At 34.5% G+C, this 144,179-nt stretch overlaps 1 long non-coding RNA gene across 1 annotated transcript; it reads left to right on the forward strand.

Annotated features, from left to right (window-relative positions):
* The first annotated feature begins 42,377 nt into the window (after positions 1 to 42,377).
* On the forward strand, positions 42,378 to 112,662 carry LOC144341001 (uncharacterized). The gene is made up of 4 exons (XR_013417562.1): positions 42,378 to 42,431; positions 42,610 to 42,758; positions 99,199 to 99,299; positions 108,424 to 112,662. It is a non-coding gene; the product is annotated as an uncharacterized LOC144341001 (long non-coding RNA).
* Positions 112,663 to 144,179: the final 31,517 nt, after the last annotated feature.

The following is a 144,179-nucleotide window of genomic DNA, read 5'->3' on the forward strand; positions in this document are numbered from 1 at the left end:
TCAAAACAGTATGACACTGGTACAAAACAGACATATAGATCAATGGAACAGAATGGAGAGCCCAGAAATAATCCCAATCATACAAAGTCAACTAATTTTCAACAAAGACACCAAGAAAACACTATTTTGGGAAAGGATACTCTATTCAATAAATGACACTGGAAAAACTTGATATCCATGTGCAAAAGGATAAAATTAGATTTTTGTTCCATACCATACACAAAAATATACTCAAAATGGACTACAGACCTAAACATAAGACCTGAAAATTTAAAACTTCTGGAAAAAAATATAAGGGAAAATTCGTTAACACTGATTTGGCAATGATTTCTTGGGTAAAACACTAAAAACACAGGCAAGAAAAGCAAAAATAGGAGGGCAGAGCAAGATGGCCGAATAGGAACAGCTCCAGTCTCCAACTCCCAGCGCGAGCCACACAGAAGACCGGTGATTTCTGCATTTTCAACTGAGGTACTGGGTTCATCTCACTGGGGAGTGCCGGACGATCGGTGCTGGTCAGCTGCTGCAGCCCGACCAGCGAGAGCTGAAGCAGGGCGAGGCATTGCGTCACCTGGGAAGTGCAAGGGGGAAGGGAATCCCTTTTCCTAGCCAGGGGAACTGAGACACACAACACCTGGAAAATCGGGTAACTCCCACCCCAATACTGCGCTTCAAGCAAACAGGCACACCAGGAGATCATATCCCACACCTGGCCGGGAGGGTCCCACACCCACGGAGCCTCCCTCATTGCTAGCACAGCAGTCTGTGATCTACCGGCAAGGCAGCAGCGAAGCTGGGGGAGGGGCGCCCGCCATTGCTGAGGCTTAAGTAGGTAAACAAAGCTGCTGGGAAGCTCGAACTGGGTGGAGCTCACAGCAGCTCAAGGAAACCTGCCTGTCTCTGTAGACTCCACCTCTGGGGACAGGGCAATAACAAACAAAGCCGAAACCTCTGCAGACACAAACGACTCTGTCTGACAGCTTTGAAGAGAGCAGTGGATCTCCCAACACGGAGGTTGAGATCTGAGAAGGGACAGACTCCCTGCTCAAGTGGGTCCCTGACCCCTGAGTAGCCTAACTGGGAGACATCCCCCACTAGGGGCAGTCTGACACCCCACATCTCACAGGGTGGAGTACACCCCTGAGAGGAAGCTTCCAAAGCAAGAATCAAACAGGTACACTCGCTGTTCAGAAATATTCTATCTTCTGCTGTCTCTGCTACTGATACCCAGGCAAACAGGGTCTGGAGTGGACCTCAAGCAATCTCCAACAGACCTACAGCTGAGGGTCCTGACTGTTAGAAGGTAAACTATCAAACAGGAAGGACACCTACACCAATACCCCATCAGTACATCACCATCATCAAAGACCAGAGGCAGATAAAACCACAAAGATGGGGAAAAAGCAGGGCAGAAAAGCTGGAAATTCAAAAAATAAGAGCGCATCTCCCCCGGCAAAGGAGCGCAGCTCATCGCCAGCAACGGATCAAAGCTGGACGGAGAATGACTTTGATGAGATGAGAGAAGAAGGCTTTAGTCCATCAAATTTCTCAGAGCTAAAGGAGGAATTACGTACCCAGCGCAAAGAAACTAAAAATCTTGAAAAAAAAGTGGAAGAATTGATGGCTAGAGTAATTAATGCAGAGAAGGTCATAAACGAAATGAAAGAGATGAAAACCATGACTCGAGAAATATGTGACAAATGCACAAGCTTCAGTAACCGACTTGATCAACTGGAATAAAGAGTATCTGCGATTGAGGATCAAATGAATGAAATGAAGCGAGAAGAGAAACCAAAAGAAAAAAGAAGAAAAAGAGATGAACAAAGCCTGCAAGAAGTATGGGATTATGTAAAAAGACCAAATCTACATCTGATTGGGGTGCCTGAAAGTGAGGGGGAAAATGGAACCAAGTTGGAAAACACTCTACAGGATATCATCCAGGAGAACTTCCCCAACCTAGTAGGGCAGGCCAACATTCAAATCCAGGAAATACACAGAACGCCACAAAGATACTCCTCGAGAAGAGCAACTCCAAGACACATAATTGCCAGATTCACCAAAGTTGAAATGAAGGAAAAAATCTTAAGGGCAGCCAGAGAGAAAGGTCAGGTTACCCACAAAGGGAAGCCCATCAGACTAACAGCAGATCTCTCAGCAGAAACTCTACAAGCCAGAAGAGAGTGGGGGACAATATTCAACATTCTTAAAGAAAAGAATTTTAAACCCAGAATTTCATATCCAGCCAAACTAAGTTTCATAAGTGAAGGAGAAATAAAATCCTTTACAGATAAGCAAATGCTTAGAGATTTTGTCACCACTAGGCCTGCCCTACAAGAGACCCTCAAGGAAGCACTCAACATGGAAAGGAACAACCGGTACCAGCCATTGCAAAAACATGCCAAAATGTAAAGACCATTGAGGCTAGGAAGAAACTGCATCAACTAACGAGCAAAATAACCAGTTAATATCATAATGGCAGGATCAAGTTCACACATAACAATATTAACCTTAAATGTAAATGGACTAAATGCTCCAATTAAAAGACACAGACTGGCAAACTGGATAAAGAGTCAAGACCCATCAGTCTGCTGCATTTAGGAGACCCATCTCACACTCAGAGACATACGTAGGCTCAAAATAAAGGGATGGAGGAAGATTTACCAAGCAAATGGAGAACAAAAAAAAAGCGGGGGTTGCAATACTAGTCTCTGATAAAACAGACTTTAAACCATCAAAGATCAAAAGAGACAAAGAAGGCCATTACATAATGGTAAAGGGATCAATTCAACAGGAAGAGCTAACTATCCTAAATATATATGCACCCAATACAGGAGCACCCAGATTCATAAAGCAAGTCCTTAGAGACTTACAAAGAGACTTAGACTCCCATACAATAATAATGGGAGACTTCAACACTCCACTGTCAACATTAGACAGATCAACGAGACAGAAAGTTAACAAGGATATTCAGGAATTGAACTCATCTCCGCAGAAAGCAGACCTAATAGACATCTATAGAACTCTCCACCCCAAATCAACAGAATATACATTCTTCTCAGCAGCACATCATACTTACTCCAAAATCGACCACGTAATTGGAATTAAAGCACTCCTCAGCAAATGTACAAGAACAGAAATTATAATAAACTGTCTCTCAGACCACAGTGCAATCAAACTAGAACTCAGGACTAAGAAACTCAATCAAAACCGCTCAACTACATGGAAACTGAACAACCTGCTCCTGAATGACTACTGGGTACATAACGAAATGAAGGCAGAAATAAAGATGTTCTTTGAAACCAATGAGAACAAAGATACAACATACCAGAATCTCTGGGACACATTTAAAGCAGTGTGTAGAGGGAAATTTATAGCACTAGATGCCCACAAGAGAAAGCAGGAAAGATCTACAATTGACACTCTAACATCGCAATTAAAACAACTAGAGAAGCAAGAGCAAACACATTCGAAAGCTAGCAGAAGGCAAGAAATAACTAAGATCAGAGCAGAACTGAAGGAGATAGAGACACAAAAAACTCTCCAAAAAATCAATGAATCCAGGAGTTGGTTTTTTGAAAAGATCAACAAAATTGACAGACCACTAGCAAGACTAATAAAGAAGAAAAGAGAGAAGAATCAAATCGACACAATTAAAAATGATAAAGGGGATATCACCACCGACCCCACAGAAATACAAACTACCATCAGAGAATACTATAAACACCTCTACGCAAATAAACTGGAAAATCTAGAAGAAATGGATAATTTCCTGGACACTTACACTCTTCCAAGACTAAACCAGGAAGAAGTTGAATCCCTGAATAGACCAATAGCAGGCTCTGAAATTGAGGCAATAATTAATAGCCTACCAACCAAAAAAAGTCCAGGACCAGATGGATTCACAGCTGAATTCTACCAGAGGTACAAGGAGGAGTTGGTACCATTCCTTCTGAAACTATTCCAATCAATAGAAAAAGAGGGAATCCTCCCTAACTCATTTTATGAGGCCAACATCATCCTGATACCAAAGCCTGGCAGAGACACAACAAAAAAAGAGAATTTTAGACCAATATCCCTGATGAACGTCGATGCAAAAATCCTCAATAAAATACTGGCAAACCGGATTCAGCAACACATCAAAAAGCTTATCCACCATGATCAAGTGGGCTTCATCCCTGGGATGCAAGGCTGGTTCCACATTCGCAAATCAATAAACATAATCCAGCATATAAACAGAACCAAAGACAAGAACCACATGATTATCTCAATAGATGCAGAAAAGGCTTTTGACAAAATTCAACAGCCCTACATGCTAAAAACGCTCAATAAATTCGGTATTGATGGAACGTACCTCAAAATCATAAGAGCTATTTATGACAAACCCACAGCCAATATCATACTGAATGGGCAAAAACTGGAAAAATTCCCTTTGAAAACTGGCACAAGACAGGGATGCCCTCTCTCACCACTCCTATTCAACATAGTGTTGGAAGTTCTGGCTAGGGCAATTAGGCAAGAGAAAGAAATAAAGGGTATTCAGTTAGGAAAAGAAGAAGTCAAACTGTCCCTGTTTGAAGATGACATGATTGTATATTTAGAAAACCCCATTGTCTCAGCCCAAAATCTCCTTAAGCTGATAAGCAACTTCAGCAAAGTCTCAGCATACAAAATTAATGTGCAAAAATCACAAGCATTCTTATACACCAGTAACAGACAAACAGAGAGCCAAATCAGGAATGAACTTCCATTCACAATTGCCTCAAAGAGAATAAAATACCTAGGAATCCAACTTACAAGGGATATAAAGGACCTCTTCAAGGAGAACTACAAACCACTGCTCAGTGAAATAAAAGAGGACACAAACAAATGGAAGAACATGCCATGCTCATGGATAGGAATAATCAATATCGTGAAAATGGCCATACTGCCCAAGGTAATTTATAGATTCAATGCCATCCCCATCAAGCTACCAATGAGTTTCTTCACAGAATTGGAAAAAACTGCTTTAAAGTTCATATGGAACCAAAAAAGAGCCCGCATCTCCAAGACAATCCTAAGTCAAAAGAACAAAGCTGGAGGCATCACGCTACCTGACTTCAAACTATACTACAAGGCTACAGTAACCAAAACAGCATGGTACTGGTACCAAAACAGAGATATAGACCAATGGAACAGAACAGAGTCCTCAGAAATAACACCACACATCTACAGCCATCTGATCTTTGACAAACCTGAGAGAAACAAGAAATGGGGAAAGGATTCCCTATTTAATAAATGGTGCTGGGAAAATTGGCTAGCCATAAGTAGAAAGCTGAAACTGGATCCTTTCCTTACTCCTTATACGAAAATTAATTCAAGATGGATTAGAGACTTAAATGTTAGACCTAATACCATAAAAATCCTAGAGGAAAACCTAGGTAGTACCATTCAGGACATAGGCATGGGCAAAGACTTCATGTCTAAAACACCAAAAGCAACGGCAGCAAAAGCCAAAATTGACAAATGGGATCTCATTAAATTAAAGAGCTTCTGCACAGCAAAAGAAACTACCATCAGAGTGAACAGGCAACCTACAGAATGGGAGAAAATTTTTGCAATCTACTCATCTGACAAAGGGCTAATATCCAGAACCTACAAAGAACTCAAACAAATTTACAAGAAAAAAACAAACCACCCCATCAAAAAGTGGGCAAAGGATATGAACAGACATTTCTCAAAAGAAGACATTCATACAGCCAACAGACACATGAAAAAATGCTCATCATCACTGGCCATCAGAGAAATGCAAATCAAAACCACAATGAGATACCATCTCACCCCAGTTAGAATGGCGATCATTAAAAAGTCAGGAAACAACAGGTGCTGGAGAGGAAGTGGAGAAATAGGAACACTTTTACACTGTTGGTGGGATTGTAAACTAGTTCAACCATTATGGAAAACAGTATGGCGATTCCTCAAGGATCTAGAACTAGATGTACCATATGACCCAGCCATCCCATTACTTAGTATATACCCAAAGGATTATAAATTATGCTGCTATAAAGACACATGCACACGTATGTTTATTGCAGCACTATTCACAATAGCAAAGACTTGGAATCAACCCAAATGTCCATCAGTGACAGATTGGCTTAAGAAAATGTGGCACATATACACCATGGAATACTATGCAGCCATCAAAAAGGATGAGTTTGCATCCTTTGTAGGGACATGGATGCAGCTGGAGACCATCATTCTTAGCAAACTATCACAAGAACAGAAAACCAAACACCGCATGTTCTCACTCATAGGTGGGAACTGAACAATGAGATCACTTGGACTCGGGAAGGGGAACATCACACACAGGGGCCTATCATGGGGAGGGGGGAGGGGGGAGGGATTGCTTTGGGAGTTATACCTGATGTAAATGATGAGTTGATGGGTGCAGCACACCAACATGGCACAAGTATACATATGTAACAAACCTGCGTGTTATGCACATGTACCCTACAACTTAAAGTACAATAATAATAAATAAATTAAAAAAAAAAAGAAAAGCAAAAATAAACAAGTGAGACTATATCAAACTAAAGCTTCTGCACAGCAAAGGAAACAATCAACAAAATGGAAAGGCAGCCTACAGATTGAGAGAAAATGTCATTGAGCCATAAGACTAAGAAAGGGATAATATCCCAAATATATAAAAAAACTTACACAACTCAGTGGCAAAAACAAAACCTAAAAAGAAAAAACAAAAAACAAAAACCCATATAACTAGGTTATAAAATGTGCAAAGAACCTGAACAGACATTTCTCTAAAATGACATAAAAATGCCCAACAGGTATATAAAGAGGCATATTCAATATCAATCATCAGATAAATACAAATTAAAACCATATGAGATATCATCTCACACCTTCTAGGATGGCTTTTATTTAAAAAAAAAAAAAAAAAGGACCCCTTGTATACTGATCGTGGGAATTTAGATTTGTGCAGTCACTGTGGAAAACAGTCTGGGAGTTCCCAAGTTAACTACGAGATGATCCAGCAATCTTCTTTCTTGGTATATACTTAAAGGAAATGAAATCACCACCTTGTAAAGATATCTGCAGATATAGTCCAGATAGGGAAACTACACAGCTGTTCATTAACAGATGAATGGATAAAATATGTTATATATGTATATATATATACACACACACACACATATATATACACACACATATACACATATACACAGACACGTGCACTAGAATACCATTCAACCTTAAAAAAAGGAGACCATGGCATTCACAACAACGTGGATGAAACTAAAGGGCATTATGCTAAAGGTAACATGTCAGACACATTAAGAAAAATACTGCATGATTTTACTTACATGTGGAATCTGAAAAAAAAATAGTAAAATTGAACATATAGAAACAGAGTAAAATGGTAGTTGCAAGGAGGAGAAGGGGAATGGAAAGACATAGATCAAAGGGTTTAAAGATGCAGTTATATAGGATAAATAAATTTAGAGGCGTGATTTGCAACATAAAGACTAGAATTAATAACATTGTATTGTATACTGGTAATTTTCCAAGAGCGAATTTGGTTACTGTCACTAAAGAAAAACAGAGAGAGAGAGCAAGAGAAAGAGAGGAAGGAAGGAAGAAAGGAAGGAAGGAAAGAAGGAAGGAAGGAAGGAAGGAAGGAAGGAAGGAAGGAAGGAAGGAAGGAAGGAAGGAAGGAAGGAAGGAAGGAAGGAAGGAAGGAAACTATTAAGCTTTTCTATTTTTCATCTTTGGATGAATAAAAATAGAATTTTTGCTTCCCACTTAACCCAATGTCTAAACTATTCGCTAATTAGCTAAGTATTTTGTTGTTCAAGATACAATAAAATGATTGAAATATAGGTCTTAGCCGGGCGCGGTGGCTCAAGCCTGTAATCCCAGCACTTTGGGAGGCCGAGACGGGCGGATCACGAGGTCAGGAGATCGAGACCATCCTGGCTAACACGGTGAAACCCCGTCTCTACTAAAAAATACAAAAAACTAGCCGGGCGAGGTGGCGGGCGCCTGTTGTCCCAGCTACTCGGGAGGCTGAGGCAGGAGAATGGCGTGAACCCGGGAGGCGGAGCTTGCAGTGAGCCGAGATCGCGCCACTGCACTCCAGCCTGGGTGACAGAGCCAGACTCTGTCTCAAAAAAAAAAAAAAAAAAAAAAAAAAAAAAAAAAAAAAAAGAAATATAGGTCTTAGACATAAAAAAAAAAAGAAAAAAAAAAAAACTCAGAATATTGGCCAAACTATTATAAAATCAAATGTACCTTTTCAGGGAAATGTTTACCTAAATAAGAAGACAGTTATAGTATCTGTAGCAGCATATTTAAAAGCAGATAAATATTTTTCTTTAAACCCAGAATCATGTCCTACAATGTCTTTCAGAATTGCCATATTAACTATTGTTTGGGATAATTAGTTGACACATACACAGTTCTGTGCAGTGTAATCACAGATGAACAGCTTCGGCAGTATTACAAAGACTTTGAAACATCCATGGGAAAATAATAAAAGACTTGAAACTGGAATAGATTCAACAGGCTCTTTGCAGTTAACCTTTAAAAATGACATTTGAAGCTATTGAAAAGAACCACTACAGTAGTTTAAGAAAAACGTGTCATTATGAAAAGTTATTCTAAAAAATGATCGTGATTGAACTAGTTTTTCTATCCAGAATATGTACACATTCGTATCTTGCAAAAGATTGAAGAGTATTACTTTTCTGAAAGTGAAATGTACAAAGTAGTTTCTTGTTTATTTTAATGAAAAGCAAAAATGATACAGCAGCAATTACCTCTTTTATTAATATTTCTCTATATGCATTTTATTTCATAATTTTTACTGAGTGCTATATTTGCTTATTTGAGGTGCCAAAAGTTTACATAATCAAGAATGCTAAAAGATAACAACATCAGATTGACCTACTATTTTAACTGGTTTTGATGAATTAGAACTATTTTTCCTGTTATTTTGAAATTATCTAATTTTTTAAGAAACAAGAACTTACAAAATAACATAAGATAATTTTGTACCAATAAAACAAAAATAGAGTTTATATACATGGTATAGGAATGATAGGAATTTTTGACAAAAATATTAGTTTAAAACTTTGGAAGTTCTCAGTCATCTTTGCCTTGGAAATAATTTACCTTGTAGTACTGAAGAGATCTAAGAGAAAACCAGACTCTAAAGCATAAGAACAGACAAATTATATATATGTATATATATTCGATAATATGTATATTCAAGAATACATATATATTTTTGAAACCTCTTTGCTAAATATTTTGTATTAAAGAAAACAAGTAATATTATTTTATGTACTTGCATAATGGCCTATTATCTACATGAAAAACAAGAAACTTTGAGAGTGTGGTTATCTATGCCATAGCCTTGCTGTCATTGTTTGATTCTGCTTACATTCTCCTATACCCACAGGTATAGCCTTATCATTTGAAACACTAATGCTATGTGAAAAGTGAAAGAACACAGAAAGGTTTCCTAGCACCTCCTGGGAGTCTTCTAAAGTCAGTCAGTTAAAACCATATAGTACGTGCAATGAGTGTAAAGTAGAGTACAAAGCTCAATTGCAGATTTTCAGATGCTCAATATAAAACACAATAACCTTCAATAGGAGCCAAATTGCTCAAGAAAGAAATCTCATCAGAACCTTGGCAGTTTAGCCATTATTTAAATAACCCTGCTTGAATCTACTGAAAATGTAGAAGTCCAAGTACCAGAACCAAAGTGGCAGAGTGCAACATGAGAGTTAATACATGAGTGTGGGCTTTGAGAAGTGCTTTATGTTGGCCCACTCCACACACACAGACACAGACACACACACACACATGCATACACACACACACACACACATATTATCCTCACTGGAAAAAGTGAAAAATTACTAGTGAGATATATTGATATTTGATTAATAAGTTTCCTGTTTTCACAATATACAAATTATTTTATGAACACAAAATATGGTTAAAAGATACTTTCATTGAAATATTAAATTATTAAATATTAAATCACTGGGAGAACTCCTCATTCCCTTAAGCTCCTTATAGTACAATAATGAGTAACATTTGTATGGCATGTAGCCTTTGATAAAGTATTTTGCTTCTGCTTTCATTTTATATTTACAAAAACTTTCTGAGGTAGTGATTATCAACCCCATTTCACAGATGTGAGAATTGATTTTAAGGGAAAGGTTAAATGGTTCATTAAATGCTACTTTGCAAATAAGTGGTTGAACCAGAATTCCAGTTACAATGGTGTAACTACAAAGAATTTTCTGCTTGTCTTCGCATCAATATCTCACCAATTGTCACAGAAACATTTTAAATGAGTCTTTTAAAAAGATGTACTTGTCTTTTTGACTTATGATCAATGAATGATTAGAAGTTGAAAGAGGAAGAATTTCTATTAAGTGAAGACTGCCTTAATAAAACTTTGAAAAATTTTGTTCTCAAGACACTAAAGATTCTTAGAAGTAATTGTAAGTAAATATCATTTTGTGTATTTCTTATTCTATTCTCACCTACTTAAAAAGAGAGAGAGATAAATTTTAAAGGCTCACAAAAAGCAATAAGCCAGGGCAGAAATAGCAGCAAATATTTAAATTAAGGATAGTTGGTTCAATCCAGTACAGCGATAGCTTAATCTTTCTGGAAACCCAGGAAAAAAATCCATTTTGTGATGCGTGTGTTGGCACATGCCTATAATCCCAGCTTCTCAGGAGGAAAAAGGATCACTTGAGCCCAAGAGCTCTAGATGGGCCTGGGCAACATAGTTAGACCCTGTCTCTATAAAATAAGAAAACAAAAATCCATTTCACAAACATCTAACTACTAGGTACTATTGTATACAATGCTTTTACTTTCTAATACAGAAAGCATATTACTAATCAGAAGAATCCCACAATGAAATCAAAACTTTTTTTAGCTTCACTAAACTTTTCCTCCTTGATAAACGGCAGGTAATAATTCAACTCCTCTAATTTGTTTTTGGAAGTTGAAAAGGGAAATTCGGAAATTCTTCTATAAGCAACCAAATTATATTCAAACATATTATAATTAGTATGACTGCTAAGAGAGGGTATTATATTGGAGGAAAATAGCTAATTCTTATCAATAGCTATTACATTTATTAAATACTTATCCAGACTTCTAAATGTTTACTTATGTAAAAAGTTATTCGCTGCAGAAATGAGAAATAAAAATGCCCACAATAGAATAAAAATGAAATAAATATTTAAAATAGTTAATTGTTCCATTTTTATGAATGTCTTGCACCTTACTGTCTAGAGTGTTAATGCTGATTAAAGGTGTGTGAGAGAAGATACGAGGCCAAAGTGATGAGGAGTAGCAGTGAGTAGAGTGATTCATGACTAGATCATTCTTGCTTTTAATTTTGGTTTGAACAATCAATGTTACAGTGAAGATGACAAAATTTCCCTTTGGATTGATTGATAGATTAGTTTTTTAATTTATCATTTATTTATCTATTTGTTTATTTCAGAATCAGGAAAAACTTGAGTTTTACAGATCATATTTACTCTGAAGTATAACAATAAAAAAAATCAGGATTTAGGTAAGAAGAAACTTCAGGTGAATAGATTATTGTAACTATCACAATAGGAAGAATATACAAATTAACCATGATATCAGCAAGTATATCAAAAGTTAGGTAGAAAAGTGTTTTTCTTTTACAAAGAGAATAAAAAAGTCTAGGAAAAACGTGTTTTGGGGAAGTGAGATGAAAGGGATCACAGGTTGAAGGTGGCAGTGATAGAGTAGTATATCAGAGAAAGAGGCTAGCTCATTCTTGGAGGGTCTGTTAAGGAGAGGTTTGTATACAGTCTCAAGTTTGTGGTCAAAGTTCAGAGGCCTATGGGAAGCAGAGAAACTTAACTAAAGTTTGGTTAAGAAGCATTCTGTTCCTACTGATTAGTCAGGAAAAAAACAGTTGAGTTAAACACTTACTAGGAATTTAAAGGGTCTGTGCCTGGTCTTTTCATAAGTAAACAAGGGAGCATTCTTGAATCCTTATCTCAATCATATGGGGAAAGCTGTTTTTTCATAATAAGTAGCTTCCTGGAACACAAAACGATGAGACAGTTTCTTTATCACTCCTTTATGGGATCACAGGGATAAAATTAAACACTGCCAAGTACTTTTTCTCAACTAGCTAATATTTGACTTTTTTTTTTTTTTTTTTTTTTTTTTTTTACCATCACGCTCATTTGTCCTCTGAAATTTAAATATTATAAATACTCAGCTTTGAAAAGTTCTGTTTTATTTTCTAAAAGCTTTAGAGAAGTACTGTCCTAGGTACTCTGTCCTTGACACTTGGCTTACGGGAGCTTTTATATCATTTTTGAAAAGGGCAGGAAAGCAAATGAGGCTTTGAAAATGCTCCAGTGCAATTCAATAACTGGCTGGTTGCAGGCTCACTTGTGATCTTATGGATGTTGCATGTGTATAGTCCTAAATATTCACTAAATGTGGCACAATCACAATGTTTAAATCCATAATAACTCATTAAGGGTATTACTTGCTTCTGAACAATAAAGCTCTCCTTATGAATGTCTGTGACTTATTGATTGTTGGTAATGTGAAGAAACAAAAATTTGCTAAAAGCAAAACACCTGCTTTCTGATTAAAAAAAAGTAAACTTTATAAAATCTGCATTTTATGACAATTGCCTACTTTAATAATTTATTTGTAACATTGGTAATCTATTACCCTCTATGGAGTGAAATTAAGCACACTGTATATATTACATACCTTAGTTAAACTTTGCAAAGATTGAACTTAGTTTATTTCCTCTTATGTCTGTCCTTGTAAATTATAGACTAGGCATCAATTTGATGGTAGAATGGCAAATGTGCTTGATAAGATACCCTAAGTAAAATAAAATACATGTAAACTATAGAATTTTAAAAATTAAGATAAGGATAATATTTTGGTATGAAAAACCCTTTCCCTAGGAGTTTCTACACCTTTAAATTTACTTATTAGCACCTCTGATTTCAGCTCCTTTTCTTCTCTCAGATGAGTTAAAAGTAATTTGCCCCATTTGCATTCTTTGCATTTGCCCACTACCTTCAGAAGACTAAAACATCTCATTTGTAATTTTTTTCTGCCCACTAAGTAGACCAATGAGACACAGAGGACCCAAATTAAAAACCATCATATATCATAAGTCTAATTTATTCATTTCTTTCCAGAGCAAAAGTCTAAATCATAACATACTTCATGAGGACTAGTGCATGTAAATAACTGAGCAGAGCTTTACACACATAGTAAGAGATCAGTAAGTGATAGATGTTATTCATATCACCACAAACCCGTGAAATAATATTATCTGTATTTTACGTAGGGAGAAACTGAAGCATATGATATATCTGAGGTTCCACTGGTAGTAAATGACAGAAACAAGATCTGCATCTGTGCCTGTCTGTTCTCACAGACTTAACATCGTAACTACTATAAAATACTGTAAAAACGTTTGACCAGATGGTTCTTCCAAGCCTGAGGGATAAGCGGCCAAAATATGCCTGCTTCAGGTAAACATCTGTTTAGTTGAGTTTATATCATAGTTTAGTAGTGATGCATATAATTCACATAGTATAAATTTAATTAGCCAAAATAAGTTCTTTGTTTAAAAAAAATCCAATTAAGCAAGCCTACCCAGAATAAAAGTACTGGTACCTATGAATAATATGTTAATTTCATTCCTTTTCCATTGCTTTTCCAACCTGAGATTATGTTACAAAAAAGGAATCACAACAAGTAAATGATAGAAAAAGCTATCTTTATAAGAGCTGTCTTTTTTGTTCAACAAAAGATTGAAAACATTAAAATCTTATATAATTCAAAATCAAATAGTGCCTCCAAAAAATCCAAGACCTTCACTGTTTTCTACACTATCTCCTCAATTTATTTACCTGAATTTTCTTTCAAGCACTGTCAAAAACCACCTTTCATACTAGCTAATGAGGTCTTCATAATTTGCACCCTGCAAATAGAGACCAGTCATGCTTGCCCCATCATTGTACCTTTCTGCAATGCTTTTTCCAGATTGACTCTGTACTCCTTTGCAGATATTTTGAAAAGTTGATATTAATATCCCCACTCTATGACCTAAGGTATTGAAAAATGTTATAAATTCTGATGGTCCAAGAGTATTTACTTAATGGTGATATATAAATTCTATATATGTCTTTATATTTTTCTATTTGTATTACATTTATCAATAAAATGCTATTTTCAAATATCAAAAAAGATATCATCAATAATATCAATGAATTTAAAATTTTAGATGAAATGAATCATCTCCTTGAAAATAAAACTTACTGAAATTGATCAAGAAATAAAACACTATTTTCTAAATAGAATCTTTAAAAATTTTCTCATTGAAAACAAACAAAAATAAACAAATACTTCACGATGAGGTTTATTCAGCATTCAACTTAAAGAAATGATACCAATTTTCACAAACCTTGCCAGAGAATTAAAAAGGAGGAAAGATTTTTCCATTTATTTTATCAAGCTAGAATAGCCTTGATACCAAGCTGTTAAACAAAATGCAAATCGATCTTATTCATATACATATTTTAAAAAACCTTTAACAGAATATTAGCAGAACAAGTACAACTGTATATAGAAAGAATAATAAAGAGAAAAATACATTACAACTGATTCAAGTTACTCCAGGAATAATTGATTTAACATTTAAATTAAATCAATGTAATTAAACATATGAATGTAATACAGATACAAAATATTTGATTAATTAAAAACAAGCATTTTAAAGAGATGTTGAACAAAAAATTTTGGTAAATTGCTTGAACAAACTAAAAATAATGAAGACTTTATAAAATCTGCTAAGGGTAACTACATATGAACTACAGAAAAAAATTAAGTGTAATACTTAATGATAAACAGTTACAAGAATCACTCAATATCAACAATAAAAGATCTCCTATCACAGCTTATTTTCTTGACTGTACTGGAGTTCCTAGACAGCATAATAAAAAAATATTTAAGATTGTGTTAGAATTGTAAAGAAAGAAACTATTGTTATTTATAGATATATAATTATATACAAAAAATACAAAACAATTTTCAAATAAATTATTTATTTAACAAGTCAATTTAGCTGGCATTGCATACAAGACAGCAATCAAATGTTGTATTTTATATGTAATATAAGCAGTATCAAAATACAAAATAGCCAGGGAACTACAAAAATAGATCCTATGACTCTATTAATAAGTATTTTTTTAAAAAATACATTTTCAACAAATGAAAAATTTAATATTGCTAAGTTTCCAAATCTCTCTAAATTGATCTATAGTTTTAATTTAACAGAGCTGATTTTAAAATTTATATGGACACTCAAATGAACAAAAATAGCCAAAACACTCTTGAAGAATAACAAGGTTGAGGAAATTGTTCCAGTTATCAAAACTTGCTATAATACTCTAGTAATCAAGACATGGTGGTTTTGATGCAAAGATAGACAAATAGCAGAGCAGGATAGACTAAAGGGCAGAAACCCACACATCTACTGGAAATTTGTATAACTAATTTGTGACAAGTGGCTACAAGAATGGGTAAAGGAAAGTGTTTTCAGTCAACTGTTCTGAGTTGACTGTTCTATTCAATATCTATAGTTCAAAATATGAAACTTGACCTATAGCTCATACCCTAAACAAAAATCAATGCTGTGTGGATTGTAGATATCAATGGTAAATGGCAAAGATAAACTGTCAAATATTAAAGGCAAAATAATAAAGATGATATTATAAGAGAATATCTTCATGACCTTAAAATGTTCTTAAATAGGATAACAAGAAACTGACATTTAAATTACAACGTTAAAATTAAGAAATTCTGAGCATCAAATTATGGATTAAGAGTACTGAAAGGCCAGCTACAAAGGGAAATATATTTGCAACATAAATGAGCAACAAGAGATCATTTTCTTTTATGTTTAAATACATTCAGAATAAATAATAAGATTGAGTGCAGTGACTCACTCCTGTAATCCTAATATTTTGGGAAGCTGAGGCAGGAGGATGGTTTGAACTCAAGAGTTCAAGACCAGCCTGGGCAACATAGTGAAACCCCATCTCTACAAAAAATTCAATAGTTAGCCAGGTGTGGAGGCTTAGACTTGTAGTACTAGCTACTCAGGAGGCTGAGGTCCAAGGATCACCTGAACTTGGAAAGTCAAGGCTGCAGTGACCCCTGATTGTGCCACTGCACTCTAGCCTGAGCAACAGAGTGAGATTCTGTCTGAAATAAGTAAATAACAAACAATAAATTTTTGCAAATTGAAAAAACAGTCAGATAAACCAAGAGAAAATTAGACTCATTGGACGCTTCATGAAACATGGTGACTAAAGGACCAATAAACATATAAAATGATCTCAAGTTTACTACTAACATGGGAAATAAAAATAAAAATTAAAATACAGACACTATTTCCATGACCAGCAGAATTAATCAAGTGAAAAGACTGATAACAACCTGATATTGGTGAACATGTGAAGCAAGAAGAATTATCAATGCAATACTGTCACTGTCCATACTATTGCAAATACTGCTAAAAACTGGAATTATGTATTAACTTTGATGATATGTGTAACCTATAATCAAATCATTCCACTCTTAGTCACATACCCAACAGACAAACATCCACATATGTACCAAGGGTCACACACAGGTATGTTCATAGTCCCATTTTACATAATAGCTAAACTCTAGAAACGACTAAATTTCAGAATTGTCAAATAGATCAATAATTTGTACATACTATGCAGTGATAAAATTGAAAAGTAAATTACATAGGGCAATATGAATTCTTTAAATAATGTTCTACAACAAGGTTGACACATAAGGATATCTAGTATTTTATTTGATTCTATTTAAATAAACTTTTTAAATATGGAACATAACTTAAGGTATTAGAAGCATAATGGTATCAACATGTGGTCCAGAGGTAGATAAACATATTTAGGAGAGGCACAGGGAGGGATCTGACATGCAAATTTTTATCCTTGACATGGTAGTGGTCCATGCTGGTTCATTTTGTCACAATTCAGCCAGCTATATATTTATGCTGTCTGCTCTTTTACTCTATGAATTATGTTTCATAATAGTTTTTAAAATCATGTACCATGTAAATATCAAAAGTTGCTAAAATATTAAAAGGCATTTAAATATATCCTGGCTACTATGTGTTATGATCATTCTGTTCTTGTGTCACAGATGAGAATGCAGAATCTGGTGAAGAGAGGTAACAGGAAACACCATTGTGCTTGCTGTATTTTTCACTTGTTTGTCTGATTGGTAAGTTTGTTTGGTTTCTACTTTTGTTAAGGGAGGATCATAATCCTTGACTTTTCTAGTTCTGGCTAGATTTATTCAACTCTTGGATTCTGGCATTAGGCTATCTGAATTGGAATGCTGCAATTACCTCTAACTAATTTTGTAACCTGCTTCAAGAAACTTATAATCTCTATGGACTTTATTTTACTATATGAAATGTAAATAATAATGGTTACTGTTGGTTGTGGAGATCAAATGTTGTATACATGTGCATTTTGCAGAATTCTTGGTTTATAAGAAGTTTTTAAAAAATCTGTTTTTATTACTTTTTACATTTTCTACTACTTTTTAAATTTCAGGCACTTCAGTGGACCTCAATTCATCAACTCTTCTACAAGAGCACACTTACTTTCTGACACTGACCTCAATCTTCTTTTGCTTTGTTAGAGAATAATTATAGCCTCATATGTAGAAGCAGGGCTCTAAAGTCACACTGCTAAGAGTACCAATCTTGTGACTGCTGCTGAAAGTCCTGTGACTCTATGAAAATAATTAACTTGCACTTGCTAAATTTTGTCTTGTCAAACTTTTCATTCAGTAAGATTTTAAAATATTAACTAATCTGTTTATTTGGAATATGCAAAATATCATGAAACAAAACAAAATATCAGAATCAAAAAGACAATGAGGAATATTACCTTATGGAAGGAAGTAATTAATAATATGAATTTGTTTTTACTCATTCAATAATATTCGAGTTTCTTCATTTGAAGCAAGGAAAAAAAAAATAGCCAAACTGAAGTAATTCAGGTTGTTTAAATTTGTTTTAGCCTCTTTTAGTTTTCTAGGCCTGCTGTTACAAAGTACTACAAATTGGGTGGTTTAAACAACAGAAATTTATTATCTCACAGTTTTCAAGGCCAAGAAGTCCATTATAAAGTTCTTGTTAGGGTTGATTTCTTCTGAAAACTGTGAGAGAGACTCTGATACATGCTTTTTCCCTGGTGTCTTAGTCCATTGTTTCTGCTAAAATCTGTGAGACATAAACAATATAAATTTATTTATCACAGTTATTAAATAAATTTCTTAAGTAAAAATATTTATTTCTTTCCCAATTCTCACAGAACCAGGAAGTTCCAGATTAAAGTTCCAGAATATTCAGTGTCTGGTGAGGGTCTGGTCTCTGCTTCCAAGATGGCGCCCTTAAAATTTTTTTTTTAATTTCAACTTTTATTTTTAGAAACAGAGAGTACGTGTACAGGTTTATTAAAGGAGATATTGTATAATGTTGTGTTTTGGGGTACGATCAATCTTATTACTCAAGTAGTGAGCATAGTACCCAATAGTTTGTTTTTCAGCCCTTGCTCCCTCTCTCTCTACTCTAGTAGTCCCTAGTTTCTATTGTTCCCATCTTTATGTCCATGTGTACATAACGTTTAGTTCCCACTTATACACAAGAAGATGGAATCTTTGGTTTTCTGTTTCTGTGTTAATTCACTTAGGAGAACAGCCTCCAGCTTCATCCATGTTGCTGCTAAGGACATATTTTTTTCATTTTATGGCTATATACTATTCCATAGTATATATGTACCACATTTTCTTTTTCCAACATACCATTGATGGGCACCTAGGTTCATTTCATGTCTTTGCTATTGTGAGTAGTGATGCAATGAACTTACAAGTGCATGTATCTTTTTAACAGAATGATTTATTTTCCTTTGCGTATACACCCGGTAATGGGATTGCTGGATAGAAAGATACTTCTATTTTTAGTTGTTTGAGCAATCTCTAAACTCTTTCCACAGTGGCTAAACTAATTTACATTCTAACCAATAGTATTTAAATGATTTTTTCTCCACAGCCTTGGCAGCATATGCAGTTTTTTGACCTTTCGATAACAGTTGTTCTCAGTGGTGTGAAATGGTATCTCATTGTGGTTTTCATTTGCAGGTATTTAGTGATTAGTGATGTGAAGCATTTCTTCCTATGTTTGTTGACCGTTTGTACATCTTCTTTTGAGAAGTGTCTTTTCAAATCTTTACCTGCTTTTTAATGGGGTTATTTGTTTTTTTTCTTGTTAGATTATTTAAGTTCTCTATAGATTCTGGTTATTAAATGTTTGTCAAATGCATAGTTGCAAATACTTTCTCTCATTCTGTAAGTTGTCTGTTTATTCTGTTAATAGTTCATTTTACTGTTTGAAAGTCCTTTAATTTAATTTGGTCTAACTTGTCAATTGTCATTTTTATTGCAATTGCTTTTGAGGACTTATTCATAAATTCTTTCCCAAACTCAATGTTCAGAATAGTGTTTCCTAGGTTTTATTTTAGGATTCTTATGGTTTAAGGTCTTATATTTAAATTATTGATCCATCTTGTGTTATTTTCTGTATATGGTGAAAGGTATGGGTCCAGTTTCATTCTGTAATGGCTAGCCAGCTATTTCAGCACCATTTATTGAATAGGGAGTTCTTTCACCATTGCTTATTTTTGTCATCTTTCTTGATGGTCAGATGGCTACAGGTGTGTGGCATTATTTCTGGTCTCTCTATTCCATCTTGTTGGTCTAAATGTCTGTTTGTGTACCAGTACCATACTGTTTTGGTTACTGTAGTCTTATAGTATACTTTGAAGACAGATGATGTGAGGCCACCAACTTTGTTCTTTGCTTAGGATTGCTTTGGCTATTTAGGCTCTTTTTTGGTTTCACATAAAATTTAGGATAGATTTTCTAATTCTATGAGAAAGTACTAGCCAGAATAATCAGTCAAGATAAAGAAATAAAAGTCAGATATAGACCAGTGAAACAGAACAGAGCCCTCAGAAATAATACCACACATCTACAGCCATCTGATCTTTGACAGGCCTGTCAAAAACAAGAAATGGGGAAAGGATTCCCTATTTAATAAATGGTGCTGGGAAAATTGGCTAACCATAAGTAGAAAGCTGAAACTGGATGCTTTCCTTACTCCTTATATGAAAATTAATTCAAGATGGATTAGAGACTTAGATGGTAGACCTAATACCATCAAAACCCTAGAAGAAAACCTATTCATTCAGGACATAGGCATGGACAAGGACTTCATGTCTAAAACACCAAAAGCAATGACAACAAAAGCCAAAATTGACAAATGGGATCTAATTAAACTAAAAAGCTTCTTCACAGCAAAATAAACTACCATCAGAGTGAACAGGCAACCTACAGAATGGGAGAAAATTTTTGCAATCTACCCATCTGACAAAGGGCTAATATCCAGAACCTACAAAGAACTCAAACAAATTTACAAGAAAAAAACAAACAACCCCATCAAAAAGTCAGCAAAGTATACAAACAAACATTTCTCAAAAGAGACATTCATACAGCCAACAGACACATGTAAAAATGCTCACCATCATGGGCCATCAGAGAAATGCAATTCAAAACCACAATGAGATACCATCTCACACCAGTTAGAATGGCAATCATTAAAAAGTCAGGAAACAACAGGTGCTGGAGAGGATGTGGAGAAATAGGAACACTTTTACACTGTTGGTGGGATTGTAAACTAGTTCAACCATTATGGAAAACAGTATGGCAATTCCTTAAGGATCTAGAACTAGAAATACCATATGACGCAGCCATCCCATTACTGGGTATATACCCAAAGGATGATAAATCATGCTGCTATAAAGACACATGTGCACGTATGTTTATTGCGGCACTATTCACAATAGAAAAGACTTGGAATCAACCCAAATGTCCATCAGTGACAGACTAGATTAAGAAAATGTGTCACATACACACCGTGGAATACTATGCAGCTATAAAAAAGGATGAGTTTGTGTCCTTTGTAGGGACATGGATGCAGCTGGAAACCATCATTCTCAGCAAACTATCACAAGAACAGAAAAACCAAACACTGCATGTTCTCACTCATAGGTGGGAATTGTACGATGAGATCACCTGGATATGGGAAGGGGAACATCACACACGGGGGCCTATTATGGGGAGGGGAGGGCAGGAGGGATGACACTGGGAGTTATACCTGATGTAAATAACGAGTTGATGGGTGCTGATGAGTTGATGGGTGCAGCATACCAACATGGCACGTGTATACATATGTAACAAACCTGCACATTGTGCACATGTACCCTAGAACTTAAAGTATAATTAAAAAAAATAAATAAATAAAAGTCGTCCAGATAGAGGCAGAAGAAGTAAGATTATCCCTCCTCACTGACAGTGTGATTCTCTTCCTAGAACACCCCAAAGACTCCAAAAAAAGGCCCCTAGCAGCTTCTAGGGAAAATATATGGTATATCATCACATGACAGAAGGGACAGAGAGGCAAAAGGGTCTAGCTAGCTTCCTCCAGTCCTTTTATAAGGTTGAGGAGCCCTTATAACTTAACCACCTACTGAATTTCCTACCCTTGAAAACTATGACACTGGAAACTAAGTTTCTGCATATGAATTTAGGGGGACACATTCAAACCATTGCACCCATCTTCTGGTGATTTTCTGGCAATCTTTGGTGATCCTTGGCTTTTAAAACATCAATTTTTGTTTTTATCTTCACATGGCATTTTCCCCTATTTTGTGTGTCGCTGTGTTCAAATCTCGTTTGTTTTCTTTTTTTATAAGGATACCAGTCATATCAGGTTAGGGCCCACCCTGGTGATCTCACTTTAGTTAATTACCCTATTTCTGAATAAGATCAGACTGTGAAGTACTAGAAATTAGCATTTCAACATATGAATTGTGGGTAGGGGGAGACTCACAATTTAATCTAAATGTAGCCCTCTTATTTTTTTTTTTTTTTCCTTTCACAAGCATTCATTGTTTTACACTGGATTGAAATGTTTGAGTATAATAACACAGAGCAAAGATTATGTGGTAAGTTTTAATTAGGCAATGACAAAATGCAGGTCATGATTTCAAAAGATGAATTGAAGTGGAAAAATGAAAGTCAAGAAAGGCTATCATCAATGTGATAATAAAAGCTAACAGAAGTTGGAAATAATAAGTTTTCCATTTTGATAGAAAATTAAAACAAAAGAGAATATCTTTAAAAAGTAATATAATTATTTTTAAAAACTGCAGATATAATAAAAGTGACTGCTTACTTAGCAAGCAGATTGTGTGATTTCTTTTTTTCAGATTCTAAGTAAAGAGATAGTAGAAAAAAGATTAGAGCCTGGTAAATCTGGACAAGTTTTATCGGAACTTAAATGAGCAAATCTCTGGGAGATTGCATCATCAGAGCCAAATCTAACAGGATGTTCAGAATGTCTTTTTCTATATTTTTATTGCTTGGTCCCTCAGATTTCCTGACTTTTATCCAATGTTCACCTATCAGAGTGGACTTCCATATCTAAAATCATACACATTATTATGTTTAGTAGCTTTTTCCCTCCATTAGAATGAAAATGAAATTACATTAATCTATTCCGTTCACTCTCGTATATTAATCACCTACAGAGCGTCTAGAAACCAGCAAGTGTCTGCAGTATTTGTTGAAGGAGTGGGTTTTGTGACACAGTACTGTCTAAAATGTATGGTCTAGAATGTATGCATCAATAATGTTCACACTGAGAACTGCACACTGATGGGCAGAAATCCATGTTTTGCCTTTGTTTTCTTGTCATTAGTTACAATCTCTCATATTTTCTTAACTCTTTTTTTTTTTTTTTTTGAGGCGGAGTCTCGCTCTGTCGCCCAGGCCGGAGTGCAGTGGCCGGATCTCGGCTCACTGCAAGCTCCGTCTCCCGGGTTTACGCCATTCTCCTGCCTCAGCCTCCTGAGTAGCTGGGACTACAGGCGCCTGCCACCACGCCCGGCTAGTTTTTTTTTTGTTTGTTTTGTTTTTTTTTTTTGTATTTTTTAGTAGAGACGGGGTTTCACTGTGTTAGCCAGGATAGTCTCGATCTCCTGACCTCGTGATCCACCCGTCTCGGCCTCCCAAAGTGCTGGGATTACAGGCTTGAGCCACCGCGCCCGGCCAACTTTTTATTATTCTATTCTCTCCCTTACTTATTCATCCTTTCTTTCTCTTTCCTTCTCTTTTTCTTTTCTGTGTTTTGATTCTCTCCGTGCTACTTTACAACCTCTTTTTCTTTGTCTTTCTTTTGAGTGTTTTGTTTTTGTTTCTTTTTCCTTTTTGAATATCACAAATGTTTTAAAACACATACCTCATTAGTAAGTTATCTTCCCTTTGGAAGGTTAGTCCAGAGGTGTAAATAAAATCAGTTTAACCTAACAAGGAGAAGTACATGTAGCAGTTACAAGCAGAATACTCAATATCATATTCTGGCTTATGGTAGCTGCACACCTTTAACAATGATTATATTACATTGAGCATCAATTTATTCAAGTATAGAGCAAAGACAATGTTACTATCTTGTGCAGTTATTATGAAGATTGTGAGTTAATTCATTCCTGCTTACTTGTGAATCATTTTCTGGTACCATAGAGAACTTTCAAATGATGTTAGCAATTACTGTATGAAGGTTTAGACAGAATAGAGAGTGAAAAAATTAGCCAGATTCATAAACCTTAACTAATTTGATGATTGAAGGACCATCCTTTCAATAAACAGAAAATACAGAAGGTGATCACAAATCAGTGGTATCATAAGTACAGTTTCTATAAGGAAGAAACGTGCAGTTCTGATGCTTATATTCTCTGGTCTATTGCTGGACATAGATTGTCAAGTGGTCTCACTTGGCTTATGTTTATTTTGCCTGTTCCTGGGTTGGTTCCACCAAACTTTCCAAATCAGTTACCAAATTATTTAAACCATACTAATTTAATCATATATTGTATTTTTATATAATTTTTTATTGAATATATAAACAACTTTCCTAAAATAATTTATATAAAAGAGTAGCCTATTTAAGCAAAGTAGAGGTTATGAATATAAATTTTCACTTGTGAAATTAAAATGTATTTTACATTCTAGGAATATATAATTACCTAGCATGTAAACTCACCCATGGCTCATGCAGTATTATGAAATAAAACTTCAAATGTGAAACATTGTTTTAAAAATAACTATAAAGATACAAGGAAAAATATTATAATATTGCCCAACAGAAATTTCTGCAGTGATGGAAATGTCCTATATATGCTCTGTCCAGTTTGGTAGCTATTAGTCATATGTGACAATTGAGCACTTGAAATGTGGCTTAAGAATTTGAAGAACCAAATCTTTGATTCTATGTAATTTTAGTTAATTCATATTTAAATTTAGTCAGATATGGTTAGTGGCTACTGTATTTAACAATACACATTTATGGCCGGGCGCGGTGGCTCAAGCCTGTAATCCCAGCACTTTGGGAGGCCGAGACGGGCGGATCACGAGGTCAGGAGATCGAGACCATCCTGGCTAACACAGTGAAACCCCGTCTCTACTAAAGATACAAAAACTTAGCCGGGCGAGGTGGCAGGCGCCTGTAGTCCCAGCTACTCAGGAGGCTGAGGCAGGAGAATGGCGTGAACCTAGGAGGCGGAGCTTGCAGTGAGCTGAGATCCGGCCACTGCACTCCAGCCTGGGTGACAGAGCGAGACTCCGTCTCAAAAAAAAAAAAAAACAACAACAACAACAACAAAAAAAATAATACACATTTATAACATCAAAATTATATGGGAAAGTCCCTTAAATGGTGTTTGTAATGATGATTTGGTTTTATATTTATTTCATATTGTCTCATAATATATAATCTTTTATTGAATGACAAGTTTATCTTATAGTGATCTGCTATGTTTCTTGAAATCTGTGGACAACCTTAGTGTAAATATTGTTTTAGAGTCAGTTTAACTGCATCAATCCAATTTTACTTTCTTAATAATTATAACTGCAATAATTAATTTTCCAAATCAATCAACAAATCTGATTGAAAGTATGTTATTTCTTCACAGCCACATATTCATATTCTTTTTTAAGTTCCAATAACCCTATTTTATCTATGTTTCATATTGAAAGTCCATTGTATCAAATAAAATTAATAGTGAGCAAAAATAATGTCTTTGAATCCATTCTAGCTTAATTGATTATTCTAAGAAAAAATCACAAAAACTTAATTATTAATATTTTTTTTTACAGACTGATTTACAAAATATATTTCAGAATAATTACTTATTTCATCACTAAAGGGATGCATTATAAGTGAGCATGTATCATTCAAATACTTTGATCATCTTGTTCAATACATAAGTTTATGCAGTATCGCATCAAGTTATTAAAAATAAATAATTGTTGAATAAGTGAATAAATTCATTACAACTTAGAAAAAAGAAAAAATAAAATATATAAATTTATTATCATAGAAAAATTAAAACAAATAGATTTGCAAGTGAAGATAGAAGTAGAAAGCATGGAACAAGATGATGAAATGGATAATTATTGGGCCACATTAAATGGAATGTAGTCAGGGTCTTTGAGTTTATAGTCCCAGGTTAAAAAAAAAAAGAGATATTCTTCTTTTCTTTATTTTTTCAATTAAAAATGTTAATGCTATGTTTAACTATGATTTACAATGTTAATATTAACCTCAGTGGGAACTTTCGCCATTGAGACATAAACACATAAAACTTTGTTTCTATTTTCTTTTCAGGGTTTGAAAGTTTTGATTTATATGAGGCAGTTCATCCCTTTGGCAGTATGGTTCCTACAACTCCCAAGTTTAATAAATAGTCTAGCTTTACTCCAAAGTAGAACTTTATTCTATGACTATATAATACTGCTGTAAACCAATTTGTTGTGTGAACCAATGGGTTGGCTTTTTGAAGAATTATGATAGCTAAAGATTTTTTAAATTTTTGGACTGACTGGGAAGATATCTGTTGAACTTTACTGTTCTTAGATATGTGTTAGGCATATAAAAGAGTCAAATCAAACCATCTTCAGTCAGATTCACATTTGAGAGAATAATGTAATTATAACCAAAATGGGATGAAATCAATAAAATAACAAAATTTTATTCTTCAGATAAAGTATTTATGTTCGTTCACAAAGTTTCTCTCTTTTCTTGAGGTTATAAATAAACAGAAGATTAATAGAATTGAAAATTTTAACAGAAATTCAATAAACAGTTATTGTTTCCAGATTACTGTGCTAGATGCTTAGGAGGAGATACAAATAAATAAAATAACAAGATACCTCTTTTTATATTAAATCTATAGTAACATTTGAGTAATGTAAACTGATCGTTCTGATAATCAGAATTCTGAACAATGGCTTATAGTATTAAAATGTATGATGGCTCCAGGCTGCATTAGTTAGCCTCAGAATAAAAGGGAAAATGTACATAATGATAATCATATTTTAAAAATATTAGACAATGTGATAAATGTTTCTAGATAAACTTGCATAGAAATATTTCTTTCCCTTACCACATACACATACACACACACACACCCCCCTCTTAGAACAAACTATGTGGTATGAGTTAACACTCTAGAGTTTCAGTGTTGACAAACTTTGGGAGAAGTAAGTAAATGATTGAAATAATATAAATATTCTACTGAACATTTATTATGTGTTAGGCCTTGATCTATGTGCTTTATATATATATTACTTTATTTAACATAACATTATATGATAGATGACATTTTCTAATGTCCTTATTATTACAGATAAGAAAATTAATAAAATTTACTCAGATCATAGAGTTATTAACAACAAAAGAGTCATAATTCAGAATTCAGACCTAGGCCTCTTCATGTTGTACTCCACTGTTTCCCAGTGTGTAGCACCCAAACCAACAGCATCAGCATCACCTGGGAATGTGTTAGACATGAAAAATCTTGAGCCCCAACCAGAACCTACCGAATCAGAAACTCTGGGATAGGGCCCAGCAATTTTTGTCTTAGAAAGTCCCCCTGGCGATTCCAGTGCATGCTAATGCTTGAGTAGAGTTGCCACAACTCATTATCTTAAGCACAAATGTACACTATATTGGAACTTTATTTCCTACAGCTAATATTTCTGCTAAATGTCACTTCTGGTAATTGAAAATATTAGAGTACTGTATTTGTTTCGGCTGAGGTAACAAAATACCACAGACTGGGTGACTTAAAAACAGACACTTATTTCTCACAGTTTCAGAGGCTGGAAAATTCAACATCAAGGTGCCTGATCTGTTTCTTCATGAGGACCCACTTCATGGCTTACAGATGGCTTCTTTCTTGCTGTTCCTTCACATGACCTTTTCATTGGGCCTAATATAAATAATTAGGAATTAAAAAACTTGGTGATACTCAAATATAAGGATTAAATATATAATTCTTGCATGTTTCAGTATATCTTCCTCTAATGGAATAGCAAAAAGAAAATAGTGAGCCTAGAAAATATCATGTAGATAACACATTTTAGTAGAGTATAATTTAAAAAAGTGATTCAATAAATAAATATGATTTGCATCCCACCTGAATGAACAAAGTTTTAATTGTATCTGAATTTTTTCTAATTTGCTGGGCTAGAAATTACATACAGTTGTTTAAAATCTGTATACATTGTTCTCATGGTACTACTGATCAATGTAGATAAAAATATTGTCTATTATTTTAGAAATGTAGTTGGTCATTGCATTGGAAAACTGCTGAACTGTTTGAATTATAAAACTTTCAAAAGCATAGAATGATTTTTAACAGAAAATTTCAAAATTATAGGAAAATGAATGAAGATAAAACATATCCTCAGAGGAGTGTGCTTGATCGCTATATTGTTTTCCTAGGGCTGTGATAACACATTATCACAGTCCGGGTGGTTTAAAGCAGTGGTCCTCAAACTTTTTGGCACCAGGGACCGGTTCTGTGGAAGACAATTTTTCCACGGATGGGGCATAGGGAGATGGTTTTGGGATGATTCAAGCATATTATATTTATTGTGAACTTTAGTTCTATTATTATTACATTGTAATTTATAATGAAACAATTAAACAACTGAGCATAATGTTGAATCAGTGGCAGCCCTGAGCTTGTTTTCCTGCAACTAGACGATCCCATCTGGGGTTGATAGGAGACAGTGACAGATCGTTAGGCATTTACTTGACCTAAGGATCCCGCAACCTAAATCCCCTGTGTGCGCAGTTCACAACAGAGTTTGTGCTTCTATGAGAATCTAATGCTGCTGCTGATCTGACAGGAAGAAGAGCTCTGGTGGTAATGCTCACAGGTCAGCAGCTCACCTCCTGCTTTGCCGCTCAGTTCCAGTACCTGTCCATGGCCTTTCATAATTCTGGAAGCCAGAAGTACAAAATCATGGATGTTGGCAGGACCACACTTCCTCCAAATGATCTAAGGAAGAATCCTTCCTTGCCTCTTTGTGGTCCTGGTGGCTCCTGGAATTGCTTGGCTTTATAAATCTCTGCCTCCATCTTCCATGACCTCTTTCCTATGTGTCTCTGTGTGTCCTCTTCTCTTTTATAAGAACACCAGCCCTAGAATCCTAAATCAAGAAGGATTTCATCTTGAGGTCCTTAAAAATAATTAAATCTTCAAAGATGCTATTTCCAAATAAGGCCACATTCTGAGGTACCAAGTAGATATTAATTTTTTTCAGAATACTGTTCAACACAATCCAGTAGTCAAAATGATATATATTAGATTTTAAAGGTTATATTTATTACATGACATTTTGTAAAATTTTTCTCAAAGCATTACAAAGAAATGTTGCTCATGCTCCTCTAGTTTAATTCATATAAATAATTGAAATTTCAAAGTTTAAAAAATATTAAAAAGTAAACATCATTTTTTAATTTAAGCTGTTTTGATTCCAAGATATTCTAAGCTGTCAGCTTAGTATAACCAGCAACATATCCACAAAATATATTTTAAATTTTTGTTTCATATTTAATATAAAGAATATAGATATTTGGTAAGCAAATCTCGGGGTGGGGGGAAATCTGTTGTATTACTCACATTCTCAAAATTCTCATAAGCATATTTACCAATTTTAAATCCCCTCCCCACACTTTTGGTTTTTACCCCTAGTAACATAAAGACTGTTGTGAACTGACTGCTGCAGAGAATAATGCAGCTTATAACAGTGGTAAAAGAATTCACTTTATATCCACAATGAAAATTAAGCAAACAAATGTAAGGCTTGCCATTTCAGATAGGCATATATTTCTGTTCATAAGCTACAGGTAATATGAAAAAGTTATTTATGTGTAACTTACACTGATGATAATTAATTTACGTAATAGATATTTATTGAGCCAAACAGGAGATATAACTCTAAAGAGGAAAAGGCACCAAAAAATTAACACATTCACGTAGGGGGCACAATATTAAATATCTCTAGAAGAAATGTAAGTGATTAAAGTGGAGAGCTGGTACAGAAGAAAGGCAATGGTGAAGACTGAGGAAAATGGGAGATTATACAATCCATTTAATGGCTCCGACATGCAGACTGCTTAAAATAAATATCAATAAATACATAATAAAAGTTCACTTCAGCTTTCATGCATAAGTGAATAGTGCTGTCAGATTAATTCGCTTTTACTACTACTTCCTTTTTCACAGACTAAAAATCTAAGGTCTTTTTATTGCATTCTATCCAATGCCAGCAGGCCTATAGATAAAAAGAAGTTAGTAAAACCAGCAATCTAAACACAAAATGATAAATATTTTATTAAGGACATGCATCGGGATAAACTCAGGAGAGTCGGGGACGGTTTTCCTGAAGCAATGGCATCTTAGTTAAGGATGAAAAGGACCAGTCAGGGCTTGATAGAGAGAGAAAGCAGAAGGACAATCCATTCAGAGAGATCAACAGTATGTGAAACTACCGGGAGACAAGTTCAGTTTACTGCATTATTGGGTACTGGAAGAGAAGTGCTAGGGGTTGAAGCTGGGAAGATAAATAAGACCCAGAACATAAGGAAAGCTCTACAGAGTTTTATTCTAGGAACACTGGGGAGCCACTCATATAATTTGCTAGAGATGTGACTTGATCAGATTTGTACTCTAAAAAGAATATTTTGGCTATAGTGTGGAAAATGGATTTGATTTGCAAACACGACTGGGGGCAGAAACACTAGTTGGAGGCCATTAGGGCAATTCGAGCCAGAGATGCTGGTGGCATGGACTAAAGCAAATCAGTAGAAATGGAAAAGAAATGGACCAGTGTGAATCATATTTCGGAGACAGCCTTGATACGATGTGGTGATGGATTAGGTGTAAGAGACAGGAAAAATGAAAAGGCAGAGGTCTGATGATACAGTTTCCTGGCTTGAATAAAAGAGTAGATAGCAGTGCCATTTTCCCTTAAGGAGGGAGACGAGTTGAATATGCTAATCAAAAAATGTATCTCTTATTTTTCCCATTCAATTTCTTTTAGGACATAATTCAGCAGTTCTAAATTCAGCTGGAGGACATAATATGAAAGTGGTGACTCTTCCTAATATGTTGCCAAAGTCTAAGTAACACATTTCTCACATTTTTTCTGAAATCAGGATATCTTGTAATGAACGCCAAAATAAATTTGCCAGGCTCTTGGCAGAGAAGCACTGTAGGGAAACTACCAGAGGAGATATTCTGGCAGAGATGACACCTATATGTGTTTGCACTTCCTTTTCTTTAATGAGAGTAGTTAATAAGAATGCATACATGCACAGAATGCTATCTTGGAAACACCAAGTTTGTTAAGGCAGACTTCTTCAGAAACAACGAACACACACACACACACACACACACACACACACACACACACACACACATATATATATATCTCAGTTGATGCCACCAGTATCTCTGTACACACACACACACACACACACACACGGATGGGGGGGTGGAGAGAGAGAAACAGAGAGACAGAGAGAGAGATTATTATAAGAATTGGCTCATCCAATGCTTATGAAGCTGAAAACAAAGTTCCATGATCTGATTGATGTTAGTAAGTGGCAGAACCAGGAAAGCTGGCGGTGTAATTCAACCCAAGTGCAGGAGGCTAAATTGAGAACAGAGATGGAAGAGTAGGGATTTTGGGGGTGTTGGCGTAAGTCTCAGTCTGAGTTCAAGGCTGAGAATCGGGAGTGCTGATGATGTCCAAAAGCAGGAAAAGATGGAGGTCCCAACTGAAATAGAAAGCAAATTTGCACTTCTTCTGCCTTTTTTTTTTTCTATTTAGGACCTCAGTCGGTTAGATGAGGCCCATCCCCACTGGGGAGAGTCATCTGCTTGACTCAGTCTACTGATTCAAACCCTAATCTCTTTGGGAAACATTATCATAGGTACACCCACAATAATGTGGGGTTATTTTATTTTTAAATTCATTTTTAATTAACAAAATTATACATCTGTATTGTGTACACTCTAATGTCTTAAAATATGTATACATTTTGGAATGGATACATTGAGCTAATTAACATATGTATTGCTTCCCATATTTGGTTTTTGTGGCAAGAACACTTCAAAGCTACTTTCTTACTGATATTCAAGAACGTTGTTTGACTAGCTATATTGACATCTTTTTGACCAGTCAAGTTGACACCTAAAATTAGCCATCACACCAAGATTGGCCTCCATTAGAAGAGAAAGTGGCAGCAGATCTACTCAAGTTACTGGATGAAAGCTATCACAGTAAGGAAAGTTCAGGTTCACAGAAATCACTAAATGTCTCCCCCTGCACAGGATAAGTATTTGGAGAAAGGGGGTGAAATTAAGACAGACAAGCAGTTTGACTAGTTCTGTTTATAAATGAGAAAAAATGTGGGGGAGTGTTTTAAGAGTCTCTGAAGTAGAAGTTGTTGGAACTAATCCTAGCAGGCAGAAAGAAGAAAGATAACTGAGTCTAAAATTGTAATTTAATGGCTGCCATATCGAAGATCTAAGTTAGACCTCAGCATGGAGAGAATGGTTGTGCTCGTGAAGAACAATGAGACCTGACTAGGATGAGACCAGCAAGAGATCTTAAACCAGGGAAACCAGATGACCAATGTTTAGTTGATTTTCAGCGCAACACAAAGTGGCATTAAGAAGTAGTAGCAAAAGTGAACTAATCTGACACCAGTATTCATTCAGTACATGAAAGCTAAAATGAACCTTTATGAATGGCAGGGGAGTCTTGGGCTGTTGGAAAATATATACAGCAATTCAAGCAGGGTATATTATACTTCTTAAAAGTATTAAATACAATCAGCAATAATAAAAAAATAAAATTATTACTGTATGTGCTCTCTGAATTTAATGAGTAATTTGTATATGTAATAGGAATAAATTATGATAGTGTTCTCATTGTCTGTACCAGAGTGAAGTTCGTACTACAAGAATTTATGTCGTCCACTGATTTTTACTGTGCTTGACTTATTTGCATCGGTAACAGAACCAAATTGAAGTTTAATTTAAAGATTTAACCCTGATTCTTGATAATAAGAATATTAAAATGCTTTCTAAAAATATTTTGATGATCTTAAAGTGAAACTTTCTTCTAACTACATTTAAAGTTATATATCAGACAAAACAATAAAAGGCAAATAAATTAAAAAGTATCTTGGAGAATTGAAGATTTTTCCCCTTTCATGGGAGGGGTTGTTGCTATTATTTCATTAACTGTTGAACACTATAATTCTTGTATGTATGCAAAAACAAAACAAAACAAAAAACAACAGCTTACATGCAACAGCTTAGATGCATCCAAGTAAATACTTGGATATTCACTCCAAGTAACCAAAAGAAGTACAAGATTTTTCCTAGCTATGCAGTTGATGTGTGCATGTGTACATGTATATATTCTATACAATAGTAACATAGTTAATATTACATATATGTTAATATACAATAATATATATTTATATCTATATTCTACACAATGCTAACATTGCTTCTATTAAGCTGTTTTTAAAGTTATGCTATGTCAAAATAAAGAAAAATGATGCCACCTTAGAATGAAGATATGATCAAATCTGTCTTAAATAATAAGGAAAACCTATGTGTCTCTCTGGCCTGAAATGGCTTTTATTTTCATTTATATCAACCAAAACTAATTCTAAGCAACAGTGTCTAATATTAAAAACTTGCAAGACTCTATATCTCTTAAGCAATAAATATGCACGTTGATGCAAAGATAAAAATAGCTGTGGATTAAGCTATAAACCTTACAAGGTGTGCAAAATAGAGTCAAAGTATTATCTCAAATACTCTTCTTGCTCAAATTCCTTTACCTTATCTAAACAATACAGTGTTTTGAGTCTGGATACTGATCAATAAAGAAGAATCGTACCAATGCTAGATGTTTATGTAGCCCACCCCTTCTCTGCATTCAAGCTTCCTGCTCAAATGGTACATCTGGAAGACATCTTTCCTGACCTCTCTAATTACACACACATAACCCGTATACACACAAACACATACATATACACACACAAACACATTGCCCTTCCTGCCTTCAGCTACACTGTCATATATTATCTTACTTTATTTAGAATTATTACAATTTCACAATATCTAAAAAGTTATGTATTAACTTGTTTATATTCTGTCCATTCAATTAGGAAGTTCAAATAATGAGGGTATAACAATGCCTTGTTAGGCTAGAAGTATCAAAAGTGTGTAAAACACACCAGACACACATCAAGTGTTCAATGCAATTGTTGCATATGTGATTCACCTGGGTAACTTGTCAAAAACGACCTTGTAGAAAACTATCAATCATTGTCCTTGAAGGAAGAATCATTGCAAAGGAATATGCTTCTAGAAAAATACTTAGGTATTTAGATAAAAAATATGGAGAAGTGGGCTAGGCACAGTGGCTCACACTTATAATTCCAGCACTTTGGGAGGCTAAGGCGGGCATATTGCCTGAGGTCAGGAGTTCAAGACTAGCCAGGCTAACTTGGTGTTAGCTGTCTCTACTAAAAATAAAAAATAAAAAATAAAATTATCTGGGCACGTTAGCACATGCCTGTAGTCCCAGCTACTCTGGAGGCTGAGGCAGGAGAATAACTTGAACCAGGGATGTGGAGGTTGCAGTGAGCTGAGATCACACCATGGTACTCCAGCCTGAGTGACACAGCAAGACTCCATCTCCAAAAATAAAAAAAAAATAAAAAAATTAAATAAATTTAAAAAAATGGAGAAGTGCTGACCAGTCTGGGGAATAATCAGCAATAGCCACATGAATTCTATTAATGATAACATTAATCTCTGCTGTTGCCTTGGTTATTTCTGAGAAGGCATTTTTATATTTAACTTTTTTTCCATTTTAGTTCCAGCTTTCAAGTTACTTCTTTACCCAATCTATGCTCTAAATTATTTATCAATTTTTATATAATTTCTTAGTAGAAAACTAAACTTTTTCCTAATACTTAAAACTGGCTAAGTTAGAGAATCGGGTTATATAGACAGTTATCACTTTCATTTGCAAGTATTTCTCTAGACTTCTTTTTTAACTCTAGATTCTTGGGAAGATTCTTCTCTTCTTTCACTTTGAGATGAAATTATTCTAAGGGTAACAAGTGCAATGTTCACATTCAAATCAATGATATAATCATATTCTCAGAGAAAAATAAGTACTGCAGATACACACTAAAATATAAGAAAAATGAGAAGAAAGAGGCAGAGCTAAAACAATATCTGATTTTATAAATTAGCCCGAGATAGAAAAGCTACATTAAATAGCTTGTGGAAAATAGAGAGTTAGATATAAAGGAGATAGTGAATAAATTATTGTGTAATTTGATTTAACTAAAAAAAGATTTGTAAATTTTGTCAATTTTGCAGAAGGTTAAAAATAACTCTATTCTTCTTAACTTGCGCCGCATGAATTTATGATAAACATAAAACTAAATCTGGGAGATTCAGTGTTAGGTGCTGTGGAGGATTTTTAAAAGTGCTAAGATATGTATCCTGCTTACAATAATCTTATATTCATGAATTTCTCTAATATAAGATCAAGAGTGGTGTGTAAAAGAGGAAACACTTAAATGTCAGGAGGTTCAGAGAACAAAGAGAATACTTTTAACTGGAAAGATGAGGAAAGGTTTTATCAAGCGAACTACATTTGTTCTTGTCTGGCAAGGACAAGTATGATTCAGGCATTTGGTTGGGGGCAATAGAGTATTCTGGATAGTGAAAACAATGTGAATGAGAATATGTATTTGGGAAAACATTGCATATCTATGTAGGCCTGTGCAAATATTATTTGCTAAAGTTTGAGAATTGGGTGAGAGTACACAGGTGGTACAATAGAAATTTTGTAGCATCTGGTTCGTGGAAACCTTGGGTCAAAGTGGAAAAGGTTTATTTGGTTGATAATGGAAAGTCAGTAAATATTATTTCCCATGAGGGCCTGATACGCTTCCATATCCACTGATGTCACACACATATTTGTGAAATACAACATACAAGAAGTTAGTTAGGAAATGATTTTCAAGGTCCAGACAAAAGTTAATAAATTCTTCTAAAGTAGAAACTTAAGTAACTTCTGATAATAAGCATGGAATAAGAGTACAGATGTCAGATGTATTAAATGAAGAATGACAGAATTTGGCAAGTAAAAAAGAAGTCACAACAAATTATAAGTGATTTAAAATTATGAAAATGCTTAAAAGTTTTGCATATAATGTGTGTGTGTGTGTGTGCGTGTGTGTGTGTGTGTATGTGTGTGTGTATGTATCCACAGCTGACCCTAAACAATGCAGGGGTTAAGAGCACCGACCCTCTGCATATTAAACAACCCATGTATGGCTTTTGATTGCCAAAACTTAACTGCTAATAGCCTACTGCTAACCAGAAGCTTTCTTATGAATAAACAGTTGATTCACACTTTTTTTGTATATGTGGTATATACTGTATTATTACAATGAAAAGCCTTTAGCTTTTAGTTGTCTATGATGTCTTTGTTTTTTTCTTGAACCATATTAGAATCTATGGATATGCCTTTCTTATAACAATGATGCGCCCACATAAAAGCTGCTAAGATGAAAAGATATTCCATGAAAAGTACAGGGTATTTGCACCTGCTTGCATAGCTGCAGTGATGTCTTCACAGATTTTCTTTATTTTTTCTTTTTTTTTGATAGCGGTTCTTACCCTAGATTTACTTATCTTTAAACAATGGGCAACCACAGCTGCAAACTTCAATCTATAGTACATATCAAGCAATTCAACTTTTTCTTGTAATGTCATTACTTTTGCCTGCTTTTTGGAAGTACTTTTGGAATCACTACTGGCACTTCCTATTGGTTTCATGGTTATTCACGGTTTACAGTACTGCACTAAACACAACAAAAAATACTTGAGAACCATGAGAGAACAGTTTTTACTGAGATATGCAATTTACTGTAGAAAACTGCTCATGGGGAGATGATTAGCATCACATGATGCTTTAAGCAGGTGCTTGCAACAGTGAGCTCACCACAATAGTAAGAGAAAGTGGCTACAAAATTATTGCAGTGATACCTTACTATTACAGTTAATTTTATGTAGTTAGGATTTAATACTGTATCACACTTGACAAATGCTATAAGAGACTAGGGATTAAGGTCAACATCAACATCAATAAGCCATACGAATACTATGTAACTGTATTAGTTTCTTAGAGCTGTTGTAACAAAGTACCACATACCAGGTGATTTAAATAACAGAAATACATTTTCTCACAGTTCTACAGTTCAGAAGCCCAAAATGAAGGTGGCAGGACGGTGCTCTCTAGAAGGCTCTAAGGCAGAATGTGTTCCATGTCTTTCTCTTAGTTTCTGGTGTTGAAGGCAATTGTTAGCATTCCTTGACTTACAGCTGCATCACACCCATCTTTCCCTGAATCATCACATGACATTGTCTGTTTCTGGTTTTACATGGCTGTCTTCTTATAAGAGCACAAGCCATATTGTATTATAAACCCACTCTTTAATTCAGAGTGACTTCATTTTAATTTAACTAAATACATCTGCAGCAACCCTGTTTCCAAATAAAATCATATTCTGAGGTAATGAGGGTTAGGATTTCAATATGTCTTTTTTTAAGGAACACCATTCCATCTATAAGAGTACCCTTGATACAATATAATGAAAGTGACACTTTACCCTTTTGGTTTTTCTTCCCCCAAACCCAAAATCCCATTCTAGTAATAAAAACCATCAGAAAACTCTCAACTTAGAAACAAGCTACAGAAATTTATTTGATCAATACTCCTCAAGATGTAAAGGTTATGCAAAGCCAAAAAAAAAAAAAAAAAAAAAGTCTGAGAAACTGTCACATTTAAATGGAATTTAAGGAGATCTGACAATATAATGTAATGTGGTATTCTAGATGGGGTTCTGAAATAGACAAAGATGGTGGATAAAAACTAAGAAAACTTAAATAAAATACAAACTTTAATGCAATGTAATTAATTATAAGAAATATATCATAATTATAGTAAGGTGTTAATAATAAGAGAAATTTATTAGTTACTGGGTTATACAGGAATTTGCTGTACTGTCCTCAGAAGATTTTTTTCTGCAAATCTAAAGCTGTTCTAAAAGTTTATTTAAAAATATATTTCCTATTGTGATTAAGGAATGAGATAATACAAACAAGTAAAGTGGTTTGCACAATGCATTACACATAACAGATGCTGTATAGTAGCAATTGCTTATTTATGTTTTATTATCTTTATAAATATTAGCATATATTTTGAATAATAATTAATAAGTAATGAAACAAATTCACGTTTTAAAGTGAACTTCTTTCTTCCTATTTTTAAAACGAATTTAGTATGCTAAATGTGTATCCCTTGCTGGGATCTCCAATGAATGAACACAGCTTAGCAAATTTATAATTTGTACTAGTGTTTAGATTGCAATTGTCAAGGGTAATCATTTGAGTAAAAGTTTTTGCCTTGATGATAGTAAATTGAAATTAGTTGGAATCTTATAAATGCATGGAATTTAATAGTGGTTAATATTTCTGGATAGAGACAAGCCTAATTTCACATGCTGACAATTGTTCTGACCAGGAAACTTAAGGTAATTATAGATACTGACACTTCTCAGTACAAACATGATACTGCATGATCATGTTTGCTTGGTTTATTTCATTTAATGAAGAGGTTTGAATCTTTATGAGGATTATTCTGTTTAACTTATAGAGACTCCAAGTCCTAATTTTGGAAATGCAAAGGGTGATTTTGTAACTGTAAGTGCTCTGATAAGGAGTAACTGAGTGACCGGTACAGGCTACCCCCTGCTGTGGTCTACAAAATCCAACACAATCCGTCATTGTCTCTTCAAAGACATCTGCCCCTTTTTTCCGTCATTGATGCTGCTTTAAAATCAGGAGGCCTCATTGCTAGTCCTCAAACACACCAAATCAGCTCCTACCTCAGGGCCTTTGCACTGTCTTGTTTGGAGAATTCTACTCCATTGCTGTGTCTCTCCCCTCTGTCAGGCCTTTGCACTAATTCCACTTTGTAAAGGTATCCTTTACCACTCTATTTAAAATCATAGTACTGCTCTGGCCCTCCACCCATCCCATCCCCCTTCCTTACCCTGCTTTTCTCCACACTATTCTCCAGCTCACACAACCCTTCTGTAATCATTCTCTAATTTTAGCTTGCACATGGTCTTCTTTCACTAAATTGAAGACAGTAATTCTGTCCTGTTTTGTTTTCCACTGTAATCTAGTGCCCCGAACAGTGTCTGCAATTTACAGGGTGATAAGTAAATATTTGCAGAATATAAGGTAAACAATAAAAAGTTAATGAATTTGTTATTTAATGAAGTTCTATAATATTTTTAGTTCCATTTTTAAATGTTATTCATTGTTTTGTCTAGTTGAGAAATTATGTTTATGCTTTACATTTTGCATATAAGCAGAAAAAAAATTCATATTATGTCATAGAAATTCCAAATCTTCATGGAATCATTATGAATTTGACAAATGGGCCATTATGGTCTAATATATGACGTATTTTTCTTCTTGTTCTGGGAGACAGATTCTTGATCTGTAGCCCACGCTGGAATGCAGTGGCACCATCACGGTTCACTGCAGCCTCGATCACACCGAGCTCAAAGGAACCCAAGTAGCTGGGACTACAGGCTCACGTCACCATGCCCATCTAATTTTTGTATTTTTTCATAGTGACAAGGTTTTGCCTTGTTGCCGAGGCTGGTGTCAAACTCATGGACTCAAACAATCCGCCTACCTTGGGCTCCCCACACGCTGGGATTACAGGCTTGAGTCACTGTGCCTGGCATCATGTTATCATCTGAATCTCTATTATATAGTCACATGTAAAGATCCTATAAGGACAAACAATATCAGAATGTTCTTACCGTTCTTTAAAATACTTTATTTGTTACTGAAATAAGATGGTTAAATATCTTTCTGTCATCTACTATTTATTCTGGATTGTAATTCATTATTTTCAGTTGAAGATTTTATACACTTGACTTATTTTTATTTTTATTTTTTGAGACGGAGTCTCGCTCTGTTACCCAGGCTGGAGTGCAGTGGCCGGATCTCAGCTCACTGCAAGCTCCGCCTCCCGGGTTTACGCCATTCTCTTGGCCTCAGCCTCCCGAGTAGCTGGGACTGCAGGCGCCCGCCACCTCGCCCGGCTAATTTTTTTGTACTTTTTAGTAGAGACGGGGTTTCGCCGTGTTAGCCAGGATGGTCTCGATCTCCTGACCTCGTGATCCGCCCGTCCCGGCCTCCCAAAGTGCTGGGATTACAGGCTTGAGCCACCGCGCCCGGCCACACTTGACTTATTAACAAAATAGACTGTAAAGATTTCTCTGGCAACATGCAGATAGATTACCCATTTATATAATAAAAGAACATGCTGCAATTTTTATTAGCATGCCATGATTCTAATAATGCACTTACCCTCTCATAAAAACATTAATATTGATGTATGGTATAGATGAGGACTAAACAGTAAACATAAAAAGAAACAGTGTAAATGATTTAGATCTATGGGTGGCTTCTAAATTAGTCATCAACTAAAGAAAAAACGATGAAGATGTCAGTGTCATCAAATAAATATGGATATTTGTTCAATAAACTAAAGCAGATAACAAGAGTGCAAGAGGACAATCTTTTTGCGTACTTTTACACATATATGGTGTTTACCTTCAATAATATATCATTTTGGTCACTACACAATACAAATGCAATTACATAAATTAAAATTATTCAAAATTTTTAAAAGATGCTCTTACTTTAGGTTTCTTTTCTTTGCATATTTGCTATAATTCCAGTTCCTTGAAATATATTTTATCTTTTTACTGTAGCTTTTCAACCAGTTAAAACCTAATCATTTATTCAATTTGCCTGCACTTAAGAAAAAGGATATGCAGACTTTCTCTTCGTATTTTATGCTTTGCGGATGGTATTTATCTCCATAATTAACATTTATTGTATTTTCGTGTTTAAAAAGATGGCATAAATGACTTAAGAAACTGTAATAAGAGAAAATAATTAATAGAATAAAATGTAACCATATATACACCCCTAGATTTAACTTTTGTGAATATTTTATACTTTCTCCAAAAAATTTTGGTGACTACAGAATATTTAATAACGTGATATCACAGTTTTTACCTATTCCTGCACTGTTTTAAATGTTGGCTTTATTTTTGTCATGGCAAGTAATGTTATAATTAAAATCTTTGGACATTGTCTAATTTGGATGCCTCATGAAACAGAGCCAGGACAAAGATCTGGAGCAGGTGTTCCACAGATGAGGTAAACTCAGGAAGCAGGTCAGAGAGAGCAGGTAGAGGCAGCTCAGGAAGGGAAAGAGCAAATGGGAGAGGGGTTTATAGCTAAGTGCTGTTGGTCCCTGGGGCTCAATCCTCCTTGTGCCTGTCCAGGAACTTCGGAATGTACTCCAGAATTGTCTCTCCTAAACACAGGGGAGGATTTATCTGCTTTGCTCCCTTTGTGGAGGTTTGCCTCTGCCTCTCTCACTTCCTACTTGCTCTGAATACAGGTGGAACCAGCTGAAGAGGCTTAGGAAGTCTGGAGCTGCAAAGCACAGCTTTGTGGTGAGTGCCTGAGTAGGGCATTTTCTGCTTGTTTGAAGGACTGTCTACGGTAGCTGCAGATGAAATGAAACATAGGTCTCTGGCAGAGAGACCTTCTCCAGGTTCTGACCAAGATCACAGTGAAAAGCCAGGTGCTGTCCACAGTTCCAGTTCACTCGTCACCAGTCCTAGATCAGGACTCAGGCAGCACGACTTCTCCTTGCCAACTTTATAGTGCTGGTTGCAGTGACTTTGCAACCTCAGACCCTCTGGGTCGTCTGGAGTCCTGGCCCAGTGGAAGGACGTGATCACCAAGGAACCCCTGCAATAAACCTTGCAAGGGAACTTGACAAATATGCCAGGTTTCAAATATTCCCTCTATTCTCAGACTTTTCTATTAGTATGCAAATGTGGCATTTTATTTTCCAGTCTTAAAAATAATAACATTACTCTGGACCCTCTTTCCTTTATACCTGTGGTTGCATTTCTTTCCTTTCCTTTACAACTAAACTGAAAGGTATGGGTGTGTGTGTGTCTGTCTGTGTGTGTATGTGTGTGTGCTTGTGTATTTTCCACTCACAGTTTTAAATTCCCCTCCTTCTATTTTCTTTTGAAAATATTTCGGTTAGGCTTTTGCCATTAATCCACGGAAATCTCCATTATGAAGGTCACTAATTCTAATGTCAGACTCATTTGACCTATTAACAACATCTGATAAAACTATATTTCTTCTTCTCCCTTGAAAAATTTCTTCATTTTACTTAAAGAGTTTTTTCCTCCTGCATAATTAATTGCTTTATCTCAGTCGCCTATGGTAGTACAAATAATTAAATGTTACATAATATATTTTCCCTTAATTTTTGCCTGTAAGTTAAAGAAAAAAATGAAGGAAAACATATCTCTATGTTTATTTAAATTTCACTATAATCACTACTGGGTGTCAAACCTTTATATCAAGGTTTTAATATTTTTATACTGTCTTTCTTTCTTGAAATATTGATTACTACTATGTGCTAAGTTATTTTAAAAGCAATTCAATACTTTGTTGAGAAGATTTCTAAAATTACTACTCAATTTCCTCATGGCAGGTAACAATGGAAGATGACGGGTCTGAGTTTATTCATCCAGGAAGGAGGTAAATACATAATAATTAGGCAAGAAAGTATGAACATATTACTTATAAATCAATTTCTAAACATAATTCTACCTCACTGGTTATTAACTTACTCATATCTGAATGAAATGTGCAAGGAATTGTTGATTTATTATTCTAGGTATTTTGTAGTTTCAAATACTTTCTTTAATGTTTACAGAAAAACAACTTGAACATTGTTGGATATGCAAAAGCAAACCTTACTTACAGTTTCATCAAACGCTGAATTGTTTCTGCTGTAGCATGCTCTCCCTGAGACTTCATTCAAAGAATGGACCTTCATGGGTTTCTAATTGAACTCTCAAATCGGTAAGCCTCCTTTGACATTACATTCAGCAACGTGACTGCTTAGGTCAAACTTGTCTTCAAAGACCTTAGAGACAAGTCAGAGACAGGTAAAAATTAAAACACATTCTAACTGATTAAGTATTTCATCTATGAGTAAATATTATAGAAATTAGATTATTAGAATTATGATTTTTCTTTTGAGGTGGAGCTTTGCTCTTATTGCCCAGGCTGGAGTGCAATGGCGCCATCTCAGTTCACTGCAACCTCTGCCTCCCGGGTTCAAGTGATTCTCCTGCCTCAGCCTCCTGAGTAGCTGCGACTACAGGCACCCACCACCAAGCCCAGCTAATTTTTTGTGTTTTTAGTAGAGATGGGATTTCACTATGTTGGCCAGGCTGGTCTTGAATTCCTGACCTCAAGCGATCCACCTGCCTCGGCGTCCCAAAGTGTTGGAATTACAGACATGAGCCACAACACCCGGCCTAGATTTATGATTTTTATTAAGCTAAAGACTAATTTATTTTCTAAAAGAAGTAGTGTTTTCCATAGAAATCATCCAACTTTAGATAGTATTATAATGCAAAAGTATAACCTGAAGCAGATTGAGTTTTGAATTATAATTTGAAGGGAATTATTTAAATATGTTAAGAAACTAATATATTAAAATAAGGAGAACCAGAATATTATCATTCACTAATTATATATTTAAATATTTTTCTAATGTTGTACATCTTTTTTGCATAAATGAATTATGCATGAACTTTGAAAATATTGAATTTGGTAAAATTAGAATTAACAATGTCCCTTTTAAAACATGTTTTCTAAATAATTATTAATTTATTAAATTTAATAAAGCCAAATGCCATCATATTTCTCTTCAAATTTAATTTCACTTTTATTATATTTTAAAATACATGGGTGCTAAAAGATTACAAATATTTTATATTTTTTAAACTTATTTTGCTAATTTAAAGCATAATAGTTCAATACTCCAAGTGCTGAACTTTCAGCTTTTAGTTAGGCAAAATAGTATAGCAAGTTTTATTTAAAATCATAGTTATCTGAATCTTTTAAATGTTGTGCTTACAATTTCTTTTAACCTGAATTGATTAAACTGAAGAAGCTTAAGTTTAAAACATAAAAGCATATGTAGATAAGAAAGAAATTGCAATAAACAAAGCAATTGGTAATTTTCTTCCTTCAAATCCAAACAGTTTAAAAATAATCTATTTCTACCATCCTACCATTATCCTTCTCATTCATCAGACAAATTGGTTAAAATAATTCCCAATTGTGTGGTATGCAAGTCATTCTCATATACAGCATGCTATATTCTACCTTCGTCCTATATTCACCTTGCATGTGAGCCAGGAAGGACAGGCTTTGTTTTATTATCACTGTTTGTGTGAGGAAGAACTGGATGTTGAGATATAATGTGCCAAGTTCAAGATTGAAAACCATTCTAACTTAGTAACTAACACCTGACAGTATTGTGTTGTCTTCTGAGTTTTGATATACAAATATTATTAAGGTAGATTATTAAGCAAATAATACAATACCATGAAAGCAAATATGTTCTCATTTTAATGATCATTTTACTTCTGACAAAAAATTTACCACAATATACCCTTTTTTGAAACTATTCATCATGATAGAGAATATTTGCAAATAAACTATGTTGTAAATAGAACAAAAAGAGGCCAAATTTGAAATGCCTTAAAACGGATGATTAGCATTGGTGTGTTTTTCTTTGCTGTTTATGTTATTATTTAATGAGAGAGCTTTTTAAATTTTAAATATGATTGAATACAAAGAATTTAACAGCATCAACTTCTAGCGGAGCATCTGTCAGTGTTAAGCTTTATATCAGACACTTTTCAAAGTTTAGCTTTTTAAAATTTTTCTTCAAATTTTTGCTTTATGCATTATTGTCTTGTAGGAGAGGCAATATTTTATCTCTAACCTCTTAGGGTTTTTGGTTGGGCCTGATAGTTGAATTGATATAATACAGATTAACAAAAGTATATACATTTATTTAAGTTTTATAGAACATGGGAGCTCTCATAAAGAAATGATGACTCAGAGAAGTGGCAAAACTTAAATGCTTTGATTGTAGATTAGAAAGAGGCAACTGAGGGAAAGTAGCTAAACCAGGTGAGAAGGCTAAGAAATGATAAAAATTATTCTAACAAGATCTTTTTTTTTTACAGAATTTTCTTAGTCTCCACTTCCCATTCTTGATAGGAATGTTACTCTCCTTTTGGTACAGGGAGTTAATCTACACAAGGGTTTTATCCTCTGCTTTCAGGAAAAAAGAGGGGAGGGCCAGAGTCTCCATCTTACATTGTTGTTGTTAAGTGCCTTTAGCTCAAAATGATCCTTATGCCAAAATGGTATTTCTGGCTTACACAGGGCCATGTCCTTTTCATAGAAAAATGCCAAGAATGATTTTTTTTTTAATTGACCACGAACTTGAAAACAATCACATGACTAATGACTATGATACTAGAATACTCAAAATAAAGAAATCAAATTGATAACCTTTACCCTTTTTTTTTTTTTTTTGAGGCGGAGTCTTGCTCTGTCACCCAGGCTGGAGTGCAGTGGTGCGATCTCGGCTCACTGCAAGCTCCGCCTCCCGGATTCTCGCCGTTCTCCTTCCTCAGTCTCCCGAGTAGCTGGGACTGCAGGTGCCCACCACAAAGCCTGGCTAATTTTTTTGTACTTTTAGTAGAGACGTGGTTTCACCGTGTTAGCCAGGATGGTCTCCATCTCCTGACCTCGTGATCTGCCCGCCTCCGCCTCCCTAAGTGCTGGGATTACAGGCGTGAGCCACCGTGCCCAGCCGGCCTTTACCTTCATATGTCCCAGCACTTATCTTTTTTTGAGATAGAGTCTCACTGTCACCGAGCGTGGAGTGCAGTGGGGTGATCTTGGCTCACTGTAGCCTCCACTTCCTGGACTCAAGAGATTCTCATGCCTTAGACTCCCAAGTAGCTGGGACTACAGCCAACCACCACTACACCTGACTAATTTTTGTATTTTTAGCAGAGATGGGGTTTCACCATGTTGACCAGGCTGGTCTCGAACTTCTGGCCTCAAGAGATCTGCCCACCTTGACCTCCTAAAGTGCTGGGATTACATGTGTGAGCCACTGTGTCCTGACCACTTCCTCAATTTTTGAAAGTATTTATAGTGCATTTGGGGAGATAATAATTGCACACACATTATTGGAGAATGTTCTTGCTTTTCTGGCTTCAAGGAAAGTTCAAGCTGGTATTTAATTCAGTCCCACTCAATGGTTGATGCTCTTGACATTCCTTTCTCCACTCTACTACAATCCTAAGAATCATGGACCACATATTTATATGTAATGTAGGGACTGGGTTTATAAATGTCCTAGTTATTGAAAATGGTTGTCCACAGAGCATGGCTTTTATTGAGCTGAGCAATGTCTTGGAGTTTGAGTTGACAATTGTCATTGGGAAGTCCACGGCTGATGACAAGAAAACATGTTAATCCATTCTTTACGTTGGCTCCCACTTCTTTTTCTGATGATGGTGATTTAGGAGTTTGCCCAGGGTGCTAGGCAACCAGGTTGTGCTGACTTTCCTCCTTTCACATGGTCTCTTCTGGTCAGATTTCCTTTATCATATGTCCTAGTCATCTCATCCCAAGTCTCAGTGACTCAATTTCACACTCAAGCTGGACAAATTTCCACCTCTTTATCTCATTTTTCCCCAGTATATTGTTTATGGTATAAATGCTACGTGTTGTTCCTTCATTTATTAGCCCTTAGGCATCCAATTGCTTTTATTGTCCGAAAAATCTCTGAAAATGATGTTCTATTTTGGTTTCAAGGCTACTGTCTCTCTTCCCCAGTTGAAAATCTCAATGAATTTGCATTCCTTTTATTGGTCTACTCCCCTGGAGCATCTGAGTCAAAAAAAGGCAAGTTGGTATAGGTTGGTTATTCTCTCTAAATTTGCTTTGCTGGAAAGCAAGCTGGAGGTGTAAAAGAGGGAGATTACAGCTTACTATAGCCTTTCCTCTCTATTTTCCAATTCCTGCCGTGTTAAATCTATTTTGTATTGCTATAAACGGACACCTGAGACTGGGTATTTATAAAGAAAAGAGTTTTATTTGGCTCTTAGTTCTTCAGGCTGTATAAGCGTAGCATGAACATATGCCTGACTTCTGGTGATGTCTCAGGAAGCTTTTACTCATGGCAAAAGATTAAAGGGGAACAGATGTGTTACATGGAATGGCAAAAAAGGAAGCAAGAGAGCAAGAAAGAGGTCTTTTTAACTATCAGATCTCATGGGAACTAATAGAGCAAGAATTCACTCATTACCCTGAGGATGGAACCAAGCCATTCATGAGGGATCTATTGCCTTGATCCAAACACCTCCCGTTAGGCTCCACCTCCAACACTGGAGATCGCACTTTAACATGAGATTTGAAGGGGACAAACATTCAAACGATATCACTGCCTTTCCTTATCTTATAACCAGACATGGTTTCTGGGACATTATTAAAGAAATTAGGAAGCAGAAAAAACTTTTGAAACTCAAGTTGGCTTCCAGAACATCTTTTCTTAGAATTAAAGAGAATGTGCTTACTCAATTACAGTTGTTCTATACTACAATAGATATAGTAACAACCATTAATTGAACAACTGAGCAGATACCATGTTTCATTTACTAAACTAATAAATTTAATACGTTAAAAAAATAATGTCTTGAAGTACTGTTATGTACTAATATGTATCATTGAATGTACTTTAAGGATTATCTTAGTGAGAATTAGACAATAAATATTTCTCAAGATCACGTGACTGACAAGTAGTGTATTTGTAATTAGAAGCCAGATCTTTCTAACCTCAAACTTTCCTTAAAACGCTAAACTATTCTTTTTTCTTTGTAAGAATTGGATAATATATATTTCTCAAGATCACGTAACTGACAATTAGTATATTTGTAATTAGAAGCCAAATCTTACTAACCTGAAACTCTTTCCTTAAAATGCTAAATTATTATTTCCTGTTTTTTAGCCTAAGCCTGCTCATAACAGCTTATTTCATACTCTAAGAAACACATAAAGTATAGTAATGTTGACTATACTCATAGTTTGTAAAGAAGGGAAGTGTTCAACAAAATGAACCTGGGAATGAAATAGAAACTTCTTATTGAAAAGATCTCCTTCCAACCAATTGAAGGTGGATGTCTTTTCTTTCTTGCCAGTTCAATAGAAAATCTTGCATTTTAAATATGTTTGCTACCCATAAATTTAGGTTTTCTTTTTGATTTTAATATGGTGTTTTAGGAATTTTGAAAATGTTGGATTTAAATAGAATATCTCTGTGTTTGCCAAAATTTATCTAAAAGTTATTTTTTTTCTAGAGAAGGCTTAGCCCACGAAAGTTCCAGCCAGTTCACAGAATCTCCTCATTTAAAAAAAATTAACTATTCTCCATATGGAGATATATAAAAACATACATTTACATTAGGTCTTGAGATAATTCAAGTAGTAGAATCTGAGAGTTGGCAGTGAGGTGAATGGAATGTTATTTTAGAACAGTTCTCAAGGAATAATTCTCTTAAAGATTAATTTTAATTTTAAATCAAACAAGTTTAAATGACTCTGCGAGTATTGGGGGAAAGTCCAACATGGGCATATTCTCTAAGATAGGAGGTCATTTTGAGTAGCTTTCTTTTAGGATAGACACAAATTATTTGAATTTCAATCATAAAGACATAGTCATTAGAGGTTTATTTTAGATTTACTACTAACTAGTTGTGTTCTTTTTATGAAAACAAAATAGTGATGGCATCTCATGTTGGTATTTCCTTTATGGGTTATGTGGGATAAAAATTAAATTCCATTTTGTAGCATCTTGATCAAACTTTGGTAGTTAACCATGAACCAAATAATAATGATACTACTACTACTACTTTTGCTAATAACAATAATAATAAAGATCCAATTTGAGTGATCCAAGAGAACACTGAAGTAGAAATGCAGTTAATCAAGATATAATGTAATGTTAAAATTTGATCTTTTGTAAGAATATGTTGTGAATATCAATAATTACTTTAAAATAAACTCCTAAATTTTTCCATAATTTTTGAAATTATTTCAAATATTAACACACAAAGCATTTATTCCACCTAATGTCACAATAGTGCTATTTTATGACATTTACCATATCAGGGCCATATGTGGTCAACCTTCATTTCATATTCTTACAGATATCACCTTTTCAATGTATTTACTTGGTAGAGTAAAAGATGTGAGATCCAAGTGAAGGAAGGTTTATATAGGAAACCAGTAACAAATTTCCAGCTACTCATCAAAGTGTTATATAAAACAAAATGTTAAATCAACTGAAACTTAAAATTTAGGTCTTCTGAAAAAGGGAAAACCATTTTAAGGAACAAGAGTGTTTACCTATAAACCTCCTTAATAAATTCAGATTTAAAAGAGGTCAAAAAAAGTACGTGGAATTTGGGAGTAATGCAAGAAAATGGGCAGCACATCATTTCAATGTCACATGAATGAACATCTGTTCAACTATCATCTGTGTAAATATACTTAATTAACCTCACTGTTTCATATTAAAGAAAATTCCCAGATCTATTAAATTTACATAACTCATAGATTTTATACAGTAGCCCTTCAGATAATTTCTGTTCAGTGGAGCAGATAACCCTGAAAATCAATGGCCCTATTAGACATTAATTAACCATTTGTAGCTAACCTAGAAACTCAACTTGGAAAACATTATTTAAACCAGTTGTCTTAGTTTGTTTGGGCTGCTGTAACAAAATGTCTTAAACTGGGTTATTTATGAACAACAGAAATTTATTGTTCACAGTTCTGGATGCTGGAAAGTCCAAGATCAAGGCTTCAGCAAATTTGATCACTGGTGGGTGCTCATGCTTCATAGATGGTACCTGCTGTGTGTACTCACATAGCTGAAGGGCAAAAGGGTAAACCAACTCCTTCAGCCCACTTTTATAAAGACACCAATTTCATTCATGATGGCTCCACCCCATCACCTAGTCACTTTCCAAAGCAGCTGCCTCTTAATCCCGGCATATTGGATATTTGATTGCAACATACAAATTTTGGTGGCATATAAGCATTCAAACAATAGCACTGGTTGTAAAAATCTTATGCTTCCCCCATTATATTCCCTGAAAAATGCAGGATAACAAAAAAGAGTTTTAAAAAAACCTCCATATATTACTTAGTTTCCTTCTGACTTTAAAAAGAATGGTATCTCAATTATATCAGACCATTAAGCCTTTTTCTCAAAAATGTAATGTATTTTATTTTTATAGCAGTTTTAGGCTTACAGAAAAAAATTGAGCAGAAAGTACATATTGTACGTAACCGCCTGCCTCCATATGGTTTCTCCTATTATTATCTTGCATCGGTGTGGTACATTTGTTGTAACTGATGAACCAATATGGATACATTATTATTAACTAATGTCTATAGTTCATAATAGGGTTCACTCTTCGTGCTGTACTGTTCTATAGGTTTCGACAAATGCATAATGTCATGAATTCACCATTACAGGATCACATAGAATAATCTTACTGCCCTAAAAAATTTTCTGTGTTACATCTATTCATCTCTTCTTTCCTTCTTCCCTGAAACCTTGGCAACCATTGATCTCTTTGTTCGGTATTTTTATCTTTTGCAGAATGTTACATAGTTGGAATTATGTAGTATATGACCTTTTCAGTCTAGTTTATTTTACTAATGTGCATTTAAGGCTCATCCATGTGTTTTTGTGGACTGGTAAATCATTTAAAAAATCATTGAATAATATTGCACCATATGGCTGTTCCATGGTTTGTTCTTTCACCTGTTGAAGGACATCTTGGTTGTCTCCAATTTTTGACAATATGAGTAAAATTGCCATAAACATCTCTTGAATGTTTTCATATGGACTCATTTTGGCAAATATAAATGAGTACAATCACTGGATAATTTGGAGATTTTATAAGAAATTGCCAAATTGTTTTCCAAAGTGGTTGTAAGACTTGCATTTCCATAAGAAATTGATGAGAGTTTCTATTGACATATATCCTTACCAGCATTTGGTGTCACATTATTACCCTAGTATAACAAATATTTTATAAAAATTCTTGTTAATATCCTAAGAAAGTCATGGATGAAATGTGTATAACCTAAAACAAAGAAAGTACATGTTCTATTACATAAAGGAAAAACATAAGTAACTTATTAAGCAAAAATTCATATTGCAATGTGTAAGCGCTTGAGCTTGAGTAAGCCTGATATTATCATGCAGAAATCAAATGCTTGTACTTAAACTACTATTGCTAAGAATGTAAGAGCTATAAACACAGTCTGAATATCAGGAGATTTTATGAGTGATACAAATATCACAAATACTGGTGGCACCAAAACGATGATTTTTCTGAAATCTGGGATAACCTTGGTCAAATTTCATTTGAAACAGAAGTCTCCTTTCAATTTATGAAGTACAGCAAGTGCTCACCTAAGGTGTAGGAAATGGCAACTTTCGGTAAAATGTATACCAAAACCAATTTTCCCATAAGCTAATTGATGTAAACAAGAGTTATGCTTTTACGGCATATTTCTGGTCACAAAAGTATCACCAAACTTCTGAAGAAAGACCAAAATATTTCTTCAAAATCCTCTGAATAAACATTCAAAGGAATGTGAGCTATATGTACATTTAAGAAAGGTTAATAAAAGCAAGTCAGATAATTATTTACCCAGTTATTCCAGTTCAGCATACTGGGTAGCCAAAGCTTATCCGGGCAGCTTAGGATGCAAGGAGGGAACTCACCTTAAACAGGAAGCCAATTCCACCAGAGGACACATTCATACACAGACCCACACTCACTCAGACCAGGAAAATTTAACACCAGTTCACCTACTATGCACATCTTTGGAATGTGGGATGAAGCCAGTGTACCTGGAGAAAACCCAGCAAGACATGGGGAGAATGGGCAAACTCCACACAGAGGCCCTAGTGAAGTATCATTATTATTCTTTTCTAATCAATGTCGTAACAAAACAACATTGAACTAGATGAAATTTGAGAGCCTGCTATAATTTCCTTACTAAAAACTTCAAAGTATATTTGGAAATAAACATGCAAAAACAATATATATCAATATTCAAGTATATCTAAGTCTTGAAAGGTTAAAAATAGGCCTTTAACTTATAAAGCCATTTCCGCATTTCCTAAAACATCTGAAAATATTCAGAGATGGGACTGCCCTATACAGCATATGGTGGCTAGCAACTCTAGCCCTAACCTATAAACTTCAACAGCTCAGCCCATTAGTGTAACAACCAAAATTCCTCTTAGGCTTACAAAACCTGCTAGTTTGGGCTATAGTACTGCACTGACTTGTATCATATTTAATAATTGCAAAGTATACTTATAAGCATATAAAATCTTTAAGAAGGTTTAAATCTGAAAATTTAGATATAGTGAAAAGACAATTTGATTTCAGTGCAATTGACTCAAAATTTATGATTTTATGTTGGTCTGAAATAACATCTTTCCTAATTTGATCAGGTTGAGATTGTATTTTCTTATTATATTTACTACAATTGTCCTCCTGTTATTTTTTCCTGTTTATTCTAGGTGAATCTATTCCATACTTTTAGTAAGATAACTCTAAATCTTTACTAAATATTATTTCAAATATTTTTGAATACAATTTTACCTTGAGATCTACTGTGTTTTTAAAATTTTATGTTTTGGTCTTCAGATAATACTATAAGTCATGAAAAAGATCACATTTTTAGGGAGCAAAATAATATGATTAATGCAAATTTTGTAGGACATTTATCATTTTGAATCTTATGTAACCAATCAGGAAATATATGTAGTAAACATTAAAAATAAACAGGAAAGAAGCTGTTAGAGATTTCTAGGTTCAGTGTAGGAAAGTTTCTACTTAATGTGATGACGTGAACATAAAATAAGAGAAAGGAATGAAAGAACATAGTAAAAAAGCTTTGGGGAATAGGAATTACAGGATTTTTCTATGAGGGTGAACGTGCAATAGAAAGATAATGATTATGAGCTAGCTGGACTAATTTCTGGGGATATGGTAGAATTTAAGAAGTCAAGAGTAGGAGCAAGTTTGGAAGATAGCAAACTTGGTTATTTACACTTGAGGTTATCAAATAGGTTGGGGACCTAAACATTCTAAGAATAAGAAATAATAAAAGTGTTTTATTTGTTCTAAATACCTTTCCATCTATTTGACTGAGTTTCTAGATGAAAATATCCAGCATTCAGTTGGAATTCAAATTAGAATTCTAGGGAGATGTCAAAATTCTATTATGATACATTTTAAAGCTAAAACATATGATTGAGATTTAATTATTTGTATATTTTAGGACAACATATCATTTAACAAAGAAAAAAGCAGCACCATTTAAAAAGCTATCTTATATATTCACCTGATATTGTGGGTGCAGATACAGTCTTCTAAACCGATGATCTCTAAGAGTATAAAGAAAACATAAACGTATAGTAACTGAGATGTGTCTCTGTAGTATATTTTCAACTTTTAAAAATTATATCATTTAAAATTATACCTGGAATGATACGAAATGAAGGACATAGAATTTTAAAAGCAACCTATGCATCATGATTTAAAAAAATCAGAGGTTCAAAATAAATTATTTTTGTGCATAGCTATAAGGTTATTCTTTGATACTGTAGTACTTTTTACTTTTAATTTAATTTTTTTCTTTTATTGATACATGATATTTTACATATTTATGGGGTACATTTGAGTATTTGTTACATGCATAAAATGTAAAATAAAGTCAAAGTATTTGGGGTATCAATCACCTTGAGTATTTATAATTTCTATGGGTTGGTAACAATTCATGTCCTCTCTTCTAGCTTCATTATAAAACAATCCAATATATTGTTGCTAATTATATTCACTCTTGTGCTACCAAGCAATACAGCTTATGTCTTTTATCTACCTCTATGTTTGTGCCCATTCACCAGCTTCTCTACATTTCCCCCTCCCATGCTTACACCCTTCCAAACCTCTGGTATCAATCATTCTATGTTCTGTCTGCATGAGATCAAGTTTCTCAGGTCACAAATATAAGTGAGAACATGTGATACTGTCTTTCTGGGCCTGGCTTATTTCAACGTGACATTTAGTTTCATCCATATTGTTGAAAATAACAGAATTTTATCCCTTTTTATTGCTGAGTGTGTATATAAATATGTGTGCGTATATATATCTATATATAATTTTATATATATCTATATACACATATATATATATAATGTGAGATGTATCTATATACCAATTTTATTTTCTAATAATTTCAACCTTTAATTTAGTTGCAAGGACATATGTGCAGGTTTTTTACATGAGTATATTGTGTGATGCTGAGGTTTGGAGTACAATTGATTCTGTCACTCAAGTAATGAGCATAGTACTGAATAGTTAGTTTTTCAACACCTGTCCCACTCCTGTTTCTCACTTAGTAGTCTTCAGTGTCTATTATTACTGTCTTTAGTTCTATGAGTACCCAAAGTTTAGCTCTGACTTATGAGAACATGTAATATTTGTTTTTTGTTTCTTTTTTTTTTTTACCTACATTAATTCACTTAATTCACAACATGTATGGCCTCCAGCTGTATACATGTTGCTTCAAAGAACATAATTTCATTCTTATTTACGGATATGTGGTATTCCACTGTGCATATGTACCATGTTTTTCTTATCCAAGCCATCACTGATGGGCACCTAGGTTGATTCCATGTCTTTGCTACTTGAATAGTGCTGTGATAAATATATACATACATGTATTTTTTTGTAGAACAATTGATTTTCTTTTGGATATATAGTCATTAATGGGATTGTTGGGTTGAATGGTAGTTCTGTTTTAATTCTTTAAGAAATTTTCAAAATGATTTCCACAGTGGTTGAACTGATTTGCAACAGTTTATAATTATTCCCTTTTATCCACAGCATTACCTTTGACTTTTTGTTAATAGCCTCTCTCACTGGTGTGGGATGGTATCTCATTTTGGTTTCAATTTGCATTTCTGTGATGATTAGTGATATTGAGCATTTTTCCATATATTTGCTGGCCATTTGTATGTCTTCTTTCAAGAATTGTTTCTTTGTGTCTTTTGCCCTCTTTTTAATAGGGTTGTTTTTTTGTTGTTGTTTAGTTATTTAAGTTTCCTATACATGCTGAATATTAGACCTGTTTCGGAAACATAGTTTGAGAACATTTTTTTTCTCATTATATAGGTTATCTGTTTACTGTTGCTAGTTTATTTTGCTGTGCAAAGGCTCTTTAGTTTAATTAGGTTCCACTTGTCAATTTTTGTTTTTGTTGCAATTGCTTTTGAAGACAGACATAAATTCTTTCCCAAGGATGATGCACAAAATGGTATTTTCTTCTAAGAGTATTATATTTTGAGGTCTCATATTTAAATTATTAATCTATATTTAGTTTTGTATGTGGAGAAAGGTTAGAGTCCAGTTCCATTGTTTTGCATATGACTAGCCAGTTATCCTAGCACCATTGTTTGAATAGAGGTTTTTTTTTATCTTCATTACTTATTTTCATCAACTTTGTCAAAGATCCAATGGTTGTAGGTGATACTTTATTTCTGGGCTCTCTATTATATTCTACTGGTCTATATGTCTGTTTTTGTACCAGTACCATGCTATTTTGGCTACTGTAGCCTTATGGTATAGTTTGAAGTTGAATAATATGGTGCCTCTAGCTTTGGTCTTTTTCTTGGGATTGTTTTGGCTTTTCGGGTTCTTTTATGGCTTTATATGTAATATAAAATAGATTTTCTAATTCTGTTGAAAAATGATCTTGAGAGTTTGAAAGGAACAGTGTTGAAACTATAGTTTGCCTTGAGTAGTATGACCATTTTACGTGATTAGATGCTTTTCTTCTGCTGTTTTTAGAATTCTCTCTTTGAATGTAGACACTTTTGCCTATCATATGCTGTGGTGAAGACCTTCTTGAATGTATCTGGGAATCTCAGAGCCTCCTGTATCTGAATGTCTAAATCTATTGCTAAGACTGGGGAAGTTTTTTGTTTGTTTGTTTTTTAATCTATTATTCTGTTAAATAGGTTTTCTAAACCTTTTGTTCTTCCTTTACTTTCTAGCTTCTCAATAATTTGCATATTTAATCCTTTTATGGTGCCCTATATGTCATAAAAATTTACTCATTCTTTTTTATTCTATATTCTTTGTTTTTGTCTTACTGGATTGTTTCAGAAGACTGGTCTTTAAATTTGGATATCCCTTCTGCTGCTGCTTAAATTAGTCTATGGTTAATGTTTTATAACATACTTTATATTTCATTCAATAAAACCTTTAGTTTCAAAATGTCTGTTTGGCTTTTTAAATGATATTTGTCTCTTAGGTGAATTTATCTTTATATCCTGAACTGTTTTCCTATTTTATTTTTATTATCAGAATTTTCTTACATCTCATTGAAATTCTTTAGTGTAAATATTTGTAATTCTTTTTCTAGGATTTTGTAAATTTGTTTTTGATTGAGATCTTTTGCTAGAGAATTATTGTATTCCTTTGGAGGTGTCATATTTCCTTGCTTTTTCATGTGTCTATGTCTTTATGTTGATATCTGTGCCTCTGGTGAAATGGTTGCTTCTTCCAGTTTTTCAAAGTTTCTTTTTCACAAGGGCAAACAACTTCCTAAAGATGTGTCTATGGTATTGGTTGGGTAGAACAGTGTGACTTTGATTCTGGGTGCACAAAGTGGTGTATTCTATATGTAATTTATCTTGCAATAAACAGATTCAGGATTGTCTTGTAATTTCTTTGGTGGCATAAGTGTGGTAATCAGTGGATGCTGCAATGATGGTTTGCTGGAAATGGGGTACCACATAGGCCAGTTTTTGGGTCACGGGGGTAACAGTGGTTGGCTAAGTGTACCTGTCTTTGGGCCTCAGAGTGGTGTATGTTGACACTCTTCTTAGTGGGTCCAGGCAAGTCTATTCTTTGGCTTCCAGATCCTTACTCAGAAGTCAGTGGTGGCAGTGGTGTTCTGGGCAGGTAGATGTGTTATTGGGCTTCTGGACTGCCAAGTTTAGCAGGGCAATGTCAGTGGTAGTGGCCCCTGGCCATTTGGCTCCCAAGTTATGTGTTTTTGTTTTAGCAGTGGCTGTAATGGGCTGAGCAAGCCAGTCTCCAGGCCAGCAGGTGGCATGTTCAGGTAGGTGTAAACTGTGGTGGTGGCAGCAGGGTGGGTAGTCCCATCCTCCATCCCTCAGGAGGAATGGCTATGTGCCAATGGTGGTTGACTGGGCTGAGCAATCCTCTGGCCTCTAGACTATATGTCCTGGAATGTGTTGGGTATGAAACCAAGCCAGGTGGACTTGTCCTCAGGCATCCCAAAGGCATATGCAAGTGCTAGCTGTGTTGGGAAGATCAAGACTATCCCCCAGCCACCAGAAGAATGTTCAGGTGAAGGGATAGTAACAGCTGTTTTTCTGCCCTGCCACTGAGGAGGGTGGAGTTACATTCACTAGTGGCACTCTAGCCTGGAACATGCAGACTTAACACACAGCTTAGGCCTCAGTGCTATAATGCTTGCACCTCAGCTCCTATGGCAGTAGCCCATGTCTAAGTTGCATTTCCGCCCCAGCTGCAGCAGCCTGTGCCTTGCTCATGCCTCAGCTCCTGGGGCAACAGCCCTTGCTTCTCTTGAGCCTCAGCCCCAGTGTCACTGGGCCCTAGGATTGTGCAGACTCTGTTGGGGACAGGGCTGTAAAATGGCACCTTATGTTAGCTGCTTAGGTTTTATAAAGTGTATAGAACCCAGCATGAGAGCTCTTCCTGGCACAGTGCCATTGCACAATCTCTTAGCATGTTCTGATGTTAAATTCATGGCCTGCAAGGGTTGAGGGGCTCTCCTGTGACTAAGATTGCAGGAGTGCACAGTTGGAATGTGGACTACTGAGGTTCTTTCACTTACCCTTTCTCCACATTGGGGAGTCAGCCTCAGCTGCAGCCAATCTTGGATGAGCATGCTGCCTCCTTTCCTCTCTTACATTGCTTTAGGCATTTCCTGTCACTTTTCTATTGAATTACTGTGTTTACCTTGGGTGAGCTATTCAAAGTGTGATTGTCTGCTCACTATTTTACTTCTTTCTAGTGGAGAGGTGAGTATGAAATGGCTCTAATCAGCTCACTTGAAGCCTAATGGTAAATTTTAAAAATTGAAATCACAGAAATGCACAATTTTTCCAAAGAGGGTAACAAAACGAAGAAAGACAATCACATTTAGAAATTTAGGGAATGCCTAAATTTGAGACAAGAAGAGAAGGAGGACTTAAGAAACTTCATCATTCACTGAATTACATTTGGTTGAACATCAGTTTGCCACAATCCTAATTTGGAATACAGGATATTGGGTAATCACAGATACAAACAGGAGATCACAGTGAAAAAGGCTAATCTTGTTTCGGGTGGGGTTAGGCATAAAAGAGTCGGAGAAGATTTTCTAGTGTGTTAGATAGCAAAATGTTGTTTGAAAAAGAATGGTGAAAAATTGATAAAAGCAAAGATGGCTGACTAGATGCAGTGAGGAATGTTTTTTTTCCAGTGAGAGACCAGGTTACCAAGAAGACCAGCACACTCTGGACAGATCTATGGAAGGAAGGCATTGAGAGGGGATACAGGGACAACATAGACTCTGCAGTGAAATGGGAGAAAGCTAGGAACATTGTATGGGGTTGTCAACCACCAGGACTCCTTGGCCTCAAATGACTCCTGAAAAAGGAGTGAGTTTGAAAGATGTGGAGTGGCCCACTGTCACCATGGACTTCCAGAATCCTAGCTGCAGGAGACCCCATGACCCCCACCCTGAGCAGACAGAAAAAGCTGCTTGGAGAGTTGGAAGGAACAGGACTCCAGGCAGTGGAGAACCCAGAGGATTTGATGCAGGAATGGCTGAAGTAGAGCACAGCCAGGGACACCCATCCTCCAAGTCTTGCCACATTCCTCTAGGTGGCTTTGCCCTTTGTTGACTATCAGACCTGGACAGAACAGGGCCCTCTTGTCGTTGGTATGGGACCAGTCTGATCTGAGTGTCCTTGTGTCTTTTGGCCTCTCTCAGGGTCCCTGCCTGGTCACATTCACTTGTGGCAGTTTCAGATGCCGAACAAGGTGCTTCCCAGAGGCCACTGCCATAGCTCCTCTACAAGTAACCCCTCCTATCAGAGAGCTTCTGCAGATGGGCCTCCACTAGCTCACATGCATCCACAGCATCCCTCAACGACTTTGCCAACATGCACTTGCCTGCAGCCACCTCCCATCACTTTGCTTATATTAGCCATCACTTCCCCAATTAAGCACTCTTGCCAGCACCCTCCCCACAACCAGAGTGTTGTTACCAGTGGACCAGGAACATTTCTGTCTCTCTAGCACAGCAGGTGCTTCAGCTTGAGGGGCCAGACAACAGAGCTGTGGGCCAGTTCTCAACCCTCCAGTGTAAAAGCATACAGCTTAGGAGTGTTCAGCTAAGCTTTGTCCCCCTGAAATCACTCAGAAATTAAGCCAGTCTAGTTAGTGCAAAATCTAACACAGTCAAACACTGAAATGCATCAAAGAATACACATGCAAAAAGCCCCACTCAAAGGACAACAACTTCAAAGATTAATGGAACTTAACCCCAGCCCACACATGTAAGAAAGAACTAGTATAAGAATCCCAGAAACTCAAAAAGCCAGAGTGTCTACTTGTCTCCAAAAAACTGCACCTACTCCCCAGTAACGGTTTATAACAAGATAAAAATAACTAAAATGAACAACACAGAATTCAGAATCTGTATGGTAACAAAGATCATTGAGACTCAGGAGAGAGTTGAAACCTAATGTAAAGAATCAAAGGAATTCAGTAAAACAATACAAACCCTGAAAGACAAAAATAGCCACTTTGAGAACGTATCAGCCTTGTGATAATAAGTGATTTTGAGCTTTGTTCCATACATTTGTTGGCCACAAAAATGTATTCTTTTGAGAAGTGTCTGTTCATATCCTGCACTCATTTTTTGATGGGGTTGTTTTTTTCTTCTAAATATGTTTAAGTTCCTTGTAAATTCTGGATGTTAGACATGTGTCAGATGGGTAGATTGAAAAAATTTTCTCCCACTCTGTAGGTTGCCTCTTCACTCTGATGATAGTTTCTTTTGCTGTGCAGAAGCTCTTTAGTTTAATTAGATCCCATTTGTCAATTTTGGCTTTTGTTGCCCATGCCTATGTCCTGAATGGTATTGCCTAGGTTTTCTTCTAGGATTTTTATGGCTTGGGGTTTTATAATTAAGTTTTTAATCCATTCTGAGTTAATTTTTGTATAAGGTGTAAGGAATGTGTCCAGTTTCAGTTTTCTACATATGGTTAGCCAGTTTTCCCTGCATCATTTACTGAATAGGAGATCCTTTCCCCATTGCTTGTTTTTGTCAGGTTCATCGACAATCAGATGGTTGTAGATGTGTGGTGTTATTTCTGAGGTCTCTGTTCTGCTCCATTGGTCTTTATGTCTCTTTTGGTACAAGTAGCATGCCATTTTGGTTACTGTAGCCTTCTAGTATAGTTTGAAGTCATGTAGCATGATGCCTCCAGCTTTGTTCTTTTTGCTTAGGATGGTCTTGGCTATATAGGGTCTTCTTTGTAGGAACATGGAGAAAGGTTATTTGCAGGAACATGGATAAAGCTGGAAGCCATCATCCTTAGCAAACTAACACAGGAACAGAAAACCAAACACTGCATGTTCTGACTCATAAGTGGGAGTTGAATATTGAGAACATATGGACACAAGGAGGGGAACAACACACACCAGGGCCTGTTGGAGGATGGGGGGTGAGTGGAGAGAACTTAGAAGATGGGTCAATAGGTGTAACAAACCTCCAAGGCACTCGTATACTTATATAACAAACCTGCACATTCTGCACATGTATTTTTTTAGAAGAAATAAAAATGAAAATTAAAAAAAAGAAAAAAAAAAGAAAGTACCAACCTTATCTAATAGAGCTGAAAAACTCACTGCAAGAATTTCATAATACAATCAGAAGTATTAACAGTACACTAGACCAAGCTGAGGGAAGAATATCAGAGCTCAAAGACCAGGTTTTAGAGTCAACTCAATCAGACAAAAATGAAGAAAAAATAATGAACATATCCTCTGAGAAATATGAGGTTATGTAAAAAGACCAAACCTATGACCCCTTGGCATCCATGAAAGGGAGGGAGAAAGAGCAAGGAATTTGGAAAATATATTTGAAGATAGTGTCCATAAAAGTTTCCACAGGCTCACTAGAGAGATCAACATTCAAATTCAGGAAATTCAGAGAAGTCTTGTGAAACACCTTACAAGACAAACATCGCCAAGACACATATTCATCAGATTCTCCAAGGTCAAAATGAAAGAAAAAATATAAAAGGCAGCTAGAAAGAAGGGGCAGGTTACCCACAAAGCAAACTCCGTCATGCTAACAGTGAACCTTTTAGCTGAAACCCTGCAAGCCGGAAAAGATTGTAGACCTATATTCAGCATCCTTAAATAAAATAAATTGCAACCAATAATTTCATATCCACCCAAACTAAGCTTCATAAATAAAGGTGAAATAAAATCCTTTTCAGACTAGGAAATGCTAAGGAATTTGCTACCACCAGACCTACCTTACAAGAGGTCCTTAATGGAGAACTAAATATGAAAACAAAAAAATGTTACCAGTCACCACAAAGACACATAGATGAAAGACACATAGACAAATACATAGATGATTGAAACTATAAAACAACTGCACAATAAAGTCTATATAACAACCAGCTAGCATGACAGGATTAAATCCACACATATCAATAGTAACCTTGAACATATATGGGCTAAACACCCCACTTAAATTTTAGAGTGGCAAGTTGGATAAAGAAACAAGTCCCAACTGTATGCTGCCTTCAAGAGATCCATCTCATATGCAATGACACCCATAGACTCAAAATAAAGGGATGGAGAAAAATCTACCAAGCAAGTCAAAAACAAAAAAGGAGCTTGGTTGCTATTCTTATTTTAGACAAAAGAGACTTTAAATCATCATCATCAACAACAACAACAAAAAAACATAACAAAGAAGGGGATTATGTAATGATAAAGGGTTTAATTCAACAAGAAGACTTAACTATCCTAAATGTATATATACCCAATATGGGAGCACCTAGATTCATAAAACAAGTTCTTAGAGACCTAAAAAGATAGTTAGATAACAATACAGTAATAGTGGGAGATTTCAACACTCCACTGTCCAATATTAAACAGATCCTTTAGCAAGAAAACTAATGAAGTTATTCAGAACCTAGATTTGATACTTGACCAAATGGAACTCATAGACATCTACAGAACACTTAATCCAACAACAACAGAATATATATTATTCTCCTCTGCACATGGCATGTATTCTAAGATTGACTACACAGTTGGCCATAAAGCAGTTCTTTGCAACAAATTAAAAAGAATTAAAGTCATACCAACCACACTCTCAGAACACAGTGCAATAAAAATAGAAATCAATGCTAAAGAGATCTCTCAAAACCATATGATTACATATAAATATGCTCCCAAAAGACATTTGAGTAAACAATATAATTAAAGTAGAAATCATGAAATTATTCAAAATAGATGTAAACAAATATATAACCTGCTAGAATCTCTGGTACACAGCTAAACCAATGCTAAGGGGAAAGTTTATAGCACTAAAAACCACATCAAAAATAAAAAAGTTAAAAAAATCAAATTAATAAACTAACATTACACCTAGAGGATCTAGAGTAAACAAGAATAAACCAATCCTAAAGCTAGCAGAAGAAAATAAATAACCAAAATAAAACATGAATGGCACAAAAGGTGTACAAAATATCAACAAAACCAAAAGTTTTCTATCTGAAAAAATAAATGAGATTAATACACCGCCAGGTAGACTAATAATTATAAAAAGAAAAATGTTCCAAATAAACACAATCATAAATGACAGACATTACCACTAACCCATCAGAGATTGTAAAACCTCTCAGAGAGTATTGCAGACACCTCTATGCACACAAACTAGAAAACCTAAAATAGATAGGTTCCTGAAAATATACAACTTCCCAATGTTGAACCAGAAAATAAAACACTGAGTAGAACAATATGAAGTTTGGAAATTAAATCAGTTACAAATAGCTATCAACCAGGAAAAGACCTAGTCCAGGAGGATTCACAGGCAAATTCTACCAGATATTTTGTAAAATTCTGATGCAAATCTATTTGGGGAATCTGAAACTATTCCTCCAAAAAAAGTTAAGGAGAAGGAACTCCCCCCTATAATCATTCTATGAGCCCAGCATCATTTTAACACCAGAATCTGGAATCACCCAACAAAAGATGAAAACTTCATGCCAATATTTCTGATGAACATGGATTTGAAAGTCCTCAACAACATATTAGCAAACTGAATCCAGCATCACATCAAAAAGCCAATCTATCATGATCAAGTAGGCTTTATTTTGGGAATGCAAGGTAGATTCAATACACACAAATCAATAAATATGATTCATCACATGAACAGAACTAAAAACAGAAACCACACAATCATTTCAATAACTAGAGAAAAAGTTTTTCCTAAAATTTAACATTTCTTCATGTTATAAACGCTCAACAAATTAGGCATCAAAAAAAAACCCCTCAAAATAATGAATCATCTATCACAAACCCCCAGCCAAAGAACCAGAACAAGACAAGTATGCCCACTCTCACCCTTTATTCACCATAGACTGGAAGTCCTAGCCAGAGCAATGAGGCACGAGTAGGAAATAAAAGACATCCGAGTAAGAAGAGAGGAAGTCAAAGTATTTATCTTTGCTAATGATGTTTCTATACCTAGAGAACACCATAGTATCTGCCCAAAGCCTTTTACATCTGATAAAAAAAAAAAAAAAAAGTTCAGCAAAGTTTCAGGATACAAAATCAATGTATAAAAATAAGTAGCATTTCTATACATCAATATGTTCAAACTGAGAGCCAAATCACAAATGCAACTTCATTCACAATAGTTGCAAAAACAATAAACTATCTAAGAACACAGCTAATTAGAGAGGTAAAATGTCCCTACAAGGAGAACTATAAAACACTGCTTAAAGAAATAATTGATGACACAAACAAATAGAAAAACATTTCAGACTCATGGATAGAAAGAATCAATGTTGTTAAAGTGGTTATACTGCCCAAAGCAATTTACAGATTCAATGTTATTCCTGTCAAAATACGAACACATTTTTAACAGAATTAAAAGAAAAAAAAAACTATTATAAAATTCATATAGAACTAAAAAAGAGCCTAATTAGATAAAGCAATTTGAAACAAAAAGAACAAAGCCAGAGGCATCACACTACCCAACTTTATACTATGCTGCAAGGCCACAGTAACCAAAACAGCATGTTTCTAGTACAAAGACAGACACACAGACCAATGGAACAGAATAGAGAACTCAGAAATAAAGCTCCATCTACAGCCATCTGATCTTTGACAAAGTCAACAAAACTAAGCAATGGAGAAAGGACTCTGTTCAATAAGTGGTTCTAGGATAGCTGGCTAGTCATATCCAGAAGATTGATACTGTTCCCCTTCCTTTCACTATACACAAATATCAACTCAAGATAGGTTAAAGTCTTAAATGTAAAATCTAAAACGACACAAATCCCCAAAGAAAACCTAGTAAATACCATTCTGGACATAGGCAGAGATTTCATAACAAAGACTCTGAAAGGAATGGCAACAAAACCCTTTTTTTTTTTTTTTTTGAGAGACAAGGTCTCACTCTGACACTCAGGCTGGGGTGAGGTGGTGTAATAATTGCCCACTGCAGCCTCTGTAGTCTCTATCTCCTGGGCTCAAGCAATCCCCCCACTTCAGCCTTCTAAGTAGGCTGAAGGCATATGCCACAATGCCTTGCTAATTTTATTTTCTGTGTACTACAATGTCTGGCTATTTTTAAAATTTTTAAAATAGGGACAGAGTATCTCTGTGTTCCTCAGGCTAGTCTTGAACTCCTGGGTTCAAGTGATCCTCAGACCTCGGCCTCCGAAAGTTCTGGATTACAGTCATAAACTACTGTGCCTGGCCAAAAACAAAAAATAGAAAAGTTGTACCTAATTAAACGAAAGAGCTTTTACATAGCAAGAGAAACTATCAGGAGTGTAAACAGACACCCTACAGAATGGAAGAAAATATTTGCAAACTATGTATCTGACAAAGGTCTAACATCCAGAAACTATTAGAAACTCAAACAAATTAACAAGCAAAAACCAAACACCCTCATTAAAAACTGAGCAAAAACTATGAACTAACACTTCTCAAAAGAAGATGTACATGTGACCAACAAACCTATGAAAAAATGTTCGAAATCTTTGATCATTATAGAAATGCAAATGAGAATCACAATGAAATACCATCTCACACCAGGGAGAATGGCAAAGATTTCACGATGAAGAAGCCAAAAGCAATTGCTACAAAAACAAAAATTGACAAATGGTATCTAATTAAACTGAAGAGCTTCTGCACAGCAAAAGAAACTATCAACAGAGTGAAAGAACAGACAATGTACGGAATGGGAGAATATATTTGCAAACTATGCATCTGACAAAGATCTAGCATCGATGAGGAACTAAACCAATGTACAAGCAAAAAACAACCCCATTAAAACATGAGCAAAAGACATTAACAAACACCTTTTAGAAGAAGAAATACATGGGACATATCAAAATCACAATGAGATACTATATCACTCCAGTGAGAATGGCTGTTTTAAAAAGTCAAAAAATAACAGATATTGGCGAGGTTGTGGAGAAAAGGGAATGCTTTTACACTGCTAGCAGGAGTGTAAATTAGTTCAGCCACTGTGGAAAGCAGTTTAGAGATTGCTCAAACTTAAAACAGGATTATCATTGGACCCAGAAATCCCATTATTGGCTCTATACCCAGAGAAATATAAATTGTTCTACCTTAAAGACTTGTGTAAACATATGCTTATTACAGCGCTCTTCGCAATGGCAAAGACTTGGAATCAAGCTAGATGCTCGTCAATGGTGGAGTAGAAAAAAGAAAAAGAAAATAAAACTAGTATGTATACACCATGGAATAATACTCTGCCATAGAAAAGATGAAATCAAGTCCTTTGTGGCACCATGAATGCAGCTAGAGGTCACTATGCTAAATGAATTAATGCAGGTACAGAAAGCCAAATATTGCATGTTCTCACTTTTAAATGGGAGCTAAACACTGAGTAGGCATGGAAACAAGAGCACAACAGACACTGGGCCCTACCTGAGGTGGGGTGTGGGAGGAAAGTGAGGATTAAAAATCTCTCTTTTGGATATTATGCTTATGATCTGGATGATGAACTCTGTACACTAATCCTCCATGACACACCATTTACACGTGTAAGAAACCTGCACATTTACCCCCGAATCTAAAACTTGGAAGAAAAAATGTAAAATTAAATTTAAAATTATGTGATATATATTTCCATATGTGATTAAAAATTTTTGTAAAAATCTTTAATGGATACCTAAAATGCCATTCTGTTTCTGTACCATGATTTAACACTTTTATATTATTAATTAGATTTTCTAGTATTCTGTTATGATAATATAATAAACATCTCTGTACATAAAAAGTATAAAAATAAAAATAAAAAAGGATGGAATAAATTACTTGAACAGAGACAGAAGGCGAAAACGAGTCTCTAGGTGATGTGAAGATAAATGAAATATTCACAGAATTCTGAGCGTTTTCCTTTGAATAGATCATATTAAAGCAATGAAAATCAGTAAATTGTCAGACTCTCAGGTGGATGGTATGTCTAATACACTAATTTTGAATAATTCATTGCATGTATATTTGCTTAAAATAGTGACTGGAATTAGTTATTGGTTGTAATAAGTTTACAGAATGGTGCATAAAAAGTCAATGAGGCAATATCTCATTTTTCTTAATTGTATTTTTGTTATTTATATTATTTCTAATAATTATGTTAATTTATGAAACTTTTTAAAAAATATGTATCTGAAAACATTCAATCTACACATTTTATGTTAAACTTTATTGTGACATCCTAAAGAAGAAATTACAGATACTTAAAACAAATATCCAGCACAATCCTGGCTATATTATTGTTTAACAGTAAAAAAGAAGAAGGGTGGTTGGTTAAGCACAACAGATTTTGGTGTTTTTTTTAATTGTTTAATGTTATGCCTCTTGGTAAAGTAACAGTGAAATCCTAAGAACTACAATTTCTACATAAATATACTATCATAAGCTTACCCATACCCTTATTTAAACCTTTGACTCTAGAGCCACCATGTCTAAGCATAAATGTTCCTGTCTCTCTAGTTCCAGGTAGCAGTGATATATTTCCTAAAATAGTTAAAATATTGAACTTAAATGAAGCTCATTTAGTTATTGATTGATTAATTTTTATAGTAGTTTGATCAAACTTAAGACTGTCACTTAAAAAAAATCTACAATCCTTTTATTAAGTTTTTGTTGTCATTCTTATCTGAGGTATTATATGTCTGTGAATGTTGGTATAGTAATTGAGTTTCCCACCCTTTTTTTTTTTTTTTTTCCTGAAAACAACGCATCCATTTAAAGAGAATTCACTTGGCCTATAGAGCTATTGACATTGAAAAGCATTGAAAAACATAAAAATATTGACATGAAATTTTTATTTTTTCTGGATATGTTTTATGTGATAGAATGTACCTGATAAAGTTAATGGTCTTACAAACTACAAACTCTGGAATCATTTCTACTTATTCACTGTAGGGTTCTCTATGTTGTGTGTACAGGACTATTTTTTTTTTAAATATGTATAGGTCATATTTATTTTATTTCTCACAGGATTACTATTCTTTGCATATATAAATTATATGAAAATTAGCAAAATGATATTAGCAATAAATTATCTAAAATAAAGAAGAGTCAGAGAGAAAAAGACATTCACATACTGTCCTATTATTATTGCCCTCTTTGTATGAAAATGGACATGCATTATGAATTCTTGATCCAAATAAAACAGAGTAGGCATTATTTTTCATATTTTATTGGTAAGAAAACTGACATCTTTATTTAAAGAGATATGGGTAGTATCATAAAGCTTGTAAATGAAAAATTCTGTTTAAATCAAACCTTATGATTTTAGATATTTTTGCAGTAAGATATACATTGCTACTATGTAAGGGTGTTTTTTACAATACTAATATATACTCCTTGATATATACCTTTCAATAGTGCCAGCAAGGTTAAAAAATAATTTGCTTCTTTTTGAAGAATATCTAAATAAATTAAATTGCTTTACTGTACTATTCATTTCTTCTTGCTTTTAAAAATGAATAACAACATTCCATGAGCTGCAAAAAGATCACTTGTATAAAAATGTTCAAAAAATTTCTAGAATAAAACTATTATAATGAATATTTATCCTAGCAATACATGCTGTAGGTGTATAAATTCATGTATTTGCTGTCTTGATTTCCTATTATATTGTTATAACTTTCTCTTTCTGATATTTATTTGATTAATACTTCTTTTATCTTTAATTTTTCAAACAACATACATAAATTATTAGGGCTTGAATTTTCCTGTTTCCCTTTTTAGTAAGACAAGACTGCTTTCAAAATGAATGTTAAGCAAACCTGTACTGGGTAGCATTATATTTTCCTTGGATGCTACCAAAAGTAAGAATCATTTTTCAACACTTTAAAAATGTTTAAAAGCTAATTTTACTTTTATTCACTTGGGAATACTCATAGCTAACATTTATTTAAATCATACTATGTGCTGTATGTATGTGTTAAGTACAAAATAGGTTTAAATAATTTATTTCAAATATCATAAAAACTCTATGAGGATGTAAGGACATTTTTTGAGGTTATGTATCAGATAAATGAACTTACTAATCAGATTGTTTAATCAAGGTATCCAAATTAATGGATTGGCCTATACCCCCATCCCTCTATTTAAACAGCAGTCAGTGGATTACAAAGAGTATCATCCAACAGCATACAGACATATCTTGGAAACACTGCAGTTTTGGTTCCAAGTCACCACAATAAAGCCAATATCACAATAAAGCAAGTCATGTGGACTTTTTGGCTTCTCAGGGAATAATGTTTAGACTAGACTGTAATCTATTCAGTATGCAATAGCATTATGTCTTCAAAATATGTATACTTTAATTTAAAATACTATTATGCTAAAACATGCTAATTATCAATATAGCCTTCAGCGATTGTATGCTTTTTGCCTTGATGTTAAAGGGTGCTGACTAATCAGGGTGGTGATTCCTCAAAGTTGGGGTAGCTCTGAACATTTTTAAAAATAAGATGACAATGAAGTGTCCTGTATCAACTGACTCTCTCTCTTTTTTTTTTTTTTTTCACAAATAAAATTTTGGTAGCATGCCACGCTGTCTGATAGCATTCTATCCATAGTGGAACTTCTTTCAAAATTGGAGTCAGTCCTCATAAATCCTGCCACTGCTTTATCAACAAATTTTATGTAACATTTTAAATCATTTGTTGTCATTTCAACAACTCTCATAGCATCTTCACCAGGAAGAGATTTCATCTCAGGTAACCACTTTCTTTGCTTATCCAAAATTAGTAATTTCTTATCCTTTAAAGTTTTAGTCTCAGTTTGCACCAATTCAGTCACAGATTCCAGCTCCATTTCTAATTTTAGTTCTCCTGCTGTTGCTACCACATCTGCAGTTACTTCCTCCACTGAAATCTTTAACTCCTCAAAGTCATTCATGAGACTTGAAATCAATTTCTTCCAAACTCCTATTAATGTTGATATTTTGATCTTCTATGAGTCATAAATATTCTTAATGACATCTAGAATGATTAATTCTTTCCATAAGATTTTCAGTTTACTTTGTGCAGAGAATTTACTCTTTGTGGAAGCTATAGCCTTACAAATGTATTTCCTAAATAATAAGACTTGACAGTCAAAATCACTCTTTGATTCATGGGCTGCAGAATGGATGTTGTGTTATCAGGAAAGAAAATAACATTAGTCTCCCTGTACATCTCCATAACGGCTCTTGATTGACTAAGCTCATTGTAAATGAGCAGTATTTTGAAAGGATTTTTTGTTTGTTTGTGTTTTGTTTGTTTCCTGAGCAGTAGGTCTCAACAGTGGACTTAAAATATTCAGAAAACCAAGATAAAACTGATGTGTTGTCAGGCAGGCTTTGTTGTTCTATTTCTATAGTACAAGCTGAGTGAATTTACCATAATTCTTAAGGGCCATGGAATTATTGGCATGGTAAATGAGATCTGACTTCAACTTAAAGTGACTAACTGCATTAACCCATAACAAAAGAGTCACATGTACTTTGAAGTTTTGAAGCCAGACATTGACTTCTTCACTCTACTTTGAAAATTCTATATGGCATCTTCTTCCAACAGAAGGGTCTTCCACCTATAATAAAAAATCTGTTATTTAGGGTAGTACTCTTCATCAGTTATCTCAGATCTGAATAATTTGCTGCAGCTTCCACACTTGATGCTTCACTTTTTATTTGTATGTTATGAAGATGGCTTCTTAAAGTTGACGAACCAACCTTTGTTACCTTTCCACTTTTCTTTTGCAGCTTGCTCAACTCTGTCAGTCTTCAAGGAGTTGAAGAGAATTAGGGCCCTTCTCTGTCTTAGGTTTTGGCTTAAGGGAATGTTGTGGCTGGTTTGGTCTTCTATCCAGATCCCTAAAGCTGTCTCCATATCAACAATGAGGCTAATTCACATTCTTATTCTTATTCACTTGTTCACTGGAGTAGCACTTTTAATTTTCTTCAAGAACTTTTCCTTTGCATTCAGAACTTGGTTAACTGTATGGCACAAGAGGCCTAGATTTAAATCTGTCTTGGCTTTCATAGCTTCCTCACTTAATTATTTCTAGTTGTTTATTTAAAGTTAGAGATGTGTAAATTTTTCTTTCATTCGAACACTTATAGTCCATTGTAGCCTTATTAGTAGACCTAATTTTAATAATTTTGTGTCTCAGGAATTAGGCAGGCTTGAGAAGTGAGAGAGAGATGGAGGAATGGCTGGATCGTGGAACATTCAGAGCACACACTACATTTATCCATTAAGTTTTGCTGTCTTCCATGGATGTGGTTCATGTCACCCAAAATGATTGCAATAGTAATATTAATAATCAGTGATGGTAGATCACTGTAATAAATGTTATAGTAATAAATATTTGAACCAGTGTAAGAATTACTAAAATGTGAGACATGAAGTGTAAGAATTACTAATACATGTTGTTGGGAAAATGGAACCAACATAGACTTGCTTGACTCAGAGTTGCCATAAATCTTCAATGAAAAAAAAATGCGGCTGGGAGCAGTGGCTCAAGCCTGTAATCCCAGCACTTTGGGAGGCCAAGATGGGCGGATCACGAGGTCAGGAGATCGAGACCATCCTGGCTAACATGGTGAAACCCCGTCTCTACTAAAAATTACAAAAAAACTAGCCAGGCGAGGTGGCAGGAGCCTGTAGTCCCAGCTCCTCAGGAGGCTGAGGCAGGAGAATGGCATAAACCCAGGAGGTGGAGCTTGCAGTGAGCTGAGATCTGGCCACTGCACTCCAGCCTGGGCAACAGAGCGAGACTCCGTCTCAAAAAAAAAAAAAAAGAAAAAAATGCAATATCTGTGAAGCATGATAAAGTGAAGCACAATAAAACAAAGTAGGCCTTTATATATTTTAAAAACTTGGTAGCTTATATGTGTTCTAAAAATTAGTGCCATAGGAACCAAATGCATTGCTAGTAATTTTACAAAAATAGATACAATTTTGGTCAGTGAAATTTAAGTACATCTGATATGCTAAATTGATATCATATATCTGGTGAAGAAGAAACCATATATACAAGTGTATTTGTCAGATAAATAATTTAATAGGTTTAAATGCAAATAAAATAAGAAAACACTCAATAGTAAATAAACATTTGTTTGAACGTTTTAAAGATATTAGACTTTATTTTTTCATCTAAGTTCAATTTTCATAATTAATTCTTTATTTCTTAAATGTTGGTATCAAGTTGTAGAAAAAGCTACATTACATTAAATGTAAATGGAAGGTATCAGAAATATTGGCATAATTTCTATAATTTTCTTGTAATTTAAATGATATCATTTTATCTTCTTTACTTATTATGGGATACAGAGAAATTAAAGAACTAAATTCAGTGACCTGTGGTAAGGGTAAAATGGCACATTTTTAGAAAAAAAAGTGTTACAGATGTTAGTAAATAGTGAGAGCCACTGTTATGAAAAGAGTAAATGTGGAGCATTGAAATTGTTTAGATAGAAGATATATTAACATTTAAAAAAGTTTCTACAAAATAATATTTTTATTTTTGATACTCCTGAAAAGTAGATACACAAAATATATTATAAAATATAAGTGAATTATTGTGAATGACAAAATATATTAACTATAATTTATGCCAAAAAAGGAATGGAAAGAGGTTAATATAGAATATACATTATATAGCATATATTAATATATATTGTATATTATAGATATATATTAGATCCCAAATACATATATATGTATTTATTGTCTAATTAATTCCCAACAGATACTCATTTCTAGATATTACAACCAATTTGATAAGTTCACATTAAAACATTTTTTAAAGCTTTAAAGTTATCAGTAAAATCCTTAGTGTATGTGTGGATACATATATTATTCTCAGTGTATATATATATAAAATATATATAAATAAAGTGTATATATATAATGTGTGTATATATATACTTTGCCCACTCAGTGTGTGTGTGTGCTTGTGTGTGTGTGTATATATATATATACACTTTGTGTGTATATATATACTTTGTGTGTGTGTATGTGTGTGTCTATTATATAGATATACATATATACATACACATATATATATACACATATGTACACACATATATATACATATATACACACACACATGTATGTATACTTTGTCCACTTGACGAATGACAAATTAACAGGAGAACAAATTTATTACATATGCATATGCATGTCTTCATAGAAAAGAAGTGAAGATGCAAGTAGTAAGAGGTTAGACTCAGGGACTATACATCATTTTTAAAAAGAACAATAAGTTTTGATGTATGATGAGACTAGAGAAAAGAGGTCTGTCTTCTTATTGGGGGAACCCACCTCCAATATTTCAATGTAGGTTCTTTCTGTTTTCCATAAGTGTCATCTAGCTGAGAAATAAAGAGAGACAGTACAAAGAGAGGAATTTTACAGCTGGGCCACCGGGAATGACATCACGTATCGGTTGGACCATGATGCCTGCATGAGTCTCAGATCAGCAAGTTTTTATTAAGGATTTCAAAAGGGGAAGGGGTGTAAGAACAGGGAGTAGGTACAAAGATCACATACTTCAAAGCACAAAAAGCAGAACTACTAATAAGGGTCTAACAAAGATCACATGCTTCTGAGGGAACAGGACAAAGGTAAAAAGTACACAGGGAAAAGGTCAAAAGCAGAACCACTGATAAGGTCTATGTTCAGCTGTGCTCGTATTGTCTTGATAAACATCTTAAACAACAGAAAACAGGATTGAAGAGCAGAGAACTGGTCTGTTCACAAATTTACCAGGGTGGAGTTTTTCCACACCCTAGTAAGCCTGAGGGTACTGCAGGAGACCAGGGCGTATCTCAGTCCTTATCTCAACTACACAAGATGGACATTCTCAGAGCGGCCGTTTATAGACCTCCCTGCAGGAACGCATTCCTTCCCCAGGGTATTAATATTAATATTCCTTGCTAGGAAAAGAATTTAGTGATATCTTCCCTACTTGCCCGTCCATTTATAGGCTCTCTGCAAGAAGAAAAATATGGTTCTTTTTGCCCGACCCCACAGGTAGTCAGACCTTATGGTTGTCTTCCCTTGTTCCATAAAAATCACTGTTATTCTGTTCTTTTCAAGGTGCACTGATTTCATATTGTTCAAACACACATGTTTTACAATCAATTTGTACAGTTAATACAGTTATCACAGTGGTCCCGAGGTGACGTACATCCTCAGCTTATGAAGAAAACAGGATTAAGAGATTAAAGTCAAGACAAGCATAAGAAATTATAAAAGTAACATTTAGGAACTTATAAATGTCCATGAAATCTTCACAATTTATGTTTCCTCTGCTGCTGCTCCAGTTGGTCCATCTGTTTTGGGTCCCTGACTTCCCGCAACATCTTCTAGAGCAAGTAAATTGTGGAAAGGTGTTGTGTGAAGAAACTAATAAAAACAGTGAGCGTTATTTTAGTAAGATTTGTCAAGCAAACTCCATCTTGACAAAAGATAAAGATACAGATAATAATGTCTTTAGTAATTAAGTCATTTCCTCTTCCTACTGGTGATGAGGAGTGGCAACTTCACAAAAGGAAATTTATACCTTGACTTTATGCAGAAAGGGGAATGGTAGAAAGCTTTCTTTCATCTGTTATTTTTGAGTTGCCTTCAGCTTAAAATAATCCTTACACCAAGATGGCATATATTGTGGTGGCATATTCTTATTCTTCTTAATAATTAAAACAATTAAAGAGAAAAGTACTTACAGCCCATTCCATGTGGTAAAATAATATAATAAAGGTATGAGAAAAGCATAGAAATGAATAAAGTAGGATGACAAAATTAAGGAAATCCAACGCTTTTCATTTTCATAACAATGTAAGCAGGTAGTCTCTCTAATAATCAATGAAATTAGGTTTTAAAAAGTCAGTGTGTGCTATCTGTAATAGATACACCTCCCAAACAGTGACACACTAACATAAATAATAAAATAAAGTGTATTATATAAAATAAAATAATTATTGTAATGGGTTTGGAAAATGATAAGCTAATGAAGTTAAATACATTTTCATCAGGATCTCTCAGTATTTGATATGCTAATGTAACCTTGATGGTCATAGAGGAGGATGTATTATGTTGTAGTTTACAAAGTGATTTAAGATAGGATATGTTTCCACAATTTTTTTTTAGAATAAATATTCCTTGAGCATGTTAGAAAAACCATATACTGGCCTGATGTCCAACATCCATTTTAATATGTGCCAACAAACTCCTAACTAAATGACCTGTTCTCACACATTCTAGATTTTTTTTTTTGAGGATTTACAAAGTGTTTTATAATGAGACTCTCACATTACATTTTATGAATTTTATTAATCTGACTCTTTTTCATGTTCATTAGTTAGTGACTCCACCATATCCTGCTTTGTACTGTACATGTTTTAAGGCATGTTTCAAGTATCTGCCTATCTAAATTGGCATTTAGGTTGACTTTCAGTTATGAGTTATGATAACTTGCTAATATGTATAAGACCTCCATTTCCTATTGAAATATAATCATCAACAGTTTTCTTAAATTGTCATAATTGTGAATCATTTACAAATCTAAACAAGTCATGTCTGGCCTGCTTAATATAAGCTATTTTATGAAAAGAATCATTAAATGTAAGATTTTTATTTAAAAAAATGCACATTTGTTTATATATTTGAGTGTGATAGAAACTTGTATATATCCTCTAGCTATTTACACTTTTACATGGTTTTATGTTTTGAAATGCCCTAGTTTAATTTTTCATGTAACTTTTTTTGTCATGGTTTTATCTGGTATTATATTTTTGTTACAAAAAAAATTTGAAATCATTTCTACAACATTTTTAATGGTTCAATTGTTTCATAACAAAAACTATTCTTTTCCTTTTGGTACATAGTAATATTTTATTATGTTCTTATGTGCATTTTTATTAAATATTCTGAAACGTAATTATTGTCATTCACTTTGGTGATGTCAATATTGAACAATAATAAGAATGTAATGGGCTGTATTAACAAACCTATTATAAGCACTCATGTATTATAATCTTTATTGTGACTTGACATTCATAAGTGTGGTTAGATTGTTTATGAAGAGTAAATAGCTGTGTAGTACTAAGTTTGTACCCTCGGAGATAAAAGTGATTATGTATGAGAAATAAGTAATTGAACATGAAACACACTGGTGGTTGCTGCTTTTTCTCTCCTTAGAAAGGATTGCAAGTCCATTAGGTTCTGTAAGGCACTGAATTTCTTTTTATTTATTTATTTATTTATTTATTTTTTATTATACTTTAAGTTCTAGGGTACATGTGCATAATGTGCAGGTTTGTTACATATGTATACTTGAAGGCACTGAATTTCATGAGCAGTTAGTGTTAGTGTCTTTGTACTGTAAGACATCACTGGGGGTTTCCACTTATGGCAATAAAGTTTAGACGCTATTAAGGCTACCCTTGATAAATCTGACTGGTGTCTGATAAGAGTACAATGAAGCAGTAATTGTAAGGTAATTCAAGATAATTCTTTCTAAGAAGTTCTACCAAAAACAAATTTGTGGATTGAATTGTAAATGATACTTTCAGTATGCAAATGACAAATATTATTTTTTTTGTAACTTTGAAGATGTTTAAAAATATTTAAATGTCAAGGCTATGCAAATATGCACATATGTGACAATTATCAATCAAACTAAACAAATTCTTGAAATGACAAGTTTATTATTTCCAAATACATGATATATCATTACTACTACTTCTTCCAGAAAAGTTCAAACATTAGTAACACCTGCAAAAAATAAAACCTTTCCCTTCTCCTACATTTTTGTTTTCATAACCATAAGTTAATATGTAGTAGAATCAAACTGAGTTTTATTATCAACTAAAGGTAGAATATATAATTAGAATATGTATTGTATATCATACTTTCAAGATAGAATAAAGGATTATTGTAGGATATGGCCAGCAGCCCACAATGCAACGGGGCTCCTTCTTTGTTCCCAGGTAGATCGGCAGGTTGAGAAATAATAGACACACACAAGACAGTGAAAGCTGGGTCCTGTGATGCCACCAATGTACTGGATATACCAGCATTTATTATTAAGTTTAGTGAGGGTGGGGGTAGGTTAGGGAAGGTTTTAGGGTCATTTGATTGTGAGGTGAGATGGTCACATGGGAATTAAGTAATTCTTTAACAAAACATCTGTATGCAGAAGTACAGTATATAAAGATAAGAGTTAACAATATAGTGTGTGCTCCAGTAATTTCTAACAGAGCCTTAAAACAGAAACACAGTCTTTCCATAACCTATGATTAACAAGATATTAATCAGCAGTAACAATTGCAGCAAAAATTGGTTGCAAACAATCCACAGAAATAGGACGTGAAGCTAGACAACTGGTTAGACCAGAAATTCTCAGAAGGGAGTATGTCTTAACCCTAAAGAGGCCTAGAAGAGCCATGGCAAGATGAGGGTGTTTATAGCCCATCTTATCCATATGAACAGGCACCCCCACGCATCTATATATAGGCTCTCCACAAGGGTTGCATTCCATTCCCAGAGCTATGAACAACTGCTTTTCTAGGATAGGAATCTTGGCAGTGTGAAACCTCTCTGACTGCACGTCCGTTCTTAGGCTGTCTGCATGGGGAAGCACATCACACGCTGTTGGCTCATTCTGGCAGTCCATCCTGGCATTGTCTTTACACAATCCTTCATGCAATTTTGTATTTACAATAATCAGGAGCATTTCATCTTTCATTCCGTAGCAATAGTTTTGGGGGGGGCGTCTCCCTACAAAGGATGACTGGGCCACTTTCATATTCCGGTCAGTGGAGTGCTTTTAGTTATCACATTTTTCTTATCAGAACCTCCTTATTGTTTTGCAAGAGAATTACATAAAGTTTCTGAAACTGAGGATGGGTGCGGTGGCTCATGCCTGTAATCCCAGAACTTTGGGAGGCCAAGGTGGGCAGATCACGAGGTCAGGAGATTGAGACCATCCTGGCTAACACGGTGATACCGCGTCTCTACTAAAAATACAAAAAAATTAGCTGGGCGTTGTGGCGGGAGACTGTAGTCCCAGTTACTTAGGAGGCTGAGGCAGGAGAGTGGTGTGAACCCGGGAGGCAGAGCTTGCAGTGAGCCAAGATTGCACCACTGCACTGCAGCCTGGGCGACAGAGTGAGACTCCATCTCAAAAAAAAAAAAAAAAAAAAAAAAAAAAGGTTTCTGAAACTGAGACCCATGAATGGAACACAAAGAGTATTTGGACTCAAACAGCTTCTGACTATAGTGTGTGTCTGTGGTGTGTGTGTATTTGTGATGTATATAGGGGTGTTTGTTTTCCTGAACAAAAGGCCCAGATGGCATCAATCTGAGTTAATTTATGATATGATCTACACAAGTAGAAACAAAAATTTAAAAATATTGAACAAGTGCCTTTGCCTATAATTTCTGTTATCTGAGAGAGACATTTCTAAAATAGGTGCTTTATTAATTTTTAGTGATTAAAGTGTACATAGACATTTGGTTGTACGTGTGTTATTTTGGTGTAATAACCGTATTTATTACTGAATGTGTACAGTTTAAAATAGAGAGAAACCAAAGCAGTTATATAAATCACTTGCTCAGAGTCCTAAAACATTGCTACACTTAAAAAAATTATTTTTTCTTGTGTTAAACTACACATGCTATAATATTTATCATTTTAACCATTATAAGTATACAGTTTAACAGCATCAAATATATTCAAAGTGTTGTATAACATGACCCTTATCTACCCCTAAAACGTTTTTATCATTCCCAACAGAAACTTGGTATCCATTAAACAATAGTTCCCCATTTCCCTCTCCTTACAACTGTTGTTATCTTTCTTTCTTTTTTTTTTTTTTTGGAAAGGAAGAAATAAAACTGTTTTTATTTGTAGTTGACTAATTGTTGATGTAGAAAATCCAATGGATTTTACTAAAAAGAGTAAGGAGTTTAACAAGGTTGCAGAATACAAGATCAATATAAAAAATCAATTGTATTTCTATATACTAGCAACGAACAGTCAGAAATTGAAGAAAAATATACATTTATGATAACATAAAACATATGAAATACCAAGATATGTAAGTACACAGAGAAGTACTACAAACATTGCTGAGACTAAGTATAGAAGATTTACTGTTAATGAGTAGAAAACTCTCTGATTAAGAATAAAATTATCTCCAAATTGATTTATAAATTAACTGAAATACTAATCAATAGCCCAGAAGAATTTTTTGTAGAAATTGACACACTGATTCTAAAATTTATACAGAGCAGTCAAAATAGCTTTGGCAAAGGAAACGGAGATGAAGAGCTAACATTGCCTGATTTCAACACTTATTGTGAAGCCATGGTAATCAAGACAGTGTGGTAATGGCATAGAGACAGACAAATAGATCAATGGAATGGCACAGAAAGTCCAGAGATATACCCATATTTGTACGGCCATCTGTTTCTGACAAAGGTGCAAAGGCAATTCCATATAGAAAAGACAGTCTTAAAGCAATGAACTTGGATCCACACCTCACACCACATACAAAAAGCAATTCAAGATGGGCTGTGCATGGTGGTTCATGCCTGTAATCCAAGCACTTTGGGAGGCTGAGGTAGGAAGATCACTTGAGACCAGGAGTTAGAGACCAGCCTGGCCAACATGGAAAAACCCCATCTCTGCTAAACATACAAAAAATTAGCCAGGCATGGTGGTACCCACCTGCAATCCCAGCTACTCAGGAGGCAGAGGCATGAGAATCTCTTGAACCTGGGAGGCGGAGGCCCCAGTGAGCCAAGACCACACCATTGCACAGCAGCCTGGGTGACAGAGGAAGACTCTGTCTCAAAAAAAAAAAAAAAAAAAAAAAAAAAAAAAAGATTTGAAATGGATCATAGAACTAAAGGCAAAAGTTAAAACTAAAACTTACAGAAGAAATCATAGGAGAAAACCTTTGTGACCTTGGTTTAGGAAAAGATTGTTTGGATGCAACACCGATAGAGCACAATTCATAAAATATCAAGTTAATAACAGTTTATCAAACTTAAAAATTTCTGCTCTTCAAAAGACATTGTTAAGAAGACAGAAAGATAAACCACAGACTGGGAGAAGATATTTCCAAATCCTATATCCGATGAAGCTCCTATTTAGAATATATAAACTCTCAGAACTCAATAAGGAAACAAATAATACAATAAAAACATTAGAAAAAGGTTTGGATAGACATTTCATCAAATTTGAAGAGACTTCACTGTAAGAATTAAAGAGGAAACACAAAAGATAGCTAGACAGTCAACAGGGACAGGTTTATTTTAAATAAACCTGAGAGGGGTGGCTGGCTGAGTTTGGTTAGAGCCACACTCCCTTACAGACTAAGAGTTTTTTAAGGATTCAGGGTGGGAGAGTTTATTAGAGGCTTGGACTGCTTCTGTGTCTCTTTGTTGTGCTTATCTGGGAGGGAGAGTTGTGTATCTGTTCCCATGCATCTTTCTGCAGCTACAGGCATATCCCCTGGGTCTGCTTTTAGCTTCCTTATCTCAGTGCACCTGAAGGGAAAGGAATGTGCTTATTAGGGCCTACTGTTTTACTGGGGGCCATTGTATGAGGGTGAAGTTTGGCAATTACCCAGGAGACTTTCCCTCCACCTCCCTCTGTGCCCGAGCTGTCTTCTCTGTATTTTACTGTCTGCTCTTTCTGGCTGCTTGTAGTTAGAAGAGAAGTGATTTCCTTGAAACGCATGAGGCTAGAAAGGGAGCTGGAACTTATAGTGGCGGTGTTTGTCCAAGATGACAGTGCTTTTGCTCTGTCATTCACCAAAGAATATATATCGAAGCATGGAAAACGATGCTCAATATTCATTCATTAGAATAGAAATACTAATTAAAACCGCTATAAGATACAATTTATCTTATTAGAATGGCTAAAATTGCTATCCTTCTTATATTAAGATATATGGTATCTTATCTCTGTGGTTTTGCCTGTTTTTGGTACCTCATATAAGTAAAATTGTGCAATATTTGTCCTTCTGTATTCATCTGGCTTATTACAACGAGCATAATGTTTTCAATGCCTATTCCTATTGTAGCTTATATCAAAATTTCATTTCATTTTCATGGCTGAGTATTATTCCATTGCATGTGTATGTTACATTTTATTATCTATTTATCTATTAACAGACGAGTTGTTTCCAACTTTTCACTATTGTGAATAATTTTCCCATGAATATTGATTTACGAATGTCTGTTTTGGTCCTTGCTTTTGGTTATTTGGGATATATAGGAGTTGAATTGCTGGGTCATATGGTAGTTCTGTTTAGCCTTTTGAGAAACTACCAAACCGTTTTCCACAGCAGCAGCAGCATTTTACATTTCTAACAGCAACCAGCAATGCACAAAGCCTCTAATTTCTCAACGTCTTCCACAAGATTTGTTATTTCTCCCCCTCTTTTTTTTTATTATACACATCCTGGTAGGTATAAAGTGGTAGCTCATTGTGGTTTTGATTTACATTTTCTTCAATGACTAAAAACATTGAGCATATTTCCATATATGTGTGTGTGTGTGTGTGTATGCATATATATAATTTTATAGCATTTATATACATATAAGTGTTTAGTGGCCATTTGTACACTTAATTGTAGAAATGTATATTCAAATCTTTTGCCTATTTATTTATTTATTGTTGTTACTGTTAAGTTGTTGGAGTTCTTTATATATTCTGGATGCTAATCTATTATCAATTACATGACTTGAAATTATTTTGTCCCATTTTGTAAGCTATCTCTTCACTTACTTGATCATATGTTTTGATGCACAAAAGTTTTTAATTTGAATGAACTACAGTTTATCCAGTTTTTGTTTTTGTTTTTTTTTTTGTTGTTGTTGTTGTTGTTTCCTGGGCTTTTGGTGCCATGGCTATGATATTGTTGTGAAATCCAAAGTCATGAAGATATTCCTTAACATTTTATTCCAAGGACCTCGTAGTTTTAGCTCTAAAATTTAGCTCTTTTATTCATTTTAAGCTGGTATTTGTATAAGACTTAAGGTAAGGATTCAGCTTTTTCTTCATTTGCAGGTAGATATCCAGTTTTTCCATCACCATTTGTTGAAAAGACAGTCGTCTCCTCGTTAAATGGTCTTGGCACCCTTGTCAAAAATCAATTAACAATATAGTTGAGGTTTTAGTTTTGAGCTCTCTATTTTATTCCATTGTTGTTTCTTATGCTAGTACCATACTGATCTAATCACTATAGATTTGTGGTAAGTTTCAAAGTTGGGAAGTGTGAGTCCTCCAAATTTATTATTCTTTTTCAAGATAATTTTGATGATTTGGGGCTTTTTGACTTCCTACATAAATTTAAGATTAGGCTTTCCCATTTTTTGGAAAAATACCGCATTTACAGGAATTGAGTTGAATCTGGTGATCAATTTCTATAGTCTTGACACTTTAACAATGCTAAGTGTTCTTATGTATGAATAAGGGATCTTTTTTTTTTTTTTTTACTTAAGTCTTATTTCTTTCTGCAATATTTTGTATAGGTTGGTGCAGTGGTTTTTACCATTAAAAGTAATGGTCTAGTTAGTAATAGTTTTCAGTGTGAAAGACTTTCACCTCATTGGATAGGTTTATTCCTAAGTATTTAATTCTTTTAGATGTTATTGTTCATGGAATTGATTTTAGAATTCCCTTTTCAGACTATTTATTGCCATAGTACAAAAAACTCTCATTTTTCTGTGTTGATTTTGTACCCTGCAATCTTACTGAATTTGTTTATAAATAATAGCAGCTTTTTATGGATTCTTTGGGTTCATGCCATCTATAAATAGAGATAGTTTTACCTCTTACGTTCCAATTTGGATGTATTTTATTTCATTTTTCTTATTAAATAGCTCTAAGTAAAACTTCCAGTACAATGATGAATAGGACGAATAGGAGCACCAAAAGTCACCCTCTTTGTCTTATTATTGATCTTAGGGGGAAATCTTCTAGTTTTCCACCATTAAGTATAATGTTAGCTGTTTTTTTTTTTCTTTTTTAAATAAATACTCTTTATTAAGTTATTAAGTTGAGAAATTTCCTTCTACTCTGAGTTTGTGAGTAATTTTTTTTTTAATTTTGACAGAGCATTAGAATTTTCAAAAACATTATGCATCAATTGAGATGACTATGCTTTTTTTTTTTCCGTTGGTTCTGCTAATATGTTATACAGCATTGATTGAGTCTCTTACATTCAACTATCCTTGCATTCCTGAGATAAATACCTGTTGGTCATGGAGAATAATTTTTGGTATGTGTTTGGATTCACTTTTCTAATATTTTGTTGAAGCTTATAATTTTATCTTTTTATCCCTTCTTTTTTACCTTCCTTCCTTCCTTCCTTTCCTCGTTCCTTTCCTTCCTTCCCTTTCTCCCTTCCCTTCCCTTCCCTTCCCTTCCCTTCTCTTCTCTTCCCTTCTTCCCTTCCCTTCCCTTCTTCCCTTCCCTTCCCTTCTTCCCTTCCCTTCCTTTCCCTTCCCTTCCTTTCCCTTCCCTTCTCTTCCCTTCCCTTCCCTTCCCTTCCCTTCCCTTCCCTTCTTCCCTTCCCTTCCCTTCCCTTCCCTTCCCTTCCCTTCCCTTCCCTCTCTCTTTTTCTTTCTCTCTCAACTGTTTATCTGGCTTTGGCATGAGATGATGCTGTCTTCATAGAATGAATTAGGAATATTTATCTTTCTTTCTTTCCTTCCTTCCTTCCTTCCTTCTTTCCTTCCTTCCCTCCTTCCTTCCTTCCTTCCTTCCTTCCTTCCTTCCTTCCTTCCTTCCTTCCTTCCTTCCCTCTTTCCTTCCTTCTTTCTCTTTCTTTCCTTTCTGCCTACCTTGGGTGAATATCAACTTCTTTTTATTCTTTTGCAAAAGATTGAGAAGGATTAATGTTAATTCTTTAAATATTAGGTAGATTTTATTGGTGAATGCACATCATCCAGGAAATTTCTTCAGGTTTTTTATTGATGATTTAATTTCTTTGATTATTATAGTTTAGGTGAGATTTTCTGTTACTTTCTCAGTTTCAGTAATGTGTGTATTTCAAGAAAATTGTCTATGTCTTCTAGGTTATCTAATTTGTTGGTGTACAGTCACTTGTACTATGCTCTTATAATAATTTTATCTCTGTAACAAATTCCACACTTTCACTTTTGTTTTTACTTATGTGAGTCTTCTCTCTCTTTTCATTTGTTAGGGTAACTAGAAGATTGTCAATTTTGTAGGTGTTTTCCAAGAATAAATTTTCAGTTTTATTGATTCTCTTTATTCTTTTAATTATTTATTTGTTTATTTCCACTTTAATCTTTATTATTAACTTTCTACAGCTAGTTTTGTCTCTGTTTTGGTGTTATTCTTTTATTTAACTTATTAAATTAGGCTATTACTTTTAGATTTTTTTAAATGTAGGCATTTAGTGCTATAAATTTCCTTCTCAACATTGATTTTTTGTACTTAACATAAGTTTGGGTAGGTTTTCTTTTCTGTTTTAGCCATATCAGAGTATTTTCTGATTTCCTATGCAATTTATTCTTTGATCCATTAGTTGTTTCACAGTCTGTTAATTTCACATATTTGTGAATTTTTCAATGTTTTGTTGTTGATTTCTTGTGTTGTGGTTGGAAAAAATATTTTGTGTATCTTTTAAAAACTTTTAAAGTCTATTGAGATGAGTTGTGGCCTAATGTATGGTATATCCTGAGGAATGCCTCATGTACACTTGAGAAGAATGTATATTCTAATGTTATTTGTTGGATTATTTATTCTTTTGTATACATCCTTCATTTACTTACTTTCCTGCTTTGTTCATCTACCCATTATTGAATAGTAGGATAGGAAGGGTTTGAAAGTCTCCAACCATTATTATAGAGTTCTCTAGTTCTCCCTTTTTGTCCTGTCACCATTTGTATCATACATTTTGATAATTTGTGGTTGGGTGTGTAACTGTTTATAATCATTATATCTTCTGAAGATATTGAATCTTTTATTAATATACAATGCCCTTTGTTTCTTATAGTCTTTTTAAATGTAAAGTCAAATTTTTCTTAAATTAATATATTCAACTTAACTCTATTTTGTTTCTATTGCTCTTATCACACACACAAACACACACACAAAGAGAGAGAGAGAAAGAGAGAGAGAAGGAGACAGAGGAAATTTTTTATAGAAATTGACTCACATTATTATAGAGGCTGAGAAGTCCCACAATCTGCTGTTTATAAGCTAGAACCAGGAAAGCCAGAGGGGTAACTGAGTCCAAATTCAAAGGCCTGAGGGTCAGAGGAGCCAATGATATAAGTCCCAGTCCAAACCCAAATACTCAAGAATTGGAGGGCTAATGATAAAACTTCTAGTGTGACTTGAGAACCAAGGCTGCCAACGTCCAAGGGCAGGAAAACATGAATGTTGTAACTCAAGAAGATGTAACAGTTTCCCTTCCTTATCTCTGAATAGATTGTACTCAGCTTACAAATTTAATGGTGAACTCTCTTGAAAATACCTTCAAAGATATTCCCCATAATAATGTTTTACTAGCTATCTGGACATCTCTTGGCTATCTGGACTAGCTATCTGGACATCTCTTAACTCAGTCAAGTTGACACATAAAAGTAACCATCACAAATATTATAGAAAAACTGTTCTTATGAAGTTCTGCACCCCTCTCTTGTTCTGTTATCACATCATAAGTGCTATACAAAACTTAGTTTTTATGAAGCTCAATGAAGATACACAAGATACACCCCTTCCCTGTTCTGATTTCACAGATTCTATATTTTTGCATTGTGTACCCAACAGCATAGATTGATAGATACACCCCTTCCCTGTTCTGATTTCACAGATTCTATATTTTTGCATTGTGTACCCAACAGCATAGATTGATAATTGTTTTTATGCATTTCCCTTTTAAATTATGTAGGGAAAATAATGGAGTTACAAACCAAACTTACAATTCCAGCTTTTATAACTTCTTATGTATTTTCCTTTACCAGAGTTCTTATTTATTCATAACAAAGCTTTGAGTTAATGTTTAGGTAACTAGCACCCTCAGGCTTTGTTTGTCTGGGAATATTGTAACATTTCCACAGTATTTTAAGGACATTTTTGCTGGATGTTAAATTCTTAGTTGACTTTCTTTCTTTTTCTTTTTTTTAAATTCAATACTTAAAATATATCAGCCCACTGCCTTCTGCCTTCCAATGTTTCTAATAAAATCTTACTGATAAGCTTATTGAAAATTACTTCTTAGGTGATTCTAAAATGGCTTTTTGATACATGATAGACATATGAAAAGCTGTACACACTTAATGCATATAATTTCACATTGATTAATTTAGAGATAAGTATACAGCTATCAAATCATCACCACTATTTATGCCACAAACGTATATATTACTTCCAAAAATTTGCTCTTCCCTGATTTATTTATTATTTATATGTGTGAGTATATGTGTCAAGAGCTCTTAACATAAGAACTACTCTCTTAGTAAATCCTTAGATATACAGATTTGTTCTTTTTGCTTAGTCTTGCTTTGGCTATGTGGGCTCTTTTTTCATTCCATATAAACTTTAGGATTGTTTTTACTGATTCTGTGAGGAATAATGGTGATGTGTTAATGAGAATGGCATTGAATTTATAGATTGCTTTTGGCAGTGTGGTCAATTTTACAATATTGATTCTACCCATCCATGAGCATGGGATGTGTTTTCATTTGTTTGTGTCATCTATTATCTCTTTCAGAGTCATTTTGTTGTTTTCCTTGTGGGGGTCTTAACCTCCTTGATTAGGTATATTTCAAAGTATTTTTTTTTTTTTTTCAGATATTGTAAAAGGGATGGATCTCTTAATTTGATTCTCAGCTTGGCCACTTTTGGTATATAAAAGAGTTGCAGATTTGTGTACATTAATTTTGTATCCAGAAACTTTGCTGAGTTCTTTTATCAGTTCTAGGAGCTTTCTTGGGGAGTCTTTAGGGTTTTCTAGGTAAACAATTACATCATCAGCAAACATTGACAGTTTGACTTCCTCTTTACATATTTGGATGCCCTTTATTTCTTTCTCTGGTCTGATTGCTCTCGCTAGGTTTTCCAGGCATCACATTACCTGACTTCGAACTATGTTATAAACCATAGTCACCAAAACAGCATGGTACTGGTATAAAAATAGGCACATAGACTAATAGAACATAATAGACAACCCAAAAGTAAATCTAAACAATTACAGCCAAATGAACTTCAACAAAGCAAACAAAAACATAAAGTGGGGGAAAGGACACCCTATTCAACAAATGGTGCTAGGGTAATTGACAAGCCACATGTAGGGTAATGAAACTGGATCCTCATCTCTCATCTTATACAAAAATGAACTCAAGATGAATCATGGACTTCAATATAAGACCAGAAGCTATAAAAATTCTGGAAGATAACATTGGAAAAACCCTTCTAAACATTGGCTTAGGGCAAGGACTTCATGACAAAGAACCCAAACGCAAATACAATAAAAGCAAAGATAAATAGCTAGGGCTTAATTAAACTAAAGAGCTTTCAACAGCAAAAGGAACAGTCAGTAGAGTAAACAGACAACCCACAGATTGGGAGAGAATCTTCACAATCTATACATATGACAAAAGACTAATATTCAGAATCTACAATGAACTCAAACAAATTAGTAAGAAAAAAACAAACAATCCCGTCAAAAAATGGGCTAAGGACATGAATAGATAGTTCTCAGAAAAAGATATACAAATGGCCAAAAACATGAAAAAATGTTCAACATCACTAATGATCAGGGAAATGCAAATTAAAACCACAATGCAACACTACTGTACTCCTCCAACAATGGTCATAATAAAACAATAAAAAAATAGAAGATGTTGACATGAATGCAGTGAACAGGGAACACTTCTACACTGTTGGTGGGAATGTAAACTAGTACAATCACTATGGAAAACAGTATGGACATTCTTTAAAGAAGTAAAAGTAAAACTACCATTTGATCCAACAATCCCATTACTGGGTATCTACCCAGAGGAAATGAAGTCATTATTTGACAAATATACTTGTACACACATGGTTAGAGAAGCATAATTTGCAATTGCAAAATCGTGGAATCAGCCCAAAAGCCCATCAATCAACAAATTGATAAAGAAATTGTGTTTTATATATACATATGTATATGTATGTGTATGTGTGTGTGTGTGTGTGTGTGTGTGTTTGTGTGTATGATGGAATACTACTCAGACATAAAAAGGAATAAATTAGCACCATAACACCATTTACAGTGACCTGGATGAGACTGGGGACTTATTCTAAGTGAAGTAACTCAGAAATAGAAAACCAAACATTGTATGTTCTCATTAGTGGAAGCTAAGCTATGAGGATGCAAAGGCATAAGAATGACACAATGGACTTTGGGGACTTGGGGGAAAAGGGAGGGAAAGTGGTAAGGGATGAAAGACCACAAATCGGGTGCATTGCATACTGCTCGGGTGATGGGTGCACCAAAATCTCACATGTAATCAAACACCACTTGTTCACCAATAACTTATGGAAATTAAAAAAAAAAAATGAAAAATTAAAAAAATGCATGGTCACATGAAATCCAGGGTATAAAACACAATATTATTAACTATAGGCACCATACTGTAAGGTAGATCTAGGACTTAGTTATCTTGCATAACTGAAACTTTATACCCCTTGATTAATAACTCCCATTTCTTCCTTCCTCTGCCTTTAGCAACAATCATTTTACTTGTTTCTATGATTTTGACTATTTTAGATTCCCCTCTAAGTGGTATTAGGTAATATTTGTTCTTTTGTGTCTAGCTTATTTCATTTAGAATAAGTGTCTTCCAAGTTTACCCATATGGTCACAAATGGCAAGATTTCCTTCTTTGTTAACATGGAATAATATTTCACTATATATATGTTCCACAATTTCATTATTGATTCATTGGGCAATAGACATTCAAGGGCTTCCACGTTTTGGCAATTATTAAAAATTCTGCAATAAACATTGTAGAAACAAGGAGTGCAGAAATCTTTTTGAGAGCCTCATTTCAATTCTTTTGTGTCTATACTCAGAAGTAGAATTGTTAAATGATATGGTATTTCTATTTATAATTTTTTAAGAAACCTCCATATTGTTTTCCTTAGTGGCTGTGCTAATTTACATTCCACCAATAGCATACAAAGGGCTCCCTTTATCCATATTCTTGCCCCTGCTTATTATGATTTTTTAAAATATTAGCCATCCTAAGATATGTAAGATGATATTCAGCTTATCCTAAGATATGTAAGATGTGGTTTTGACTAGCATTTCACTAATAATAGGTGACATTCAGTACTTTTTTTCATAAACCTGTGGGCCCTTTGTGTATGTTCTTTGCAGAAGTGTATTCAATTCAGTTCCTGTGCCAATTTTTAAAATTGTTGTTGTCATCAACTGAGTTATTTGGGGAATTTTTTGCCATTGAGTTGAAATAGTTCCTTATATATTTTGGAGCTAACACTTTATCAGATGGTTTGCAAACATTTTCTCCCATTCTGTAAATTATTTTTATTTTGTTGGTTGTTACCATTGCAAAACTGAAGGCTTCATTCACACTGCCTGATTTCAGAATATATTAAAAAGCTACAGTAGTCAAAATGTTATGGTACTAGAATAAAAACAAATATATAGACCAATGAAACAGAATAGAGAGCCCCCAAATAAACCTATGCATGTGTGGTCAATTGATCTTCAACAAGTATGTCAAGAATGCACAATAATGAAAAGGCAGTTTTGTCAATAAGCTCTGTTGGAAAAACTGGATATTCACATGCAAATGAATAAAATTGTCCCCTTATCTTACACTATACACAAAAATCTACTCAAAGTGAATTAAAGACTTAAACATAACACCTGAAACCACTATATTCCTAGAAGAAAACATAAGGGAAAACTTCCTTTATATTGATTTTGGCAATAATGTTTTGGATATGACCCAAAAGCACAGGCAACAAAAGCAAAAATAGGCGAGTGGAATTACATTAAACTAAAATCTTCTGCATGGCAAAGAAAACATTCTCAGATTTATTTCTGAATTTGTGTCTTTCTTTGTGCATCTATGCAGGGAAAAGTTCATCACTTTTCAATTTTTACTCTATGTGCCATTGTTTTTGAAGTTTCAAAAAGAAAAGTTCAGTCCCTTTAATTTCCCTAGAAGCTGCTCAGCCAGTGGGTGTTGAAACAATGTCAGCCATCTTCTGTGCTTTTATTTCTTCTTTAATCACTATCAGAACTAGAATACAGAATCCCAGGATGGAGGATAAGCTCCTTATTGCCTTCCCTAGCTCCTGCAGCTGTCCCTGTGGGTTGTGGCCCCACATCTGTCTGACTCAGTACTAAGGAATGGGGGATGGATGGTTATTACCACCTGATATTTACTGATATTAGCGGTAATTTTACAGCCAAGTTTTCACTTAGAATTTGCAAGCATTCAAGTAGACTTCAGAATTCCAAAACAATCACGTCAGATGGTTTCTGCCAGTATAATTAATGTCTAGGTGGAGAGACAGATTCCTAGCACTTCCCATTTTGTCGTCTTCTCTGATGTTACTCACATGCACTTCTTTTTATAGAACTCACCCATGTTAATAAAATACTTCACCACTTGATCTTAGTTTATCCAAGTTGGTTATTCTATCTGTAAGCACCTTACTAAATATGGCCCATTATTTCTTAATCTTGGTTTTAAAATTGGGAGCCAACAGTTACATAGATAACACATGATTCTTAGGAGAAGGAGGTGCCTTTATAGCAAATTGGACTACAGTGGGAGGGAGTGAAGCAAAAAGAATAAAAGACAATAGTTGCAGCAAGAGTTTTTGAAGCCTGCGAGTCAGTTTGTAGTTAATTATATTCCAATGCTTTGTCTTTTTCCCCTCCTTTTAGTCTCCAAGCCAATATATTCTCACCTTCTCCCTTCACCCTTTTTAACTATGTAAAAATATCTTTTGTCTGTTACAATATACTAGTCATCAAGAATTCATTTTATCTTTTCTGTCCACTGACTATAAGCATTGTATTTTAAGTTATCATGGTTTTCAACTCAGAGGACTGTTGATAAAAATAACTTCCTTTCGTAATATAAAAATACTTACATATTTACTTTAATCTCAAAACCTTGAGGGGATCCAGCTATGTAAAACTATTTTGTATAAATTGAAGTTAAAAATAGGTGAATCATGAGACTCAACTTTTAGAAATAATTATTCGAAAAAATTAAGAGTAAGCCGGGCGCGGTGGCTCACGCCTGTAATCCCAGCACTTTGGGAGGCCCAGGCTGGCAGATCACAAGGTCAGGAGATCGAGACCATGGTGAAACCCCGTCTCTACTAAAAATACAAAAAATTAGCCGGGTGCGGCTGAGGGCGCCTGTAGTCCTAGCTACTCGGGAGGCTGAGGCAGGAGAATGGTGGGAACCCGGGAGGCAGATCTTGCAGTGAGCCGAGATCGCGCCACTACACTCCAGCCTGGGCGACAGAGCAAAACTCCGTCTCAAAAAAAAAAAAAAAAATTAAGAGTAACAATATACTAATAGGCTGAAAGCACTGAAAATTATTATTTAGCACCATATGGTTTATGTCTTTGCTCCCATTATGAATCCAAAAAATGATTATTAAATGCATAGTTTTAATATTTTCAGGATTTAATAGCTACCTGATGTTTCAACAATTTTGCATTGCATTATATTTTCTGTTAGAAAAAAATGAATAACATTTTTCTTTTAGTGTGCCATTCAAATTTTCTATTAAGAGAATTTTGATTTGGCCTCACTTGCCATTCTCCACTCTATTAATATCAAGTTCTTATTCATTTTACTTTTCAGTGGTGTTTTATTTAAATTTATTGTTGACTCTGAGTTATTGAGAAGCATAAAACAAAATGCAAAAATCATAATAATGTGTTTTAGACAATTATAGTGAAGGCTACTTCTTGCAATAGACATTTCAAACATATTTATGTAGAAATACTGAAATATTATAACATTACAACAATATAACACAATTTTCTCATTAGTATTTTCTTTCTTTTTGATCACATGCATATATCACCAGATAGATTATAGGAAATCTTCCAGAAGTTGCTTACACTGAATAACAACCATAGGTCATTGGACTATAGCTCTCTTTCTGAAGACTGCTAAAAAGGTCTTTCTTTAATGGCAAACAGCTTTTACTAACTTCTTGGGATTCCAGAAATGCTAATCAGCAGTTCTAGTCGGCAGCACATTTATTACACCATGACATGCTGAAGACAGCCAGTTACAAATAGAACTGCCTCTTGAAAAATGCTGCTCCAGTGTTTTATAATAAAGTGTACCAATTACATGCATTCATTAGGACAAACTGCTTGTCTTTTTCCATATTAGAGCTTTTAGAAAAGCACAATGTATTTCATAGTTCACCCTATTCTATATTATTATTAATTGACCAGGGCACATGCAAAGTTTTAATCCAATAAATATCAATACATAATGAATAATATTTCCTTCATGGTCATCAGATCTACCAGAGCCCACTGTGTTTCATATCCATGCTACATAATGTGGAACAGTCACTTTCATTTTCAAAGTTTTTCTATATATTTGAGAAGCCATTGCAATAAGCAACAACATTGGCTTATAATTTAAAGTTGTCATTTTATTTAAGAATTGATTAGCACTCTCCTCTAAAATACATTCACGTTTCATTCAAAATAAAGATTCATAATCTTACACTATACACACACACACACATATATATATATATATATATGACCTTATAAACTTAACTTTCTCAGATAAGGTTATAGTTTGATAACAAAAAACTCCTGGGAGTAACTATTTCTAAAGGGAAAATGAAATAATAAATGTGAAATATAGTCAAGAATCTGTCTTTTTCAGGGTGGGAGGGAATGGGATTATTATACAACACTGGGAGTAGAATAGAACAAGTTGATAGGGCTGCTTTTTCTGATGGCAAGAACATTATTTCTCGGTTTTCTACTTGTACGCAAAAACATGCAGTAGCTGGAAATATCCAATTCCTCTCTAGAATGGATATAATTTGCATTAGGATGCTGACCTGAATTATAACTATTTCACCATCTCTTTGAATGCAGGAGTCTTTAAGATGGTAATACTCTTGGCCACTCACTTTTATCTATTCATAATTCATACAGTTTATTTTCTTATGCATTACTGGAAAATGGAAACATTCAGCTCCGTGAAGTTTTTGGGTTGACCTCAAACTGGAATAAAAGAATAAAAAGAAAGCATGCCAGTTAACAGAAAATAATAATATTCTAATTCTTAAATATTCTCCAGAATGTATGCTATACAGATGTTTAGAGTGAAAAATCTACTTTTAAAAATATTATAATAGTTTTGCTTTTATTTTTTGCTAGAAACTAACTTTGTTAGCTGGTGCCATTTGTTAATGCAGTATGTTTAACAAATTTCATTATCACCTCCCATTATTATAGAAAATTTCACTGTAGTCTCAAGCTCCAACATTTTTGATTATGAATAACAGTAAGAAGAATATGTGACCTATAAACATTAAAAGTATGTAAATAATATCCAGGTTTGGTATTGAAGATATTTAACATTACTTATGGAATGGAATCCAGCATCACAACACATGGATTAAACAATTTATATAGGTGTCAAACATAAACAACTGGTATGGTCATACTGGCTAAATAGTAAAAAAAGAATATGTAAAACAAGTAAAAAATTTTATGAAGTGTATTCCTTCTTTGTATTAAAAATGTATTCTGTTTTTTGGTCCACTGTCTCCTATTTTATTCCAGTCTATTTCATATTGAAATGTTAATCACAAACTAGAGCATTAAATCCATGATCCACTAAGAGTCTAGATCTGCAATTTGACAAACATTTCATTAGATAATATTATCATAACATTTAAAAATAAATATTTATAGCACTTCCCTTTTCCAAGGTCATAGTGAAATTTTGGTCATAAATAACAACTCTCCTATCATCTTCATGCATAAAATTTCTGCAAATATTTAATGGGCCCCATCTAGATACTGTGTGATTTGCTATTGTAGCAATCTTCATCAGAAAGATTAAGGACGTCTTTTTATTTATGTGTTTTGCTTATAATCTGCAAGTTATTGTAATATTTATTTATACCAGTAAAAAAACACTATCAAAATAATATACATTTGTTGAACTGGACTCCAGAGTCTTATTTTTAAGTTACTTAGAATTTTCATGTGTGATTAAGTATAATTGAAAGATATATTCTAAAATGGGCCAGAATGTTAGTCTTAGAAACTTTTCACTCTTTAAATATGTTAAATATTATATGTATTCTGTAGTTCTTTATATAGGTCTACATATATGTTCTACTTGATATTTATATTCTTAGTATAAAATTGAATAATATTTCACTTGAAATTCTAAATTCTAAATTCTGTAAGATTAAAAAACATTTTATTTTTAACACCTATGCAGTAGTTTGTAATATCATACTATGCTGACTTTTAAAAGTGTATTAACTGGAATATAAATATTTATTTTTCTTCATGCATGAACCTTGAAAATTTGAGACAGGTTTTACTTGATTAAGAAAGTTTATTTTGCCAAGGTTGAGGATGTGTACCCTTGACAAAGCTCAGGAATCCCTGACAACATGTATCCAAGGTGGCCAGGGCTCAGCTTAGTTTTATACATTTTAGGGAGACATGAGACATCAATCAATATATGTAAGAAGTACATTGGTTCAGTCTGGAAAGGCAGGAAAACCTGAAGCAAAGGCAGGAAAACTGGAGGCAATCAGGGACGCTTCCTGGTCAGATAGGTGAGAGAGGAACGGCTGCATTCTTCTGAGTTTCTGATTGGCCTTTCCAAAGGAAACAATCATTTATGCATCTGTCTCAGTGAGCAGAGGGGTGACTTCAAATAGAACTGGAGGTAGGTTAGCCCTAAGCAGTTCCCAGCTTGACTTTTTCATTTAGCTTAGTGATTTGGGGGCCTCAAGATTTATTTTCCTTCACACATGTTAACAAATAAAGCTATGTGTCCACATAATTATGACCAAAAAAATCATGGTGACTAAAGAGCCATCATATATCTTTATATTTGAACATATTAGAGAGAAATATTGGTATTAAAACCATGACATAATTACTGCCACTTTGAGTAAGTGAGCCAGAGAGCCAAACAACATCTCAATATCCTCTTATTTTTAGATATCTTTAACTTTACTCTTAGTGACCTAAAGCCTTTGTCTGGACAGTCAATAAAAATGACAGTTAAATTTCACATTACTATTATATGGTTTCTTGACATTGTATGTTATAGTACTAATTAAGGTTGTTTTGTCATTCTTCTCCAGAGGCGTGTTATTTTATCATCAATGTGCAAAGAGCTCACAAAATGTTGTACAGTATATGAATGCTCAAATAGCAAATCCACAAAAGGTGCTATAAGACCAGGGGGATGTTGTTAGTGTTTCATAGGAATTACAATGGATCAGGTGCTTTAAAGTAATGCAAAAGCCATTTTCACCTAATACTAAATTAGAAGCCCAATAACACATTAAGTGTAGTCCTCACTAGTCTAAGAAGCCAGTGTCATGAGCACATCTAGTAGAATGGCAGATGGACACTGGGCATAACAAGCCGGGATCTCCACAGGGAGGGAGAGCGGGAATGGAGAGGAAGTAAAAGTAGTTCTTGACTAACAAAGAAAATACATGGCAGAAAATACAAGAAAGCACAGCCTTTGATAAAGATTGGATTCCTATACTTCATGCAAGGACAAAAATGGAACGTGAATATTTCCTATGAAGAACAAAGAAAGCTTTAATATTGGAAATGACAGCCCAGAGCAGACAAATGGAGAAATATATAAGAGCATGAAAATACTATGCAAAAATAAAAAAGAGAAATATAAACTGGCTAAAATAGAAACTATTTTCTTGGCTGTAGTGGTGTTGTAATGAGGAAAAATTGAAAATTTATATAACAAGAATCTCAAATAATTTGTTTCACATAAATCTGCTTCACTTGACTGACAGAAAATTGGAAATCATTCTCACCTTTTGGTGAGTGTTCAGTTATGTGCTGCAAATCCTGTCGACACCTAACCACTGTAGGGACTAGCCTTCATCGGCCATGGCAGATAGATGGATCTCCAGACCAGCTGTAACCTCTTTTATTTTGTTACAACTTCATATAAGATTCTGATGCCCAGAAAAAGCAAACTTGACAAAAAGCACTACTGTCTGTGAAATATTTACTTTTATATAAATATTTACAAGGAATTAGGTCAAATAAAAACTGTTTACAAGATTAATTTACACCAATGACACATCTGCCTCAATGACTGATACACATAAAGGGCAGTTTGTTTGAAATAACCTTTATGATATATGACTTAAAGAATATATTTCATTTAAGTTTGTTTCAGTCTACATTCTTTACTGGTTTAAATGCAGCATACAGAAAACAAAAAACAAGTATATCAACAACAGGAGAAGTTCCTTTAATATTTGTTAAAAATCTCTTTTTCTTTCTAACTCAAAACCCTGAGATTTAGTAAAAATCCTTAGGATTTTTTGTCTTGTCTATTCATAATAATCTCCCTGTCTATATAGCCTGACTCTCCAAATAATCTTCACTGTTGTTATTTCTCTAAAATAAAAACTAGACCGTGTTTTTGCTCTCTATCTCATGATTCCCTATGGAGTGAAGTTGTACAAGTGTCTTTGTGAGTTTTCTCAACTATTTTAGAGTCTTTTCTGTCAGAATGGTCACACCCCACCCCTTGGTCACCCGTAACTATTTAATATTTCCTAAATATGCCATATTCAATCATGTCTATACAATTTTGCATGTTTTTCCAATGTTCTCATTTTTCTCAAATGTATATTTCTAATTTTTCCCCTAAGAAACTGTTTTCTGTCCATCAAGCCAATTGCTATGTACAACTGTTACTTATTATTGTCATTATTGGTAACATATGTCTTCAGTCATTATATTAATCTAGGAAAGAAATGAGTTTAATTCATTTTTTATTTTCGTATACATAGTAAAACAGTCAATAAGGTCTGGTTGACTCTAACTTATGGACTAACTAAATTTTCATTGCCTGCTTTTCTAGAAGTTTTTTAACATTTTGATTGTGTTTAGAAATGCAAGGCATATGTATGATGGTAATCAATGTATTATCCCAAACACTCAAGCAAAGCAATGAACAAAAACACAGGCCTCTGAATGTCTATACACTAAGGGCAAAATTACTTTTGTTGGCTTGGTGTTATTTGTGAGTTCCTTTTTAAACTCCCTTACTTTGAAAATATATGAAGCTTCAAACATTTATTTCAAAGTCTTCTGGAAATAATGAATTGCTTTGCATTGGAAACAACATTAATTTGTTTATTTCATCAGCAGTGAGGCAGCTGTTTTAGGTTGGTGCTGTCACTATTGACTATATCAAATTTGAGTTGATTTTTAAATTGATCACTTACCCAGTTGCAAGCTAGCCTCATGTCTTAAATTTTTACTCAGATTTATTAAAGTTACTTAGTGCTTAAACAAAAAGGCATATTGCTCCCCATACTCTGTCAAATCCTTTTAATATTTTTTTTCTTTTGCATACTGATCAATTTGTTAATTCAGCACATTTTCTATGGGTAATTACAACACCACTCTTTTAACAATGGGAGAACCATAAGAATGAGGAATATTCCTCTAGAGTATACTGTTTAAAAAATAATCAGCCCCCAAAGAAAGTTATGCTTCTCCTCTATAAGCATATTTTTAAGACTGACATGTATAAATTTCTATGTTACAAAGTAGATGAATAAGCTTATATTATATTTTTCATGTGCTGTCCATAGTTGAACTTGGAATTTTTTACAAATCTAAGAGTTTGTATTTGCTGTAAACTAACATTTTAGCTTGTTTTACTTTTTGCTACCTTTTTCCTTGCCATTTTTCCACATTATAAAATATAGAAAAATAATAATAAGTAAACTCTATAATTTTAAAATTATATATAAAATAGCATATATATTATTCAAATTTAAATATAATTTACAATATTTTAAAATTACATATGCAAATAATTCTTCACAGAGAAAAATGTCTTCAGCCTTTCCATTTATAATATGTTTAATTGTAAAAGAACTTGTACATGGGGAAATATCCTATTTTATAAATAGCCTGGTATTTTTTTTTTTTCTTATTTGATATATTTCTTTTTAACCTAAAGTTCATCCCTTCAATTCCAAAAATTATCACCTCATACTTATAGGTAATTTTATATTATATGTATATATCATACTAAATGACACTCTATCTCTTACTCATTTGTCTGGATGATCATGACTTTCACTAAGACAGGAAATATAAAAGAAGGAGTAGCGCAGGAGTAGATTTAAAAATATATATATCAACTATTTCTGTTTACAAATGTAGATATTGACCTGCCTGTGACACAAATAAATGGATAGTTCTGAGAAAATTTATACATGTGTAAGTATCTCCATAGCTCAGGAATTTTCATGGGGTTGTTTTTTTGTTTTTGTTTTTTGTTTGTGTGTGTGTGTGTGTGTGTGTTTGTTTTTTTTGAAATAGATTGGAGCCTGTGTAAAAGCCTATCACAATGAGTCATTAGAAAGCATGAGACTAAGACACAGAGAAGAAAGGAATCATTGTCAAAGTGAGGTTCCTGAGAAGAAACCAAAGATGAAAATTACAACCTAGGGATAAAAAGTTTGTCTGACAAGAAAGAGAATGATGTTATATATTGCAATAAATAAAAATAACACATGTGCATGCACAAGTAAATGTCTTGCTCAGAGGTAGAATTTGAGGGGATTACTATGTTATTGCTCATCATTTATTTTAGAGTAAAGAATGAGTTATTTTCTCAAAGGGGAGTTTTAGGTGAATATGGGAGATGTTTTGAAATAATCATAGAAAGAAAAGGAAAGGAAGGAAGCAAGGAAGGAGAGAGGGAGGAAGGAAGGAAGTTGGGGGAGAAGGAGGGAAGAAAAAGCAAATAAAGAAAAGGAAGGAAGGGAAAATAAGGGCAGCATAGATGGATCTGGAACATCGTTCAGAGTCTGTTGAATTTAGTGGTCATAAATTTAAAAAAGAACCAATCTGCATAATAAAATATCCTCTAACAAAGTAGACTTGCATTCTATAAGTATTTTTAAGATTTTTTGTTTGTTTGTTTGATTATTTTTTTTTTTTGTGGGTGTGTAAGATAAGATCTAACTCGTCTTCCAGACTGAAGTGCAGTGGCTCCCTGTAACCTCGAATTCCTGTACTCAAGACTTCCAGCCTCAACCTCCTTAGTAACTGAGACTACAAGTGCACACCACCAAGTCCAGCTAATATTATTTTATTTTATTTTATTTTTCTTTTGTAGAGATGGAGTCTTGGAATCTTGCTATGTTACTCAGGCTGGTCTTGAATTACTGGCTTCATGTCATCCTCCCACCTTGGCCTCCTAAAGCAATGGGATTACAGGTATGAGCCACTGCCCTTGACCTAGATAGGTATGTTGTATGGACAATGTGATAAGGTAATTGAGTTCATCACATTTAAAATGATAGTCTATGAGCTAGATATTGATTATTAAAAATATAGAGAGAACAGAGAGATTTAGAAAATAAAGTAGATATGCCACAGTAGCTAAAGAGAGGTTAATTATTTTTTTGGTATGAGGATATGTATATACACTTGAATCCAGAATGCTACAGTAAATATATCTCCTGATTTATATGGTTCAACTATGTAAAACTAATATGCCAAGTTTGAAATACCTGAAATAAATTTACCTACTCCTCTTGGAGTAAGAGTAATTTATACTTGCCTACCTTTGTGGATGTGTGGAAGTAAGAGCAAGTAACAGTCACATATAGCTTTTGCTATTGAAAATGGAAAGTAAATGCATAAGCACATAGCTTCAGAATTGATGGCTGCATATATTTTCTGATTGAATGTTTTATGTTTAATTCTTACTTCATTTAATGACTTTAGTGACAGCTTTAAGGCATCAACCACACATCGTAACTTATTTTGTTAATAAGATATACAATGGCATTAAACTTGATTAGAACTTTCCATCTTGAAAGTAATAGTGTTATTGCATGCAGCCACTGTATGATAGCAGTTGTTTCACATGTGTGCATGCATGTGCACATGTGCATATATAATTAAATTCCCCTTCATTGCTTTATTACAGGTTACTATCTTACTGTGAGGATTTAGGAAAGATATATTTTCAAAGTTGGTATTTGAAACTTCTATGAAACATAGTTGTCTAAAATAATGTTTACTTTATCTATCTCTCTTGAAACTCATAAAAAAGACACAAAAAGTCTAAAAGAAAAACATCCCTAAAACATATAAACAGCTAAAGAGACTTTAAGCTCCAGAGATATTTGCCAAATCCTGAGATAGTTACAATAAAATATAAAAAGATGAGCGAAAACAAAACAAAGTACACAAAAATGAAAATAATGTAAAAACAACAAGATGCACATATTTTTAGAAATCATCATTAGTCATAGAAAGTCCATCTTCAATTCCACTGATTAGAATGGTGTGTCTTATGATTCTGGTCAGATTATAAAATATGACATGATAGAGAAAAGAAGACAAAGCAAAAACAAACACCATGCTTAAACGTGGTTTCTGTCATCCTAGCATGCCAGCCAAAAATTTAAATTTAAAAAAAAAAAAAAAAAGCCACACAGAGACATCCAGGAAAAACAAAGCAATCTGGTGCTTTCCTGTGAGCAGCACCAACTTTCGAAATGCCCTCTTGCTAAGCTAAGGTGATAACACATGGAATGGGAAAGCATTTCAAACAGCAAATAGAAATCTTTTCTGGGCACTTCTTTTCCTCTTTAACAGTCTTTAAAAAATCTTTTCTGGAAATTGCTGACTGTATTTACATACAAGTAATATTCTCCAAGATATAATTATACAGAGTGGACAAAAGTTAAAGAACTTATATAATGAAAGAATTTTTAAAGAAACTAATAATTTCAATAACTCAAAAAAATTATGAATAGCATAGTATTATTAAGCAAAACAGTACAGAAAATAGCAGTGGCTTAATGATGAAGCTTGTTTTTAAAGAAAAAATATACAAGTTGACAGAGTTTAGTAAAGAAATAAAAGAGAATAATAAAAAAGAGTATTAGTATGCATGTTAGCATAACATTGAAAGCCAAAAGAAACCAAGTTAATATTTAAAATGTCTATTGAAAACCATACTAAATATTGGAGAAAGACCAGAAGATATGAATAAAAATAAAAACAAAATTGTAGAACTAGAATGCAAACAAAGGAGTTCCAGCATGCACAAAATTAATAGTTCTAAGAGAGAGAGAGAAAAAAAATAAAATGATAAACAATCAGAGAAGGGAAGTTTTGTAAAAAAGATGCAAACATTACAATACAAAAAGCCTATCTTCAGCCCAAGTTTCTATCACTGATGGAGGGAGGGAACAAAAGTGTTATTAGCTTAATCCCATATTTCTCCATAGCAACACTAAATACCAGAATTCAGAGAAGCAATATCTATAATGTTATGAGAAAATAAATAATACTGTTTTATGAATTTTAGCTCAATCTAATTTCTGCTTCAATATAAAGAGAGTATGCAAGATTAAAGGGATTCAGTTTAGAAATATTAATCTAGGGTTTTTACATGTAGGCATAATTGAAATTTTCCTCAAATTTTCTTTGAGCATGAGAAATATTTTTGATAATTAAAACTTATAGTCTGTGGGAATGTAAGTAAAAACAGCTTATACACAGCAGAGAAAACAATCATGAAAATGGAAACGCAGCCTATCGATTGGAAGAAAATATTTGCAAACTATATCTCTGATAAGGGGTTAACATCCAAAATATGCTCATAACTCATATAACTCAATAGCACAAATATAATAACCCAAACTAAAAAATGGCCAAAGGAACTGAAAAGACATTTTTGCAAAGAAGATATACAAATGACCAACAGATATATGAAAACCTGCTCAACAGCACTAATCATCAGAGAAATGCAAATTAAAATCACAATGAGATACCACCTCACAACTATTAAAATGGCTACTATGAAAGAAACAAAAGATAATAAGTGTTGGTGATAGTGTGGAGGAAAGGGGACACTTGGACACTGTTGAAATTGTAAGTAAGTTCAGTCATTACAAAAAACAGTATGGAGGTTCCTCAAGAAGTTATAAATGGAGCTGCCATATAACCCAACAATGCCTCTGCTGGGTATACAGCCAAAGGAAATTAAATCAGCACTTCATAGAGATATTTGCACTAGCATGTTCACTGCAATATTATTCACAGTAGCCAGTGATAACAGCAAAATAATCAATATTTTATGGAAACCTAATTGGTCATCAATGGATGCATGGATAAAGAAATAGTGAATTTGATAAACAATGCAATATTAGCCTTATAAAAAAAGAAATACTATTGTTTGCAAAACCTGAAAGAACCTTTAGACATTATTCTAAGTGAAATAAGTCAGACACAGAAAGAAAAATACTGGATGATCTCACTTGTATGTGACATCTAAAAAAAGTTCAAATACATAGAAACAGCAGAATGATAGTTTCTAGGGGCAGGGAGAAGCATGATAAGGAGAAATGTAGGTCAAAAAAAACAAACTTAGAGTTAGTAGGATGAGTAAGTCTAGAGAGCCAATGTACTGCAGAAGGACTACAGTTAATAGTCTTTAGTTGCTTGTGAAAATATTGCCTGAGAAATAGATTTTAGGTACTCTTACCACTTACAAAGAAAAAAGCAGTAGCTACAAAAGACGATGGATATGTTAATTTGCTTTCCTGTAGTAATTATCTTACAATACATACGTATATATAAACATCATGTGCTATACTTGAAATATACACAATACTTTTATAATGAAGACATGTATAAAAAAATAACAGATTGGATAGTTTTTTCCTCAATATTCAAAAATACACCAATAACCTAAACCACAGACTCTCACTTCTGAATATAAATCATAGAGAAACTTGTGTGAGGGAATTATTATCCATGTTTAAAAATATTTATTGCATAATTTCTAACGGAGAAGAATATTAAAATGCCCAGGGGTCAATAAGACAAAGCAAATAAAATGGATAAATTTTTAAAATAAAATGTTATATATATTTTAAATAATAAAATTTAAACTACCACTATCAACATAGATACATTTCCAAAACATATAAATGGAAAAAAATGTGGCAGTATATTAACATTAATTGGAAATAAAAATATTATTTAACAATTTAATAAGTGACAAAATTGAACCGTTTAGGACAGAGTAAATTGTATTGTACATAATTATAACATTCTGCATAGTGTAGTACTTTTAAGTATTATTAAAATTTTTATTATATTATGGAAATATACATATTACCATAAGCCCTCCTGTTTATATGTCAATATGTATGTCTATATTTATTGTACGTAAGACACTAAATTGACCAAACATATAATTGCAGTTTTTTAAATGATCTAGTAGTGCTAGAAAAATAATCAATACTTTACAGATTTTTAAATATTTTATGGTGTTGTGTTGCTTCCAAGTAAATCTAAATATATCTATAACAATTAAAATAACACATTAGAATAAAAGTGTAGGAATTCAGTGTACTGTGACATACAGAAGAAAATATCAAAATAATCTATACAAGTAATAACTGCAAATATTAATCAGGAAGGTTTTTAATTGAAGTTGATAATTAATATTGATATAGTAATGTTCAAATAAAAATATTCATGTGTTTCTTGAGTTTCATTAATCATATGGTAAATCATAAGAATGATATAATTGCTTTTAAGTTAGAGATTACATCTGTATTTGCTTTTTCAACTTCATTTGGTTTGTGCTAAATATGTATTGCTGTTAGCTGATTGGAATTAATATTAGTCCATTAATGCTCATAAATAAATACAAGAAAATATTGAAATTTATATATTTTAAGTACTTTTTAGAAGATAATTTTGAATGAAGAAGAAATATTTGGCAATTAGATCTGATTTAATGACATTTAGGATGAACTCATACTAAACAACCCGTATCTTATGTTACTATAATTCGTGAAAAAATATAGCTATAATTTTGAAAACTAAACTTGATTTTATTGTTAATAAAAGGGAATTCACTCTTAATTATAAAAGCTCAACAAAAGAAATGTTTTTCATTGACATGTCTACATAAATTACTACTTGTTTCAACTTTATATGTAATCTGATTTCAAGTCTATAAACCTGTCCTACAACACAAATGCACATGTGTATGCAAGCAAATATAAGCTTAATTTAAAAACTGTTCATTGTGAATATGTTAATTTAATATTTTTAAAAATACATAAATATAAAGCTCAGATATGAAAATACTAAGATATGGGCTGATATACAGTGAAAAAACAACCAGAAAAAGTTAACCCTAAAATTGAATAACTGAAATTTAAATGCAACTCAAAATCATATGTTGCCTGATTTCTCAGATTTTTTGAAATCTTTCAAATTTTTATGTCTTTCGAAAACTTACTAAAATATCCATAAATAGAGTGTCTTTCTATTTCTTCTCTAGTGTTCTTATGAGTACTGAGATTTTCTTCTATGAGATAATCAATGGAGTTTGGAATCTGTGTTCAGAAAATGTACTTAGCATTATAGTTTTGCCTTAATTAACATTGACTTTAAACAGAGTAAGTATCATTATTAGGGTGAAAATCTAGATAATAATTTATAACACAATAAATGTTTTATGCCCTATGGAATAAACAAAACTTCAACCTTCTAGAAGCTTTGAAACACCAAATAAGCTTTGAATATCAAATAAGCTTTGAATACCAAATAAGCATCATTATTAGTGTGAAAATCTAGATGAGAATTTATAACACAGTAAATGTTTTATACCCTATGGAATAAACAAAACTTCAACCTTCTAGAAACTTTAAAATACCAAATAAGAGTAATAGAGATCATTGACAATTCTTTTATCACACAAAAATAGATAACATTGACATATAAGCAATATACTTGAAATGTACTATGATGGACTATCAAATCAGAGTTTTCAGAGAGATATATATCTTCCTTATTCTTTCATTTTCTCTGTACAGTCTAATCAATCAAACACAATCCTTAAGCCTTATATTCTACCTAAAGACTTTCCTGATAACTTTCATTATTTTTTCTCTTCTCTGTTTATGATTTTATTTTTCAAAATTTTGGGGTACATATTTATGTGCACGAGATAAACAGCATTTAATAAAGTTCCTCAGAAATAATAACAGTGAAGAGGAACATGTTACATTAGGATGCTTTCAGATACAAATAGCAATACTCTTTTGAAAATATTTTTTAAATAGGTAAATTTTACTAGTTCATACAAGAAAGAGAGTCCTAATGGAGGGTAGCTCCAGAGTTCTTTAATGCAAAGATTTGCTCAAGGGTCAACATGTGTTTGTTATGCTCTTTGCCTGTGTTGGTTCATTAGACTGGCTCTCCTCATAACTTCTAAACAAACTGCAAGAGTTTTCGATGTTCTTGTTTAAATCTTTTTAAGTCTTTCTTTTCACCGTCAAGAGCTTTTCCTCTAGTACCCATCATCTCAGGGAAATTGTTTATTTGGGGTAATCAGTATTCACCCCTGGAAATTTAACACCAATCAGAGTGACTCTGAGGTAAAGCTTAAAATAGCTCCTTGGAATATAAATACACTTTACCGCTCACTTTTATCTTTTACTTTGTTTTTCATTTCAAAGTTGAGAGTAATTTTTGTCAAAGAAGGAAGTGACTTTGACAAATACATACCTAATTTAACTGCTGAAGTATATGGAGTTAACCTTGCTCAAGGAGACTAATTTGTTTGCAATAAGAGATTTAAGTCTTTCAGAGTCCTGATGTCTAAACATCAGCATCAATAAATAAACAGTCAATTATTAATAATATATTGGCTACTGCCAATGTAAGTAGCTTAGAGTTTTTAGCCTCTTATATCTCAAAACAAGCCTTGTTCCTTTCTAACATTATTATTTATTTATTTATTTATTTATTTATTTATTTATTTATTGAGATGGAATCTCGCTCTGTGGCCCAGGCTGGAGTGCAGTGGTGTGATCAGGGCTCACTGCAAGCTCCGCCTCTTGGGTTCATGCCATTCTCCTGCCTCAGCCTCCCAAGTAGCTGGGACTACAGGTGCCCTCCACCATGCCCGGCTAATTTTTGTGTTTTTAGTAGAGACGGTGTTTCACCGTGTTAGCCAGGATGGTCTCGATCTCCTGACCTCGTGATCAGCCCTCCTCAGCCTCCCAAAGTGCTGGGATTACAGGTGAGAGCCACCGCGCCCGACCTCTAACATTATTCTTAAATCCACTGGACACAGTACTCTTAAACCGTTCCAGGAAATATCAATGTCACGAAAGTTGCACTTTTTTCCCCCAAGATCTCTATTCACTGCTATTCATTTCAAAACTCCTAGTTTTTGATGATCACTGATCTCAGTTGAAAGTTAAACTTAAAAATTCTCTAAAAGATGTCTCTGACTGGTCATTCATATTTTAATGGATATTAAATATAATGACTTTTAATTGGTGACATGGGAGGATGAGATATCTGTAGAAGGGATCCCTTCAATGCTTACTAATAGCTGTTTTAAGAGCTAGAGCAAGATTATTTGAGTTCTGTTGGAAATGTATGTTACATCAATCCCAGATTCTTCAGATTCTAGTTGACAAAGACAAAAAACTATTTTCAACAAAATTTAGATAAAATTTACTTTCACATTTGTTTTAAAAAGTTAAGTTGTGTGTGTGTGTGTGTGTGTATATGCACTTAATATATAAAATCCAGGAATCATAATTAAATACAAATGAAACAACAGAGATAGGACTAACAATTATTAAAATTTGCTTTTTATTATTGACATTGCATGTGGAAATGATGGCATCCATATTCTGGATAGGTAGGGAAATATATGAAAAATATCAGGAAGAATATGATCACTTTCAGAGGGTCCATTCTCTTGATTAGATGTCTGTTTTACTCCTTGACATGCTCACACTAGCAGGTTGTTATCACCTTTGTTCTTAATTTTGGCTCTCAGTCAATGATGCAGCATTTATATCACTTTAGATAGATTTTATAGCTCATTTCCTTTTTGGCTATGACTTTTGACAAGCCAGAGACATGTTAATAGAGGGGGAAAAACCTGTAATTAATCTTAATTGTAGAAATAATATTTAAATATTTCCTGTTTTAACCTCAAGCTCTTAAGATTTACTTTCTTATTTACAGGCCCAAGTTATAGTAAAATTCATGTTAACAAGAACCAGAAAAACACTTGCCCTCCCATACTCCTCAGCAGTTACCTTAAATCCTTGATTACTCCACCTAGGAAGAAATACACAGAATTTTAAGTGACTTCCACTGAGGCTCTTTTACCCTTGTTGTTACATTAAAAGTAATTCCTTACCCAATAGGCCACATTAAAACAAAATATCATCCCCTGAAGAATGTTTAGAGTATTATTTTGCATTTAATTCCTTATGTGATCATTTGGAATCTCAGTGAAGATTTGTGAACTCTTTGAAGTCAGGCTTCATATAATTTTAAAATTGTGGTATTTGCTTTAGCATCCTCTCTAACATTAAATAAGCATACTTTAAATCTCATTACATTTTTCTTTCAATAATTGAAATGATAATAACAAGGATTATTTTGTGATGGCAAGAGATCATATACTCTGCCAATTGCCATTTAAATGAGAACTGGCATACACACAATTTTCAATATATGTGTAATATAATATTCCTTACAATAGGAAGAAAAGCCTTTAAGTTCTTTATCCTATTATGAGTGAATGTTTCCAGCATTAGCATTTAGCCTACACCTATCTGTGGATATTTTAAGGTAATTGATTAGAAGATGACATATATCAATACATCCTTTATCAATAGTGTAACAATTTTGTGAAACTCAGTGCAAAAATACAGATTAAATGATCCAGTACTTTTGCAATTGAGACTCTGCATAAAATATTCTTGAATTATTTTTAGGAATTATTCATGCAAAGTATTTTCATCAGTAGACATTTCGTTGACTGGCCAATACTAGCATTATGTTTAAAGAGTTTCTAAATGAAATTAGACTGTCCATTCAGATACTGGCTTAACAGGGAACAGGTCTAGGCAATCATTTGGCTTGGACATTATACAAAACTAATTGGATTACTGTTCAATACCATGTCTCAGGAAATCGCTATGTACATAAGGCGTGGATATTCACCACAGCAGAATTAAGAAAGGTACAAAAAAATAAAAAATAAAAAAGCAATAGCCCCTGATATTCAGTAGATAGGCTGGCACTTGTATTTTAGCCATGCTATTTTCCTATTTCATATAAACTATCTCACACAGCCTCAGCCTCAGGCAACTTTGCTCTGACACAAGGATAAAATGAGACAAATAGGGGCCATTGCATATTTTCATGTAACCATGTAAACAAGATTATGATAACCCCTCCAAAATTAAAAGTACCCCCATCGTTGGCAAAATGAATGACTGCTCTTTATTTTTTTATTTTTATCTTTTCTTGTTTTCAGACGGAGTTTCACTCTTGTTGCCCGGGCTGGAGTGCAATGGCATGATCTAGGCTCACCACAACCTCTGCCTCTTGAGTTCAAGCGATTCTCCTGCCTCAGCCTCCCAAGTAGCTGGGATTACAGGCATGCCCCCAGCTAATTTTTATGATTTATTAAAGATGGGATTTCTCCATGTTGATCAGGTTGGTCTCGAACTCCCGAACTCAGGTGATCTGCCCCTCTAGGCCTCCCAAAGTGCTGGGATTACAGGTGTGAACCACTGCGCCCGGCCCCAACTGCTATTTCTTAACTAATTACAACTTAATTCTTGTTCTACTCTCCCATTTCTGAGGATAAGATTTATTGTGATGGCCTATCACAGAATTGTCCCCTTTCTGAGATCATCCAATCTAAAGTAAACCCTTGCTTTTCTAGACTCTTCCGAAACTTACACAACAGCCCCTAAATCCTATAATAACTTCTTTCTAACACTTTCTTTCTTAGACACCTCATGGTTCATCACAGTATGTGTTCTCTGTCACTACAAGGCGTGACAAACCCAATTTATTTAACTACTGCTATGTTTCTGTTGGTCAGATATTTCTCATGGGTGAGAATGATAGGCTCAATAACATCCCCACTGCCCCCTGCCACCAGCCCATGTCAAATTTTGGAAATTATGATTGTGTTACCTTACCCTTTAAAAGGGATTTAAAAGATATAACTAAGGTTATGGACTTTCAAATAAGAATATCCTGGATTATCTAAGTGACCCCAGTCTAATCATATGAGCCTTTTAAAACTGAGCACTTTCTCTGGCTGGAGTCAAAAGAGGTGTAGCAAAAGAAGTCACAGTGATTACAAGTATGAAAGAGATGTGACCTGCTGGACATGGGCCATAGACAAAGCATGAGAAGGAATATGGCAGCTTGTAAGGGCAAAGGTTGGACTCTACCTAACCACTGGCGTTAAAATGGGGTCCTACAAGCACAAGGAGAAGCTGAATTCAGCCAGCAACCTAAATGAACTTGGCTGTGGAACCAGAACCTCCTAAAAGTGACACTGCTTTGTTGACATTTTGATTCCAGCTGTATGATACTCTAAGCAGAGTACACAGTTGTGCCGTGCTCTACATGGATGTTTCACATATACAATTATGAGATAATAAATGGGTGCTACATCCAGCTACTAAATTTGTAGTAATTTTTTTTATCCAGCAAGAGAAAGCTACACATTCTGTTTAAAGTCTGAGAAAAATACTTTGTTCTGCACCCTTTTGGTAATAATGCTATTATCAGAAAAAAGTTGATTCTTAATCTCAACATCTATGTTTCGTTCATATGGATGTTCGTTTTCTCTAGAATCTAAAATTCACGGGCTGGGCGCGGTGGCTCAAGCCTGTAATCCCAGCACTTTGGGAGGCCGAGACGGGCGGATCACGAGTTCAGGAGATCGAGACCATCCTGGCTAACACGGTGAAACCCCCGTCTCTACTAAAATACAAAAAAAAAAAAAAAAAAAAAAAAAATTAGCCAGGCGAGGTGGCGGGCACCTGTACTCCCAGCTACTCGGGAGGCTGAGGCAGGAGAATGGCGTGAACCCGGGAGGCGGGGCTTGCAGTGAGCTGAGATCCGGCCACTGCACTCCAGCCTGGGCAACAGAGCCAGACTCTGTCTCAAAAAAAAAAATAAATAAATAAATAAAAAATAAAAAAAATAAATAAAATAAAATTCACTTTTATATATGTTTTAAGTTTACAGTATATTTTTACCTAGAGGATGGAAAATAAAGAGAGGCATATGAGACCTGCCTTAAAGGAGTATCTAGGCAACAAGAAAGTATAGTAAAAGAACATGCAAAAGAATATTCAAGTATAGATTATATAAGGTGTGAATGCAAATGTAAATTTTGCTACACTAAAGCTGTTGGGCTCAAGAAAGAAAAAAGTCTGAGAATTGCTGTAATAAGTTGATGAGGGGATGAAAGAATTCTGAGAAAGGTGTAAGGCATTTGAACATGATGAGAACAAGCAAGTAGATATAAAATACTAAATCTTGGTGGCTAGAAAGTTATCAAATCTTTAAAGGGAGAAATAATTTTGAAACATAACTCTTAAACAAGATGCATATAATTACGAGTATCAACAGAAATATGTGTATATGTTATACATTTCTGTACTTATATATTTAGTTTAAAATGTATAAAAATCTATATAGTTTCATGATGGAATTATTTAGATTTTTGATAGCTGGTTTATATTTTTTGAAATTATCCAAACAGAGAAATATATTTTGTATACAAGAAATATTTACAACTGTGGAGACTTAAGCAAGCATTTGGAAAAGACAGTAGTTGTATCTAATCAGATATAGCTTCTTGTTTTTTAGGGAATTTTACAACTACTTCAAAAATAAAGAATGTTTCTAATTTAATTTTGCAAGATTTAAATCTGATCATTTACTTAAGAAGGGATTGTGAATTTAGTTTGTTTTCAGGCATGCTATGTATAATATAATAAATAAAACAAACTTTAGTTTTAATTAATTATATTAGAATTTGCTTACTTTCTAATAGATGTAGAAAATGCAGTCCCCGCATTTAATATCTCCAAATTATTTTGAAAAATTGCTAAAGTGAGTTAATTCAGTTTATAATATTTCAAATTTTTAAAGGGTTTATTCAGCTGCATATATAACAAACCACTGACTAGAGTGGCTTAATCAAAAGTGGATTTTTCTTTTTTTCACTTACCACATTTGAAGGTAGGTGACCCAAGGTTGGGACATGTCTTAATGTCCCATTCATCTTCTGTCTTTCAACTACTATAGTTTTAATAGATGTATCACAACTGTGAAATGTACACAAAGACATTTCAACTATTTCATCTTTTTTTTTTTTTTTTCTATATGCCACTTAGGAAAAAGAAAAAAAGCAACAAGCCAGAAGTTGTGAAAAGCAAAATATTCTCAGAAATCTTAAACTTTTGTTTAGTGGGCCAGAATTGTTTCACTTGGATAACCCTAGTTATCCAAGAAAGTTTGGGAAATATATCTGATAACCTGGGCATACAGCCAGCTTGGGGGAAAAGAAGGAGCTTTAGTTGGTATGGAAAAACTGAAAGATGAATTTGGGATTGCATGAGCTATGCATAATGAAGCTTAATAACCTCCAAAAAAGACATATTCATGTCCCCATCTTTAATGTCTAATGTCATACCACAATTATGCATAATTTTATGCATAGCTACTAATTATAATGTCATAAGGCAGATGTGCAAATCCTTTCTTCTTTGATGTTGTCTAAGAAGTATAACATTTTATCAGTGCTTATGATCAGCTCCGTATTTTTCATCCACTCCTTAAGAAATATTTTTGAACGCATAATTTGTATCTTGGAGCTCAAGTTTCAGATACAAGCAGGTTAATATCTGGTTAGTAGATAGTTATTGGGTAACCCTTTAAAATACAATTTTTTAAATATATTAGGATGGGAATGTGTCCACACATCTGTGGGCACAGAGAAGAATATAAGGAAAAATGTAGAAATGCTCCTGGTGAAACAAGTGAAGACATTATTTTTTTTTCCCAGCCATGTGGTATAGCTAATGTAAAAGTTTCGAATCAAAAATAAACTGCAAATTGTTTGGTATTTCTGGACAACGGGACTTGTGAGGAGGAATTTTCAGCTAAATTATACATAATAGTTATGTTAAATGTGAGTTGCTTTTAGGTGTTTGGATTTGTGGGAATGGAAAAGAGCAGATGTCTGACTGAAAAATCAGCATGGGTTGTTGATGCCATGGGGGCGAACTTATTGACAGGAGATTATATGTACAAAGAAAAGACAAGAAGAAATTAAAACGATGAAGAATAGTCATTGAAGGGACCTGGGAATGAGTCAGTTTGATAATAAGAGCAACAACCTAGACAATTAACATTTATTGATTGTTTATTTTGGTGCCAATCTTTGTGTTAAGCACATTACAGCTACTAATAATTACAATGATTTTTGTAAACATGTATTTTTTCAACTTTTAGTTTAGGTTTAGGGGTACATATACAGGATTTTTATATAGGTAGATTACATGACACAGGGGTTTGATGTACAGATTATTTTGCCACCCAAGTAATAGGCCTAGTACCCAATAGGGAGGTTTTTTGATCTTCACCCTCCTCCCAAACTTCATCCTGAAGTAGGCCCCTATTGTTCTCTATTTTGTGTCCGTAGGTACTCAGTGTTTACCTCCTACTTATACATGAAAACGTGGGGTATTTGGTTTTCTATTCCTGTGTTAGTTTGCTTAGAATAATGTCCTCTAGCTCCATTCATGTTGCTGAAAAGAACATGATCTTATTCTTTTTTATGTCTGCATGTTATTCCATGATGTATATGTACCACGCTTTTAAAAATCTGGTCAGTCTTTTGATGGGCATTTAGGCTGTTTTCATGTCTCTGCTATTGTGAATAGTGCTGCAGAGAACGTATGTGTGCATGTGTTTTTATGCATGTGTCTTTATTGTAGAACGATGTATATTACTTTGGGTATATATCAGAGAGTAGGACTGGTCAGTTGAATGTAATTCTGCTTTGAGTTCTTTGAGAAATCACCAAAATGCTTTCTACAACAGCTGAAATAATTTACATTTCCCCCAGCAATATTAAGTGTTCACTTTTCTCTACAAACGCACCAGCATCTGTTATTTTTTTGATTTTTTTAAAATAACCATTCTGATAGGTGTGAGATTGTATCTCACTGTGGTTTTCATTTGCATTTCTCTGATGATTAGTGATGATGAACATATTTTTATTTGTTTGTTGGTCACATGTATGTCTTCTTTTGAAAAGTGTCTGTTCATGTCCTTTGCCCTCTTTTTAATGAGGCTGTTTATTTATGTGTGTTGATTTAAGTTTCTTATAGATTCTGGATATTAGAACTTCATCAGGTGCATAGTTTGTAAATATTTTCCCCCATTCTGTAGATTGTCTTTTTACTTAGTGGATAGTTTCTTTTGCTGTGCAGAAGCTCTTTAGTTAAATAAGGTTCTATTTCTCAATTTTTGTTTTGTTACAATTACTTTTGGGTTCTTCATCATGAAATAATTGTCAGTTCTGTGTCCCAAATGGTATTTTCTATGTTATCTTTCAGGATTTTTATAGTTTGAGGTTGTAAATTTAAGTCTTTAATCTATCTCAAGTTCATTTTTGTCTATGACTTAAGGAAGGGGTCCCATTTCAGTCTTCTTCATAGTTAGCCAGTTATCCCAGCACCATTTATTGAATATGGAGTCATTTCTACATTGCTTGGAACTTGCTATTTGTCTATTCAGGGATTTGACTTCTTGGTTTAGTCTTGGGAGGGTATAATCCATCACATAAACAGAAGCAAAGACAAAAACCACATGATTATCTCAATAGATGCAGGAAAGGTGTTCAATAAAATTCAAAATCCCTTGATATTAAAAACTTTCAATAAACCAGACATTTATGGAACATATCTCAACATAATAATAGCTATTTCTGACAAATCCACAGCCAATATCATATTGAATGGACAAAAGTTGAAAGCATTCCCTTTGAAAACAGGGACAAGACAAGGATGCCCCCTCTCACCACTCCTATTCAACATATATTGGAAGTTCTGGCCAGGGCAATCAGGCAAGAGAAAGAAATAAATGGTATTCAAATAGAAAGAGAGGATGTCAAATAGTCTCTGCCGACAACATGATTTTATATTTAGAAAACCTCATTGTCTCAGGCCAAAATTCCTTAAATGGGTGGGCAACTTCAGCAAAGTCTCAGGATACAAAATCAATGTGCAAAAATAACAAGCCTTCCTTCATACCAACAATACATAAGCAGAGAGCCAAATCATGAACGAACCCCCATTCACAATCACTGAAAGAGAATAGAATGCTTAGGAACACAGCTAACAAGGGATGTGAAGGACCTCTTCAAGAAGAACTAAATCCACTGCTCAAGGAAATAAGAGGACACCAAAAAATGGAAAAAACATTTCATCCTCATGGATAGGAAGAATCAATATCATGAAAATGGTCATACTGCCCAAAGCAATTTATAGAGTCAACGCTATTCCCATCAAACTACCATCGACATTCTTCACAGAATGAGAAAAAAACAAGAAACAAAAAACAAAAAAAACTATCCTAAATTTCATATGGAATCAAAGAAGACCCAGTATAGCCAAGACATCCCTCAGCAAAAAGAACAAACCTGGAGGCCTCGTGCTACCTGACTTCAAACTGCACTACAAGGCTTCAGTAACCAAAACAGCATGGTACTGATATCAAAACAGGCATATAGACCAATGGAACAGACTACAACCATCTGATTTTCAAAAAACCTGACCAAAACAACCAATAGGAAAAGGATCTCCTATTCAGTAAATGGTGCTGGGAAAACTGGCTAGCCATATGCAGAAAACTGAAACTGGATCCCTTCTTTACACCTTATACCATAATTAACTCAGAATGGATTAAAGACTTCAATGTAAAACTCCAAACCATGAAAACCCTAAAAGAAAACCTAGGAAACACCATTCAGGACATAAGCATGGGCAAACACTTCATGACAAAAACACAAAAAGCAACTGCAACAAAAGCCAAAATTGACAAATGTGATCTAATTAAACTCTATCATCATAGTGAACCAGAAGCCTACAGAATGGGAGAAAATGTTTGCAATCTACAAAGGTCTAGTATCCAGGATTTACAAGGAATTTAAACAAATTTACAAGAAAATAACAAACAACCTAATCAAAAAGTGGGCAAAGTACATGGACAAACTTCTCAAAAGAAGACATTTATGTGGCCAACTAACATATGAAAAAAACCTCAACATCACTGATCATCAGAGAAATGCAAATCAAAACCACAATTAGATGCCATCTCACACTAGTTAGAATTGCAATTATTAAAAAGTCAGGAAACAATAGACGCTAGCAAGGCTATGGAAAAATAGGAACACTTTGAGACTATTGGTGGAAATGTAAATTAGTTCAACCATTGTGGAAGACAGTATAGCGATTCCTCAAGGATCTAAAACCAGAAATACCATTTGACTCAGCAATCCCATTGCTGGTTATATACCCAAAGGAATGTAAACCATTCTACTATAAAGACACATACACACGTATGTTTATTGCAGCACTATTTACAATAGCAAAGACGTGGAACCAACCCAAATGACCCTCAGTGATAGACTGGATAAAAAAAAAATGTGGGCCGGGCGCGGTGGCTCAAGCCTGTAATCCCAGCACTTTGGGAGGCCGAGGCGGGTGGATCACGAGGTCAGGAGATGGAGACCATCCTTGCTAACATGGTGAAACCCTGTCTCTACTAAAAATACAAAAAATTAGCCGGGCGTGGTGGCAGGCGCCTGTAGTCCCAGCTACTCGGAGGCTGAGGCGGGAGAATGGCGTGAACCCAGGAGGCAGAGCTTGCAGTGAGCCGAGATCGCGCCACTGCACTCCAGCCTTGGCGACAGAGCGAGACTCCATCTCCAAAAAAAAAAAAAAGAAAAGTGGTACATATAAACCATGGAATACTATGCAGCCATAAAAAGGGTTAAGAATATGTCTTCTGCAGGGACGTGGATGAAACTGGAAGACATCATCTTCAACAACCTAACACAGGAACAGAAAACCAAACACCACATGTTCTCACTCATAAGTGGGAGTTGAACAATGAGAACACATGGGCACAGAGAAGGGAACAACACACACCAGGGCTTGTTGGGGGAGTGGGGTGAGGGGAGGGAACTTAGAGGACAGGTCAATGGGTGCAGCAAACCACCTAGGCACAAGTATACTTATGTAACAAACCTGCATTTCTGCACAGGTATCCCATTTTTTAGAAGAAACAACTAATCTGAAATTTAAAAAATTATTAAACTTTTATTTTGTATTAAAAAAGAAATGTCTAAATAAAATTAGTAGATGTTTAACAGTAGAGACTTAAAAGTAAACTTGAAAGGTTTTTATTCAAGAAGGCAAAAAGAACAAAAGTATTCATGTAGTTTATGCAATTTCTTTAAATTATGTTAAAGAAAAGAGGGCAGAGCAGCTGAGATAACAGCCTAACTTATTACCTAAGAGCATAGCATCAAAATAGGGAGCTAATCTGTTCCAGAGAGCTCTGGAGAATTGAGTATAACAATGTTGAGATGTGGGCTGATTAGGAACAAGTAAACCTGATATATCTCCACCAACTCTTATTTTACCTATGGCACAGAACACTAGCAGTTAGCTATGTAACCCTGGACCCCAAGCAGGCAAATAAATAACCATTTGTCAAAATTAAAAACAAAACAACCTAAAAATTATTTTCTAATATTGGAAAAAAAAAAAAAAAGACAGTCAACAGAGAATTCTAATATTAGCATTGGCCCTTTCTCTTTGTGGTGTTGAAACATCGTCAGCACAATGGCGGATTCCTTTTTCATTTGTCCTAAAGGGAAGTTGGCTATTTCATAAATTCTGCACATGTACACAGAGCTCCCCATTATATTTTTAGAATTATATTCTGTTCTTAAATATGAATGACAAAGCACAAATTCCAAAATTTCTACAGAAAAATGAAATACAACGACTAAGAAAAATATACAGAAAAATCACCCATGGAGAAGAAACAGTTGAAGATGATAAGAGAATAAAATTAAATAAATCCAAACAGGAGGAGAAAAAAGTCGTCTACTAAAAATGATAAAAAGTAAATATAACTAAGATAATATACATACATATGTGTGTGTATATACATATATATATATAAAACAATTTTGTTAGTGAAATAAGGTACAAGAAAGAACACTAAAATATTAAACATATATTGAAAATCAAAAGCAAAATACTTGAAAGTAATAAAAAAGACAAGCATGAAAACGAATGGCATGAAATGAAAATCCTTGTCCCTCACGTCTGGGAATGAAGGTAGAGTAGAAGCTCTCTTATTCATTGGAACTAGGATTTGGGTTAAATGAAAAAGTAAACCATCTTAACTTTCTAAAACCATCACATATATAAAAATGTATTTATTCTGCTATATTTTCTTATAGGGCCAAGCTTCTCCTCCCTATTTTTAGGGCAAATATTGATCACTTTTTTTTTTTTTTAATAAAACATACCTATCTCATACTTTTCACAATCTTTATTTTCAGTTTTTTTTAAGTGAAGTGAGAATTTAGAGACTCTTGTAAAAATATACTAAATGCAGCATTTTTTTTTAACTTTTCTGCTCCTTTGTAGTTGTGTCACCCACATCTATTCACCAGCAAGTATTTTTAGCGTCTTAGCTTTTTCAAGGCTTTGTAAAACATCTTTAGTTTTCATAAATACAATAGTGTTTCTCATTCATATTCAGTATATTTTACGAAGAAAAGAGACAGCAAATGAGTCAAAACAAATACTATTTAAGAGTGTCTAGTGTTCAAACTTATTTATATCATTATATATTTGTCCATGCACATATTTTAGTAAAGTTAAAGTTAATGCAATATTTCAAAGAAAAAGAAAAAGAAAAAAAAACTAAGCCTGATGGTATGCTTTTATCTTATGTTACATGGAAAACATTGATCTCGCTTTACTTGCTGTGACGATGATTTTGTTCTCTCTCTTTATTGCCTTGATATTGTTTATCTGATTTTTTTTAATACTTGATCCAATTTCTGAAGAGTTGTTTATCTACAATGCTTAGATTTATTTAATAAATTTGAAGGATCAATAAAGATTTTAAAGAGCCTATATAAATGTTTATTATATATGCATATATATACACACACAAATATATATATATATATAATTTTATAAAGACAATCTGAGATGAATCTGAACCTAATTTCATTTTCTTTTACTTAAAATTTAGAAGATTTAGTAATTGTGTTCAACACAGATCCTGTGTTGATATATGGGTAGAGTTATATGTCTTTTTAAATGACTTTTTTTTTTTCACTAAGAAATCACCCATGTAAAATTACTGCTTAATTTTTCTACTTTTCTTTCTTTCATATGAAGTTTGGTGACTTATATTCACATAAAAATGTATTATTTCTAATAATTTGAACATAGGTCCTTATCATGAGTAAAAACATGATGTGACAATATAGTAATTAAAAATGCTGGACACATGCGGTGGTTTACGCCTGTAATCCCAGCACTTTGGGCAGGAGCATTGATCAAGTCCAGGAGTTTGAGGCCAGACTGGGCAATGTAGTGAGAGTCTGTTTGTACAAATAATAATAATAAAATAACCAGGTATGGTGGCACATGCCTATAGTCACACCTACTCAAGAGGCTGAGGTGAGAGGATTTCTTGAACTGAAGAGGCTGTGGCTTCAATGAGCCATGATTGCACCCCTGCACTCTAGCCTGGGTGACAAAGTGAGACCCCATGTGTTAAAAAAAGAATGAAAAGAATTTCTTTAAGCCATATAATACATTTCAGGTAACACTAGAACTCGATATAAATTCATAGCTTTACTATAGATTATCATCAGAATATAATATCAATTCAGTATCTTGTATCAGTGTGGATACTGAATGGATATCAAATAGATAAAGATCAAAAGAACTGAACAATAATACTGTAATATATTTTTATAGTAAGTAAATTGTTTCTCACAGAGATGTGGTTTAGAAATCTGGAAACAATTGTTTTTGTATACTATGGCTGAACAAATAAGTAAATATGTTGTAGGTCATTTGAGCTAGGTTTTTTTTTTTTTTTTTTTTTTTTTTTTTTTTTTTTTAGAGAATGAACATTTTCTACTTTAATGGTTATGTATTTCTTAATAAAGTACATTATATCAAGGAAAATATAGAACAAACACTTAAGGGAGTAATATTTTTTTTTTCATCAGGAAATATTTGTTGTTAGACAGTTTTAAAGAAAAAATATTCAATAACTAAATGTACATGTGGCATATAAATACAGCAAAACACATGAAGATAGTATGTAAACGACTGATACTTGGGGAATGAAGATTTAGAGAATATCCCATTTTTTCCTGAGGGCTTAATCTTCTCCTCTGTACTAATCTTTTCCGATAATGAGTACAACATTATCTGATCGTGGTTCCTTTTACACTTTGACTGACTGCTTTGAAACTCAGAACTCAATTCCAAACCCAATGTCAGAAATGTTATTGATCTTTATTATTATTATTATTGTTATTATTATTATTTTGAGATGGAGTCTCGCTCTGTCGCCCAGGCTGGAGTGCAGTGGCACGATCTGGGCTCACTGCAAGTTCCGCTTCCTGGGTTCATGCCATTCTCCTTCCTCAGCCTCCTGAGTAGCTGGAACTACAGGTGCCCGCCACCACGCCCGGCTAGTAGAGAGGGGGTTTCACCGTGTTAGCCAGGATGGTCTCCATCTCCTGACTTCGATATCCACCCACCTTTGCCTCCCAAAATGCTGGGATTACAGGCATGAGCCACTGTTATTGATCTCTTTTTTTTTTTTAATTTTTTATCTCTTATTATTATTATACTTTAAGTTCTAGGGTACATGTGCATAACGTGCAGGTTTGTTACATATGTATACATGTGCCATGTTGGTGTGCTGCACCCATCAACTCGTCAGCACCCATCAACTCGTCATTTACATCAGGTATAACTCCCAATGCAATCCCTCCCCCCTCCCCCCTCCCCATGATAGGCCCTGGTGTGTGATGTTCCCCTTCCCGAGTCCAAGTGATCTCATTGTTCAGTTCCCACCTATGAGTGAGAACATGTGGTGTTTGGTTTTCTGTTCTTGTGATAGTTTGCTAAGAATGATGGTTTCCAGCTGCATCCATGTCCCTACAAAGGACACAAACTCATCCTTTTTTTTATGGCTGCATAGTATTCCATGGTGTATATGTGCCACATTTTCTTAATCCAGTCTGTCACTGATGGACATTTGGGTTGATTCCAAGTCTTTGCTATTGTGAATAGTGCCACAATAAATATACATGTGCATGTGTCTTTATAGCAGCATGATTTATAATCCTTTGGGAATATCCCCAGTAATGGGATGGCTGGGTCATATGGTACATCTAGTTCTAGATCCTTGAGGAATCACCATACTGTTTTCCATAATGGTTGAACTAGTTTACAATCCCACCAACAGTGTAAAAGTGTTCCTATTTCTCCACATCCTCTCCAGCACCTGTTGTTTCCTGACTTTTTAATGATTGCCATTCTAACTGGTGTGAGATGGTATCTCATTGTGGTTTTGAATTGCACTTCTCTGATGGCCAGTGATGATGAGCATTTTTTCATGTGTCTGTTGGCTGTATGAATGTCTTCTTTTGAGAAATTTTTGTTTGTATACTTTGCTGACTTTTTGATGGGGTTGTTTGTTTTTTTCTTGTAAATTTGTTTGAGTTCTTTGTAGGTTCTGGATATTAGCCCTTTGTCAGATGAGTAGATTGCAACATCACGCTACCTGACTTCAAATTATACTACAAGGCTACAGTAACCAAAACAGCATGGTCTATATCTATAACAGAGATATAGACCAATGGAACAGAACAGAGTCCTCAGAAATAATACCACACGTCTACAGCCATCTGATCTTTGACAAACCTGAGAGAAACAAGAAATGGGGAAAGGATTCCCTATTTAATAAATGGTGCTGGGAAAATTGGCTAGCCATAAGTAGAAAGCTAAAACTGGATCCTTTCCTGACTCCTTATACGAAAATTAATTCAAGATGGATTAGAGACTTAAATGTTAGACCAAATACCATAAAAACCCTAGAGGAAAACCTAGGTAGTACCATTCAGGACATAGGCATGGGCAAAGACTTCATGTCTAAAACACCAAAAGCAACGACAGCAAAAGCCAAAATTGACAAATGGGATCTCATTAAACTAAAGAGCTTTTGCACAGCAAAAGAAACTACCATCAGAGTGAACAGGCAACCTACAGAATGGGAGAAAATTTTTGCAATCTACTCATCTGACAAAGGGCTAATATCCAGAACCTACAATGAGCTAGGTTTCTTGATGAGATATAAGAAAGTTACTGCAGACTGAGTACTACTGATGGATGGTAATATCATTGAGGAAAGTTTGAGCAGAACTAGAACACTTGAATTATCTCAAAGTATCTTCTCCCAAATATTTACTGATTACAAAGGGAAAAATAATAATTTCATCATAAGTGAATCAACTTTAGTCAGATGATCAAGGTCAAGACCTGTAAATATCAAATACCTCCTGAACAAGGAGGGCATAGTACTTCTGTTTTACTTTTCCCAATAGTGAACACCTCCATTCTAATCACGAAAGAAAAAATATACAACCCCAAATTTACAGAAATTTTATATAAAATTAATGGCAAGTATTCCTCAGAAGTGCAAAGGTCATAAAAGACAAGAGAAGACTGAGTTATGATCACAGAATGAAGGAAACCAAGAAGACAATAAATGTGATGTAGCATACCGGACTCGATCCTCAAACAGAAAAATCATAGTGGAAAGAACTGGCTGAATCCAAACAAGGTCTGTATTATAGTTAAAAGTATCGCAGCAAAGTTAATTTCTTAGTTTTGATAGATATCCTATGGTTATGTAACATTTTAACAGGAAAAAAAGCTGCGTAAATGGTACATGAAAATTCTGTGCCATTTTTGACAGTTGTGTATAAATATAAAAGTATCACACACATACACATACTAAACATTGACAGTGTTCTCTATGAAACTGTAGCTGTAGCCATACATCTTTATAGCATAGTCAAAACTCATACAATTATCCACCAAAATATCTAAATTTTATTGTCTATAATATTTTTTCAACAAATCAACCAGGACATAGGAGTACAGACTAATTTCAGGCTATGACAGGTGAATTCAACTGTACTATAAATGCATTCCATAAACACATTGAAGGGGATAGGAAAGAAAAGAGCTGACCTAAGTCAGCTTCATTAAATGTTTGGTGGAAATAGACAGTGAAATTATATAACCCTTGAGTTTTTCTTTTACAGAAAAGTTAGAAACTAGGAAGTCAATTTATTTAATAGATATAGTTATTAAAATTATATGTATTATTTTGAGTCAGTTTTATTAGTTTGTGTCTTTTAAGTAATTGTTCTATTTCAGGGATCTCCAACCCCTGGACCATGGACTGATACTGGTCTGTGGTCTGTTAGGAACCAAGCTGCAGAGCAGGAGGTGAGCAAGCATTACAGCCTGAACTCCAACTCCTGTCAGATCAGTGGTGGCATTAAATTCTCATAGGAGCATGGATCCTGTTGTGAACTGTACGTGTGAAGGATCTTTTGCATGCTTCTTATGAAAAGCTAATGCCTGATGATCTGAGGAGTAACAGTTTCATCCTTAAACCATCTCCCCACACCTCTCCACTCCCATCTGTGGAAAAATTGTCTTCCATGAAACCCGTCCCTAGTGCCAAAAAGGTTGTGGACTGCTGGTCTTTTCATCTGCATTTTGAACGTATAGTAATATAGTTATTCATGATATTCCCTTATTATTATTATTTTAATTCTGTGGAGTCTGTGGTGATATCCCTTATTTTGTATGTGATATTGGTAATTTGTCTCTTCAATTTTTTTTTTTTTTTTTTGCCACCCTGGCTAGACTTTTCTCAGTTTGAATAATACTTTTAAAGGATGGGTTTTTGGTTGCATTAATGTTCTTTATTGTTTTTGTATTTTAAATTTTATTGATTTCAACCTTTATTATATTCATTATTCTACTTGCTTTGGTTTTACTTTTCTTCTCCTAGTGTTTTAAAATGGAATCTTAGATTATCATTTCAGAACTTTTACTGTTTCTATTATAGCATTTAACATCATAAATTTCCTTCTTAGAAGTGCTTTAGCTGCATATCCTAAACTTGGACATTTTGTATTTTTAAAAATGTCTATGATGTGTTTTCATTTCTATTCAGCATATTTAAAAAAAATTCCCTTGGGACTTTATATTTGATTTGTGAGGTTTTTAGAAGTTTGTTTCTTAATTTTTAAATATTTGGGAATTTTCCAGTTATCTATTATGGAATTCCAATGTTTTTCAGGTCTTTCATATCCTTACTGGTTTTATATTTATTTGTGCTAAAAATTACTTAGAGGAGTGCTTGAGACTCCAACTAAAATTCTGCATTTATCTATTTCTATTTCCAATTTCATTAGTTTTTGCCTCATATACTTTCAGTCTCCATTATTAGGTATATACCTATTTAGGACATTAATGACTCCTTGAAAAATTGACTCCTTTTATCATTATGCAATGTTCTCTTTATACATAATAATATTTCTTGTTTTTAAGTCTAATTTTTGTTAGTATGAATATGCTAACTTTCTTTTGGTTAGTGTTTGCAAGAAATATTTTCTCATCTTTTTACTTCTAGCCACTCTATGTTGTTATATTAAAGTGGGTTTCTTGTAGACCTATACACTTATATCTTCTTTTCTTATGTAATTTTTAAACCTATATTTTTAACTGTTCTTTTTAGACCACTTATATTTAAAATGATTATTATTGTGACTGAATTACAATACACCCTCTTGTTAGTTATTTTTAATTTTTTCTGTCATACTTTTTTTTTTTTCTTTCTCATTCTGCCTTCTCGTGTGTGAATGGGAGAATTTTTATAATTCCACTTTATCTAATTTATTGGCTAATTATTTAAATTATTTAATTTTAAAAAATCTTATTTTAGTGGTTTTACTAGAGTTTATAATACACACCTCCAATCAATGACAACATTCAAAAATGTTGTTTTAGGTTCATCTGTGTTGCTATAATAGAATACCTGAAGCTGAGTAATTTATAAAGGACATACATGTGTTTCTTATGGTTTTGGAGACTGGAAAGTCTAAGATCAAGGCACTAGCAAATTCACTGCCTGCTGAAGGCTGCTATCTGCTTTACGTTGGCACTTCTTACTGTGCCCTCACATGTTGGAAGGAGTTAAAAGGAATTATAAGGTCATTAATCCCATTCATGAGGATTCTGCCCTCATGACTTAATGATGTCTTCAAGGCCTCGCCTCTTAATACTATCACATTAGTGATTAACTTTCCACTTAAGAGTTTTAGGTAACATATTCAGAACATAGCCTTCTACCCCTGCCTCCCTAAATTCATGTTCTTCTTACATCACATGCAGAGTACATTAATTCAATCTCAATAGCCCCAGAAGTTTTAATTCATTCCTGCATTAATTTTAAAGTCTAAGTTCAAAAATGTCATCTGAGCATCATCTAAAGTGTATATGGGTAAGATTCAAACTATGATTATTTCTGGGGCAAATTGCGCTCCAGCTGTGAACTGTGAAACCAAACAAGTTATGTGTTTCCAAAGTACAGTGGTGGGACAGGCATAGCGTGGGTATTCCCATTCCAAAAGGGAAAACTAAGAAAGAATAAAGGGGTAATATCGTCCAGGTAAGTCGAAAATCCAAAAGCAAACATTAAATCTTGAGGTGTAAAAATAATCTGTGACTCTATGTCCTGCCTTCTGGACACACTGAGGGTTGGGGATGGGCCCCTAAGGCTCTGGGCAACCTCAGTCTCAAAGTTTCAGTTTCTCACTCCTATTCCATATAATATTACTGTCATTGATTTTCATAATCAACTGCTTCGATGTTACAGTAATTATTTAGAACAAGAGTTATTTTTTTGTCCAGATGTGGTGGCTCAATCCTGTAATCCCAGCACTTTGGGAGGCCAAGGCGGGCGGATCACGGTCAGGAGATAGAGACCATCCTGGCTAACATGGCGAAACCCCATCTCTACTAAAAATACAGAAAATTAGCCGGGTGTGGTGGCGGGCGCCTGTAGTCCCAGCTACTCGGGAGGCTGAGGCAGGAGAATGGCGTGAACCTGGGAGGCGGAGCTTGCAGTGAGCCAAGGTCGCGCCATTGCACTCCAGCCTGGGTGACAGAGCAAGACTCTCTCAAAAAAAAAAAAAAAAAAAAAAAAAGAAGAATTAATGAAGAATACGAAAATAAAATATCGTATTTTACTTTAACTTATTCCTTCTTTGACACTTTCTCTTTCTTTATGTAGACTCAAGTTACAGATAGATACAATTCTCCTTTCTTGTAAAGAACTTCTTTAACATTTATTGTGGGGCAAAGCTTCTGGCAAAAATATCTTTCAGTTTTTGTTTTTCTGAGAGTCTTTAGGTCTATTTCATTTTTGAAGAACAACTTATTTCACTCTAGGATTCCAGGTATTTGGGGGGAACACTGTAGATATCTCAAATTGTACTCTTCTTGCTTTATAGTTTATGAAATTGAGCCCAATGTAATTATTATTCTTGTGTTTTTTTGTTTGTTTTGGAAAGGTATCCCGCTTACCTTGGTTCTTTTTAACCAGGTTTGTCTTTGTCTTTAGTTTGCTGCATTCCGAATATGTTACACCTAGGTAGAAATGCTTTAGTAATTATTATATTTGGTATTATCTGAACTTCTTGAATCTGTGATTTTGTGTCTGTAGTTTTTAAAAATTCTTGGCATTATAATTAATACTTCAAATATTTTTCATCAAGTTTCTCTATTTTTTTTCTCTCTGATGTTCCAATTACATGCGTGCTCTGCCTTTTGGAATTGTCCTACAGTTCTTGGATACAATATTTTTTTTAATTTGTTTTTTGAATTTCAGTTTAGAAAGTTTCTATTTACATGTCATCATGCTCCCTAGTTTTTCTCTCAGCTTTGTGCAGTGTTTTAGTTCATTTTGTGCAACTACAACAGAATACCATGAAATGGGTAATTTATAAAGAAAAAAAAATACGTCACATAGTCCTGGGGGCTGGGAATTCTAAAAGCATGATGTGGACATCTGGGGAGAGTCTTTTTGCTGCATCATAACACGGAGGAGGGCAAATATATACAGAGAGAGAAAAATGGGTGAACTTCATTTTAGAACCATTTGCTGTCAGTATAGCTAAACAATTCCCACAATAATGACATTAATCGGTCCACAAGAGCAGAGCCCTCACGACCTAAACACTTTGTAAAAGCCATGCCTTTTTTTTTTTTTTTTTTTTTTTTTTTTGGTAAAGGACTATACTCTAAATTTTATTGTATTTTATTTTAAGTTCTGGGATACATGTGCAGGACGTGTAGCTTTGTTACATAGGTAAACATGATCATGGTGGTTTGCTGCACCTATCAGCCAATCACCCAGGTATTAGGTGCCACATGCATTGCTATTTATTCTGATCCTTTCACTTTTCCCACACCTCCCAACAGCTTCCGGGGTACATTGTTCCCCTCCTTCTGTCCACGTCTTCTCATTGTTTAGCTCCCCCTTATAAGTGAGAATATGTAGTGTTAGCTTTTCTGTTTCTGTGTTAATTTGCTGAGGATAATGAGTTCCAACTCTATTCATATCCCTGCAAGGGACATTATCCCATTCCTTTTAGTGGCTTCATAGTATTCTGTGGTATGTATGCACCATATTTTATCTATCCAGTCTATCATTAATGGGCATTTGAGTTGATTCCATGTCTTTGCTATTGTGAATAGTGCTGCAATGAATATATATGTGCATGTATCTTTATAATAGAATGATTTATGTTCCTTTGGGTATATACCTAGTAATGGGATAGCTCGGTCAAGTAGTATTTCAGCCTCAAGGTCTTTGAGGAATCACCACATTGTCTTCCACGATGGCTGAACTAATTTACACTCCAACCAACAGTGTAAAATGGTTCCTATTTCTTCACAGCCTTGCCAGCATCTGTTGTTTCTTGACTTTGTAATAATTGCTGTTCTGACTGGCATGAGATGATATCTCATTGTGGTTTTGATTTGCATTTCTTTAATGATAAGCGATGTTGAGGTTTTTAAATATATTTCTTGGCTCCATAAATGTCTTTTTGAGAAGTGTCTGTTCATGCACTTGGCCCACATTTTTTATTTTTATTTTTATTTTTTTTGAGACAGAGTCTCACTCTGTTGCCCAGGCTGGAGTGCGGCACAATCTTGGCTCACATCAACCTCTGCCTCACGGGTTCAAGTGATTTTCCTGCCTCAACCTCCCGAGTAGCTGGGATATGGTAGCAGGTGCATGCCACCATGTCCGGCTAATTTTTGTATATTTAGTAGAGACAGGGTTTGTCCATATAGGTCAAGTTTGTCTTGAACTCCTGACCTCACCCTCCCAAAGTGCTGGGATTACAAGCGTGAGCCACCATTCCCAGCCTTGCCCACTTTTTAATGAGTTTTTTTTTTTTTTTTTTTTTTTGTGTGTGTGTGTGTGTGTGTGTCTCGTAAATTTGTTTAAGTCCTCTGTAGATTCTAGATATTAGACCATTGACGGATGGATTGAAAAAAAATTTTCTCCTATTCTGTAGGTTGTCTATTCACTCTAATGATACTTTCTTTTCTTATGCAGAAGTTCTTTAGCTTAATTAGACCCCATTTGTCAATTTTTGCTTTTGTTGTAATTGCTTTTGGTGTTTTTATCACGGAATCTTTGCCCATGCCTATGTCCTGAATGGTAGTGCCTAGATTTTCTTCTAGGGTTTTTATAGTTTTGGTTTTACATTTAAATCTTTAATTCAACTTGAGCTAATTTTTGTACAAGGTGTAAGGAAGGGCTGCAGTTTCAATTTTCTGAATACGATTAGCCAGTTTTCCCACCACCATTTATTAAATAGAGAATCCTTTATCCATTGCTTGTTTTTGTCAGGTTTGTTGAAGATCAGATGATTGGAGATGTGTGGTCTTATTTCTGATATCTCTATTCTGTTCCATTGGTGTATGTGTCTGTTTTTGTACCAGAACCATGCTGTTTTGGTATCTTTGTAGGTCTCTAAGAACTTGTTTTATGAATCCAGGTGCTTCTGTACTGGGTGAATATCTATTTAGGGTGGTTAGTTCTTCTTATGTAATGCCCTTTTTGTCTTTTTTGACCTTCATTTGTTTGAAATATGTTTTGTCAGAAACTAGTATCGCAACCCCTGTCAATTTCTACTTTCCATTTGCTTAGTAAATTTTTCTCCATCCCTTTATTTTGAGCCTATGTATGTCTTTTCATGAGAGATGGCTCTCTTGAATACAGCACAGAAATGGGTCTCGACTCTTTATCCAGTTTGCCATTCTGTGTCTTTTAATTGGGACATTTATCTCATTTACATTTAAGGTTAATATTGTTATGTGTGAATTTGATCATGTCATCATGATGTTAGCTGATTATTTTGCAGACTTGTTGATGTTGCTGCTTCGTAGTGTTCTTGTTCTGTGTACTTCAGTTTGTTTTTGCAGTAACTGATAATGGTTTTTCCTTTCCACATTTAGTGTTTTCTTCAGGAGCTCTTACAAGGCAAACATAGGGTCACAAATTCCCTCAGCATTTGCTTGTCCGAAAAGGATTTTATTTCTCCTTTGCTTATGAAGTTTAGTTTCGCTGAACATGAAATTCTGGGTTGGATATTCGTTTTTTTAAGAATGTTGACATTGGCTCCCAATCTCTCTTGACTTGTAGGGTTTCCTCTGAGAGGTCTGCTGTTAGTCTGATGGGCTTCATTTTGTACATAACCCCATCTTTCTTTCTGACTGCCCTTACAGTTTTCTTCTTTTTGCCTTTGGAGAATCTGATGATTATGTGTGTTGGTGTTAATCTTCTCATGGAATAGCTTACCGAGGTTCTCTGAATTTCCTGAATTTGAATGTTGGCCTGTCTTATTAGGTTGGGGAAGTTCTCCTGGAGAATATCCTAAAGTATGTTTTTTAACTTGGTTCTGTTCTCCCTGTCTCTTTCAGGTATCCCAATCAGTCATAGGTTTAGTCTTTTTTACATAATCCCATAGTTCTTGGAGGTTTTGTTTATTCCTTTTCATTCTTTTTTCTTTAATCTTGTCTGCCTGTCTTACTTTAGCAAGATAGTGCTTAAGCTCTGAAATTCTTTCCTCTGTTTGGTCTATTTGGTTATTGATATTTGTGGTTGCATTATGAAGTTTTTGTTTCGTGTTTTTCAGCTCCATCCAGTCATTTATGTTCCACTCTAAACTGGTTATTATGATTAATAGCTCCTCTGATGTTTTATCATGGTTTTTAGCTTCTTTGGATTGAGTTAGAACATACTCCTTCAGTTCAGCAAAGTCTGTTATTACTTACCTTCTGAAGCCTACTTCTGTCTAGCCATCCATCTCAGCCTCTGCCCAGTTCTGTGCTCTTACTGGACTGGTGTTTGATCTTTTGGAGGAGAAAAGGCACTCTGGCTTTTTGAATTTTAGCATTTTTTTCATTGATTCTTTCTTATCTTTGTGAGTTTATTTGGCTTCAATCTTTGGGGCTGCTGACCTTTGGATGGGGTTTTCGTGGAAACTTTTTCGTTGATGCTGTGTTGTGGTTGCTTTCTGTTTGTTTGTTTTTCTTTTAACAGTCAGGCCCTCCTTCAGTAGGGTTGCTGCAGTTTGCTGGGGTCCACTCCAGACCCGAATTTACTGGGTCTCTCCCGCACCTGGAGACATCACCAATGGAGGCTGCAGAAGAGAAAAAAAATGATTGCCTTTTCTTCTGGGATCTCTGTCCCAGAGGGACTGTGACCTGGTGCCAGTGCAAATGCTTCCATACAAGGTGTCTGGTGACCCCTGTTGAGGTGTCTCACCCAGTCAGGAGGCACCGGATCTGGGATCCACTTAATAAAGCACTCTGCCTACCCCTTAGTGAAGGGAGTGCCCTGCACTGGGGATAATCCCACTGGTCTGGACTGCCCAGATTCCTCAGAGTCAGCAGGACAAACGACTAAGTCTGCTTATTTGCAGAGACCATGGCCACTCCTCCCCGCAAGAGCTCAGTCCCAGGGAGATCAGAATTCCTCCCTAATCCATGGCTAGAGTTGCTAAAATTCCTGCAGGGAGGCCTCACCCAGTGAGGAGGAATGGGTCAGCGTCCTGTCTAAAGAGGCAATCTGGCAAGCCTGGCACGGTGGCTCAGGCCTGTAATCCCAGCACTTTGGGAGACAGAGGCGGGTGGATCACAAGATCAGTAGATTGAGACCATCCTGGCTAACACGATGAAATCCCATCTCTACTAAAAATAAAAAATATATATATATGCCGGGCATGGAGGTGGGCACCTATAGTCCCAGCTACTCCGGAGGTTGAGGCAGGAGAGTGGCTGAACACAGGAGGCAGAGCTCGCAGTGAACCGAGATCACCCCACTGTACTCTAGCTTGGGCGACAGAGCAAGACTCAGTCTCAAAAAAAAAAAAAAAAAAAGAAAAAAAAAGAAAAGAAAAAGTCAGTCTGACCATGATCTGCCACAGTCACTGTGATGCACTGTTGGGAACTCCTCTTGGGTGCAAACCAACCAGTCTTTCTAGCACGAGCAGGGGAAAGACAGCAGATTGGAGCTGGAGTGATGGCTGCTGGCCCTCACCCTCCTCCTAGGAACTTGGTAGTCTCAGGCAATCTCCAGATGAGTGATCGCTGAGAGTCTGCACTTCTCTGTGCTTGGGACCCAAGGCTCTGGTGGCATAAGCTCATGAGGGCGATCTCCTGATCCACGGGTTGCGCAGATCTGTGGGAAAAATGTGGTTTCCTGGGCATGGTAGCATCATCACTCACCACTCCTCTTTGCTGTGGGTGGGAGCTCCCCTTGCCCTATGGGGCTCCCAGGTGGGCTGTCGTATCACCTTACTTTTCTTTGCTCTCCACGGGTCACGCCAACTGCCTAGTCAACCCCAGTGAGAGAACCTGGATAGCACTTGCTGATGCAGTATTCACTTGCCATTTTTATTCTTCTTGGTGGGAGTTTCTGACTACAGCTGTTTCTAGTTGGCCATCTTGGCACCCCACCTTTTAATACTGTTACAATGACAATAGAATTTGAATATGAGTCTTGATACGAACATTCAAACCATAATATCCAGTCTACTGAAGAGGTCATTAAAGATACTCTTTACTTATTTTATATTTTTGATTACTAGCATTTTTCACTGATTATTTTTTAGAGTTGTAATTGCTGTGCTTACATTGCCCATATGATTTTACATGTCTAACTTTTCCATTAGAGTCCTTAATATGTTAATCATTGTTATTTAAAAAATTTAATGCCTGCTAATTTCAAAATCTGTGTCATGCCTGAATCAGATACTGGTGATTACTTTGTCTCATCATACTATCCTTTCCTGTTTTTTATCATACGTTGTGAATTTTTTGTAGAAAGCTAGACATGATGTATTTGATAATAGGAACCTAGGTAAGTCAGGCTTTAGTGAAAGGTTTTATGTGTTTCTGGCTATAATTTGGCTTTTGTTTAGTATTTTCTGTAGTTGTATGTGTCAGAGGCTTCAAATTCCTCTAGGGTCCTTGATTATTTTTCCTCTGTTGTCTTTGGATTTCCCTAAGAATTCCATTTGAAACCGTTTATGTTTTGCAGCTCTCTCAGTTGCAATCCACATTTATTTTACTAGAGATCTGTTGCTTAAGTCTCAAGGTATGGAAAAGGGGGCACATTCTATAATCTTATATTAAACTTTCATCTTTTAATGGGCCTGCATCCCTGGGCTGTGACTTTGATAAGTCTTTATTAGTTCCTCCAAATTCATTCAGTGAATCAGGAAGACTAGAGGGCAGCCTTCTTTTCCTCAAGCCAGATAAGGCTCTGCTAATGTCTTTTCCTATGCAGAGCAGACTGTTTTTATGGACAATTCTCTGAATATATTTCAAAGTAGTTACTTCTCTGCTCCTGTGCCATAAACACGGAGCGGTTTTCTTCAGGTCTTCACCCTAATAACCTGGTCAGGTCCTGGAAGTAAAACCCACAAATGTGGTGATGTCTCCTAAAACTGGGCTAAAAGGAGTTTCTCACTTTTAAGGTAAAGCACACTGGTTTTCCAGTAATTCCTCAAAATTGTAATGTAAGTGTTCCTACCAGTTTAAAGCTTCAGTGACTCCTGCCCCATGTAAGGTGATCTCAGCTGTAATTTTCTTTGTTTGTGTATCTTTCAGATTTGTTCTGTTACATCACATATCAGATGAGTCTAAGAAAAGTCATTAATTTCCAGTTTTTCAGCTTTTTTTTTCTTGTTGTCAAGATAAGATTGAGGCCTCACAGCTCTTTAAATGTTGTAACATTAACAACAACAACACAAATCATACTTTCTTATATGTTTACTTTGTGATAATTTATGGAGCTGTATAGTAGTTGGGAGCTTTTGAGTATACATTATTTTAATGTCACTAAATATAATATATATTCACAAGTAAATTTATAGTTTATAAAACTGAGCCGGGCATGGTGGCTCACACTGGTAATTCCAGCACTTTGGGAGGCTGAGACGGGTGGACCATGAGGTCAGGAGTTGAAGATCAGTCTGGCCAATATGATGAAACCCTGTCTCTACTAAAAATACAAAATTTAGCTGGGTGAGCTGGGTATGGTGGCATGTGCCTGTAGTCCCAGCTACTCAGGAGACTGAGGCAGAAGAATCACTTGAACCCATGATGTGGAGGTTGCAGTGAGCCGAGATTGCACCACTGCACTTCAATCGGGGTGACAGAGCGAGAATCTGTCTCCAAAACAAACAAACAAACAAACAAAACCTGGCAGTACCAATCATTGCCAAGGATAAAAAATAAAAAAAAAAAAATTGAAATTCTGAAACACTGTTGGTGAAAATTTAAATTCATAAAACTTATTTGGTCAATTTGTCATCATCTGTCAAAATAAATACCCAAGTGCTATCAATAAATTATATGACAACTCGACTCCTATGTATTCATACAATAAAAATTAGTGTACATGTACATCAGAAGACTTCAAAGAAGGTTCAAAACAATATAGCTTCTAATATCTAGAATATAAAATGAGACTAAATGCCAATAGACTGTAAAATTAATAAATAAATCCTGACATAGCTATTGAATGTGATGCTGTATAATAATGAAAATGGAAAAAAAATAGATACAGGTTAATCTTACAAATGTAATATTTAACAAAGTAAAGCAGTCATGAAATAATACATTCTGTAATACTCCATGTATGTAAAGTTTTTTAAAATATAAAAAACAACCTGACGGATAGAAATGCAAATGATAGTTAAGGCAGGTGATGAGGAGCACAATGATAGAAGGTAGGCACAGGGTGTCTGCTGAGATCCTGTCAGGGTTGTATTCCTTGATTTAATTGGTGGATAAACTGTGTGTCAATATTGTGACAATACATAAAACTATTTCAGTATTGTGTGCTTTTCTGTGTATGTTTTAACCTTCGAACAATAAGATGAAACACTGATTTAAAAATCACTTTTAAAAATGCTAAAGGAAAAATTTTGTAACAGATGATAATGCATTTTAATCTTTTTCATAAGTCCAGTGATTTGTGGGTCTATAGGATACATTATGGGGAACTCACATATAGCTGAGGGGAAATTAATGGACACAGAACTTCTAAATGAATGGGGAGGCAAAAAGCACAGAGACAGTGGAATACAACCTAGCATAACTGATTTGACTCTGTGTGCACACTGGTAATTTTTAGAGAAATTCATGTTTTAAATGTAAGATAAATGCAGTCATTAACTCATTTTAGGAGAGACTGCATTTTTGTCTGCTTGTTTGTTTTGCAATGAACTTGAATGAACATTGTAAGTAACTTGCTTCATAAACAGAATAAAAGTGACAAATTACTTAATTTAAGAATTTAATTATTGGTTGGGCGCAGTCGCTCACCATTTGGAAGACCAAGGTGGGAAGATTACCAGAGGTCAGGAGTTTGAGAGCAGCCTGGCCAACATGGTGAAACCCTGTCTCTACCAAAAATACAAAACTTAGCCAGGTGTGGCACATGCCTGTGGTCACAACTACTTGGGAGGCTGAGGCAGGAGAATCGCTTGAACCCAGAAGGCGGAGGTTGCAGTGAGCAGAGATGGCGCCACTGCACAACAGACTTTTGAGACTCTGTCTCAAAAAAAAGAAAAGAAAAGAACAAAATTACTTATCATGATAGTTCAAGATGAAGCTTTGTCTTGGATACTTTTACAAATGTAAAGTTAAATGGGAGAATTTAAGTTATTTGGAGAATTATTTTAAAAGCCATATTGTTCCCCTTATCAAATACTCCTAAAACCTACTAAAACCTAAGTGCCACTTTCTTAGATTTTCCAGAACACTCTAGGCATTTACAAAGGTAGTTAGTACAACATTCTATAAATATTGGTTTAGGAGTTGGTCTCTTCAGTTTAATAACGTTTCATTAACCAGCATGATTAGCATACTGTATATTTTTCTGTTGTATTCAATAAAAATTTGTAAAATAAACATCCAATAAAAAATATTCTATTTGATTTCATTTTCACCCAGGGTCTTGTTGATTCTCTCACTATTCAGTTTTACAGATAAGAAATTTAAGTTTAATGTCTCTCCCCTTTGTTCCAGTGATTAGACTCTTTTAGGAAAATATGTTCAAATTGACAAGTGCAATAATGGAATAGAAAAAGTGTGTAGTCAGCATTTTCCTATTAACTCAATCTCTTGTATCACAAAAGAAGTTACCTGCTCACAATCACTAAATTATATTAATTCAAAAATATGAGAGGCTGCTCTGCCCATTTGAAACATTTCATCTTAGCATATAGTCTAGGGATTAAGGCAATACAGAGATCACTAGTATACTTATGTGGTGTGGTGATAAATGGTTAACAATCAGTTCTCCAGTGGGAGATTCATAGTGTCTATGGCTTTATAAACTATTCCCAAAGTTGCTGATTTAAAGCTATTCATGTGATTGTGTTTTTTTTTGACAAAGTCTTGCTCTGTTGCCCAGGTTGGAGTGCAGGAGTATAATCTCAGTTCACTGCAACCTCTGTCTCCCAGGTTCAAGCAATTCTCTTGCCTCAGCCTACCGAGTATCTGGGACTACAGGTGTATGCCACCACACCCAGCTAATTTTTGTAGTTTTAGTAGAGACAAGGTTACACCATGTTGACCAGGCTGGTCTCAAATTCCTGACCTTAAGTGATCTGCCTACCTTGGCCTCCCAAAGGGCTGGGATTCAGGCATGTGCCACCATGCCCAATGTGATTTCATAGAATGCAGAGTTAAGATGATAGAGGGAAAATTGCTCTTCAGAGGACACCACTCCAACCTACCACTATCTATAAATATAGTTTTTTAAGTCATAGGTAGGGTGATGGATAAAATAAATCTCTGTTATATTTTTCCACTTTAGATTTTACATTAAATGACAATAAAAAATCACATTATATTTTTAAAATCATGTTTCTGTGAAACTAATATTTAAAGTTCACTTCAAAAGGATTATCATACTAAATCACTTAAATTGTTTTAACAATTTCAAGTTTGTTTGACAAAGGGGCAAATGGTCTGAAGTGAGAAAAGAGTCTACGTATTACATAAGGGTATATGTAAAAAAAAAAAAAAAAAAAAAAGGAAAATGGCCTCAGAAAAACAAAATGCTTCCTCAGTCTTTGCCTTCAACTACTCTTTTCATAGCTGTAGCTTTGTTTCAAATATCTTACATGAGTAGTTTAAGATATAAATGAATTTAAATGTCAAAATACCATTTTAGTATGGATTGTTCCTGGGTTTACACATTTATTACTGTTCTTCATTGCCCAGTGTAGTACATAAACATATATTTTAATATGCTTTTGACAAAATCACTTTAATGTAGAGATATTTTGAAATGATTTAAAGACTTTGTTTTTAACTGAGAATGCTATATGCAGACATACAAAATGTTTTTATTAAGAAGTAGAACATTCCCACATCTTCTATTATGCAGATTTAGGAAATCTTTCAATTGCTCTGTATTCTCCAATGTCATAAACTCACTTTTTGGTGGCTTCTTGTGTACAATGCAGTTTTACAGGAAAGAGATGTATTTTGAGGGAGATATTCTAAGATTATCTGAAAAGCAGTAAATTACATTCATAAAAATTTGAAAACTCCCATAGCACGTCTTGAGTGATATGACCCTAAAGCTAAATGCAAAATATTTCACTGTTTTGAATAAAATGAAGAAAGAATATTTGGTTGGTTCTCTTAAAGTATGCATTACTCTAATATAATTGTATAGTCATTTCATAGTTTTGACCATCTATATACATTATTTATTGGGTTTCTTCAAATTATTTAGTTCAATAACTTTGGAGATTTAGTTTGTGCTAGCACTGGACTAGGTTCTAGGAATGAGTTCCCATAACAACAGTAGGTGATTTCAGGCAGAGGAAACAGTTTATCCTTAAAAAAAGTTATGAAACAACATGATGTACCACAAAGAATTAGCATTGGGCACAAATTCCAATACAAAAACACTTAGAAAACTCCATCTCTATCATATTAGTTTCATGTTCTAACTGAGGAAAATTACACACATGAGAAATGAGTGATCATCTAAAGACAACAGGCCAAAATGATAATTAAGTGAATAATTTGTGCAATAAGGTAAATTTATTTAAGGAATTTGATTACCCATATTCATTATCTGTATTTGTGAAGTGTTCTACTTTCAATTCTGCTTTAACTGATGGAAATATCATTTTAACATAATTAAGATGTTATAATTATCTGTGTTATAGATTTTAGTTTTTTAAATGTTTTAGTGTTACATAATTTTAGTTTCTTATAGCAATTATTCTTAGCTTTTATGAATATTAACGTATGTTTTTCTATGATATTTTGAGTACCAATCTATATTTTTTCTCTGTTATTTTCCCTAATATTTATTTTGTTGTTCATTTTCACAGGAAAGACAAAAATATGAGATAGAACAAAAATCACATGTAGCTTATGAGTCTTTGTGTTTACTTCCCATATCCTAAATTTCATGGGGGGATATTTATAAGAGTTGAGGAAGGAAGGAAGGAAGGAAGGAAGGAAGGAAGGAAGGAAGGAAGGAAGGAAAGAAAGAAAGAAAGAAAGAAAGAAAGAAAGAAAGAAAGAAAGAAAGAAAGAAAGAAAGAAAGAAAGAAAGAAAAAGAAAGGAAGGAAGGAAGGAAGGAAGGAGGGAAGGAAGGAAGGAAGGAAGGAAGGAAAGAAAGAAAGAAAGAAAGAAAGAAAGAAAGAAAGAAAGAAAGAAAGAAAGAAAGAAAGAAAGAAGGAGAAAAAGAGGGAGGGAGGGAGGGAAGGAAGGAAGGAGGGAGGGAAGGAAGGAAGGAAGGAAGGAAGGAAGGAAGGAAGGAAGGAAGGAAGGAAGGAAGGAAGGAGAGAAGGAGAAAAAAAAGAGAGAAAGTAAAAGAAATTTCAGGTAGTACATCATACACAGATTCACTAATTGAGAATCATTAGGGTTAGCATTGGGGATTCCTTTATAAATTAAAGAAAGTTTGTACAAGCAAAAAGCTGGTGGTTTCCAGTGCAGAGATGTGGTAGGCAGATAATGTTCTGCCCCAAGATACCCTTGTCCTAATCCCCAGATTCTGTGAATGTGCCTACCTTATATATGCAAAGGTACGATATGGATGTGACTAAATTAAAGATCTTGAGATGAGGTAATAATTTTGGATTATGTCTTTTTTTGAAAAGCATCTGTTCATGTTTTTTGCTCACTTTTCAAAAGGGGCTGTTTGTTTCTTTTCTTGTAATTTTGTTTAAGTTCCTTATAGATGCTGGATACTAGACCTTTCTCAGACACAGTTTGCAAATATTTTCTTCTATTTTTTAGATTGTATGTTTACTCTGTTGATAGTTTATTTTGCTGTGCAGAAGCTCTTAAATTTAATTAGATGCCATTTGTCAATTTTTGCTTCTGTTGTGATTGCTTTCAGTGTCTTTACCATGAAAATTTTGCCCATTCTTCTGTCCCAGATGTTATTGCCTAGGCTGTCTCCAGGGTTTTCATAGTTTTGGGGTTTACATTTAAATCTTTAACCCATCTTGAGTTCATTTTTGTATAAAGTGTAAGGAAGGGGTCCAACTTCAATATTCTGGTGATGACTAGCCAGTTATCCCAGCACTATTTATTGAACAGGGAGTCTTTTCACCATTGCTTGTTTTGTTAGCTTCATTGAAGATCAGATGGTGCTAGGTGTGTGACCTCATTTCTGGGCTCTCTGTTCTGTTCCATTGGTCTATGTGCCTGTTTTCATACCAGTACCATGCTTTTTTGGTTACTGTAACCCTATAGTATAGTTCAAAATTCAGTAATGTGATGCCTCCAGCTTTGTTATTTTTGCTTAGGATTGCCTTGACTATTCAGTCTTTTTTGTTCCTATTTAAATTTTAAAATAGATTTTTTCTAGTTCTATAAAGAATGTCATTTTTAGTTTGATAGGAATAGCATTGAATCTGTAAATTGCTTTGGTCAGTATGGTTATTTTAATGATATTAATTCTTCCTATCCATGAGCATGCATTTTTTTTTTCATTTATTTGTGTCATCTCTGATTTCATTGAGAAGTGTTTTGTAATTCTCATTGTAGAGACCTTTCACCTCACTGGTTTGTTCTATTACTAGGTATTTTATTGTTTTTGTAGCAATTGTGAATTGGCTTGCCTTTCTGATTTGGTTCTTGGTTTGGTTGTTTTCTGTATAGAAATGAGACTCATTTTTGTACATTGATTTTTGTATCCAGAAACCTCACTGATATTGTTTATTAGTTGAAGGAGTTTTTTGCTGAGACTAGGGGTTTCCAAAATGTAGAATCATATTGTCTTTAAATAAGGATAGTTCGACTTCCTTTCTTTTTATTTGAATGTCGTTTATATCTATCTCTTGCCTAATTGCTTTGGCTAGGATTTCCTATAATATGTTGAATAGGAGTGGTGAGATTTGGCATCCTTGTCTTGTGCTGGATTTCAAGGGGAATGCTTCCAGCTTTTGCCCATTCAGCAGGATATTAACCATCGGTTTGTCCTAGGTGGCTTTTATTATTTTGAGGTAAGTTTATTTAATACTTAGTTTATTAAGAATTTTTAACATGAATGGGTGTTAAATTTTATCGAAAACTTTTTCTGCGTCAATTGAGATAATTATGTGGTGTTTGCCTTTAGTTTGGTTTATGTGATGAATCACATTAATTGATTTGCATAGGATGAACCAGCCTTGAGTCCCAGAGATGAAGCCTATTTGATTGTGGCGAATTAGTTTTTTGACGTGCTGCTAAGTTTAGTTTGCAAGTATTTTATTGAGGATTTTTGCATTGATGTTTTTCAAGGACGTTTGCCTGAAGTTTTCTTTTTTATTGTGTCTCTGCAAGGTTTTGATATAAGAGTGGTGCTGGCCTCATGGAATAACTACAAACTTTTAACATGTTCCCAACCTAAGTCACAATAATGTGGACTTTGAGCTGTTTAGAAACTCATGAAAAAAACAAAGTACATGAGAATATTTATGTATTAAGAATATTTTAAACAATATTTGAAAATATTATTTGATGACCAATCTAAGGTAAATATCTAAGTAGAAAATAAAGCAAGTATATATATATATGTGTGTGTGTATATATATATATATGCCTACTTGAATTCATTTTTTTTCTTAATTTTTTCTAACTTTGGGCTCTGAAATTTTTCTTTTTAACAAAAGATAGAACAAGGTTGTTGGCATCCAATTCGCTTTACCCTGATAATTGACAATTATATTAGAACCATTAAGAATATTTCCTATGAACTTAACACAATTTTTCACCTGGATTCAGAGAGTTAAAACATTTGAAATAATTTCCTTAGTTGCATAATTTTAGCCTTAGTCTTTCATTTAATTTTAATTAAGTGCTTAAATTGATTCAGCATTTACTGAGTATTTTAATATTGAAAGAAGAAGCAATCCTGCTAATTTCAAAAGAATAGCAAGACTCTCAGAGTATTTTTTTTGGAAGGGAAGATCCAATTTGCTTTTCTCTTGATGGATGGGCATATACCGATGTGCTTCGACTTACAATGATATTACATCCTGTTAAAGCCACTGTAAATTGAAAATATTATAATTCAGAAATACATTTAATATATCTAATCTACTGAACATCATAGCTTAGCCTGTCCTACCTTAAACATGCTCAGAACACTTACATAAGCATATAGTTGGGAAAAATCATCTAACATAGAGGCTATTTTATAATAAAGTGTTGGATATCTCATGTAATTAATTGAATCTTGCATGAAAGTGGAAAACAGAATGGTTGTATGGTTTCTACTAAATGCATATCACTTTTGCAGTATCATAAAGTAAAAAATCATAAGTCGAACCATTATAAGTCTGGGGCCATCTGTAGCAGTTTCAATTATATAAACTAGAGAGGAAAGGAAAAAATAATCTCAAATCATTATCTAGTGCATACTTATATGGTTTGTCTGCTAGCTATTCACATTACTGGTTGGTTATTAAAAGGTGCAGATCTCATTTTTACACTATTATAGAATGTAATGGAAATATTTGCACTGTGAGAATAAATATAATTTATGACAACAAAATTTTGATTATATGTTTATAGAGAATTAGAAATCAACTAATCTAAATTTTCTTTTGAATAGGAAGTAAAATTAGAAATAAAGTTTATTTACTTCCCTAAGATTTTTAACCATCAGATACATTCAAAAATTCAAAATTTTATTTTCATTTTTATATTTTTTAACTTGCTGTAACCAACAAATTGATTTTATGTACAGTATTCTATGGATGTTATTTGCATATCATCTTTCCTTTGAGTACTATAATGTATGTTATAGCCCTGAAACATGCATTTTATTAAAGCTTGATTAATGTATTTTCCAAATTCTTTATACTAGACTGCAAAATTAAATAAATTTGTTGAGTTACACATTACAAGCAGCACACTAGCTCTACCCTAATGCCTCCTCCTAGGCTTATACCAGAGAAGGAAAATAGGTGCAGAAAGAAAAGAATGAGTGAGAAAGATGAAGAAAGAGACAATAAAAATACTGTGCTCTGTTTCAACACTATGGCTACATAAATTATGAGACTAAGTGTAAATTGAGAAGATGGGAAATAATTTAATTAAATTTGATGTTAAAGTTTTAGATTGATAGACACAGAAAAGAAGACATCCAGAGATAAAAAGTAAGAAATAATTCTGGGACTGCAGTAAATTCGTTGACAAGGATGGATTCCAATATTTTTGTTATTACCCTCAAGGGGAACTAACAAAGAGAATGTGATTTGCAAGGTGAGATACCTCTTCATCAGAATGGGTTGAAAATCACACTTAATTTTAAAACTCATATAGAGTTAAGAAGTTGAGGTCTTGTACTTACTCAAATGAGATGCTGGAGCTGAAATAACTATATGTATTAGTTCATTTTCATGCTGCTGATAAAGGCATACCCGAGACTGGGAAGCAAAAGAAGTTTAATGGACTTCTAGTTACACAAGGCTGGGGAGACCTCAGAGTCATGGTGGAAGGCAAGAAGGAGCAAGTCACATCTTACATGGATGGCAGCAGGCAAAGAGTGAGAGATTGCACAGGGAAACTCTCATTTTTAAAACCATCAGATCTCTTGAGACTTATTCACTATCACAAGAACAGCACAGGAAAATCCTGCCTCTGTGATTCAATTATTTCCCACTGGGTCCCTCCCACAACATGTGAGAATTACGGGAGCTACAATTCAAGATGAGATTTCGGTGGGAACACACAGACAAACCATATCATTCCATCCTTTGTCCCCTCCCAAATGGCATGTTTTCACATTTCAAAACCAATCATGCTTTCCCAACAGTCACTCAAGTCTTAACTCATTTCAGCATTAACTCAAAAGTCTACAGTCTAATGTCTCATCTGAGACAACGCAAGTCCCTTCCACCTATGAGCCTGGAAAATCAAAAGCAACTTAGTTACTTCTGAGATACAATGAGGGTACAGGCATTGGGAAAATAGTCATCCCTAATGGGAGAAATTGTCCAAAATAAAGGGCCTACAGGCCCCATGCAAGTCCAAAATCTAGCAGGGCAGTCAAATCTTAAATCTCCAAAATGATCTTTGACTCCAGGTGTGACATCCAGGTCATGCTGATGTAAGAGGTGAGCTCCCATCATCTTGGGCAGCTCCACCCCTGTGTCTTTATAGGGTACAGTCTCCCTCCTGACTGCTTTCATGGGCTGGGGTTGAGTGTCTGGCTTTTCCAGATGAATGGTGCAAGCTCTTGGTGGATCTATCATTTTGGTGTCTGGAGGATGGTGGCCCTCTTCTCGTAGCTTCACTACATGATGTCCCAGTAGGGATTCTGTGGGAACAACCCCACATTTCCCTTCCTCACTGCCCTAGCAGAGGTTCTCCATGAGGGCACCACCCCTGCTGCAAACGTCTACCTGGGCATCCAGGTGTTTCCATACATCCTCTGAAATCTAGGAGGAGGTTCTCAGACACCAGTTCTTGACTTCTATGTACTTGCAAGCTCAACACCACGTAAAAGCTGCCAAGGATTGGGGCTTTCACTTTCTGAAGTAATGGCCTAAGTTCTCTGTTGGCCCCTTTCAGCCATTTCAGCCATGGCTGGAGAGGTTAGAATTCAGGGTACCAAGTTCCTAGGCTGCACACAGTATGGGGCCCAGCCCATGAAACCATTTTTTTCTCCCAGGCCCCTGGGTCTGTTATGGGAGAGGCTGCTACAAAGATCTCTTATATACCTTGGAGACATTTTCCCCATTGTCTCAGCGATTAACATTCTGCTGCTTCTTATGTAAATTTCTGCAACTGACTTGAATTTCTCCTCAGAAAATGGGATTTTATTATCTAATGCATTGTCAGGCCACAAATTTTTTGAAATTTTATACTCTGTTTCCCTTTTAAAACTGAATGCCTTTAATAGCACACAAGTCACCTCTTGAATGCTTTGCTACTAAGAAATTTCTTCTGCTAGATACCCTAAATCATCTGTCTCAAATTCAAAGTTACACAAATCTCTAAGACAGGGGCAAATGTCTCCAGTCTCTTTGCTAAAACATAGCAAGAGTCACCTTTTCTCCAGTTCCCGACAAGTTTTTCATTTCCATCTGAGACCATCTTAGCCAAAACTTTATTGTCCATATCACTATCAACATTTTTGACAAAGCCATTCAACAAGACTCTATGAATTTCCAAACTTTCCCACATTTTCCTGTCTTCTTCTGAGTCCTCCAAACAGTTCCAACCTCTGCCTGTTACCTAGTTCCAAAGTTGCATCTACATTTTCGGGTATCTTTTCAGCAGCACCTACTCCTGGTACCAATTTGTTGTATTAGTCCGTTTTCATGCTGCTCCTAAAGGCATACCAGAGACTGGGAAGAAAAAGAGATTTAATGGATCTACAGTTACACAAGGCTGGGGAGGCCTCACAATTATGGTGGAAGGCAATGAGGAGCAAGTCACATCTTATATGGATGGTGTCAGGCACAGAGAGAGTGCTTGTGCTGGGGAAATCCCATTTTTAAAACCATCAGATCTCATGAAACTTATTCACTATCATAAGAACATCATGGGAAAGACCCACCTTCATGATTCAATTATCTCCCTCTGGGTCCCTCCTGCAACACATGGGAATAATGAGAGCCACAAGATGAGATTTAGGTTGGGACAGAGAGCCGAACCATATCACTATATAAACCCAGGTTTATCAAAAACTTAGTTTGCCCAGTATAATAATGGGCAAGAGAAAATAAAATTAAATAGAAGCACAGGGTGATTATAAGTGGTCTATAGTACCTATGTAGGCATCCACTCAAGAATAAAATATTTTTAAAAAGAGAAAAAAAAAAGAAAGAGGAAGGGAGAAAGGGGAAGGAAGGAAGGAAGGAAGGAAGGAAGGAAGGAAGGAAGGGGAGGGAAGGAAGAAAAGAAGGAAGAGATTTTCATCCATCTGTTGATCTGTGGTCTTGCTATCACGAAGTCTTGGGA

This window comes from Macaca mulatta, chromosome 5, assembly GCF_049350105.2.
Source record: "Macaca mulatta isolate MMU2019108-1 chromosome 5, T2T-MMU8v2.0, whole genome shotgun sequence".
NCBI lineage: Eukaryota > Metazoa > Chordata > Mammalia > Primates > Cercopithecidae > Macaca > Macaca mulatta.